Source organism: Lithobates pipiens, unplaced genomic scaffold (assembly GCF_037356315.1).
Source record: "Lithobates pipiens isolate NorthernLeopardFrog02 unplaced genomic scaffold, aLitPip1_a1.2 Scaffold_28, whole genome shotgun sequence".
Taxonomy (NCBI): domain Eukaryota; kingdom Metazoa; phylum Chordata; class Amphibia; order Anura; family Ranidae; genus Lithobates; species Lithobates pipiens.
The window spans coordinates 192,237,679-192,355,667 of NW_027507789.1; the positions used below are offsets into that span (position 1 = coordinate 192,237,679).

At 45.7% G+C, this 117,989-nt stretch overlaps 2 protein-coding genes across 4 annotated transcripts; one reads left to right on the forward strand and one right to left on the reverse strand.

Annotated features, from left to right (window-relative positions):
- Positions 1-577: 577 nt before the first annotated feature.
- On the reverse strand, positions 578-36,873 carry STRADA (STE20 related adaptor alpha). Of its 2 annotated transcripts, XM_077460196.1 has the most exons (13): positions 36,815-36,873; positions 34,420-34,479; positions 33,334-33,391; positions 24,745-24,773; positions 17,060-17,165; positions 14,983-15,104; positions 13,101-13,209; positions 12,345-12,468; positions 10,805-10,976; positions 6,542-6,646; positions 5,319-5,551; positions 4,696-4,738; positions 578-2,605 (listed from the first exon to the last, which is right to left on the reverse strand). In XM_077460196.1, the coding sequence occupies exons 2-13, from the start codon at positions 34,429-34,431 to the stop codon at positions 2,453-2,455; spliced, it is 1,266 nt and encodes a 421-aa protein (XP_077316322.1). In that variant the 5' UTR covers positions 34,432-34,479; positions 36,815-36,873; the 3' UTR covers positions 578-2,452. The 2 variants fall into 2 exon arrangements, with proteins under 2 accessions (XP_077316322.1, XP_077316323.1); XM_077460197.1 differs by lacking the exon at positions 24,745-24,773 and having other exon boundaries at positions 36,815-36,845.
- A 12-nt stretch (positions 36,874-36,885) lies between these two features.
- On the forward strand, positions 36,886-76,899 carry CCDC47 (coiled-coil domain containing 47). Of its 2 annotated transcripts, none has more exons than XM_077460199.1 (13): positions 36,886-36,968; positions 49,011-49,302; positions 53,658-53,768; positions 55,410-55,584; positions 55,796-55,917; positions 59,103-59,168; positions 60,293-60,394; positions 60,476-60,586; positions 60,671-60,756; positions 63,468-63,526; positions 63,614-63,723; positions 66,801-66,968; positions 67,307-76,899. In XM_077460199.1, the coding sequence occupies exons 2-13, from the start codon at positions 49,012-49,014 to the stop codon at positions 67,385-67,387; spliced, it is 1,482 nt and encodes a 493-aa protein (XP_077316325.1). In that variant the 5' UTR covers positions 36,886-36,968; position 49,011; the 3' UTR covers positions 67,388-76,899. The 2 variants fall into 2 exon arrangements, with proteins under 2 accessions (XP_077316325.1, XP_077316324.1); XM_077460198.1 differs by lacking the exon at positions 36,886-36,968 and adding an exon at positions 46,579-46,677.
- Positions 76,900-117,989: the final 41,090 nt, after the last annotated feature.

The window sequence follows — 117,989 nt, forward strand, 5'->3', positions numbered from 1 at the left end:
GGTCAGCGCATACTAAGACATTTTGGACAATTTCATGCTTTGTGGGAACAGTTTGGGGTTTAGCCCCTTTTCCAACATGACTGCTCACCAGTGCACAAAGCAAGGTCCATAAAGACACAGATGAGCGAGTTTGGGATGGAGGAACTTGACTAGCCTGCTCTCCTAATCTCCCCCCCCCGATAGAACACCTTTGGGATGAATTTGAGCGCAGACTGCGAGCCAGGCCTTCTAGTCCAACATCAGTGCCTGACCTCACATATGCTCTTCTGGAAGAATGATAAAACCTTCCCATACACACACTCCTAAACCTTGTGGACAGCCTTCCCAGAAGAATTGAAGTTGTTATAGCTGCAAACGGTGGGCCAACTCAATATTGAACCCTACGGACTAAGACACCATTAAAGTTCATGTGCGTGGAAATGCAGGCATCCCAATACTTTTGACAATCTAGTGTATGTCTTGAGAACACCCATAATGAAATAACCACAGAAGGATGTTTAGATGTACTAGCACACACATAAATAATTCTAGAATTCAAAGGCAGCTCCAGCCATAACAAATATGTTAATAGAATTGGTTAAATCTCTTAACTGGACTTTATTGATATAAAAGAGAATGCAATGGTGAGATTTTCTTGCAATAGGTCGTGTCAATTTCAGCTGGACTCCTACCTTCCCCTACTCAGTTCTCTGTTTATTCTATGTATGTAGAATCTATCACTTGGATTTCTAATGCCTGAATTGTGACAGAGGAAGATCACCAGTGGAATCTAAAAGAGAACAACCCAGCTAATCAATAGCCACACAAAACAAATATACATTCACTCCGTAAAAGGGGCCAGGAGCACTTCAAGCCAAATAAGGCTTCATTTGCTCAAAATGTTTTCTACGCTGCAAAATTCTGATTCCTGCAGCTGAGATTGACAGCTGTGTGTAGATAGCTGCGGCCGTCAAGTCTGTACACTACAAGGAAAGCCTGTTGGTGGCTGCAGCTTTTCCTGACAGCGATCACCCAGCCGTGCGAATAGAGCCCAACATGAGACTTCAGCAAAGCCGCTGACAATGTAGACTGAGGCTCACAACGTCTAATAAACCTAATAAACGTTTTTCTGCCGATTAGAAAACTAGAAGATCAAACATATTGTTTTACATTTCAGCAACACCTTAAGGAAAAAAAAACGAAAATATAACATTTAACATTTTGGAAGGGCTCTCGACATCTGCTGGGCGGTAATTTCCACCATAGACGAGGGGGTGCAGGATGTATATGTCCAAAATTCAACAAATCTCTTCCTGTTGTTAGGCAGGGCAATGAAACCACCAACTTTATATATTCAAAATGAAAGCAACTAGGACAAAAGGAAGGTTTCACTGTTGGATGAAATGTCATTGGGCGTTATGGCTACTATGTTGTCCACGACCCAAAGAATTGGGATGAGGTTTACGAAAAGCTTTGTTTTCAAACTCCAAAAAGGCCAATGATGCTTTCTGAGCTCCTTCCCCAGAGCTCCCTGCACTGCAGAGAAAAAGCCAATTCACATGTACTTGTCCAGCAAATATTGTGAGGTTTCTGCAGATTCAATTATAGGCCAATACACTTTACCAGACTGACCAGTAGAATACAAGATACCAATGACAATGTTCATTTTATTGCCCTGCCCTACAATTCCAATTGTGTTACAGTGTGGTGGGCCCTCCTGACAGAACACTCATTGTAAACAGCCAAGAGAAGCCTGTCTATAAATGGTAGCCTCCCACTCCAAACAAGAATAAGCCCTTTCATGGTAGACTAGCCATTGAATGAGCAAGTTGGGATAGGTTGTTAAGGACCGTGGTGCCTGATGACCATCTAAGACAGCTTACCCCGTTGATGGGTGTTCCAACACCGCATTCAGTGAGGGCTATAGGATTATATGGGAGGTGTGCCACAGGTCTACCAATGCCTGTGATGTCTTTAGGATGGTGGTCTTGGGTAATCAGTCCACCCTCCTATGAGGGAAGCAGGACCCCCATCTCTGCTTACAGTAATAATAAATCTTTATTGAGCAAAGCTCTCTTTGCCAGTTTGTAAAAATAGCTGCTGATTTATTTTTTCTACAACACTGACTAGGCAGGTGCAGGTGACACCCATAAACAAGCAGGGTTGAGTGAACAGTGCTGAACCCTGATAACCAAATGAACTGGATGTTCTGTGACAGTACAGTGCTAAGCAGGTTAACTATGACTAGATACAAGACCGATTCCAGCATAGCGTGCCTTCTTCCAAAGGACCAAATAACACAAACAGTGAGATGAGGATGAGGCCGGCACCAGAGGGAATGTCCCTGTGTGGACTCCTAATATTTGTGATGGTAGGTTTCCTCATGCATCTCCATTAAGCGAGACCCCCTGGGGCCTGCACAGTGTAAACATTAACGGGATTCCAATCCCTCCCCAATTCCTCCCTTTTCTCCTTAAAAGTCCCAGTCATCCACATCCAACTGCTCCATGTTAGATACCAGTCCCTCTAATCCAGGAGGCTCTGAACTTCTAGCTCCCTCGAAGTTGGTGATGGGGGACACTGGACGGAGGAGCTCGGGGAGGGCTTCAGATGCTCTGCGCCTAATCTGCAAGTAAAAATCATTGTTAAAATTAACACTTCTAAGTTTGCTTTTTGTTTTAAAGATTAGCTAGAAATTTGTGCAGGTATTAGGTGTATTTTTAAAGTGATTGAAAGCTTACAAAACCATTCACTGCCAGCCCCCTCTTTTATGCAGCCATTACACACTGTGTAACTGCTGAAAATTAAGCCTCTAAAATAACCTTTTCAGATATCTTCAGGCCAGTCACGTGATTGCCAGCTACTCTATTCCTTCAATATACAGGCAACCGTGGGCAATATACAGGCAACCGTGGGCAATATACAGGCAACCGTGGGCAATATACAGGCAACCGTGGGCAATATACAGGCAACCGTGGGCAATATACAGGCAACCGTGGGCAATATACAGGCAACCGTGGGCAATATACAGGCAACCGTGGGCAATATACAGGCAACCGTGGGCAGGGCTGAGATCTCCCTCTGACATCAGCCTAGGAAGTCACGTGACCGCCGTGCTGTCAGCTCAGCCCCTCCCACCGTAGCCCTTAGATCAGAGGAGAGCGGCCAGCAGTCCACAGGAATTGGCAAGATCAAACAAGTGTTTTTTTTTGTTTGTTTTTTTTACAGATTAGAGAGCATAAGTACTGTGCTGTTTAACCTGCTATAAGGGAACAGGATCTCTTTTTTGTTTTGCTTTTTAGGGTTATAATCACTTTTTTTTTCAATAACATGTACATCATACTTACCTCCTTTGTGCAATAGCTTTGCACAGAGCAGCCCCAAAACTCCTCTTCTGGGGTCCCTCTTCTCATCTGTCTCCATAGTAAATAACTTGCTATGAGGACAGATGTATGGTCTAAAGAAATGCATAGCATGACTCCCCCCCCCCCCCCCATATCTGTTTTATTTAGATTTTCTATTAAAATTGCATGTTACATGTGACACTATTGTTCTCTCCCCCTCCCAACTTTTTGTCTCCTACAGCCACACAGCACACCCATGCTGGAACAAAGCAGCAGCAGTTCCAGAGTTAGATTAGTAGTGTGTTGTATAGCACTCTGGGCAACCTGCAGCATCTAGCTTACATAAGCTTCACCTGTCATTTGGTCTTGTATTATATTATACAGTTTTATATTGTTTTACATTGCTTCACACTGTAAACTCAAAGCTAGCTCATCAGGGCACCAATTTCTGGCCGGGCGCCTCTGTGAATGTGGATGGTTCCAGTTCAAGGGGTTGGTACGCTGTGATTATTCTGGGAGTTCGCACTTCTGTTCATTTTACAATGTAGGGTCTTACTTTCTGCTACTCCCTCTACAGATCTCAATGAGATATCACGGGAAGAAACAAATTATACCTCGTTTCTTATTAATTTATTTTGTTTCAGCTGTCTCCCTTTGTGCCTAAGTGTTCTATTTGATTGTAGGAACACCAGAATAGTCCACTTATGATGGCTTTATGACCGCTCGGAAGTCAAACGGTTTTTCAGAACCAGAACTGTGTCCTATTACAGGTTTGGATCCACATGAGGAATACATAAAGGTACACATTTTATTAAATTGAACCTGCAAATAAAAACTTTGTGCTATTCAATACAACTATGTAACTAAAACATAACCGTGTCCTTTTAAAGCGTTGGTTACAACGCAAGAGAGGTGACCTAAAGGGTCATAAGCATAATAAGCAATTCCACGATTGCTCCTGATGCAGAAACACACATGGGTGCTTTATTTCCAAATATCTTCCTGTAAGCAATCTTTGGAAGCCTTGTATCTCTAGCTAGTGTTAGAAAACTAGAAGGTCCATTCACACCTGCAGTATTTAAGCTGTGTATCACAATTCATACCATGTTATGCGATGTTTAAAAAATAAAATAAAAAGGAAGGGTGGGTGAGGGATGTCATGTGCTTTTTAGTACATTAAGCTATGTCGCCAGCTTATTCCAAATGAATAGGGTGCCTTATACAGAAAAATGTAGGAGAGATTGTGGATTAACATGGGAGGGGTCAGAGAAGCAGCTGTAAAGTTATTTCCTGCTGACAACCACTAAAAGTTTGCAAAGGTGCTGCTTGGTTAGCTGCACATATGCCATTCAACCCATTACAGCACACTTACCTGTTTGAAGAAGGAATGATTGAGCAGAGTGCCAGCATTTGGCCTGCAAAACACAAAAATATGAATTAGAATGCAGATCAGGGTGGTAGGGGAAAATGCTAGCTCCTTTCAAGCTGCACCATAGCTAAACTTTAGGCTTAAGGCAAGTGTGTGCTTTGTAACAGCTTTACTTTAATTCCAATACTTGCTCAGCAGTTCCCCTTTCACTTTGGTTAGCCACTGGGAAGCATGCGACTCACTTTCCTTTCAATCATGTGACAACACTGTTAATTGGTCCAGGAATGTCATGTGTGGCAGTAGTGAGATAGTCCTCATCGTCATGTAATGTAATGTAGAGCGATTTGGATTTTCCACACAGCTTTTTTTTTTTTTTTTTTCTTTTAAACCTTACTGCCAGAGGATCAATGGAGCTGTGTGGCTGGAGGGGAGAGTATGTGCTGTTGGGAAGTGCAACATTAAAGCAAAACTGTTGCAGCCCTATTGGAAAAGCTGCTCATTATTAATACCCAGTGCTTAAAGCACTGACAAAAAAATAAATAAAAAAAAATAAATCAAAGTTGTTTTCCTTTTCCCACTTTTCTTAACCTTAGACACCAACTATTTTGAGCAGTGTGAAGGCTCACCGTAACTCGGGGTTCCTCTGAAGACACTGCTCCACCAAGTTGTGAAAGTGTGGGGAGAAGGTGCGGTTGTAGGGGTGCATGCTAGGTTCCCCATTGGATGGACGACAGGAGGTGCCTTCTCCAATGCCAGAGTCCGCTCCAGAGCGAGAGGTCTTCATGGTGAGTTCAGAGGCAGGAATGGTTGCGGTGTCCAGTAGACAGGGCACTGTGCCGTTCAGCTTCTCGAGGAGCATCTAGTGAGGAGAGAAGCCACCCCATTGGTTAAGTAGTATCTTACTGGCCCTCATTTATCTAAAGGTCCAGAGAAATTAAAATATGGGCTGTCTAAATTATTTCTCCATTAGATTAAAGAATAAGTTCACCTTTTATAACATATTACATCCGTATTTAGAGTGTAACATTACTGTGGAGCAGTCCCCCGACCCTTATCAGTGAAAGTGGACAGGGATCCTCTCCCAGCACCCGCTGTCACATTTTAAAAATAGCGTAGCTGTGATGGGCTCTGCTGACACAGTCACGCCATTCATTCAAAGAGTTTAGTTAATAAATGAACTACAAGTTCCCCCTGCCACTGCAGCAGGTGGCTTGTAGTTCTCAATGAAATGCGAGGGTGCCGATGAGCAGTCTCATAGTTCATTATTTCTGTTCTCCAGCAACTGTCTGCCCATATGGAGGTACGAGCAGACAGCTGTACTGAATGTCTGCAGGAGCCTGGCATTGCACCCGTGATCCACTCATCGTGGGTGCAATGCATTGCAGGCTGCAGTTTAAAAAATAAATAAATAGGAACTCCTGTGGACCGGAGACTGGAGCATCTGCCAAATTTCCACGTTCATGCCCCAACACCTTCTGTTAGCATGTAAGGATGTTTAGAAAAGGAATCTTTAGGACGTGCCCTCAAAATGTACATATCAAGTTGTGTGTATATATATATATATATATATATATATATATATATATATATATATATATATATATATATATATATATATATATATATATAGGCATATTGTGAGTAAACAGCAGCATTTCCGGCCATGAATAGATAGATCCTCTGTAAAATGAATATGTAGGGAAGATTATGTGCCTAATCTAAATGCACCATAAGCAGTTGCTGTTCCATGTTTTTTTGGGGCCGCAAAATGCTGTCAAAACAGATTCTTCTTTAGATACTTTCAAAAACAAAGAAAATTCAGTCCTAGAAGTGGTACTATTGTCCTTACCTGTGTAGCTGGCATGTCTTTGAATGGCACGTGTCCATTAGCAAGCTCACAAGCTGTAATCCCCACACTGTAGATGTCAGATTTGGCATCATATCCCTCAAGGTTCTGTGGGGGGAAAAAAAATAAAAAATGATAGCAATCCTAGCCTTCAAGAAGCACTTAACCCCTAAAAAAGGTACCATATAGACTGTATAATAAAAGATGATCGAGTCTCATTTAAAAATAAAGTGACTGGTTTACTTCAAAGCAGCCCTCCCAGCAGTATATATTCACTTGCTCCCCCACTGCTCCATTCAGCTGCCAGCAGCAGAGAGTGCTAAACATTTGGTAAGCTAGAAGTCACTGGCAAATATTACCAATTCAAAGTTAGTGTTTCTACGCACTGATCCAGTAATAGCAAGAAAGCAGAACAGAATGATGCCAGCCGTGGGACTTTAGTCAGGCTGTGAGAGGTACATAAATTGCCTACATCTATAGTAAAGGACATTATTCAACTTCAGTCAAAGCTGCACAGTTTGTTTTTAACTATAGAAAACCCCTTACTTGTATGAGCAGTTGTTTTTGGTAAAAAGGAAACAAATCCTTTTAATGGCAGGATCATCATGTATTATGTTAATGAAGATTTATTTTCAAATTACATTAATATGCTAAAGCTTATAAGGCATTTAGTGAGTGGGTTTATATATACTTTAAAGCAGTGGTCTGCAAACTACAGCCCTTTGCCTGCCTTTATCCAGCCCATGGGGATTCCTCCCACATATATAAAGTGCTAAACCTGCCACTGATCTAAATGTTGAAAATGATTTATTTTACTCACAATAATGATGGGGCACTATTCCTCCAACTGACGTCAACAACTGGGCTCTATTAGGCTTCTTTCACACTGGGGCGGTATTCAGGCGTTACAGCGCTAAAAATAGCGCATGTGTAACGCCTGAAAAAAACCGGCCCCTTTAACTCCAGTGTGAAAGCCGGAGGGCTTTCACACTGGAGTGATGCGCTGGCAGGACGGTGAAAAAAGTCCTGCTAGCCGCATCTTTGCAGCGGTGAAGGAGCGGTGTATTCACCGCTCCTACCCATTGAAATCAATGGACACCGCGGCAATACCGCCGGCAAAGCGCCGGCAAAGCGCCGCTGCAGCGGCGCTTTGCGGGCGGTTTTAACCCCTTTTCGGCCGCTAGCGGGGGTTAAAACCACCCCGCTAGCGCCCGCACACCGCTGCTAAAACGACGGTAAAGCGCCGCTAAAAATAACGGCGCTTTACCGCCGACGCTGCTCCCGCCCCAGTGTGAAAGCAGCCTTAAAGTGCATCTGGAAAGTATTCACAGTGCTTTACTTTTTCCACATTTAGTTATGTTACAGCCTTATTCCAAAATGGATTAAAGCGGTTCTTCACCCTAAAGGGGAAGTTCCGCTAGTATTATCCCTCCCCCCCTCCGGTGCCACAATCGGCACCTTTCGGGGGGGAGGGGGGTGCAGTTACCTGGATAATCCAGGTAACTGCACCCACTTCCGGCCAGACCGCCGCATGGCTCCGCCCACCCCCGCATGGCTCCGCCCCCCGTTGTGTTCTGGGAAACACACAGTTCCCAGAGACACAGCGGGGAACCAGCGCAGCGCGACTCGCGCATGCGCAGTAGGGAACCGGGCAGTGAAGCCCTCTTGCTTCACTTCCCGATTCCCTGACAGAGGATGGCGGCGGTGGCTGCAGCGAGACGAGCGATCGCTCGTCATCTGCCGCCAACATCGCTGGAACCTGGGATAGGCAAGTGTGATATTATTAAAAGTCAGCAGCTGCAATATTAGTAGCTGCTGGCTTTTAATATTTTTTTTTTTGTGCAGCTCCTCTTTAAATTATTTTTCTCAAAATTCCACAAACTATACCCCATAATGATAAGGTGAAAGAAGTTTGAAATTTTTTTTGCAAATTTATTAAAAATAAAAAATCTCATGTACATAAGTATCACGCCCTTTGCCATGACACTCAAAATTGAGCTCAGATACATCCCATTTCCACTGATCATCCTTGAGATGTTTCTACAACTTGATTGGGGTCCACCTGGGGTAAATTCAGTTGATTGGACATGATTTGGAAAGGTAAACACCTGTCTATATAAAGGTCCCACAGTTAACAGTGCATGTCAGAGCACAAACCAAGCCATGAAGTCCATGGAAATGTCTGTAGACCTCCATAACAGGATTGTATTGAGGCACAGATCTAGGGAAGGTGCAGAAAAATGTCTGCAGCATTGAAGGTCTCAATGAGCACAGTGGCCTCCATCATCTGTAAATGTAAGAAATTTGGAACTACCAGGACTCCTCCTTCAGCACGTCACCTGGCCAAACTGAGTGATCGGGGGGAGAAGGACCTTAGTTATGGAGGTGACCAAGAACCTGATGATCACCCGGACAGAGCTCCAGCATTTCATTGTGGAAAGAGGAGAACCTTCCAGAAGAAAAACCATCTCTGCAGCACTCCACCAATCAGGCCAGTATGGTAGAGTGACCAGACGGAAGCCACTCCTCCGTAAAAGGCACAAGAGCCCATCTGGAGTTTGCCAAAAGGCACCTGAATGACTCTCAGACCATGGGAAACAAAATTCTCTGGTCTGATGAAACAAAGATTAAACTCTTTGGCCTGAATGGCAAGTATCATGTCTTTAGAAAACCAGGCACCGTTCATCACCTGGCCAATACAATCCCTACAGTGAAGTATGGTAGTGGCAGCATCCTGCTGTGGGGATGTTTTTCAGTAGCAGGAACTGGTAAACTAGTCAGGATCGAAGGAAAGATGAATGCATCAATGTGCAGAGACATCGTTAATGAAAACCTGCTCCAGAGCAGAAATAGGTGTGCCAAGCTTGTAGGATCATACTCAAAAAGACTTCAGACTGTAATTGGTGCCAAAAGGTGCTTCAACAAAGTACTGAGCAAAGGCTGTGAATACTTATGTACATGGGATTTTTTTTAATTTTTTATTTTTAATAAATTTGCAAAGATCTCAAACAAACTTCTTTCACATTGTCATTATGGGGTATTGTTTGTAGAATTTTGAGGGAAAGAAAATGAATCCATTTTGGAATAAGGCTGCAACATAACAAAATGTGGAAAAAAAAAATGAATCATTGTAAATACTTTTTCCAGATGCACTGTACTTCCACTGACACCAAAAGTGGGTCACTATTCCTCCCACTGACACAGATGATGGGGCTCTATTCCTCACACATGACAGGGCTCTATTCCTCCCGCTGACACCGACGGTGGGGCTCTATTCCTCCCGCTGACACCGACGGTGGGGCTCTATTCCTCCCGCTGACACCGACGGTGGGGCTCTATTCCTCCCGCTGACACCGACGGTGGGGCTCTATTCCTCCCGCTGACACCGACGGTGGGGCTCTATTCCTCCCGCTGACACCGACGATGGGGCTCTATTCCTCCCGCTGACACCGACGATGGGGCTCTATTCCTCCCGCTGACACCGACGATGGGGCTCTATTCCTCCCGCTGACACCGACGATGGGGCTCTATTCCTCCCGCTGACACCGACGATGGGGCTCTATTCCTCCCGCTGACACCGACGATGGGGCTCTATTCCTCCCGCTGACACCGACGATGGGGCTCTATTCCTCCCGCTGACACCGACGATGGGGCTCTATTCCTCCCGCTGACACCGACGATGGGGCTCTATTCCTCCCGCTGACACCGACGATGGGGCTCTATTCCTCCCGCTGACACCGACGATGGGGCTCTATTCCTCCCGCTGACACCGACGATGGGGCTCTATTCCTCCCGCTGACACCGACGATGGGGCTCTATTCCTCCCGCTGACACCGACGATGGGGCTCTATTCCTCCCGCTGACACCGACGATGGGGCTCTATTCCTCCCGCTGACACCGACGATGGGGCTCTATTCCTCCCGCTGACACAGACGATGGGGCTCTATTCCTCCCGCTGACACCGACGATGGGGATCTATTCCTCCCGCTGACACAGACGATGGGGATCTATTCCTCCCACTGACACCAATAACGGGGCATGATTTCTATCACCAATACTCACTATGGGGCACAATTTCTCCTCCTACGGACCACAGGTGACATGTAATTTATTTGTACTCCGACTGACCACAGTCCAGCCCCCCTAAAGTCTGAAAACCATAAACTGGCCCTTTGTTTAAAAGTCATGAAAAGGCAATGGCATTAAAGTATTTTGCACAGCATTAAATGTACATTCTAAAAAGTTGCTCTTGTACACTCCTCTCACCTGCTGTAAGAGCTCTGGGCTCAGCCAGGGAAGAACCCGGGAGCTGTGCTTGGGGAAGTCATGGACCACTTTCACTCGCTGTCCGTGGTTTATCATGCTAAGAATACTGCGTAGGCCAGAGAGGTACACTTTCCCGTCCACAGAGATGAGGATGTGACTGGCCTTCACACTCCTGCAGAGAGATGATCATTCACTGGCCAGAACTTAGGAGAGAATACTAATTGGGTTACACTTCATTCTGAAGAACTAACTTCTGGGAAAATAATTATATTGGGACACCCTTACCAATTAAAAGGCTGTTTATAAAGAAAATTACATTAGAAATGACACCAAAGAGTACTGAATTCTACATGGGATTCCCATCACAATAGGTGCTGCTCCTCTGTTGGGCTGGGAACATTCAAAGATGGAGCAAGGAATAGATGCAGTGGGAATAAGCAACATTTCAAGGCAGAAACATGACAGCAGCCTCTGAAGGTGCAAGCCTATATTTATCCCTATAAAGACTGCATATAATCTTTCTATTCTCTAGGACAGAAATCGGCCTATTGTAAACAGTTTTATCAATGTATGTAAAAAACTTTTCCCACTCTGGGCATTAGAGGTGTGCTTTAAAGCAAGGATGATAAGAAGCACATATAGTTACATAGTAGGTGAGGTTAAAAAAAAAAAAAAAAAAGACACAAGTCCATCAAGTCCAACCTATGTGTGTGATTATATGTCAGTATTACATTATATATCACTTTATGTTGCAGTCGTTCAGGTGCTTATCTAATAGTAACAGTAAAGAGCCCTATACGCTCCCTCTATATTTATCTTCCATTAACTCCCCCAAAGCCCTAGTCTCCTGCTGGAACCCCCCCCCCCCCCCCCCCAAAACACTGGTTTGGGGTTTACACACACACAGCCAAAGCCTCCCCCTCCCAATGGCTGTCCTCCAGCCTTTACAAGCCAATTCATGGTCTGTAATAATACTGGAAGTTTCACTACTTCTGCCCATGCTGTAGCTTAAAGTGCAAGTTCACCTTTACATAAAATCTGTAAGTTGAACTTACACTGGACCCCCTTTCCCATCGCACCTGGTCCTGCTAACCTGGAGTTCGGCGACCACCCATTCTGACAGATCGTACAGCCGCTTTACTAGTCCAGGATTTGAAATCCCGCAACTTTTTCCCCTCCTCGCCTGCGGTGACAGGATAGGCAACATGATTCCGATTGGTTGGCGCCGACCAATTAGAATGCTCCTAAACATACCTCTTGATGACTGAGGTACGTTTAGGAGATTAAGCCAAGGGGATTTCTAAGCCCCGGATTGGTGAGGTGGCTATACGAGGTCTCCTAGTGGGTGATCGCCTGCCTCCAGATCAGCGGGACCAGGAGGGATGAGGAGGTCGTCCAGTGTAAGTTCACCTTACAGATCTTACTGTAAAAGGGGAACTTACCCTTTAAAAGAAAAATATAATCAGGTGGCCATTTACTTTGCTACCCCATGACCTATATTTTGCCCCTTAATAATAAAAAAAAAGTTGCCCTGTGTTACCTGTGAACGTAACCCATGTGATGGATGTAATCCAATGCTTTTAACACTCCGAGCAGGATGTAAGCGATTGCCAGCTCACTCATTCCATCTGTGAAGTGTGTGCAGATCAGGTCTTTGGCTGACCCTGTCAGGAGAGACATGGTAAATGTTAGGGGGATATTTACTAAAACTGGTGCACACAGAATTTGGTGTGGTTGTGCATAGTAACCTAGTAACCAATCAGCTTACAGGTTTTATTGTCTAAGCTTAAGTAAACAAGCTGACGTTAGAATCTGATTGGTTACTATACACAGTTGTTTTAGTAAATGTCCCCCCTTACTGTCAGGAGAGAAAACAAGTAACTATAGTCTATCAAAACTTGCTGCACTTTGTAAGCTATTTCAAAAGAAAAATGCAGACATGGTCCTGTCCCCCAATTAAATCTACGCAGGGATCAGGTGCTCTGCTCCATTAATGGGAAAGCAGAAATGGTCATTTTATAGGTGACTTAACAACGGAACTAGGTGAAACGTTATTCGTTTTGGATAGATCAGTGAATATTTAGGATCTCTGTCTGTTTTTGTTACTTTTTTCAAATGTCCGAGTCTAGTTAGGGAAATTCTCTTTCCTTTACCAGAGACACAAATGGAAATTAGAGAAAATTTCTTTAACATGAAGGAAAATTCCCTCAAACAATTTTCAGTAACTACCCATCAACAGTGCTCCAAATGTCACCTTACCAAAATTACATTTCCGTTCTTTTCAGTATCTACTTACCATAAGCCATAAAAGGGGTGACCACCCAAAGCTCATTGTTGGCTATGAATGTGGCTCTGTAAGGGAGGATGTTGGGATGGTTGAACAGCTTTGACACATGAAGTTCCGTCTGCAGGCAAGACGACATGATCAGTATCAACAGACACCTAAAAATCCTGGTAACTATGCAACATTGTCTACCAACTCACTATTGTCAAAGCTCACTTGAGTGCAGATGGGAAATGCAAAACTACAATTTTTCAGGACATAATATTTCAAAAACTGCCACTTATGCTGCAGAGGGTGTTTTTGAACAGCTAGCTGGATGCTCTGCTGAGTGCCCAAGAGCTACTCTGAGGATTTTTGTAATATGCAACCAGGTCTTTGGCTGCCAGCTCTACCCATTTCATACCTTAGTACTGGTTCCTTGTGGTAATGAGTAGCCTTGCTAACCACTTGTTAATTGTGGAACACAGGAGGCAGAATAGGTGAGCAAAGCAGGCGACAATATGAACTGGTTTGCATATTAAATAATCCAAGTTCTGTGCCTCCTTAGTGGTCTACACATGATACACCCAGGCCTACAGGCACTTGGGGGTACCTGCTCTGCAGCATAAGAAGCTGTTTCGGAAGTATAATGCTGTCACATGTTAAACTTTAAAGGGAAACAAATTCATAATGGAAGTACTATTGGTGCGTCTGACAGATTCAGAAGACAAAGTCAGCATCTCCTGACCAATATGGAAAATGAAACCAACCTGTACTCCAGGCTACCTCTTGTCACAAAGCCAAATACTAGATCACATCATCTACGCTGAACAGGATTAGTGGACCGATGTTCCAACACAACCAATGCTCTGGCCTTTGGTCATGTGACCAGCATCAGAGGGTGCTTGGAGAACAAAATTGGGCAGAAAAGGAAAGTATTCCATTAATGCATTTTGGGGATAAGGATGGTTAGAATAGAGTATGTGTTGTGTCTTAATAGGGGTCTATTTTAAAGTGCAAGTTCCCTCTAGAATTACTTAAACTTAAAAAGCCTAGCATCACATTTGGCTTATGTCCACACTCCAACTGCCCAGCAATCAGCACTGGGAACTGCTGGCCATTTACAAGCGACACTCTGCCACTCATGCCATCTACATATGACTGTGACTGCAAAGCCTGAACTACTGTCAAAAATATAGCTAGCACAATCTAGCTCCAAAAAGAGTAACTTGTAATTTGCAGACGAATCTAATCCATTACGCTAGGAAAATGATCGTGTTATCATGTAAAAAGCCCAGTCCTCCATCGGTATCAGCGTGGAAGGGTGTGGTCAACAGGGCTGCACCTCTATACAAGGCTACATACATTAGCAGGGGCATACCAAAGACATTTGATAAGGTGTGGGGCAGTTGGATGAATAGTGAAACTACAGTGGCGGATTGAGTGGCACCTAATAAAATACAATTGCAGTGGGATTTAACATGTAACTGTTTGGCATATCTAAACGTACCATTGACTGTTATTAAGATAAGGTGGCCTTATTGTTTTGATCTTTTCACTGAGTGAGGGGCCGGAAGGCTGAGGAGAGAGTCAACGCTGAAGAAATGTAAATAGTTTCTTTGCGTGGCCCATAGGGTCTTGTGTAAGCTTGTTATGTTAAAAAAAGCAATAAATAAAACTTAAAAAATAAAAATAAAAAAATAAAAAACACCACCATTAAGGAATATTGATAGTTTGCAAACTTAGGTAAAGCAGGCAATAGGTGGTAATCATGGTCTTTTACAAGGTACTTTTATATAAGACACTTAAAAGTGCATTCGTCAGGGGGTATGCAGCAAACATCTGAAGGTATAAAGTAGTAAATAATAAAGCTACATAATATGAATAAATGATACAAAAATTGAGGAAAGATTACCTGCAGGAAGGCCACCATATCATTGGTACAAAACTCCAAGTTAATTCTTCTGATACAAACATACTCTCCCGACGGTTTGTACCGTGCCAAGTTTACCATCATCAGGTCTTCAAATCCTCTCCCTGAGGAAGAAGAGAAAGCATCAGCAGACCATCAGATTCTGAATGCTACAAAATCACTTTGTAAACTAGGCCTGGACAAATCCCAGATGATTTAGACAGGTCACTCTAAATTTCTTCTCCCTTGTATTTTTATCAATGAACACAGAGCTTCCCGATTGACGGAGGTGACGATTGTGACATCATCTGCCCATTTCTCGGCCAGAGGAAGTCTTGTATATACTGAAAAATTACAAGGCTTCTCCTGAATGGCACTAGAAGCACTAAGCCAGACTCTCTGGTAGCAGGTGGGAAGTTGCCTGTACTGCTGTTTAAAACACAGTGGGACTTACTGTAAGAAGCTAATGCTACCCCTACAGTCCATCTCAGCACACCCAGCGGCCACATCGTTCTATAATGGAAATACAGTAAAAACTTGCTTTGAGAGCGTTTTGCAAGACGAGCAAATTTTTTCAAATACATTTTGACTTGATATACAAGCGATATCTTGATATACAAGTAGCATCACATCACAACCGATGTGCCTCCAAGTGTAGTAGCAATATAATTACATTCAATGAAGGTACATTTAGCAACTCATATGGTTGATGATTAAAATAGGCACATCTAAGTATGGAGGCATCCGGGGTAAAGCTGTCCACATAGATCATCCTCCTCACCCCCATCAATGTCGTCTCTTCCACTCTGCGCTCCACAAGCGGTTCAATCAATCTACTGCAGGGTAGTCTTCCCTTCCACGATTGTAGACCGACAGCTGTGAGGAGAATGGTCTACGTGGACAGCTTTACCCCAGGTGCCTGCATACTTACTTAGAAGTTCCTCTTTTAATCATCAACCATGTTACATAGTAGGTGAAGTTGAAAAAAGACACAAGTCCATCAAGTCCAACCTACGTGTGCGATTATATGCGAGTTACTAAATGTTGTACCTTCATTAAATGTACCCCATATTGCTACACTTAGAGGTGCCTCTCTTCTCTTTTATACTCTGTAGCTCCTGCTGGATTTTGCTTCTAATCCCCATGTGGATAGACATTTTAGGCCCCTTTCACACTGGGGCGCTTTGCAGGTGCTACAGCGCTAAAAACAGTGTCTGCAAAGCATCCTGAAACAGCCGCTGCTGTCTCTCCAGTGTGAAAGCCCGAGGGCTTTCACACTGGAGCAGTGCGCTTGCAGGACGATCAAAGTCCTGCAAGCCGCATCTTTGGAGCGATGTAGGAGCGGTGTATTTACCACTCCTAAAGCGCCCCTTCCCATAGAAAACAATGGGGAAGCGCTGTAAAACCGGTTTTAACCCTTTTTCGGCCCCTAGGGTGGGTTAAAACTGCCCCGCTAGAAGCTGCACAGCGCTGCTAAAACTATGGTAAAGCGCAGCTAAATATAGCGCTGCTTTACTGACAGTGCTTGCAACGCCCCAGTGTGAAAGTAGCCTTATGGTTACACAACCTATCACATTTCCATGATCTTTTTATATGGACTTTAAACTGAAGTACTTAAGAATAAATGGTTGTGGATCAAATCATTTGAGTTTCCATTATTTTTTTTATGGGGAAATTCACTTGGATATACAAGTGCTTTGGATTACATGCATGTTTCTCGAACGAATTATGCTCGCAATCCAAGGTTTTACTGTATGTATATTTATTTACGTATTGTTTGGGCCAGCTTGGCCAAAATCCACTTTTTAAAGTTACATTAAACAGCAAGTTTTTTGGTAAGATGGTGACATTAGTAACAGAGGCTCTCTTTAGGCTCGGGAACAAGGAGTTCAGAGATATTTGCAGAGCAGGACTATCTGCTGCACAAAATTGGATTGGAAACGATCATTAGAGGAGTAGGCAAGTTGTACCCACATAGAGATAAAATCCTTGCCTACTATGTACCTGTTCCAGGCTAGCGATACATAGCAATTAAGACCAACCTGCTGCCCAACTAGCACAGAAAGTATCAGCCGCTTACCTATGATGGTGAGGAGCTCGTAACAAGTATTATCCGGAGCGTATACACCCATGGTGTCCGGACTGCGACAAGACGCTATGGACTCCGCGCTGGCAGCTTCATCGGGCTGAAGGAGAACACAGGACAGAAAACCAAGGTAGACAAAGACAAGAAGAAACAAAGTCATTCTGTCAGATTACAATATCTCACTGACGAGAAAGCTGTCAATTTATAAAAACAAGTGCATAGTGTCAGCACAGAATAGCCACAATTTAAAACAGTAACATTCCTGCTAAAATGTCATTTCCTGGTTAAAGGACCTCCTCTATCTGTTGGAGGCATTTAGCAGTGACACTTTTCATGTGCTGAACACAAATAAGGCCTCCTGCCCACTGGGCATTTTGTTAACCCTCGTAGACAACTTGCCTCTTGGCAGCAGCGCTTTTGCAGAAAGAATGCTTGTAAACACACGTAACGTGTGTGAAGCACTTGGTTGTTACAGTAATTTCAATGGCCAGAATAATAAATGTATCCTGTTAATTGAAATTAACACGCCTAGCGTTAATACATTTTTAGAAGCGTTTACCAATGTCAAATGTTTTTTTTTCTGGCAAAACGCTGCTGCTCCGGGACGCATTGGCAGTGGGGTTTTAGTCTGCCGCTAAACGCCTGTGTCTGTATGAACACGAACATGAAGAGGCATTTAGAGTCAAAAAACACCAGATGCCCCTTACAGCCACATTAAAAACATCCAGCGTGCATGAGGCCTAAAGCAGAGCTGCTACTTGCACTGGGTAGGAGCCACACTGCACTTGCCTTGATAAATTCTCCTATTGACTTTACATTAGTAGAAGTGTGAAGATCACAATACAGAAACAATGATGGTAGGCATAACAATGTAGAAGTCCACACAAAATATGTGATGTAATGAGAGTTATTACAACTTGTTATACTGGAGTGATGTAGATGACAATTAGATTTATTATTATTTTTTTTTTTTTAATGGTCAGAATTAACAGCTACAAATCAAAGTACATCGATCAAGTCTACACCGATTTCTCCTCCGATGGGCATCCACTGAGTTTCACACTGTGTGTGTGTGTGTGTGTGTGTGTGTGTGTGTGTGTGTGTGTGTGTGTGTGTGTGTGTGTGTGTGTGTGTGTGTGTGTGTGTGTGTGTGTGTGTGTGTGTGTGTGTGTGTGTGCACATATTAGAATATACTAAAATTATATTATAGTTATAATTTTATTTGTAAAATAATTACCATTTTTGTAAAGACTTTGTGATTTACAATTCCTTCCACATTAAAGCGATTGTAAATTCTCGTTTTTTTTCTATGAAAATAACAAACATATACTTACAGTTATACTTACTTGCTCTGTTGCAGTGGATTTGCACAGAGCAACCTAGAGCCTCCTCTTCTCGGGTCCCTCTTCTGTGATCCTGGCCCCCTCCCTCATGTCGAGTGCCCCCACAGCAAGCAGCTTGCAATGGGGGCACCCAAACCCAATCACCGCTCCCCGTGTCCGTTCAGACACAAGGCCCAGCCCTGCCCCCTCTCTCTCATGATCGGCAGACTGTCTTTGATTGACAGTAGAGACAGCCAATGGCACCACTGCCAAGGGACATGACTGAAAAAGGTCTGCCGATTGGGAGCCAATGGGCGAGTGTGCTCAGAACACAAATGCTCAGCGTGGAAGATCGTTGTACCAACATCGAATTGTTAGTACAGCGGCTCCTCCCGATCACTTCAGTTTTTATTTTGTTCAGCCCACTGGGTTAAAGGAAAAAACAAAACCAAATAGTGCGTACTAGGCTTTGGAAGCAGTCAAAGGCTCTCATCCAGAGAGCCTGAATGCGCATGACCTTTCCAACCAGCTGCTCCATTCATAGAACCATTAATATAGCTTCTATGAATGAAACAGAATCTATTTCTGTAGGGGCAAAGCTATCAATTATCCACCTGTCCTCCATTCATAGAAGCTGTACTATGACTTCTATGAATGGAGCAGCTGGGCAGAAAGGTCGGGCACAGTCAGGCTCTCTTGATGAGGGCCTTGTGAAGGCCTCTTGGATGTATTAACCCCTTTGGCCTTAAAATATTATGGCAGTAGAAGTGGGGGGCAGGACGGAGAAAGATTTCTACTAACAGACGAGGAATCAGCACAAGGGACACATTCTAATTACTGTAAATTATTTCCATTCACTGCACTTCGGCTTTAAAGTGTATCTATACCAAAATCTTCCCCCCCCCCCAGTTTTTGATAGAATACGGATGCTACCCAGGGGCTCCATTGGAGAGATATCCCCTCACTTTCTGCACTGGGGACAACCTTTTACCAAACAAGAAGCTAAAGAAGAACTGCAACAGGGGAGTGTATAACAACAAATAGCTGACAGGGGGTTTTAGCCTTCCCCTAATAAAATAGTAACAATTTAATTTTGTCTGTATTGGTGTTAAGAGAGATTTCCCCTCATTTCCTGTTGTGGGGACAAACATTTTACTAGACAGGACATGAAGGAACCCTTGTGACTGCAGTAAAACCAGTCAGGAGCTCTAACCCTTCCTCATTCTATCCAAAATAAAGGGTATAGATCAGGGGTCTCAAACTGACGGCCCTTCTGTGATTGAGAAACTACAAGTCCCATCATGCCTCTGCCTGTGGGAGTCAGGCTTGTAACTGTCAGCCATGCAATGCCTCATGGAACTTGTAGTTTCTGAACAGTTGGAGAGTTTGAGACCCCTGGTATAAAAAATGCATTTTATTGCCAACTAGAAGAGGACTGAATGGCCAAAATGAAAAAGTCCTTTGACAAGTAACCACATTTATTGATTAAACTTGATGGACAGGTAGCTTTCTTATGTAACCATGTAAGGGAATACCACAAACATATTTACCATACTTTAATTCTGCATTTAGCTGCCTGAACGGAGCTCTACTTTACTTTTTCCTGGATCCTTGGTATTTATTTTACTAACTTACATGAGGCTGAAACATTTCATCATTGGTTTACAAAGAACACTGGACCAGCCACATCAGTGCTTTCCCCCAAAAGGAGCCCAATATTGTATGTCTCACCCACAGATAATACACAACACAAATCTGGGTGGAAGAACATGCACAAGCATGGAAAGAACAAACTCTACGTAGACAATATTTTTTTACCAACTGCACTGTGAACAGGTGTGACCACCAGCCCACCATGCTGGAGGAAAGGCAACATGCATCATTATTAAAACATTTTCTGACATGATGATTTTGTTACTTAATTTCCTGGTGACTTTTGAAATCACTCGACAATGTGAATTACCGCCCTGCAGAGAGTGCCGCTTGTAGAGGCACCAACTCCCTGCACAGAGTGCCGCTTGTAGAGGCACCAACTCCCTGCACAGAGTGCCGCTTGTAGAGGCACCAACTCCCTGCACAGAGTGCCGCTTGTAGAGGCACCAACTCCCTGCACAGAGTGCCGCTTGTAGAGGCACCATCTCCCTGCACAGAGTGCCGCTTGTAGAGGCACCATCTCCCTGCACAGAGTGCCGCTTGTAGAGGCACCATCTCCCTGCACAGAGTGCCACTTGTAGGGGCACCATCTCCCTGCACAGAGTGCCACTTGTAGGGGCACCATCTCCCTGCACAGAGTGCCACTTGTAGGGGCACCATCTCCCTGCACAGAGTGCCACTTGTAGGGGCACCATCTCCCTGCACAGAGTGCCACTTGTAGGGGCACCATCTCCCTGCACAGAGTGCCACTTGTAGAGGCCCACCTCACTGAACAGAGTGCCACTTGTAGAGGCCCACCTCACTGAACAGAGTGCCGCTTGTAGAGGCCCACCTCACTGAACAGAGTGCCGCTTGTAGAGGCCCACCTCACTGAACAGAGTGCCGCTTGTAGAGGCCCACCTCACTGAACAGAGTGCCGCTTGTAGAGGCCCACCTCACTGCACAGAGTGCCACTTGTAGAGGCCCACCTCCCTGCACAGAGTGCCACTTGTAGAGGCCCACCTCACTGAACAGAGTGCCACTTGTAGAGGCCCACCTCACTGAACAGAGTGCCGCTTGTAGAGGCCCACCTCACTGAACAGAGTGCCGCTTGTAGAGGCCCACCTCACTGAACAGAGTGCCGCTTGTAGAGGCCCACCTCACTGCACAGAGTGCCACTTGTAGAGGCCCACCTCCCTGCACAGAGTGCCACTTGTAGAGGCCCACCTCACTGAACAGAGTGCCACTTGTAGAGGCCCACCTCACTGAACAGAGTGCCGCTTGTAGAGGCCCACCTCACTGAACAGAGTGCCGCTTGTAGAGGCCCACCTCACTGAACAGAGTGCCGCTTGTAGAGGCCCACCTCACTGCACAGAGTGCCACTTGTAGAGGCCCACCTCCCTGCACAGAGTGCCACTTGTAGAGGCCCACCTCACTGCACAGAGTGCCACTTGTAGAGGCCCACCTCACTGCACAGAGTGCCACTTGTAGAGGCCCACCTCACTGCACAGAGTGCCACTTGTAGAGGCCCACCTCACTGCACAGAGTGCCACTTGTAGAGGCCCACCTCACTGCACAGAGTGCCACTTGTAGAGGCCCACCTCACTGCACAGAGTGCCACTTGTAGAGGCCCACCTAACTGCAAAGAGTGCTGCTTTTAGAGGCCCCACCTCCCTCCATACAATGCATCTTGTGGATGTACATCTCTCTGCATAGATACTCATGGACAGAAATGAGATTCCCCATTCCGCAGAATCACATGGCAAGTATAAGGGGTTTAGAGAAGTCACAAGCAACTAAGTGATTTTACACAGCAAGGCGATGTCAACCCTGCTATTCATGTGTCAATCATTGGACACTGTACCTCTGTACTCGGTAGCATGTTGCTTATAAAGTCATCAAACTGCATCTCCCTGCAGCTTATGCTCTTCTTCTGGTAATCTACAGCTGTGTCTGACTTTCGGGGTTTTTTTTTAAAGCTGCTTCACCATTTTGCTTATTATTCTACCCTTTATACTATAAGCATATCACCCTACAAAGTAAGTCACCTAAAACACAACAGAGTTCATAGGCTTAGATGCCACCATTAACCCCCCCATCATGTGTTGGCTCCATGCAAGAAGTAAATTCTGAGAGCTACTACTGCTGTAGTGAAACACTGTAAACCTTGCATGAGAGACATACAGGGCAGCCATTGCTGATAATTTTTTGGGAAATGTGAGTTTCCTGTCTAGTATGCTGACCCAATGTCATCAGTACTTTAAAGTGAGAGACATGGGATAAGTATAAAGAGAAGGAAAATCAGAAGTCTTTACCAGTATACTTGTTCTGGGTCAGTCATTTAAAGTACTGAAGACAGAGGTCAGACAAGTAGCATTTTCAGATGGAGAAATCAGCAACTTTTCTTTTATGACTGGTTTCCTCTGGGATCAGGTCATTACAACATTGGGGCATATAAACCTTGGAGCGCAAAAAGGTGCCAAAAGCTTTTATTATATAAAAGCTTCCTTGTACCCTTTACCGATGCCAGTCCTGGAGACATGTTGGCAGGTAGAATTTAGGCAATCATGCAAAGATTCAACTCAAACTTGACGCAAACCTGTGAGGAAAATAAAATACTAAACTAACAGCAGGACCAGGTAGCACTAGCTGTTAGTACATATCACTTACCTTTTTCATTCAGTCCCTGGAGCCCCCTTTGTGCTGTCTCTACCTCCTAACAGTGAAGGGGCAAGCCCTTCACCCCCATTTCACAATACAAAGCCCAGGGTCTAAGTAACCAATCAGCACGCCCTGGCGCCATCAAATGGAAGGCATGCCTGTGTAAATACAGAGCCTCAGAATGTCACTTCAGAGAGTGCTCCAGGTATACCAGAGTGACAAATGTTAGAGAAGACATACATTGCTGACAACTTCTGTTATTTGCTACTTGGCAAAACCATTAGTTTTGATTCTCCCCCTCCCCCAAGACACCCTTAATACGAGCAAAAACTGGTAAACTGCATGTTCAGCTGAGAGCAAGTAATCGCTGACAGTCATTTTGATCACACACAGATTGACTACTGATGCAGGCGTAATTAAAAGGAGAAGTACAGCCAAAGCTTGCTTCATTTTGCACTCCTGTGGCCCCGTTTTCAGTACACAGCATGCTAACACATGCCAATGGCTGATGTCACAGAGCCAGTCCAGGCTCAGGAAAGATCACAACTATATAGTGGGGATCCGCCCACATACCTGGACCAGCATCAAGCTCAGCCTCTCAGCGAGCCACTAAGAGCCTGAGCTGGCCACTCCAGCCTCCACAGCCCATCGCTCCAGTGAGCAAAGAGGGGCAGAGCAGACAGTCAGTAACTCACAGTCACCAGCTCCCTGCTCAGGGAGCTCGGAGAACCGAGTGATCAGCGGTGTTAGATTGCTCTGTTCTCAGCCTTAGAGCTGGCAGGGGACTGATGCTGCATACACCCAAGTAGGATCCCCCCCCCAAAAAAAAATCTCATACTTCTCTTTTAACTCAAAAAGCAAAGGATGATAGACAGAGCTGATCGCATGAAAAAAAAAAAAAACCCTCAACATTTATTAAATGCACATGAAAACCATTGTCAAACGACAGCTTCCATCTGTGCCATGAAACTAATAAAAAAAAATAAAAAAATACATTTAGCAGCAGGAAGAAACCTTAAGCATGTTTTGTTGTTCAAAAATCTGATGACCAACCATATGTAGGAACAAAAATTTGGAATAAAGTATTCTCCCTTTATAATATGTGGGTGAGCATCAAACACTCAGCACAAGTCAAGTACTTGAGAAGTCTGGAAAATGTCCATGAAAATGAAATGAAAGGTGTCAATACAGGCAGCACTGTTACGGATTACAGACTCATCCCCGCAGCCTGATCTATTGAGAGTCAGAGGGGGCAGTACACATCTGTAGCATCTTTCCATATGCAGCTCGTTAATTCTGAGTTTCTTTTTCTGTACAACACAGCAAATTTAGTATAAAATTGTGAAGAAAACCTAGTAAAATAGGTTGCTCTCATACTTCCTCTTCTCTCCTAGCACTGTGATAAATAATAGATCAAAAGTCAGGTTTTTAATTGTATTTATTCGCCCATAGTCCAAATTCTTACCTTGATGAATGCATGCAAGTCATGATATTGGGGAAGACGATCCAGCTGCCTTTCTACAGGGAAACTGGACCAGAGAAAACATCTTCTACTTGGCTGCAGGTCAACAAATATTTAGAAATTTGTGTAAATGGCCAGTCCTGACAGAAATGGGTTTTCTGAGCAGGTGCCACCCCTCTTGTAATGCTGGGGGACAAGATAAGCCACAATGCCTGTGACCTCAGCAGGCAGCAAATTCAAAATTTGGCTCAGCACACTGTCACAGTCTGAGCAAAATATTCCCCACAAGCTCCTGTGATACTGATCTACAATACTTCTTCTGCAATCTGTGCCACTACTCTGGTCACAACCTCAGTTTGCAAAAAATGGCCACCTAACCTAATATCGGCTTCTGGCACGACCCTGAACATAAGTGTCTGTATATGAAAGGAGACACACAGCTGTAGGAAGACTAATGAATAGTGAAAAGTACCCTGAAAAAAAAAAAAAAAAAAAAAAGTGCACTCTACAAGACCAGGCTGCTTGGGATGAGTCTGACCCACATTCAGATGCCTCCATGCTGTACATACAAACATGCCGCACTGACAGGCATTCCCACTTACTTTCTTTCGGGAGTCCCCTAAATGCGAGTCTAGAGGAAGGGAGAGGAGGAGGATTGGCTCAGCTTATAACAAGCATAGATATAGAACATAAAATGCAAGCACTAATCCTCTTTAAAGTGGACCAAAATTATAAAAACGCCCCTGTTCTGTCCTGAATATCCTGTCCTTCAAGGCTAATACAAAGTAAAAATTGTGACATCTACTCACCTTTCCTAAAGAAATGAATGCTGAGATTTTTGTCCTGCGATCTCAGCTACAGGGAATGACAATGGTACAGCAGCTGCTTAGACATCTCAGCCTAAACTTCAGTCTTCTAAGGTTAGGTCATATGTCCAATGACCAGCCTTTAATAGCCTGGCCAGCTGTGGTGGGCTAGAGAAGCAATTACTTTAGGCAAGGTAAGCATTTAAAGTGAACTAGATCTTTTTTTTTTATGTCAAGTGCGGACGACATTCCCTTGTGCAGCTTATAACAGCTGAGCTGCTGCTTAGCCCTATTAGTTGTTATTACAAGAAAGTTGACCGCCCGCTCTAAAGAACGGTACCGAGGTGATGCCTGCAGATGCCTACAACCTCCTGAAGCAGTATCGGTAAGTTTGTGACCAATATGATTGCTCAAAAAAAGTGAATATCGGCCCCACCGATAATCGGTCGACCCCTAGAGGACACCAAAGCAGATTTACTAAAGGAGTTGACAAGCTTCATTGAATAAATTGAGTAAAGATTCACTTCAATTATCCAAGTGAAATCAAATTCCTGCTCACTTTGAATGCTCAAGCACGTTCAGATAAAACAGGAATTTGCACACAATTTGAGTGAATATTCTGAAGTTCTCAGCCAAATTATCAGGGGAATACGGTGATCTCTCTGAGAAGGAAAACTACCTTAGATGTTATTACACATTATAAAGCAGGGGGGTTGAATTGAAATTCACAGAGGTCTGATCCATAAAATTCTCTTCCAGTTGAGTTGTGAATCGCCTGTTTGTGCGATGACTCAGGTCGGCTCCTAAATGGTGGAACTGCAGCGGTCCGGATGGGACAGTGACTTGGTCTGCATCTGGCCCATGGTCCTCCAGTAACTGTAGTGATGCCTGTTACAAGGAGTGCAATGCACAGAATCACTGTACTTCTTTGGCTCCGTTTCATGGTAGAATTCAGGCATAAATTTGGCCCAGAGTCATTCCTGAAATGGGGAACAGGGACACACAGAGCTCTTGGGCAACCCGCAGCCGGTTCCAATGTGAACCGAGCCTTAAAAACAGGGCTGCTGTGCGGGGCTCTGGCCAGACAGCTGCAACTTTCGCTCACACAGATCTTTGAATGAGAGAACTGCCACCGTGGTTCTCAAAGAACTACCAAGGTGCTGATCAGTGCCCTGGAAGTTCACTGACAGTTCCTGCATCTTAGTAACTGTCTGCCTGTACAGAGATATGGGCAGACAGCTCTCAAGGGTGTCTGCAGGAGCCGAATATTGCACCCAATGTTGACTGATCGCAGGGGCAATACTCTGCAGGCTCAATTGTAAAACAATATTACATGCACATTTTAACTGCAAAAAGATGTGCCTTTATTATTTTATTTAAAGGTGAACTTATCCATCAACATTAATACCTATAACTGTCTCTAGGTCTACTGGAAGGATTGCTCTTTTTTTTTCAAATAACGTTTTATTCACTATCAGTGATAGCATGGGTACATAAACAGTACAGAAGTGCAATGAAAGGCAAACATTTATAGGGCTATTCAAGAGTAAATATAGATATGTGACAGGCAGCACCAAAGCACAGGCATGTGCAATAGAATCCAGTAGTTCGGGCGACAGAGTGTCAGGGGGCGGAGGACACCAAAAGTCAGCCGTTCACCCCATAACCCCCACGACCCAGTGCGAGCTGCCATGTGGCCCATGCAAGACACAAAATGCATAGCAGATGAGAACCGCTATAAAAACAGGAGAGGTGAGAAAGAAAAAGAGAGAAAGGAGAAAGAAAAGAAAGAGAAGAAAGTGCCAGAGATCCAGGTCGTCATACCTTAACCATTTCGCCCCTAGTCTTCCCGCAGCCGCCATCTCTCCCATACTCGGTCAAATTCCTCCATCCTGTCCCTCATTCTGGCCGTCATCTTCTCCATTAATTCCACATCCTTAATCCTGGAGTAGAGGGCCTCCATAGATGGGGCCAGTCGACTCTTCCAGTTAAGGGCTATTAGACAACGGGCTGCGGTAAGAATATGCCGCAGGAGTTGCCGGGACGGCTTAGACATCCGCGGTTGGGACAGGCCAAATAGAAAGAACTTGGGCGCAAACGGAACAGGCACCTCAAATACCCGGCCAAGGAGCTGTTGGATTGATGTCCAGAACGGGGCTATCAAAGGGCAAGTCCAGTATATATGGAATAAGGTACCCCTGTCCTGTAGACAGCGCCAGCATCGATCAGAGGCGGAGGGATAAATTTTGTGGAGCACAGCTGGGGTCTGGTACCAGTGGTAGAGAATTTTATAAAAGTTTTCCTTATAAAGGGTACACAGGGAGGATTTGGCCGCCTGCCTCCATATCCCCTGCCAAGCGTCCAGAGGAAGTTCCTCACCGAATTCTCTTTCCCATCGCAGCATATACTTGTCCTTGCCCTTTGCGTGAAAGTGGTGCGAGTTAAGGATGCGGTAGATGTCTGATATCATTCCCCTGCGGTTCCGTCCCTCGAGTATAATCAGTTCAAAGGGAGTGGGCGGGGAGAATTGGAGTCTCGGAGCTATTGCTTGCGCAAAATGTCTGATCTGTAGGTAACTGTAGAACGTCCGCTGGGGGAGGTCGTGTTTAGTCTGTAGCTCCGAGAAAGACAGCAGTTTTCTCGATCTGGGGTCCACTAGGTGTCCCAGATGAAATAAACCCCGGGACGCCCAGGGCCAAGACATCTGGTGGGTAAGGCCGTCCGGGAGTTTAGGGTTACAGAGAAACGAGGTTAGCAAGGATGCATTCGAGTGGAGCCTGTGTTCCCGGGAGATTTTCCTCCAGAGCTGATTAAGCTGAGCCATCGACCCCAGTAATCGGTTCGTATCAATCTGTGTTTCCGTGCCCCAGAGCAGGCTATTCGGGTGCATCGGAGCCAACCATAGCCTCTCTATCTCTGACCACTTGTTGTACGACCGCTGCGTGTACCATGAGACTATAGCCCGTAATTGCGTCGCTTGGTAGTACCTAACCAGGTCGGGGAACGCCAGGCCCCCGTCCGAGCGCAAGGCAGTCATAACGGAGGCAGGAACCCGATGTTTTTTATAGTTCCATAGGAACTTCAGCAAGTCCCTCTGGAGCAAACGGAGGTGCGCGTAGGGGATCGGGAGCGTCTGGAACAAGTAAAGGAGTTTGGGGAGAATTACCATTTTAATAGACGCGAGCCGCCCTAAGAGCGATATTTGGTGAGCCTTCCATTTATGGATAAGTGCCCTGATCTCCCCATAGAGGGGGGGGGGGAAGTTGGCCTGGTAGAGGGTATGGAAGGACGGGGTAATGAGAACCCCCAAGTATTTAAGAGAGGATTTCTCCCATCTGTAGGGAAACACCGAACGTAAGTGAGTTTCCTCCGCCACTGGCATATTAATCGGGAGGGCCACTGATTTGGAGGCATTCATTTTGTAACCCGAGATCTCCCCGTATCGCTGCAGCTCCGCACTCAAGTTGGGCAATGATGTCCTAGGCTGAGTCAGGGTAAGGATGACATCGTCCGCGAATAAAGATATTTTAAATTCCCTATCCCGAACCAAAATTCCCTTGACATCTGGATTGCTTCTAATGGCCTCCGCCAGGGGCTCCACACAGAGAGCAAACAGCAAGGGAGAAAGGGGGCAGCCCTGGCGGGTGCCATTGGCAATAGAGAAGGTCAGAGATGTAGCATACGGGGTTTTAACTTGCGAGGTGGGGGTGGTATAGAGATGCTGTATTGCTTGCATAAAAGGACCCTGAAATCCCATGTGGCGTAGAGTCGCCGTCATGAATGGCCAGCTCAGGCGGTCAAATGCCTTTTCTGCGTCTAGACTCAGGACCAGGGAGGGGAGAGCAGTCTTGTTAGCTACGTCAATAAGGTCAATGACTTTCCTGGTGTTATCGCCCACCTGGTCCTTATGGATCAGAGCCGGAAGAATCGCGTTGAGGCGGTTTGTTAGGATTTTTGTAAAAAAAATTTAAATCTGAGTTCAATAGAGCAATAGGCCTATAGCTGGCACAGAGAGTCGGGTCTTTATCTGGTTTCGGGATGACAGAGATAAAGGAGGCCAGCATCTCAGTCGGGGTCGGGGTACGTGTGAGGAAGGAGTTGAACAGCTTGGTCATGTAGGGACTCAGAAGAGGTAGAAATGTCTTATAATACTCGTACGGGAATCCGTCAGGTCCCGGGGATTTGTGAGCCGGGAGTGCTTTCACAGTCTCTAGCAGTTCCTCATCTGTGATTTGGGCGTTAAGGTCGTGAAGGTCCGAGTCCTTCAGTCGGGGCAGTGTCATGTTTTCCAGGTACCTATTAATGTGGGCAGTCAATGCGGGGGATGGTGGATTGTGGGGTATATCCTGCTTGTTGTAGAGATCAGTGTAAAAGGCCGCAAACGTGTCCGCGATGGCCTGCGGGTGAGACAAAAGGTCTCCTTTATTAGTTTTGATTTGGGAAGGCGTAGAAGCTTGTGTTTGATCAGCCAGTTTCCGAGCCAACAGGGTCTGCGCTTTATTCCCCTTATCATAATAGAGCTGTCGCAGACGGATAAGCGCCTTCTCCACTGATCCCAGAGCAAGATCCCTTATGCCCCGTACACACGAGCGGACTTTTCAACATCCAAAGTCCGAAGGACCGAGTCCGTCAGACTATCCGATCGTGTGTGGGCTGCAACGGACTTTTGATTCGCCAAAGTCTGACGGACTTTAGAAATGAAGCATGCTTCAAATTTTCCCGACGGAACTCCGCCGGACCCGGTCCCCTTCGAAAACTCCGCTCGTGTGTATGCTACTCCGACGGACTAAAACCGACGCTAGGGCAGCTATTGGCTACTGGCTATGAACTTCCTTATTCGAGTCCAGTCGTACGTCATCACGTTCGAATCCGTCGGAGTTTAGTGTGATTGTGTGTGGCCAAGTCCGTTCGGCCGAAAAGTCTGTCAGAACTCCGTCGGAATTCCAGCAGAACTCCGACGGAACTCCTTTGGAAGTCTGTCGGACTTAAGTCCGCTCGTGTGTACGGGGCATTAGAGTCATTCTCGTCTGTACAATTTCCTTAATCAGTGTCAGGGAAGGGGCTCCTTGAAGCCTAGCCTCGAGGGTCTTCAATCGTCCCTCAGCCAGCAGCCTGGCGGCCTGTGCGTCTCTCTTCAGTGCCGAAGAGAGGGCAAGGCAGCGGCCCCGTATGACGGCTTTGTGGGCAGCCCACAAGGTGGGGAGAGTAACGTCTGGAGTATCGTTTTCAGCGAAATACAGTTGGAGCGAAGACTCCAGCTCCGCTTTGGACGGGAGATGCTGCAATAGGTAGCTATTCAGTCGCCAGTTACAGGGCTTGCGAAGTGGGACCCCAATGTCTAGCGTCATGGTTATCGGGGCGTGGTCAGACCAGGAGATAGGCAGAATGTGTGAGGAGCGGACAGCCCTCAACGTGTTATTGTTTACAAAAAAGTGATCAATGCGCGAGTGAGTGCGGTGGGGGGCCGAGTAGAACGTATATTGGCGATCCTGGGGGTGCAGGGTTCGCCAAACGTCAAATAAAGCCCGTCTTCTGGTGATCTGGCGGAACAACTTAGAGTCCCTCAGGACTCTGGGCTGGGGCGCCTGCGGATTCCCCACATGGCGATCCTGTGGGACTGACGGAGCAAGGTTGAAGTCCCCCCCTATCACCAGAAGCTCGGAGGGTGTTCTAAAAAGGCGGGACAAGACACTGGACAGGAAACGGTGCTGGCGTGCGTTAGGGGCATAAAGGGCACAAAGGGTGAGGGCCTGCGTGTGCCAGGTACCTCGGAGTATGACACAGTGGCCCTGCGGATCTAGGTATGTCGATGTGCACGTAAAGGGGGAACCCTTCCGGACAAGTATAGCCACCCCCGCCCGCTTGCGTGTGCTGAAGGCCTGAAAAGCCTGGGGGAAATGTTTAGAGGCAAACTTAAAGGAATCACCCCGGTTAAAGTGAGTTTCCTGGACCATCACTATGTCCGCCCCGGATTGCCGAAATTCCCGAAGCGCAAGATGGCGTTTTTTGTTGGAGTTTAGACCATGCACATTGAGCGACAGTATCTTAGCCATAGTCGGGGGGATGGTCGGGGGTAGTCATACTTAACTGAAACCGATGGAGAGAAGCGTGTCCCGGGGAGAGAGGCGACCAAGACGACCTCTTAGCGATATCCACCCAGAGGGCGGGGTAGAGAGAGGATCTAGAAAAGAGAGAAAAGAGAGAAACATAGACAAAAAACATAACTAGCATTAACTGTAGCATACGCTAGGTCCGGATGCCCTATAGGGACACCGTGCCCAAACGGTTCCGGTAGGTCTCCTGGCCCAGGAAAAAAAAAAAGCCGGGCAGGTAGACACCAACAGTTTATAGTCTCTGAAGGAACCAAGGGGTGGAATGAACCACGGGGGGGGGGGGGTCAGTAACCTGGGAGTCGATCTGTCCTCGGACTCTGCCTAGGTCAGCCCTAGGTAAAAGACAGTTCCAAGTAGAAACATTGTAAAGCTCAGGCCCTCGGGGGAGGGAAGGGGGAGCAAACCCCAGGTGGGGAAAAAAAAGTGAGAGAGCACTCCGGGGAGAGCAAAAAAGAAAAAAGGAGGAAACCGGGTCAAAAATAAACTGCAGGGAGTTCCCCCGGTGGGGGAATCCGTGTCATTTGTGCGTAGGCGGTCTGTGATCCGGATCCGGTCCTCTGTGTCTCTTGGCCGAGGGTACTTTCTGCCAGAGCACCGGCGGAGGTGGCGGGGAGGCTATCAAGTCCCAGGCGGGGAGTTTAGGGACAGGTATGCCCAGGGTGTCACAAAAGGAGTCGAGGTCCTCCAGGTAGCGAAGGGAGGCCGATTTCCCCTGATGTCTGGCCGTGAGGCAGAAGGGGAAACCCCATCGGTAGGGCATATTTCTGTCCTGTAGAGTGCGGAGGAGAGGCTGCAGCATCCGACGTTTTTGGAGGGTTATCCAGGAGAGGTCCGGATACACCTGGACCGGGGCGTTATCAAACATGAGGTTGCGAATAGAACGGGATTTAGTCATAATATCTTCTTTAAGGGGGAAGGAGTGTATCCTGCAAACAACGTCCCTTGGTTTGGAAGCAGGGCCTTTAGGACGGAGGGCCCGGTGTGCTCTGTCCATCTCAATATGTTTGGCCGGGTCCTCTCCCAGCATTTCGTTAAATAGCGCTTGCAGTGAAGCCTGTAGGTCCTCGGGTCCATCCGCCTCCGGGAGGCCCCGAACACGAATGTTGTTCCTCCGACCTCTATTATCAAGGTCCTCTACATGGCGCTGCATGTCCCGCAGAAGGAGGCGGTGATCCGAGTTCTCCAGTTGAGTGCGGTGTACAGCCAGTTTAGTCTCCTGAATCTCCTCCTCCGCCATCTCGACCCTTTCAGCTAGGTGTTTGAGGCCAGCATGCAGAGTCTGGATTTCAGCTCGGCAGGTGGCCTTCACATCCTCCACCAGTTGTTTAAAATCATCCTTAGTTGGGATAGCGGTCAGGTATGCGTGCCAAGGGGGGTGACCAACCCCATGTTGCTCCGTGGGGGAGTGGGGATGCGAAGGACGTTGGGGGGGAGCCTCCCTGCGGGGGTCCCGTGGCCTTGGAGGGGGGCCAAAAGGACTCGGGGTGCCCGTGGTCCGGCCAAGACGTGACATGGGGAGAGTGGGTCAAAGGGTCCGGAGAGGCCCCCTGGGATCGCGGGGAGCGAGGGTGGGCTACCTGGGCATAGGAGAGACGGCCGGCCTCCTGTCCTCTGGAAGTGCTGGGTTCCCGGGAGCGGGGCTGTCTCTGGGCCTTGGGGGGGTGCAAGTGGTCTCCAGGCATCTTGGGCCCTCATATCAGACAGGGGTGGATCTGGTCCCTCCGCTCGGCTGGGGAGGCCGCGGGGATCCCCTGGAGCGCCCAACAAGATGGGGATAGGGGACCCTCCTATCGCCGGGTCCGAGGCCGTCCGCAGCAAGCGGGGAAATGCGTCCGAGCATTGCGTGGAGGGCAGATGGGGCCGCAGAGTGGTGGTCTGAGTCGGAAGGATTGCTCTTTAATGCCAAGCAGACACCTTCCCAGAAAAACATTATACCGTTGCCATATATAGTAACATGTCAGGAAATAATTGACATCGACCTATAAATGTACGGTTTAGGTACCTTTTTACCATCTATTAGCTATGGGAACAGGATGCGGAAGAAGGGGTTATAGCAAAGGTCCACTTTATCCTTAATTCCTGTAATAAGAAAACACCCAACTACTGAATCAAAACGTGCAAAGCAGGCCACTGAAAGAGAAAGAAAGACTGAAGAAACACATGGAAGGAAAGTCTCTACTTTGTCACATAAAAAAAAAAAAAAAACTATTAAAAATACTGGGAGGAGGGGTATCAATTTCCAACAATGGGGATGAGGATTCAAACAACTGACCTCCAAAAAACTCCAGTTCCCTCAAGCCATCAACCAGGATCCGGTCAGAAACCCAACGCTGGAGGAAGAAAAGACAAAAAAAAAAAAAAAAAAAAAAAAGATTGATTCAAGGGTACAAAATGAAAGACTAGGAACTGGCAGTACACCAGATCTGGGGAGGTGCAGGGTTTTTGTCTATTATGATCAGGAATAAGAGATACATTTTTGTTGGGTGAACATGAAATATTCGTATTTTGTATCTTTAACCACTTTCAAAAGTTATAGCGTTTACAAACTAGGAGATAGTTTTATGGCATTTTTATTATTATTTTTTTTACTAGTAATGGTGGCGATCAGCGATTTTTATTGTGACTGCGACATTATGGCGGACACATCGGACATTTTTGCAATCAGTGCTATACAAATGCAGTTATTCCTGTGTAAATGACACTGGCAGTGAAGGGGTTAAGTGTTCCTAGGAGCGTGTTACTAACTGTGGGGGGCTGGGCTTTGTTTTAGTGAACACTGATCTCTGCTCCAATCACTTGTTGCTAGGCAGAACGGGGAGATGCTGTTTACAGCCGCATCTCCTCGTTCAGCCGCCCCGTGAGACGATCGCGGGTATGCCCGCGGCGATCGAGTCCACGGGACCTGTGACTGGACTCACGGGGGGTCACGACTGGCATGCGAGTGCGCCGCCGTGTTCGCGATGGCAGGGCGGCATTTAAAACTGAAGCGGTTGTGTGTAAAAATCCTAGTAGATCAGAAGTTTTTGAAATCCTCAGACCAGCCCGTCTGGTACCAACAACCATGCCATGTTCAAAGTCACTTAACTGCCATTTCTTCCCCATGCTGATGCTCGATTTGAACGTCAGCAAGTTGTCTTCACCACATCTAGAATAGATTCCTAAATGCATTGAGTTGCTGCTATGTGATTGGCTAATTAGCAATTTGTGTTACCAAGCAATTGATCAGGTGTACCTAAAAAAAGTGACCGGTGAGTGTATATTGATGCTGGACTTACCGCCAGTTGCTCCAAGAATTCAGGGACTAGATAGGAACTAAACGTTACAAAGGAAATACATTTCTACATGGAGGACAACTTACAAGAAAAGACATGAGGTCCTCTTTATGTCAAATAGATGTTAAGATGCCATAAACTAGAACCTGAAAAGTTGGAAAAGATCTGATTAATTCCAATAAAACTCTCATTTATTCAAAGTAAAACCTCAAACAGAGAGCTAAACATGCAGTGAGAATGTATTCAATTATTATCCAAAGTGCACATAGCAATTCAGATTGTAAACAGACAGCAGACAGCTTCATTCTGTTCTGACAAACCACAAAGGCAGCACTTTCAATAATACATAATAAGCCCCATCCTCCTGACATCTCCTACACTGCTCAGATGTCTCCCGGACTTCCCCTCTGACAACCGATTGGACTTTTACCACATAACAGAACCTGTGTACAAGGCTGACACCACACAGTCTCTTGATGTAGGGCAACCTGCTCTGTTCTCCCAGAACTGAGAGACCACCTGTGATAATAGTCACTTCCATGTATTCGTGTAATTGGAGGACAATGTAAACCCCTTCCACATACAACCCAATGCCTGCCTCACAGGAGCCATTTAAGAGGTTAATAAAGGAATGACTTGTGAGATAAAACAATGATTCTTATGTAACAGAGGCTTTCCGTGGTTCATACCAAACTCTGGGCAAACAGCTGAATACACAGACACTATAATAATGTGGAAAGGATTTAGAATTGTCATTCCTAAATGTATACAGCTCAGCTACACAGCACAGACAGGGTGGTGACCTGACTTTTCTCTGCTAAAGTTAAGCAAAACAGCTAGGTCACTGCCCCACCCCCAGCCACCTCCAGCTCCCGCCTCCGCTCACACTCAAAGTGGTGCTTCTTCATTTCCCAACAAACTCCTTCTGAACTGTTGTTACCATTACTACACATAGGGACCCCCCACTGAACTGATGTCACCATGACTACACACAGGGACCCCCCACTGAACTGATGTCACCATGACTACACACAGGGACCCCCCACTGAACTGATGTCACCATGACTACACACAGGGACCCCCCACTGAACTGATGTCACCATGACTACACACAGGGACCCCCCACTGAACTAATGTCACCATGACTACACACAGGGGCCACCCCCCCACTGAACTGATGTCACCATGACTACACAAAAGGGACCCCCCCCCCCCACTGAACTGCTGTCACCATGACTACACAAAGGGACCCCCCCCCCCACTGAACTGCTGTCACCATGACTACACAAAGGGACCCCCCCCCCACTGAACTGCTGTCACCATGACTACACACAGGGACCCCCCACTGAACTGTGCTCACCCTGACTACACTCAGGACCCCCACTGAACTGTTGTCACTATGACTACACACAAGAACCCCCCACTGAACTGTGATCACCCTGACTACACTCAGGACCCCCACTGAACTGTTGTCACCATGACTACACACAGGGACCCCCCACTGAACTGCTGTCACCATGACTACACATAGGGACCCCCCACTGAACTGCTGTCACCATGACTACACACAGGGACTTCCCACTGAACTGCTGTCACCATGACTACACACAGGGATCCCCCACTGAACTGCTGTCACCATGACTACACACAGGGACCCTCCACTGAACTGCTGTCACCATGACTACACACAGGGACCCTCCACTGAACTGCTGTCACCATGACTACACACAGGACCCCCCACTGAACTGCTGTCACCATGACTACACACAGGGACCCCCCACTGAACTGCTGTCACCATGACTACACACAGGGACCCCCCCACTGAACTGCTGTCACCATGACTACACACAGGGACCCCCCACTTAACTGCTGTCACCATGGCTACACACAGGGCCCCCCCACTGAACTGTTGTTACCATAACTACACACAGGGACCCCCCACTGAACTGCTGTCACCATGACTACACACAGGGACCCCCCACTGAACTGCTGTCACCATGACTACACACAGGGACCCCCCACTGAACTGCTGTCACCATGACTACACACAGGGACCCCCCACTGAACTGCTGTCACCATGACTACACACAGGGACCCCCCACTGAACTGCTGTCACCATGACTACACACAGGGACCCCCCACTGAACTGCTGTCACCATGACTACACACAGGGACCCCCCACTGAACTGCTGTCACCATGACTACACACAGGGACTTCCCACTGAACTGCTGTCACCATGACTACACACAGGACCCCAGCCTGTACTATCAATAATCCCCATCCTTGAGCTCTCCCCATATGAAGTACTGAGCACAGCACTCTCCAATGACAGACTGCAACACACACCACCCGACCTGCCTTGTAGTACACTACACCCCTCCTAGGAGATACAATACCAAACATGAGGGCTCCCCCGCACCCTCCTCCCTCTCCGCCATGCTGGGACTCATAGTCCTCCCCAGAAACACACACATACACACCCCTCTCTCTCAACGCCTTCCCGGCTCTCCGCTACATCCGCTCTGCACCGGAAATGACCCGGCCTGGGCGGAGACCGCCTGCACGTGTCACTTCCGGTGCGGCCTGTAAGTCAGAAGGGGAGAGTGGAGGAGAGCAGAGGAGCAGCTGTTCGGGGTAATATGGCGGACCGGGGGGGTGAATAGTACACCGGGGCTAATATACGGCTCATGTCATCCATCCATATGTATGTATAGAGAGCTGTGTATGGAGGACACTGTTACAGGACACCTCCAGCACTCTGTACAGTCATTATACATGAAGTGCACAGGAAGGGAAGTGTGGTCTTAGGTAGAAGGAGAGTTGTGTTGGTGATAATGTTAAGAGTGCTAGATATCTATCTATATCTCTTTATTTGTTTTGGTTAAAATATGACTATGAACTGGAAATGTGTCCCCCTTCTGGACTTCTACATGATGGCGGCTGGGTGGTATGGCTGTGCGTGTGGGTTCGAATGGTGGCTGGGTTGGATTGGCGGTGCGAGTGGGTTGGAATGGCGGCTGGGTGTTATGGCGGTGCAGGTGGGTTGGAATGGTGGCTGGGTGTTATGGCGTTGCGGGTGGGTTGGAATGGCGGCTGGGTGTTATGGCGGTGCGGGTGGGTTGGAATGGCGGCTGGGTGTTATGGCGGTGCGGGTGGGTTGGAATGGCGGCTGGGTGTTATGGCGGTGCGGGTGGGTTGGAATGGCGGCTGGGTGTTATGGCGGTGCGGGTGGGTTGGAATGGCGGCTGGGTGTTATGGCGGTGCGGGTGGGTTGGAATGGCGGCTGGGTGTTATGGCGGCGCGGGTGGGTTGGAATGGCGGCTGGGTGTTATGGCGGCGCGGGTGGGTTGGAATGGCGGCTGGGTGTTATGGCAGCACGGGTGGGTTGGAATGGCGGCTGGGTGTAATGGCGGCGCGGGTGGGTTGGAATGGCGGCTGGGTGTAATGGCGGCGCGGGTGGGTTGGAATGGCGGCGCAGGTGGGTTGGAATGGCGGCTGGGTGTAATGCCGGCGCGGGTGGGTTGGAATGGCGGCGCGGGTGGGTTGGAATGGCGGCTGGGTGTAATGACGGCGCGGGTGGGTTGGAATGGCGACTGGGTGTAATGGCGGCGCGGCTGGGTTGGAATGGCGGCTGGGTTGGAATGGCGGCTGGGTTGGAATGGCGGCGCAGGTGGGTTGGAATGGCGGGTGGGTTGGAATGGCGGCGCGGGTGGGTTGGAATGGCGGCGCGGGTGGAATGGTGGCACGGGTGGGTTGGAATGGCGGCTGGGTGTAATGACGGTGCGGGTGGGTTGGAATGGCGGCTGGGTGGAATGACGGCGCGGGTGGGTTGGAATGGCGGCTGGGTTGGAATGGCGGCGCAGGTGGGTTGGAATGGCGGGTGGGTTGGAATGGCGGCGCGGGTGGAATGGCGGCGCGGGTGGAATGGCGGCACGGGTGGGTTGGAATGACGGCGCGGGTGGGTTGGAATGGCGGCGCGGGTGGGTTGGAAGGGCGGGTGGGTTGGAATGGCGGCGCGGGTGGGTTGGAATGGCGGCTGGGTGGAATGGCGGCTGGGTGTTATGGCGGCGCGGGTGGGTTGGAATGGCGGCTGGGTGTTATGGCGGCGCGGCTGGGTTGGAATGGCGGCTGGGTGTTATGGCGTGGCGCGGGTGGGTTGGAATGGCGGCTGGGTGTTATGGCGGCGCGGGTGGGTTGGAATGGCGGCTGGTTGGAATGACGGCGCGGGTGGGTTGGAATGGTGGCTGGGTGTTATGGCGGCGCGGGTGGGTTGGAATGGCGGCTGGGTGGTATGGCGGTTGGATGGAATGGTGGGTGGGCTGTGGCACCTTCATCACAGCGCAGGGTTACTGGCAGAGATATTGTAATAGCAGCCTGAGGAACATACAGCAGTGATCAGCCATTCACATTTCAAACGTGTACAAGGATTACCATCACCATATCCCCTCACCTCCCCCTACATAGCTGCCCTTCACTGGGGGATACAGGGGAGTAATCCTATAACCGCTTTGGGTAGTGCCATGAAAATGGTGGCAGTGTTGTCATCTGTAGTCACAGAAAGGGGGGCATGTGCAGTAACAAATATTTTTGCGGCTGGCACACGCGTATCTTCCCCTAACCACTTTCTGCCTGCCACTACGTCCATTTAAACCAGGGGTAGGCAACTTTGAGCCCTCCAGCTGTTGTGGAACTATATTTCCCCATGGGGCATCGCAAGGCTGGCAGTTACAATTACAGAGGCATGATGAGACTTGCAGGTCTGCAACAGCTGGAGAGCCCCAGGTTGCCTACCTCTGATTTAAACCAGGGTGCTTACACTGTCCCCATCCAGCTGTTTTTATTTATTTCAGGTACTTGTATAGCATCGTCAATTTATGCTGCAATTTATATATGCATTGTCCCTAACTCACATTCAGACATACACATACTATGGCCAATTTAAACAGGAGCCAGTTAACCTACCTGCATGTCTTTAGAGTGTGGGAGGAAACCAGAGTACCCAGAGGAAACCCACACAGGCAGAACATGCAAACTCCAGACATGTAATGTCGGGGTTGGGATTTGAACCAGTGACCCTTTTGCTATTAGGTGGAAGTGCTAACCACTGCAGTGCCTCATGAGACTTGTAGTTCTGCAACAGCTGGAGGGTCACAGGTTGAGCACCCCATGCTTTAAACTGTTTCAAGCATTCGGGGGGAATCGAATGGTTAGAAGCCAGTCCTGCTGGCTACAACCCTGGAGCCCCAACTGGGAACTGCCTGCAACAGCTCAGCCTTCGTGCTGTAAGAGCGCTCTCTGCACCTAAACAATCACCGCCCAGTGATGTATATGTGCAGTGCGTGAATGTTAAAGCTGGTATGTGAGAGTGCCTAGGCACTCCTGTACCTTCAACTTCATAGCTGTATTTCTGTGTGTGATCTCAGTCACTGCTGCCTTTGACTGTCTCACTTGGTGATGGTAATGCTCATTGCTTTCTTTGCTGGAGGCTCTGATAGCAGAAAGCAAAGCCTTGCCTCTACCAAGATGGCGCCTCCATACAGTGACACAAGCTCATTTGCTCACTGTTCTTTGTTGGAGGCTGTCACGAGGAAGAAAGCCCGCCTCTACCATGATGGGACCTCCATACAGAGAGACAGCGCTTTTGCATCCTGCTCTCCTTGCTGGAGGCTCTGTCATGAGGAAGCAAAGTTCTGCCTTTACCAAGATGGTGGCCACCATAGAGCGACACAGAGCTCTTTTGCTTACTGTTCTTTTTGCTGGAAGCTCTGTCACGAGGAAGCAAAGCGCTTCCTCTACCTAGATGGTGGCCTTCATACAGACACACATAGCTCTTTTGCTCATGGTTTACTTTGCTGGAGGCTCTGTCATGAGCAAAGTCCTGCCTCTACCAAGATGGCGGCCTCCATACAGAGACACAGAGCTCTTTTGCTCACTGTTCTCATTGCTGGAGGCTCTGTCATGAGGAAGCAAAGCCCTGCCTCTGCCATACAGAGACACAGAGCTCTTTTGCCCACTGTTCTCCTTGCCGGAGGCTCTGTCATAAGAAAGCAAAGCCCTGCCTCTACCAAGATGGCGGCCTCCATACAAAAACAAAGAGCTCTTTTGCTCCCTGCTCTCCTTGCTGGAGGCTCTGACTTGAGGAAGCAACATGGGAATCAATCACCCCGTCCCTGAAGACCCTCCATTGGCTAGCTGTAAAGGATCAAGTTACATTCAAGACCCTCTGCATCACTCACAAATGTACACATGGAAAAGCCCCGCAATACCTCTGCGACAAAATAAATCACTACACCTCAGGTCGCACTCTCTGGTCAACTAACCAGAACCTCCTCCACATCCCCAAGACCCGTTATGAATTAAAAGGCAAACAGAGGTTCGCAGTCCAAGGACCACGGCTATGGAATGCTCTACCCGCGGACATAGTTTGCATATGTAGCGCTATACAAGTTATTCATTCATTCATGCCTCTATGAAGATTAGCTTTCAGAGTTCTGTTTCCCTTTAATGAAGACAAGCACCATGCGCAGCAGCAGTATTACAGCTCATACTCCTTCCTGTGACGTGTGAGGCTGCTATTACCAAGGATGTCATCAAATATGGTGACATTCAAAACCACCATCACGATTAGAGGTCGACCGATATGGGTTTTTCTCTGGCCGATGCCGATATTTAGAAATCATGGCGGCCGATAGCCGATATATGATGCCGATTTTTTTTATGTTAGGCCGATTTTATTTTATTTATTTATTTTTTTCCTTTTTTATTTTATTTTTTAATCCCCCTTGATCTAACACACCTTTCCCACTGGGGCGTTTTTCAGGCGCTTTTGGGCTAAAAATAGGGCCTGTAAAATGGCTCCCCTGCAGTCTGTGTGAAAGACAGAGTGCTTTCACACTGAGGCGATGCGCTGGCAGGATCTTAAAAAAAAAGTCCTGCAAGCAGCACGTTTGGAGTGGTGTATACCGCTCCTCCACCACTCCTGCCCATTGATATGAATGGGCACCACTGCCGAAGCGCATGCAATGCGATTTGGCAGCAGTGCTTCATGGGCGCATTTAACCTCTTCCTTGGCCGCTAGCTGGGTTATATGTGCCCCACTAGCCAAATAGCACCGCTAAAATGATGGTAAAGAGCCGCTAAAACTTGCGTTTTACCATCAACGCCTGCCCCGCTCCAGTGTGAAAGCAGCCTTCATAAGTGATACAGAAAATTTCTTACATTTAAACATTTATTAAACAAAACAAAACCCCCAATCAGTTTACTTGTATGTATGATTTAGATAAAAAAAAAAAAAAAAAACCTATATATTAAATAAAAACAGGTAGTCAAAACTTTTGGACGAAAAAAAAAATGGGCTAACTTTACTGTTTTTATTTTTTAAATAGTGTATTTTTTTCCTAAAAAAATGCATTTGAAAGACCTCTGTGCAAATGCCGTGTGACATAAAATATTGCAACAACCGCTATTTTATTCCCTAGGATCTCTGCTAAAAAAATATATATCATTTTTGGGGGGTCTAAGTGATTTTCTGGCAGAAAATACAAGATTTTTACTTGTAAGCAACAAGTGTCAGAAAAGATTTAGTCTTTAAATGGTTAAACTGAGAACTTCTACACACAGAGATGACTTCATTCATTGAAGTGTAAACATTGTATCATTTAGTTCTTTTCTTGGCAGTCTGCCCAGAGAGGAGGAAAGGGTTGCTATGACGACTCAGGCAATTTACACTGACTGAAATGACTTCTGTAATAGAAAAGTCCCGCTGTAGTTCTAAATCGGCTTTTTATCAGCTCAAATCGGCCGATGCCGATTATTTAAAAAACGGCAAATATCGGCCGATATATCGGTCGACCTCTAATCACGATCATTTTCAGATGTAAGAATATATCCCTCTGTGGCAGGGCTCGAGTCCTGCGGGAACGCGTGGGAACGGCGTCCCCGCACTTTTTTCACAGCAGGAACGCCGTTCCCTTTGCAGGACCAGAGCCACCCGAGGCTCTAGCACAGTCTGCTAGCTGCGTTGTCTTCACAGAGCTGACATCGGAAGAGCAGCACAGTGATGCACGGAGGGCAGGGGCTGGCTCAGTTAGCTGATTGGTTCATAGAACTGCTCTGCATTCTATGAACCAATCAGTTAACTGGGGCAGGTCCCGCCCTCTGTCCATCCCTTTGCTGCACTTCCGATGTCATCTGCTGTGTCCTGTATAAGGTAAGACAGGGAAGAGGGCACTGTTATGAAGGAGGGAGGGGGAAAGTATCAGAAACAGAAAGGAATGAGGAGAGGTGATATAAAAGGGAGGCAGGGCAGGAATGTGAAGGGGGGTTCTACAAAGGGGGTGAGGACAGGAATGTAAAGGAGGTGCCATAAAGGGGCTGAGGACAGGTTTAAATTTTAAAACTAGCTACTTGGTCATCTTCCGTACTATGTCGCATTCGCAGTCTGATCATCTCCTGTAGTATGTCGCATTCACAGTCTGGTCATCTCCTGTAGTCGCATTCGCAGTCTGGTCATCTCCTGTAGTCGCATTCACAGTCTGGTCATCTCCTGTAGTCGCATTCGCAGTCTGGTCATCTCCTGTAGTCGCATTCGCAGTCTGATCATCTCCTGTAGTCGCATTCACAGTCTGGTCATCTCCTGTAGTCGCATTCACAGTCTGGTCATCTCCTGTAGTCGCATTCACAGTCTGGTCATCTCCTGTAGTCGCATTCACAGTCTGGTCATCTCCTGTAGTCGCATTCACAGTCTGGTCATCTCCTGTAGTCGCATTCGCAGTCTGGTCATCTCCTGTAGTATGTCGCATTCACAGTCTGGTCATCTCCTGTACTATGTCGCATTCGCAGTCTGGTCATCTCCTGTAGTCGCATTCCCAGTCTGGTCATCTCCTGTTGTCGCATTCACAGTCTGGTCATCTCCTGTACTATGTCGCATTCGCAGTCTGATCATCTCCTGTAGTCGCATTCGCGGTCTGGTCATCTCCTGTAGTCTCATTCCCGGTCTGGTCATCTCCTGTACTATGTCGCATTCGCGGTCTGGTCATCTCCTGTAGTCGCATTCACAGTCTGGTCATCTCCTGTAGTCGCATTCGCGGTCTGGTCATCTCCTGTAGTCGCATTCGCGGTCTGGTCATCTCCTGTAGTCGCATTCGCACTCTGGTCATCTCCTGTAGTCGCATTCGCACTCTGGTCATCTCCTGTAGTCGCATTCGCAGTCTGATCATCTCCTGTAGTCGCATTCGCGGTCTGGTCATCTCCTGTACTAGGTCGCATTCGCAGTCTGGTCATCTCCTGTAGTCGCATTCGCGGTCTGGTCATCTCCTGTACTAGGTCGCATTCGCAGTCTGGTCATCTCCTGTAGTCACATTCGCAGTCTGGTCATCTCCTGTACTATGTCGCATTCGCAGTCTGGTCATCTCCTGTAGTCGCATTCGCAGTCTGGTCATCTCCTGTAGTCACATTCGCAGTCTGGTCATCTCCTGTAGTCGCATCCGCAGTCTCTGGTCATCTCCTGTACTATGTCGCATTCGCAGTCTGGTCATCTCCTGTAGTCACATTCGCAGTCTGGTCATCTCCTGTACTATGTCGCATTCGCAGTCTGGTCATCTCCTGTAGTCGCATTCGCAGTCTGGTTATCTCCTGTAGTCACATTCGCAGTCTGGTCATCTCTTGTAGCATGTCGCATTTGCAGTCACTGTATTTTATGTGAAATATATATATGCATATGAGCGTATCTTTTTTTTTTTTTTTTTGGTGGGGGAGTGGATCTTGGGTGGGAGTTCCCACACTTTTTTCCCCAGGACTTGACCCCTGCTCTGTGGAACTCCCATGAGTTCTGTACTGTTAGGCTTCTGTTGCGGCTCACTGCATATTTAGTGACAAAGCTTTAGCCCCTCGTTCACACCAGTGCGACTTGAGTTACAAGTCACATCCCAGTGTTGGCAAGAGAACCGTTCAAACTGCTGCAACTTTGAAAAAGGTTCCTACACTACATTTTCCTGATTTCATTGCAACTTGCATAGACTTCTGTTAAACAAAGTCACAAGCCGCAATGAAATCGCAGGTGCAAATCGTACTGATCTGTCACTTTGAAGTTGCGCTGAAGCAGTGAGATTTCAAAGCCGTACCAGTTGGAACCAGGGCTTAAAGGGTAAGTTCACCTTTTCTTGAAAGTGAACTAACTCCCAGTATCCTAGCTTCCCCTCTGGACTAGGCTGCACGTAGCAGCCCAATCCCTATGCTGCCGGTGTACATTGCAGTACACAGCCATAGAGTATCTCTCATAATGGTCACAATTAGGGATGAGCTTAGGCGTGTTCACATGGAACAGTTGCAGAGCCCGCCAGGAAGTTGGCGCAGCGCTAAGCACATTTATTCAGGGAAGCCTATCCCACACCCACCTAACTGTCCCCGAGCCACCCCCATAAAATCATTCTCTGCAGCTATTACCTTTTGTACCACCACCCCCTCCCTTTAGAATGTAAGCTCTACGAGCCGGGACCCTCCTGTACCTTTTGTATTGTACTGTAATTGTGTTGTCCTCCCCTATACATTGTAAAGCGCTGCGTAAACTGTTGGCGCTATATAAATCGTGAATAATAATAATATATATAATAATAATATTGAAGTTCAATTGTATATATCATTTAAGTGTTTTGTATCAGGACACAGCAGCTATATATTTGTCATTCTAGTGCAGATCTACACCAGTATTGCATTTGATTAGAATCAGTGGCATTTACAGCTATTGTAACAATATACTATATACGTTGTATGTGCTAGTTCACTGGTATAACTGTGTGAATGTAAACATTGTAAGTGTATGTTCCTAGCTGTCATATTTCCTAATACATGCTGGAAACGAGGGTATATATATATATATATATATATATATATATATATATATATAGTGTGTATAGAGCTAGATATAGAGAAAAAAAAAAAAAATATATATATATATATATATATATTATATTATTTTTTTTTATTTTTACTGCTGGTACACAGTATGTCTCTGGTGACATGTGGCCTCCTGTCCCTGTCAATCATTGAGACACAGTGAGACTCCTAATGCAGAGTCACCCTCTAGAGCAGCCTTTCTCAACCTTTTCAGCACAGAGGAACTCTTAAAATAACTTTCTGGTCTCAGGGAACCCCTGCTGAAAATTACTATAGCTACAGTTCATGATACATGAGTGTGATGGTCAGTGGGAAGAATGGTCCTTACAGATAGCTAAAAAGATCAATGGTGTCAGTGGGAACTTATCTGAAAGGCAGAAATTGCTCATTGTTCAGGGAACCCCTAGCAACCTCTGGAGGAACCCTGGTTGAGAAACCTTGTTCTAGAGTGTAGATTAGAATGAGCTCCTTGTGTATATGATAAACAAGAATCTTTAAGGCTTTACAAAGTTTTGTTTCCCAAATTTTAAGAGTCATTGGAAAGGATGTACTTTAAAGACCAAGTCCACCTAAAAAAAATACTTAAGTTCTAAAGGTTTGTGTTTTTTTCCCCTTATGCATCCTATGCATTAAGGTGAAAAAACACCTGTCAGTGACCGGCACCCCCAGCCCCCCGTTTTACTTACCTGAACCCTCAAACCACAGGGATGCTCTGTCTCTGTGCTAGGGGGTTCTCGGCTGTTGATTGGATAGATTGATAGTAGCGCAGCCATTGGCTCCCGCTGCTGTCAATCAAATCATTTATGTGGCCACCGGGGGGGGGGGGGCCGAGTCCGAGTCCTGCATTCGGCGTCTATGGACGAATGCTGGACACGGCAGTGTGCCCACAAGGTAGCCCCCCAGAAGAGCGCTTCTCCCAGGGGATTCTCTGATGTGGGGAGGAGCCGAGAGAGCTGCCGAGGGACCCCAGAAGAGCAGGTTCGGGGCCACTCTGTGCAAAACGAGCTGCACAGTGGAGGTAAGTATGATATGTTTGTTATTTAAAAAAAAAACATGAACTTTTAGTGTCACTTTCATGCATATGTTTTTGCAGGCAAAAAAAATAGCATTTGTTTTTTTATTGCCTGCAAAGCATTGTAACCAGGATCAGTGGATCACAAGTCCAGTCCACAGGCTCCTGCACACTCTTCTCCAGACATTCGCTCTGGTTGTAAATGCGTATTACTGCATGTCCAGAATGGTAACGGGACTCCAGGGGAGGGGTGTTATGCAGGGCACAGTGAGCCAGGAAGGGATTACCTCTTAAGGAGATTACTTGAAATATTTTACTGTCTGAGCTTGGTTAGATTACTGTTGTCATTAAAAGACCCTTAATCTATGTTTACCGTAGCCATGAGATGAGTTCCCCCATCCTGCCTTGGCTGTCAGGGAGATACAATCGAGCAGACAGGTTAGTGTACCCTGTATAATCGCTATTGTAACCCTGCAGATAAGCCAACCTGTCTCTATTGACATAAACTGGTGTGTGCTGCCAAACCAGAGGATGTCGGCATATTGAGGCGTATGGCGTTTTACCAGCCATCCTCAAGTCTGTGTCCATTCTAAATAGACAAGGATTTGGGGATGATCTCTTGTCTGTGAGCTGTGCCAGACACCCCAGCTGACAGATCTCAGGGGAAATGGGGATTGTGCGCTTGTTAAGTCAGCAGTGGGGCCCCCCCCTCCCATTCCTTCAGTGTAGAAACAAATGTGTTGAGACAATCCCAGGTTTGAAAATGTATGAACACTCAACGTTCGATTATAGCTACACATCTGACTTCTATCTATTGCCCCCACCCCACCAGGACAGTCAATTCTTATAGCTACACTAACTGCATTCAGAATGCAACGATCCGCAGCTGCAGTTTGCAAAAAATGTTCCAAAATGTCCCTTCGACAGAATTTGATTAAGAAATCGCCTTCTGTCAGGTGGGGGCTGCCATACACCATGATGAAAATTCAGCTAGTCCCTGGTTTTGTATGGCAATACACTATACTGTAGATTGGAGTAAGATGCATAATAGATTCCAGCAATGCATGCAACACCCATGCAGGATAAAACTGCGAGTGATAATGATCGCTGTGCACATTGGGAACGCTTATTAAAGATTTCCTGATGTGCTAGGAAGATCCATGTATCCCAGTACCACTTGTATCCTTTTCGGGGTCTGAAAAAAAATAGCGTTAATAAGCTATAATCTACTGTTGTTAATCAGCAGTCAGGTCTGTGTTACGCGGGTGGTTTGTAGAAGTTTCCACACTACATATATTGTATGATGTTCGGGTAATGAAAATCTCTAAGATTGATTCATTAAAGTGTTTCTAAACCCAGGACCCTTCATTCACTATATCTGGCCTCCCACAGAACATGGAAATGCAATTCATTTAGTAAATATAAACTGCTGAATACCTTTTCTCAACAGTATATAGCAGTCTTGTGACTTATATCAGTGTCTGGTTAAAGCTTGTAGGAGGAGTTTTCTTTCTACTCTGACTGTCCTATAAAGCTGTAGGACCCCTGACCCTCTTTCTGGACAGTGCTGATTGGCCTTGTGCTGATCACATGCACCCTCCCCCAAAAAAAAAACAAGTCTTGCAATACACACCAAACTGAGCATGTTCCGCTTGTCGCCTAGCCTCTGCTCTATCAAGAGATGGTTTGGGGAAAGTAGAAGGGAAGGATCAGAGAAGGCAGAATAAGGGTCCTTTCACACGGGGCGGATCAGTTCTGATCCGCCCCGTGGATATCCGTTTGCTCAGCGGGGATCACTCCGCCGATCCCCGCTGAGCAGGGAGATGACAGGTCTGTCTCTGCACACTGTGCAGGGACGGACCTGTCACAGCGCCGCTCTCCCCTATGGGAGATCGGATGACGACGGACCGCAGTGCCCGTCGTCATCCGATCCGATCCGCAGACGGATGGAAAAATAGCTTTTTCCTCCGTCACACTTTTTCGGATCGGAGCGGGTCGGATGTCAGCGGACATGTCACCGCTGACATCCGACGCTCCATAGAGCTCTATGGAGCACCCGTTCAGGTCCGCCTGAAAAACTGACAGGCGGGCCTGAACGGGACGTTAGTGTGAAAGGGGCCTAAAGCTTTTTTTTTTTTTACACAATGCAGAGGATTAACCCCTTAAGTTCACAGTGAGTATAACAAGCATGCTGTACTGCATATACAGACTGATTTTACTGTTGTGGGTTTAGTAACACTTTTTAAAGACGTGTAAACTGCACTGCAGCATTTAAAATCCATATATATCTTGTGTAGATCACAAAATAAGAAGGATGTTTTTTTAAAATCTATCACACATTTGCACCCAATGTTCTAGGCCAGGGGGTCTCCAAACTTTCTAAACAAAGGGCCAGTTTACTGTCCTTCAGGCATTAGGGGGGGGCTGAGCTGACTCCGGTGGTCAGTGGGAGTAAAAAAAAATTCCATAGCACCTGTGGCCAGTAGGAGGAATGGTGTCCAATCATTGGTATTGATAAGAGAAATTAACCCGCATTATTGTCAGTGGGAGAAATGGCCCCCTATTGTTAGTGTCTATGGAAGAAATAGTGTCCCATTGTTGGTTTCATTGGGTGTATTAGTGCCCCCACCTTGGTGTCGGTGTGAGGAATAGTGTCCCCTGGGCCATATCTGACCGACGGAATGCAGTTTGTAGACCACTGTTCTAGGCTAAGTTACTAATTTCACAAATCAATATAATAATGTCTGTCTTTTTTTTTCCCCCCTCTGTAGTATGTATTCGGCAAAGATGTTGTCCCGCCTATTGGTGGCTGTCGTCCTCCTGCTGCTGATGAACACCTCCAGTGCCAAGTTCCAAGAGTTTGACGATGGTGATGATGTGACAGAATATGATGACAACGACTTTGCAGAGTTTGAGGACACTCCAGAGGAGACGGCTACTGTCCACCCTCCCCAGCAGAGCCCGCCGGAGGAAGATGAGGAGGAGGAAGAGGAGGAGGATGATGAAGAGGCCACGGTAGAAGTGGAAGGGCAGGAGGAATTTGAACTGGATGCAGAGGGACAAGTAAGATGTTCTATGGCTTCATCACAACAATGTGACTGGATGTACTAACCTTATTGTGTGTGTTTTTTTTTTTTTTTTTTTTTTTTTACCTCCTAACACTGTCAATCATATTGTTTAAAAGTACTCCTTTTAGTATAGTCAATAAACATAAGTTATCATTCTCAGACGTTATTTGGGTACTAGGAGTAGCTTTTTTCATCTCCAATGTTGGCATAGAAATGCCTAGTACTTTTAATGAGGAGAAGCTTAGTGTGGATTAGAAAGGCTGGTTTACTCAAACCTGTGCTTTATCCATGCAGGACCCCTTTCCCCAGAAGCACATACTCTCTTCTGTTTTGCTGCCACATTGCTTTGCTTGGTCACCAGGAATATAGGAAATACCCTGTGACTTGCTCAGTGTGATGGCACTAGTGTTTGATGATTGGCTAAGTGCTCTCTCTTTGTGGGTTCATCTCCAACCACCACGATGAGAACTGAAGCTATGTATGAGCTCTGAGGGATGGGAACATTAAAGTGAATCTGATGCTTTTCCCTGTATGGGCAAAGCACAGTTCCCTTTAAAGCAGATAATCACCCATGCCCCAATTTTTTTTTTTTTTTTAAACGTATTTATTTTTTCCTGTTACCCCCGCTTACCAGGAGGGGGGTGCTGTACATTTCAGATACTGCCCCCATCCGCTGGATCCAGTGTTGTCTGTTGAGATCTTCTCATGCCCTGCCACCGCTCAGTCCTGCACTGCCATTATATCCCAGACATTGATCGGCCCGCTGGCTCTTCTAGGTTCAGCAGGTGGGCCCCCTGATGATGTGCTTCTAGGCCTGCCTCCAGGGCCGGATTAACATTGGGGCTATTGGAGCTGCAGCTCCAGGCCCATTTACCAAAAAAATTCACAAAAAAAAAACAAACAATCGACTTTGAGGGTCGTGGCTCAGCAACCAGGGGTCACAGAGACCCCAAAGTATATGAAGACCTACCCCAGCACTGGTCAAAATTTGGGGTGCCTATCATCTACGGTTCCGGAGATACGGGGCTCCTTGTGCAGCATGTCAGAAGCTACATACGGAGGGGCCAGTTTAAATACAAGCTGGAACACTCTGTTTGCAGCAGACTGAGAAGATGAGCTCACAGTGCCTCTCCTCACTTCTTGTCAGAGGCACTGAGCTCAATGGAAAGCTTGGATCCTGCAGAGTATGACAGGCAGCACTGCCTATCAAACTTGCCTATTGATTTCAATGGGGCCACTCTGCAACTGCAAGTCAAACTCACTCGCAGTAGCAGCATAGTCCAACAATGTAAAACTACCATTTAGCAATGTAAAAAAGCTGCTGCTATACCACTCGTTGAACAGCAATCCACCACAGATCACTTTTCAGAGGGCAGTAAGCATTACCACAAATGTGAAAGAAACTTGAAATACATCATCCATTTCACACTCGCCACCAACCAGGTCACTCCCCAGCCACTTTCCATGTTAGCCACCTTACTTCAACTTCTATCACAGGTGACCAGTTCCCAACCTGCAGATGACAGACCCTACTGCAAAAGATATCACCCCCAGTTACTCCCCCCACCCGCTGATTGATATCCCTCCATGACCATCTCGCACCCCATTGCTGATGGACCCCTCTCCCCAGCCTGTCCCCACACACCCTCTCATCTGCTGACCTATGGATGGGGGAATCGCTCCCACAGTTTTATTGTGTTCTGCCAGTGGGGAGCCTTCCCTACCCACAGAATACAATGATCAGTGTTACTAACTATAGCTGGCAGCTCTGATTGTTTTGGGAAAAACCTGACAGGCTGGTTGTACTCAAGTCGATTAATAGATTGACTTGTGTACAGCCAGCTAGCCCATACATAGATCAACTAAGGCTGGTCTCTGCTTAATTGGCTGAATTTCAATCCATGTTTGGTCAGCTTAACCACTTTGCAGTCCCTAAACATCCTTCCACAAACCTTTACATTTTTCCTTCCCAGGTTCCTTCATCCTCCTCACCTGTACATACTGCTCCCTGTCATATCCTCCACACTCCTCTCCTGTACATACTGCTTACTGTCATACCCTCCAAACTTCTCTCCTATACATACTGCCCCCATAATACCTTCCATACTCCTCTCCTGTACGTACTGCCCCCATCATACCCCCTGTGACAGGAGTCACTTTGGGTGGGGGGGGGTTGTGGAATTCGGCTTACCCTGGAGAGCTCTGGAGACTCTGTGTCCAGCTCCCCTTGCCCCTCTTATGTGTAAATCACCCTGCGTCAATTAGGGGCACAGGGTGACTAAAAACCTGATCGTTTGGGGTGGGGTTGTATTCCAATGTTCTATTTTGTCTGTCTGCATTGGATATTATGGGACGTGTATGTAATTTAGCTGTGAGATTGGTGGGGGCAAATTCCTCCAACAGCTCTCCCTGATAAGACTGTTTATTGATGAGAAATTTGAATACACCTGACCTGTGTGTCTATTGTGATTGGACAGTTTACCCTGCCCTGAATCCAAGGGTGGCGGGGGGGGGGGGCCCTCTGAGTTGTGTATCTGTTGTAACATGTGCTTTAATAAAGGAGTTCCATGTGGTTCACCCTAGACTGATTTACGGCTGGTGACTGGGTGGGCTAAAGGGTCTTGGATAGTGCTGGTTCCTGGACATTTATGGCGGACATAGACCTGTTGAGGAGAGGGGTTCGTCAACCCCCCCCCCCCCCCCCCCGCACACACACTCCTCTCCTGTACATAATGCACACTGTTATACCCTCCACATGCCTCTCCCTCACTTTTATACCATCCGTATCCTCTCCTATGCCTCTTACCCACAAAAACAGTTCTTTAAAATAATATTGAATACCCTCAATGTTACTAGCTCTAGAATGGACAGACTTCTGTTAGTTTGTTAGGAAATCTTCTCAGTCCTCATATTTGTTCTACTCATTTAATTTTGTGATTGCTACTGTGATATATATAGGGCAGCGATGGCGAACCTTGGCACCCCAGATGTTTTGGAACTACATCTCCCATGATGCTCAAGTACTCTGTAGTGTAGTGGAGCATCATGGGAAATGTAGTTCCAAAACATCTGGGGTGCCAAGGTTCGCCATCACTGATATAGGGGATGTCGGCTACTGTAAATATACCACTGGTAAAAAAGAGTCCCTGAAAATATTTTTGAAATGTTGCCAATTGTTTGCATTTTTATTTATTTTATAAAATGCCCCACCAAAATCCTCAGCAACAGGCCCATGATGTTCTTAATCCGGCCCTGCCTGCCCCCCATTTCCTCTGTGAATTACATAGTAAGGCCTCCTGGGATATGTGATGTACATATCCCAGGAGGCACAGCGGGCACCGTACACATCATTCACCTGTGATGTACATATCTCAGGGGGCATAGAACACATAGTTTCATAGTTAGTAAGGTTGAATAAAGACACCAGTCCATCCAGTTCAACCTGAGTGAGTGTCTACAATTGTCCCTATCCCTGTACATTGCACACTCGCATCTGTCCCTACCCTCAAGGAGCCCACAATCCAAGGTCCCCCCACCATTCATGTACTAGGGCCAATTTTGGACAGAAGCCAATTAACCTACCTCCATGTCTTTGGATTGTGGGAGGAAACCGGGGTACCCGGAGGAAACCCACGCAGGCACAAAACTCCAGGCAGATAGTGTCGTGGTTGGGATTCGAACCAGCGACCCTTCTTACTGCTATGTGAGAGTACTAACCACTACACCACTGTGTCGCCCCTCAATCATTTGCCTGTGATGAGCATATGCCAGGAGGCAAAGTGGGCACAGTATACATCATTCTCCTGTGATGTACAAATCCCAGGCGGCACTGTGGGCACAGTACACGTCATTCGCCTGTGATGTACATATGCCAGCAGGCACAGTACACGTGTGATGTACATATTCCAGCAGGCACAGTATAAGTAATTTGCCTGTGATGATTGCATTGTCACAATCTTGCCTGAGCCTGGACTGGCTCTGTGACGTCAGCTGACAGTGGGCTTCAGCCCGCTGTCTGCTGAAAATGGGTCACAGGAGTGCAGAACGGACTGCACTCTTGTGATCCACAGGAATAGTACAGCCAAACAAGCTTTGGCTGTACTTCTCTTTTAAGGTTAGGTTAAGGTTCCTTTTGGGGTTAGGTTTAGGGGTTAGTTGCTAGGTTGTGTGCTAGGGTAAAAGCACCTCATAGTCTCGCGTTTCTGATTAGCACCCTAAGCGCTTATCATTTAAAGCATAGAATGTTAAGTTGATGTGTTTTGATCTCCAAAGATGCATTTTCACTTTACTTGTATTCTTTCTTTTTTAATGGCAACTTTACATGACAACCTCATTCCTTTTCTGTCTCAGGAGTCGGATACAGACACTGAACCATACGATGATGAAGAGTTTGAAGGTTATGAAGATAAGATTGATTCAGGCAGCCCCAGCAAGAACAAGGATCCTATCACCATTGTGGATGTAAGGAAAACCATTCCTATTCTCTAAATATATTGTATAATATGGGGAAAAATTTATATTCTAAGTCAAAAAAGGATACTGGACTGCTGAGGCCACCAAAATAAATGTATTGATTAAATTGGACTAAAAATTACAATGTTATATTGCATGTCTCGTAGACCCCCTCACTGGGCGGCCCTGATGTCTCTCCCCCCCGCCCCAGACATTTCGCCACATTCCCCGAATGCCCCACTTTACAACCCCTAACTCCCCCTAGGATTTAATATAGGAGACCCGATTCCTCCCTATGGTATGAGACGTCCACTGGATATAAAAATAGGGAGCTAAAAGTCGACGTGGGATGTATATAATAGACAATTCCACAAGGCAAGATGACTACCGACTCTACTCCTCATCTGTATGTCCCGGGCCCAGTCTGCTTTGAAAGCAATAATCTGCAGTATGACAAGCAGTAAACGAATGCGCAAACCCTCAATAGGACAGGATAAGTCAATAAGTAGCTGCCAACATAAAAGGTATTCTCACACGGAAAGGCGTACAGTAAAAAGTAATGTGGTGCTAACTCAACAAATGCATATAAAAAAAATATTAATGTAGTGTTTAATCAATGATTATGATCAATAAATCTAATTTAACAAGCTTCAGGGAAACACCTCAGTGACAGTGCTAGACTATAATATATAAATAATAAAGTGCAAAAATAACTTTTGATGGCAAGAAATGGCAATCGCATCACAATAGTAAATGCTCCAAAGTGATAATAGTGCAATAATAGTGTCCAATTAAAGATGATCCAGGTGGACAGTTCGTAAAGGAAAGTGCATGTGCAAACAGCAGAGAAATCCACTTCATCCAAATGATTCCACCATTCGCTGTGTGCCAGTCATTTTGCCCCAGCCTCTCACCTCATAGGAGGACCCTGCAGTGTAGCAGCTGATTGACCATCGGCTGTGGCGGCGGAGTGCTGGTCAGGGTTAACTGAATCCAATCAAAGTATTGCCTGCTTGTGTGTCCTTATCTCTGTGATCTGTGCAGGAATGTGGCTGTATCAGATACAAATGTGCTTGTAACAAAAGTATCTATGGTAGCATAGCAGGGTGATACACAAGGCCGTCTCTCCAGGTTACGGACTCTATGCCTCGTAGGTGTGTGCTGAGTCCAGCCTGCTTGAGGAGCAATACTCTGCAGTGTTAGCAGCTGATTGACCCTCGGTTCTAGAGCAGAATGCTAGTCAAGGTAAAACTGTATTTAATACAAGTACTTGCAGCAATGTGTTAGCCTCACCATTCCTTCCAGCTTGTGTATCCTTTTCTCCTCTGCAATGTATACGGGAGTAAGCCCTGGTTAACGCTGAATGGGGTTTTGAAATCGTGCGACTTCACTTGACTTCAGTTGTTATTTACCAATAGATCCAGCTGCCATGATGGTATATCATCTCATGCATGGAGGTTCTGTTGGTGTGCACTCCAACCAGGTATCAGAACTTCAGGTGGGGGATACACTCCCCCCACCTAGAGTCCTGATACCTGTTTGAAGTGCAGTATCTTTTTTTTGCACCTCCCCAATACACGGTTACCACTCCCAGAACATAAAATTTACCATCTAATCCTGGTTTCTATTTGTTGTCTACCTTTCCACTAGGTCCCTGCTCACCTACAGAACAGCTGGGAGAGCTATTATATGGAAATCCTTATGGTCACTGGCCTCTTAGCCTATATCATGAACTACATCATTGGCAAAAACAAGAACAGCCGCCTTGCACATGCTTGGTTCAACTCCCACAGAGAGCTCCTGGAGAGCAACTTCTCTCTTGTAGGTGAGTGTATCAGTGGGGGGACATCTAGTGCGTCTGTTGATAGGAATAAGTGTATTTACTTGCAGAAAATATGCAGGCTGCAGATGGCACTGTGTTGTAAATAAAGCATTTCAAGGTAAAAAAAAGTTGGGTGTGTTTTGATACACAGGCGATATTGTCTGATTTACAGAACCAGCATTATCAACTAAAACCGTTCATATTCATTTTGCAGGAGATGATGGGACAAGCAAAGAAGCAGTGAGCACAGGGAAGCTGAATCAAGAGAACGAGCACATTTACAACCTGTGGTGTTCGGGACGCCTGTGCTGTGAGGGCATGCTCATTCAACTTAAGGTGCTGTCATTGTTTGCCTGTTTTGTCTTTGTGCCAAAGTAATGGGTTTCGCCTGTATTGTTCACAGCGAGCAGATTGGATCTATCCTGATTGCATACAAATTGACTGTATACATTAGGTAGCTCCTCATATTACTATTTTTTTTTTTTAGGCTGGCCATACACTTATATGATCTGACTGTGCAATATGTAATGTACAGTTTCCTTTCGATTTACCAAAACTATGTAATTAGGAGGACACACCTGAACAATCTATTCAAATAACATCAAATCATCAACTAGATGGTTAATGCTAGACCTATAAAAAGGGGCCCCATACAGCCAACCTGACAGCATCCATCTCAAATAGTTTGCTATGCTTTAGCTATGAATGGACAGAGTGCGTGATCAGTACAGATCGCTCATTGTGTTCATTCAGGAAAGGAAGGGGCTGGTAAATGACACACTCCATCATGAAGGACCCTAATGTGTGCTTGTAGCTGCCAGTGGGAAAGAGGAGGGAAGCCGACCGCACTGCGCGGGTGCCAGGGGGAAATGTATGGCACACAGGGAGGGTAAACGATGGGAGGGGGATACTGGAACCGATCACTTGTATGGCCCTCTCTGCATCAGCTGAAAGCTAGTGGGAGGGGGGAGGAGAAGATGCCAGCTTTCAGCTGCTGCAGAACGCCATACAGGGGAGTGGTTCCATTAATCCCCCCCCCCCCCCCAATGCGGCGATCACCCTCCCTGCCTACATCCAAATCACCCTCCTGCCTGGGTCCCATACAGGATGACTGGTGGTACCCCCTTATCTACGGCCCTAAATATGGTCATGCCTGTGGTATTAATCCTAATTTGTTTTATCTGATTCTGTGAAAAACCATCTAGTCTCTGAATTATCAAGAAGACATGGTCATTGCTTGATTTCAAGCAAAACCCATGGATTTAATTGAAATTATTCGGTCTGGACAGAAAGTTTGATCGTAGGACAGTAGATAATTCGATTTTATTGTTTAAAGTGTAACAAAGGGGCAGGTCTCCCAGGTATTCTCATTGAACAAGCATGGACATGTCAATAACATCATTCAAATGAGGTGAGGTCGGTATCTGGGTACCCCTTATTGTTGAAGGGGGCTTTCAGGTAACGATAAGCCCACTATCTGCAGACCCCCACAACCACAGGGCCAGGGTTATGGGGGAGAGGCCCCTATTCCTATTAACATGGGGACAAAGTACCACCCCCCATGTTGAGGGCATGTATGGTTCAGGAGGGGACGCACGCTTGTGTCCCTCTCCCTTTTCTAGCCTGGGAGACTGCATGCTCGAGTAAGGGTCTGGTATGGATTTTTGCACCAGGGGACCTCACGCAGCCAGATGGGGGAGGGGCCTCACTGAACTTTGACATTTCTTGTTATTGTTATGAAATTGGAAAAGATAACCACTTGCCGACCACCTAACTTGCAATATACTCCATTATTTTGACGTGAAATTCCGGGGTTATGGCTGCAGCTAGATGCCATAACTCCAGTATTTTCTATTCCCCTAGGCGGCGGTCTTTCAGATAAAAGGGGTTCCTACAGCAGATTCACTGCGTGATCACTTTAAGAAGCAGCGGGAGAGGTGCCCCCCTTCCCTCACGTCGCTTCCCGGTCTTATATTACCGATCACTGAGCCCGGGAACCATCCAGTGCCGGCAGTGTCTTGCCATATAGAGATAAGCGATGGTAAGATGACCACCACTCATCTCTGTGCCCTTGGAGGACCGGAGTGACGTCCCTTCCAGTTCTCGGGCCATGTAAACATTTAATTTAACAATTTGGCTGGTGATGGCACCTGAATTATGATAATAAATCGTGTAGCCGCTGCTTTAAAAGATTGTGGACTCAAATGAAATGGTGAACAAAGGTAAAGGTGTTGGCTCTACAAAATATCATATAGATAGTGATTAAACATAGTAAATGGTGCATAGTAAACCGTGTGCAAAAGATAGCAAACTATTGCAGTCCAGTGTGACTATTCCAACACCATTTGTTCTCCATGTAAACTTTTTTTTTTTTTTTTTTTGCTTAAAACAAAAGATACAAATTATTATTATTTATTTATTTTTTTGACCTTTTTGCTTTTAAGGGTAGAGGAGAGATTTGATATCTTTAAGACCCCCAAACTCTCCATAAAGGGGACCTGCCATTCTGTATCAGTATGGCAATAAAAGTGATCTAAAAAAAGTTTTTAAAGGGACATTGTAAAAATGTAATAATAAAAAAATATATATATATATTTTAAAGCTCGTATGTAGGTCACGCCCACATATGTAAACGGTGTTTGCACCACACATTTGGAGTATCACTGCGAACGTCTGAGTGAGAGCAATAATTATAGCACTAGACCTCCGTTACTCTAAACTGGTTACCTGTTGAAGTTTTTAAAGTGTCGCCCTTGGAGATTTAAAGCATGACGTTTTGGTATCTATTTACTCGATTTAACATCATCTTTCATATTATAAAAAAAATTTTGGATATATATTGTGTGTGTGTGTGTGTGTGTGTGTGTGTGTTTTTTTTTTTTCATTCAAATTAATCCCACCCCTCCCCCAAAAAATGTGTTTAAAAAATTGATGCGCCAAGACCGTGTAACATAAAATACTGCAATGACTGCCATTTTATTCTCTAGGTCTCTGTTAAAAAAATGTTTGGGGGTTCTGAGTAATTTTATAGCAAAAAATACAGATTTTTACTTGTAAACAAACGATGGGTCTTTAAGTAGGTGAGCTTCTCCAACACAGCCAGAGGCCCCCCCCGATCCTTGTTTATAGATTCTAATAGACAGATCTAAGTCGGCAGCCTTGCAAATCAAATTGAAATGCTGATCTATTGCTTGTTGCAAAAATCAAAATACTTGAGCCTTAACAGAGACCCTTCCAGCTGCAGATCGGGCAGACGTCATATGTTTGACAGCAATATTCTTTAAGCCAAAGCATTAGAAGACTAACCAATTGCTTGTAGAAAAGGTTTCACAGCATTATGTTTGCATTTTTATAGAGATTCTTTATTTCTAATGAATGTAATGTTTCTAAAAGATCACATAGCCCTGAAAAGGAAGTTTTTTTTGTTTTTGTTTTTTAAGTTTTAGTTGAAGGGTATGTCCAGTTGTTTGCTTCTCTGCGGGAATGGTATTCAAAGTTTTTTTTTTTTTTCTGTTTTTTAGTTTTTGAAACGCCAGGACCTGTTGAATGTGTTGGCTCGTATGATGCGTCCAACTTGTGATCAAGTGGTATGTATTTTTCTTTCTTTTTTAGATACTACTTCCCCCATACTGCCTCTCATTAAGGCTCCGTTGACACATGCAAATTGTATGCCTTTTGAACCGCATCCAGTTTGCATGGCATGTGAAAGAATATTGCTTTCTATTGTGCCTGTTCACATAATGTATGTCCGGTGCAGCCGGAGTGCGATTTCAGTGCAAATTGAAAAAAAGAGTCCTGTCAGTTTCCTGAGCAGCACGGTCTGGGTCAGGTGCAAATTCAGGCCCATCGACTTCTGTGGGAATGCTTCTGAATTGCACACTTGTCATTCAGTTGTTAACAGGATAAAATCCTGACCTGATCCTGTTTTAAACCTGACCTGATCCTGTTTTAAACCTGACCTGAAACACTGAACGACTACATCATTGTCACTTAACTGTGAAAACAGAGATTCAGGCTGGGTTCACACATATGCAGCAATCCAGCACAATTCCAGTGTGGGTTTCCGCATCACGTGACAATCGCAGGCAGTTCACACTGCCCTCTTCGAACTGCTACTGGTGAACCGGGTGTCAATAGAAAGTTAATGACACCCCCAGATCGGATCGCAGTGCGAACTGTCAAATGGTACAGGAATCAGATTGCATGGGTGTGAAAACCCAATGCGATCTGATTCCAGTGCGGACCAAAAAAGGGTCCTGCACCACTGTGGTGTGAATGTGATGCGATTTCAGCCATGCAGTTTGTATGGCTGAATTTGCATCGCACAGACATTGCATGTGATTTGCACAGCTTTGCGGTGCGAATCACATGCAATGTCTGTGTTTGCACCAGTGTGAATGTAAAGTTAATGATTCCCCCCCCCCCCCCCAAATCAGTTTTGCAATCTGTGAAATCAGACAGGAATCGTATCGCATGGGTGTGCATCGCATAGACATCACATGTGATGCCTAGCATCGCAAAAGTGTGAACCCAGCCTCAATTCGCACCGTACATGTGTGAACCCAGCCTAAATCTTTGGGGAAAATCAAAAAATGCTATAAAGAGCTCCAGAATTATTGCTTGCTATTTTGTACTTATGAAAATCATCTCAGATCCACAGTTCTGTGGTGTGTTTTTAAAACTATGTTTTCTTTTGTGTCTCTCTCCCAAGCAAGTAAAAGTGACCATGAATGATGAAGATATGGATACGTATGTGTTTGCCGTTGGTACTCGAAAGACCCTGGCACGGCTGCAGAAAGAGATGCAGGACTTGGTAAGGTATCCATATTTTGGTAGCTGATGAATTATGATTGTGGTATAAAACACCGTAACAGGTCTGTTTTCTTCTTTGTAGAGTGAGTTCTGCAGTGATAAACCCAAGTCTGCAGCCAAGCTGGGGCTCCCGGAATCTCTGGCTATTCTGTCTGAGATGGGGGAGGTGACAGACGGTGTCCTGGACACCAAGGTGGGGAATTAAAACCTCTTTTTATAGCTTTAGCCCAATTCCCTCTAGGCAAACTATTACATTTGCATTCTCTTTCTCCCACAGATGGTTCACTTTCTAACAAACTACGCTGATAAGATTGAATCCATCCATTTCTCGGACCAATTTTCTGGTCCAAAAATTATGCAAGAGTAAGTAATCAGAGCAGGGATCTATTATATGTGAGTGATGTCATGGCTTTTGGTACCCTGCCCTATTAGCTCATGATAATTATAGTCTCTGTATTAAGGAATAACTCCACATTAGGTGCTAATGAAATTGTATATTTCTGGTTCAGTTTGTAGCCAGCTGTGATTTTAAAGAACTGGCAGAAATCTCAAATATGGTTTCCTTGTGTGTGTGTGTGTGTGTGTGTGTGTGTGTGTGTGTGTGTGTGTTTTTGTATACTCTTGGTGTCACTTCTGGCTCATAAGCTGCTCTTACCAGCACTTTTTTTTTTCCCATCAGTTGTTATTTATAGGGAAAAAAAATGTCCTAACAAATACAGAAAGAGAAAAAAGAAAAAAAAGAACAAAGTTGCCTAACAAAGCAATAAGCACACCAGAAAATAAGTAAACAACATTGATGCTTTTGATTCAGTAATATCATATTTTTCAAAAATATTTCAGAATAATTAATATATCATATTAATAGTATATAGAAACTCTTTATAACAGGCCATCCCAATCTACTCAAAACATACCCAACCTCTATTATAGAGCAAGAGTAGAATGTGATGCATCCATAGTTAGTTTTTTTTTTTTTTTCCAAATGTTTAAAAAAAAGAAAAAAACAAATTAAGAATTGATCGTATGTGTATTTCTTAAACATTACATGTTTATCCAATTTCCAAGGGTAGGAGGGTTGGACAAAACCCAACTTGCGTGCGAATTGATGTTGCAATAACCACTACCTGGTCACGATCCATATCGTTAGAATTTACGTAACCTAATAGGCATAGAACAGAATCTGGAACCAATACAGAATGTAACCACTTCAGGACCGCCCACGGCACTTATACTGTGGCAAGACGAGTCACATACGTGTACATGATTTTGTGTTTACAGGTAGAGGGTGCTCTGTCATTCGCTACAGCACAAGCCAATCAGCGTGTCCATGACAATAATTTATGGCCAGAACCTGCCAATTGTCTGAGTGAATGACTGAAGAGAGCACTGTGTGGGTAAACCAGATAGGGCTCTCTACTGACAGTGGCAATGTGCCTTCTTTTTGTTTTTTTTCCTCTGACTAACTGCCACTGACATCATCAGTATTAGTGTTACTGGTGATCTCAGTGGCAGTTAGAGTTAGTCAGTCCCCCCAGCATCAGTGTCAGATTACCTGCCACACAATTGAAGTCACTGATCACCGCCATTAGTATTTAAAGAAAAAAAAATGTAAATAAAAAATTTATTTTTTTACTAGAAAATGAGTTATAATAATATAAATATAAATATATATATATATATATATATATATATATATATATATATATATATATATATATATATATATATATATATATATATATAATTTATTTTAGCAGAGACCCTAGGGAATAAAATGGTGACTGTTGCAATTTTTTTATGTCACATATGCAAAAAAAAATAATATATATTATTATATTCCCAATTTTGTTTGTATAATATTAAAGCTGATGAATCGGCATAACATTGCGCACACTCCTGGAATGGCGACAAACTATGGTACTTACAAAATCTCCATAGGCGATGCTTTAAACGCCTTTACAGGTTATCTGTTTAGAGTTAGAGGAGGTCTAGCACTAGAATTATTGCTCTCGATTGAACGTTTGCGGCGATACCTTACCATGCGAACACTACTTGTACTATATGCCTGCTACTATATACTACTATATGCGTGCACGACTTGCATATGTGTTCGCATGGAGAGATGGGGATGTAAACATCCCTTGTAATAGGATGACCGGTCCTCTTTATGGAGAGATTTGGGAGTAAAAAGACCCCAAATCTCTCGTCTCCCTTTTAAAAGAAAAAGATAAAAAAAAATAACATTTGGATCTTTTTCTTTTTCTTTTTCTTATTTTTTTTCTTTTTTTTTTAAATATTTTATCTAAATCACAAGAGGCATATCCAGGTTATTAAATTGACAATGTGTAACCAATAATACTTCCAATACATTCAAATGAAACTGCATAAATTGGAGTGCACGTAGCAGTTTCAAAGTACAAATGATGTGGAGATTAGCTATGTATTATATCAGCCAAGGGACAAACCACTTGCCTGGGACTGCCTCCATCATTTTCCATTTTCATAAGATCAAAAGAACATTTTGATCTTTTGTATTTAAAAAATAAAAAGATTTATTTCCACCCTGGACCGGAAGTGACGTCGCTCTGGCCCTCTGGGGTCATATAGGCAGTCAGAGAAAATCTAGTCTCTCACTGCCTCTGTAACCAGCCAATTGCACAGTTGGATCGTTTCTCAGGCGAGCCGGTGGAAATGGTAAGCCAGAGAGAAAGTGATCCAGTGGCTAATGAGCTCCTCGGCTCACTGTCACAAGAGAGCCAGTCACCGGCTGGAAAAAAAAAGATACTGGGGTCATGGCTGAAGGCTTTAGCCTTAACCCCAGATAAAACACTTGTAAACTGCTGCATATATCTGTACAAAAATCTTTTGCCTGTCATTTCTATTTTAAACTGAATGGATTGTTTTACAAGGTGATGTTTCACACCTTGCAGGTACTGTTTAAACATATTTGCTGTATCAGAGTGTAAACCTCATTGTCTGCCATATAAAAAAAAGGGGCTCGTGGCTGTAGATCCTCTAGAGATTCTCATGGTAAATTGTGGCTCTGTGGTCTCATAACATCCTATATGTTACAGGGAGGGGCAGCCACTCAAACTGCCAGAAACTAAGAAGACACTTTTGTTTACATTTAATGGTAAGTAGAGTGTTGAGCTATAAATTCACTGTACGGCAAGTAATGCTGTAAGACTGTACTGGAGTAAACCTTTGTCCTTCCTGACAGTGCCTGGAGGAGGAAACGCATCTGTTAAAGATATGGAGGCCCTTCTGCCGCTAATGAACATGATCATGTACAGCATTGACAAAGTAAGGAAGTTCCGTTTGAACAGAGAGGTAAGTGGATGCACGTTACATCAACTAATGTTACATGCATACATAACTCTTGTTAGTTACTCCTCTTCGCTGTATTCTAGGCTGTGTATTGTAGGAAGGTTAGTAAAATTTCAGTGCTACTTCCTGCCTGCTCTGTAGACTGCTGCTGAGCATCATCAGAATGTGGATGCTCATCCTCAGCTCTGTCTCCTTTAACCACTTCCTTGAAAAGGACGTACCTGTACGCCCTCTGATTGAAGTGGTTGTGCCATGGCTGCAGGCATGACCCCGGATTTATTTTATTTTTTATTTTTTCAGTCGATGCTTAATAAAGTAAAAGCAATCTAAGCGGCTAAATAGCCACTGGGTCAGTATTACATGCGTCCCGCCAAGGAACCTGACCATAGAGATGACCGTGCAATGGGACGTCCCCGATCATCTCATTATCATTTAAGAAACTGGAAGCCACAAGCATTTTGTTTTTTCGGTTTCAATCTAATGTAAACGGGCCTGTGAAAGCATCTGATCAAAACCAGTCTTGGTTTGATCAGATGCTTTTAAGGGCAGAGTAAAGATCTGGGGTGTAATAGACCCCAGATGTCTCAGTAAAGAGAACCTTTCACTGCCCATGCTTTCACGTTGCTATCATGCTTTCACGTTCATCCCTTGTGATGGTAATAAAAGTGACTAAAATCTTTTTTAAAGAGACTGTGTAAAAATAATAATATTTTTTTTTTTTAATTTAAAGCGCCCTGCTAGCACGCAAAGGCGAATGCAGGTAGGTAGCGCAAGCATATCTAAATCGTGTTCGCACCACACATGTGAGGTTTTGCTAGAGAGAGCAATAATTCTAGCACCAAGACCCCCTGTGTAACTCCAGACTGTTAACTTGTAAAGGCTTTTAAAGTGATTCTAAAGATTCGTTTGAAAAACAAAGAAACATGCCTATACTTACCTCCTCTGTGTAGTGATTTGCACAGTGGCCCCGATCCACCTCTTCTAGGTCCCCCCTCACCCCCATGGTGCTTCTAACTCCTCCTTCTCCTCAAATGCCCCCACGGAGAGTCACTTTCCATGGGGGCACCTGTACGGGCATGCTCCCGAGTCCTGCTGCAGCGTCCCGACTCCTGTGTCACTGGATTTGATTGACAGCAGCAGGAGCCAATGGCTCCTGCTGCTATAAATCTATCCAGTGAGGACCTGAGACAGTGGCTGAAGCTGCTGTGCTCATCCCCGCCGCTGGAACAATCGGGTTCAGGTAAGTAAAAGGGGCGGGCTGCAGCATCACAAAAGGTTTTTCACCATAGAATGCATCAAGGTGAAAAGCCATGAGGGCTTACAACCCCTTTTTAAAGTGTCGCCTATAGAGAATTTTAAGTACCGTAGTTTGTTGCCATTCCACGAGCGTGCACATTTTAAAGTGTAACATGTTGGGTATTTATTTTACTTAGCGTAACATCCTCTTTTATATTTTACCAACCATTGAGTATTATATTGTGTGTTTGTGCATTAAAATTCAATGTACTTTTTGCACAAAAATCGCGTTCAAAAAAACGCTGTGCAAATACCGTGTGACATTTAAAAAAAAAAATTGCAACTCCTAACATTTTACTCTCTAAAACCTCTGCTTAAAAAAAAAAATATGTTTGGGAGTTTGAAGTAATTTTCTAGCAAAAAAAAAAGCAGATTTTTACATTTACGTGAGAAGTGTCAGACTAGCCTTGGGCAGCAAGTGGTTAAAGTAGAAGTATAACTTCTGTTTGTTTCGGACAGAGTGGAGAGGGATTAGAACTACTATCAGGCTTTTTTGCTGTCTGTGCCCTTGTTAGGGAGAGTCGCCCTCTCCTATTTGTCCTGTTTACCATTATTGAAAGTGACAGCAAAAGAAATGAGAACACTAATGGAGGTGAAGTTTTCAATGGGCACACTTTTGGTGACACTCTGGGTGGGATTCCCTGACGTTGGAGGGATTTCTTCTCATTTCCTGTTTTGGCTATGGAAAGGGAAGTGAAGGAAAATCTCTGGGGTGAGAAGACACAGCGCCTCTAAGTGCAGTATATACGGAAACTGTTTACTCTTAAAAAGTCAACTACTCATAAGGGGGCAAAAAAAACAGCATTTGCATAGCATGGTGATCCCACGATGTGAAACCCATAGCTGATCCCGATGTGCCCGCGCCTTTGCGTGTCCCGGCTAGTCTTGGTGGTATCCAGTATAGGCAGCTCAGTCTGGGGAGTGGAGAACGCTGATCGTTTAGGGGTGATGTCACTTCCGGGTAGAAGGCGGCTTTGCATTCAGAGCATGCCTGCTCCTTCAGGCCATTCAGGGAGCCATCTTAAGAATAGTATTTATGTACTGGGACTCGGAAGTCCACGCCCAGACACAGAAGTAACTTAAGGGGGCACCCTAACCAACATGTACAACATAAAAAAGGGTGAGTAGACATTCATAGTACATTATATAATCACAGTAAATATTGTAAATTACTATAATGACTAAAAATTACTAAAACATATCTAACGACTAATAAAAAAAAAAAAAAAACATGGCAAGACGTATTCATATGGAGTACTCTCCCATTTGAGAAATCTCTCCGACACAGTTGACAAAAAAGAAACCTGACGGGTTATAACCCTCCTTAACTATCCAAGATGGGAGAAAAATAACATTTTGCCATTTAGTTACACTTTAGGTCCACCTTTTTGTACGCCTTTTCTTTCTCCAAACCTGATGTGTTTTTTAACCATTTCCATCTCTAATTAAAGGAAGAAAATATTGAGGGGAATTTACCAAGACTGATGCAGCCAGATACTGAAACAGCTGTGCATGGTAACCAATCAGATTTAAGCTTTCATTTTCAAAACTGAACTGGACAGAGCTGAAAATAGAAGCTGATTGGTTCCTTTGCGCACCTGCACCATATTCTGTCAGTTCCAGTTTGAATAAATTCCCCTCCATTGTTTTTATATGCATTTTAAGACATAAGTTATATTTTAATGCACTTGTCTGGATTTGTGTCTGTAATTGCCATCTATGCTGCCCATCCCTATATTTTGCACGGTTAAACTTCATAAATGTTTTGTACCCGTTGATGGCAGGGCAAACAGAAAGCTGATAAGAACCGTTCGCGCGTGGAAGAAAACTTCTTGAAGCAAACACATGTGCAGCGCCAGGAAGCAGCCCAAAGCCGACGGGAGGAGAAGAAACGTGCAGAAAAGGAGCGCATCATGAATGAGGAAGATCCTGACAAGCAGCGTCGGCTGGAAGTAAGCACATTGTAATGATGGGCTCGTTTGTGTTCAGATCGAACTTGCCAGTAAGCTGTCACTGCACACCGCCAATCATAGGCAGTGAGGCATTTCCCAACCTGCAGCTGCACATACACATGCTGCCTATGATTGCCGATGTGCATTGGTGGCTTTTTGTCGGTTTCGATCCAAACACGCCGAGCCCATCACTAGCACATTGTATAGGATACAAACTGCAGGAGCAAGAACAGTTTGTGCATAATCCTGCATTCCTCTTACAGTGCATAGTTTTATTTATTTTATTTTTTGGGCACAGAAAGTTTAACGCTCTGTTTTTTTATTTACCACTCTCCCAGGAAGCCGCCCAGCGCCGTGAGCAGAAGAAGATAGAAAAGAAACAAATGAAGATGAAGCAGATCAAAGTGAAGGCCATGTAAAAGAATTATGCTGCTTTCAAACCAATCCTTTATTATCCCTTCACCTGCAGGGGAACAGAGAAGCCTAATTTAGCAGCTGTACTTCCTTCCAGTGCAGAGATATCCCTTTTGTTAAAGAAAAGGTAGTGTCCCCCGAGTTTCCACATTCATGCTCCCAGATAACCCATGTGATTAGCGCTTTTCAGATAAAGCGTGTCTCTCTGCTTGTGTCAGAGAAAATCTACATTGGGGGTCTCAATCTGGCAGCCCTCCAGCTGTTGAGAAACGACAAGTCCCATGAGGCTTTGCAATGCTGACAGTTAAAAGCACAACTCTGTCAGGTACAGGCAGGATGGGAGTTGTAGTTCCGCAACAGCTGGAGGGCCGCCAGTTTGAGACCCCTGATCAACATTGTGAACTCAGTTAAAGCCCAACTCCAGCCAAATGGTTTTTTTTTTTTATCATTTTGGATGGCTTGTACCTGTCGTCAGCTGGGGAGATTTGTCCTCTCTATTTGTCCCAATGACACTTTTTTGTGGGACAGAAAGTGATGGAAAATCAAAGTGTACTTTTTAATCATTTAGGAAGAGTTGTCTACTTTGTAAGTCCTCATTTGGGAGATTTCTTCTTCACTGCCTGTTTATTTGACGGGGTGTCACGCAGACCAGAAAGTGAGGGTGAATCCTTCTACTGGGGACCTACCCAGTATTAAAACACATTCTCTAGTAGAGTAAGGTCTAGTCCGATGCCAGCAGCAGAATCCCCAAGGAGAGGATTGCACTTAGGCTCCATTCACACGTTGGAGTGCAAATTTGGTGCATCGTTCACGCAACTTTGGATGGGTGCAACTTGGATGCAACTTTGTCTTTGATCAGTTAAATGGACAACTGTTGGATTGCATAATATTCAGGTACGATTTTTATGCAGCTTTGGAGGGTTAACATTGAAGTCTGTGGCCCTCAAGTTGCATGAAAGTCGGACCAAAGTAGTGCATGAACTAGTTTGACATTGCTGCAAATTTAAGTCATGCATATATGAATGGTTATCATAAGAAAACTGCAGAATGTTGCTGGTTCAGCCTTGTTGGCAAAAGGTAAGTGGGCTGCTGGCTTGTGTGACACGAGCCATAGAGTTTGAAACTCTATCAGGATTTTATTGCTGTCTGTGCCCCCACTCTGTGGGATTTTACCCCATTTCCTGTCAGGTGATGGGTATTAGAACAGGAAGTAGCGAGCAAAACTCAACAGGGATGCTGACAGCATATATAAACCTTGACAGTGGTTCTAACTCTTCCCTGCTTTGGTTGAACTAGGGCTTTAACCATTTGTCTCCACATGAAGTTCTCTTACAGTGGAAGTAAACCCTCCTATCGGTTTCAGCCAAGGAAGCTGCCATCTTGGCCTCTGTTTAATCTTCAACTGCCATGATGCTGCACATGTGATCAGTTATGACACCAGCCATTGGATGGTTTAACAATTTGGGTGAGATCACAACCAATGTGACAGTTACGTTCCCGCACGTGCCGGAAATGTAACTGTTTTTTTAAACTGTTAAATGGATGGGTTTACTTCTGCTTTAAATAAACTGCTTGTTCGCATGGTACCTGTGACATCACTATGACACACAGTGGGGATGAAATAATAGTGCAAACAGGAGTTCAATGCTGCAACGTTTAGCAATCAATTTTATGATTGATTTGAAGCTGCTCCCAAAATACCAGTATCTGTTTAAGAACTCCATTATTGGCTTTTCTGCTACCCTGCACTATAGAAGAGATTCAGGAAATTCTGTTTTTAATACTTATCTATGCTCTCCCTTCTTCAGCTCCCATCCCGAATTTTATAGATATAATATAAAAGTATTTAAGTTATTGCAAAAATATTTCTGAAAGCTGTATAAAACAAAATAAAGGTAGTATTATTGGTAGGGTGTCCACCAAAAGGGGGGGGGGGGGCAGCAGAGATGCCGTGTGCTTGGATTACTAATGTATAATGGAGACAATGGTCCTTATAACTGATGTAAAGTTCAATTCACAAGAGCATGCAGTGTCATTACCATGCATCACTTTCTTTATTATTATTATTATTATTTTTTTTGTTATTTCAATTGAGAAATTGATTTTTCAAATCATTGATGGTGTTTCCATGCACATTGGATATGCTTATTATAAGTTTTTTGTATATGCATCTGTTTGATCCGCAGGGTACCCTCAGCTCTCTGTTTTGTTCTTGGGCATGTTAGCATTTGTTTGCTGTGTTACCCACCCTTCAGTTGGATTGCTTTTGGACATATAAAAGTTTAAGATTTCCTGTATCCCTCAATGAATGAGAAACAGAGAAGGATTTTTTTTGTACTCGCTTTAAAATCCTTTTTCTTGAAGCCCATTGAGGGACACGTGTCCTATCCCATTGTGTTTCTGATCATGCTCTTGGCACTGCCCGCTACAAAACGGAGGCATACTTGGTAATAGGAGGGGTTATGCTGGGCTGGACTACATTTTAAATATTATTTTTGGTTTGCCAGTGTCCAGTCTTATGGGACGCGACCAGTATAACCCGTAGATGAAAAGCGTTCCTCAATGCACTCCAAGAAAAGGATTTTACGGTGAGCCCATATAGCCTGTTTTATGACTCCGAATTGAACATTTTAGCAAGGAGACAGGCATTGGTGTTTTCAGGAGATAGGAAGGAGAAGATGGAGCTACAGAAACAAAATGTAATGAATACAATAACCTAAGACCTGTTTTTTTTTTTTTTTTCTGAATGGTTTCTGCATGGTTCGTCTGATGGTGACTCTTCTCTGTAGGACATCAGTGCTGTGAAGGCATCAAAACACCTACCTCCACCACTAAAACGGGCATACAAAGAGATTATCAATTTTCTTGCCTTTTTATAGTATAACTAAAGACAATTTTATTTATTTTAATTTTTTTGTTTTAGTTTTGGACAGAGTTGAGAGGGATTAGAAGGCCATAGGTTTCCTCACTTTGAAGAGATTTCCTCCCACTTCTTGTTTGTTATTGGATAGAAAGTGATGGGAAATCTCCCCAATGGGACACAAATGGCAAAAACAAGCCTGACAGGGGTTATAACCCTCCCTTAAAGAGGAAGTAAACCCTGATGAGTTTACTTCCTCTTTCATTCCCTGCAAAGGTAAAGCATAATGGACTACTGTGCATCGCATAGTAGTCCATTATGTGTCACTTACCTGACACAGGAGCCAGCGAAGTCACCGCTGTCCCCTGTAGTCCGCCGCATCCATCTTCTTGGTGGGGTCTCGCAGCTCCGCCGCTGTCATTCGGGGAGGCCGCGATAACGTCACTCCCGCGCATGCGCACGGGAGCCGACACGCGCGGCAGCTCCGTCGTTGAGAATGCCGCACTCAGTGCGCCTGCGCGCCGCTGTCTACGGCGCATGCGCCGTAGACAGCGGTGCCTATTTTCGGGCAAATATCTCCTAAACCATATAGGTTTAGAAGATATTTCTTGGACCTACAGGTAAGCCTTAATCTAGGCTTACCTGTAGGTCAAAGTGGTTTGTAAGGGTTTACAACCACTTTAATCTATGCAGATTGAAAAAAAAAAAAAAGTTTTGCCTTTTTAGTTCTACTTTAAAGTAAATTGAATGATAGATGGAGGCTGCCAATGGTGCTGCTTGTTGGTTGATTTTTGGACCTTAGGGCCAGTTCACACCAGACGCAGTTCCGTTCAGTTCCCTGCACATTTTTTATGCACAAAATGCATGCACTGTGTTTTCAATGTATTTCCATGGCTCTAGTTCACACCATGCAGTCAGTTTCTGCACCGGAAACTGACTGCATGATGTGAACTAGAGCCATTGAAATGCATGGAAAACACTGCGCATGCATTTTTAGTGCAGAAAAAAAGCGCATGGAACTGCGTCTGGTGTGAACTAGCACTTAATCCAGAATAAGCATGCAGCAAGCTTGTTCAGCCCTAAAGCAAAACTCCTGATTTACATTTTCCCTCTAGAAGATGTTGAAGCCAATGGGTCAACATGACAGACAGGCGGCTGGAGAAGCCACCATTAGCGGTTTCTATGTTTTTCAGTAGAGTTTTTCTTTAACGTTCCCCTGCCATTTGCATCTGGGGCCCCTGATTCTTGGACTTAAAACTTGTCTCGTTTTTTTAAAGTGTTCCCATCACACTGTGCTACGCATTAGTGTAGCAAGTATTTTGCACCCCCCCTCCTCCATTAGCTACAAGTCTCCCATGGATATAGTCACATTCAGTGGATAAAGACGAAAATATTACCAAGTAACACTAAAGAAGAAAAGCATAATATCAGAAGCTATGCAAAAAAGATTAATTTTAAAGTTGTGGGACATGATCTATATGAAGCCAAGTCTTTAAGCTAATATTTCTAATATACTGGCCAGTAGTTAGGTGATTTTCAGATTTTGTTTGTATAAATCAGGGCTACACTTCTCAATTATCACTGACTTCTTGTTGCACAGGACACTGATGATGCGTATGCCCTGCAACGCCCCCTGCTGGTGAATGCCAGTATAGCATCTCCGTTGCAATGCAGTGTAGCTTTTATGAACTGTGCCATTGTTGGGCAGACAAACTAAGACTTCCAATATAAAGAGTAACAGAAATCTGTGTTTTTTTTGTTTTGTTTTTTTGACAAGCTAGACAGATGGTGGTTGGGCCGTTGAAGGGTCTAATTTTGGGCTCAGTTTTTAAGTTAATGTAATTTAATACTTGTGATTTGTTGCTATAATTCTCAAGGATGAATGTAAAGATTATGTGATCACAGGAGCGTAAAATAAAGCAGTTGATCATCTGGTCTTAAAGTGAACTTGTACTTTGGCCCCCTGCTCCTTTATAGCTGGCTTCTGTTAGCTTGACAACTCGTGAGTTTCCCCAAGGCTTTGTGTAAGCTTCAGTTTGGTCCAGTAAAAGATTACACAGGACTAGGGATGCATCAATACCAAGTGTTGTCACGAGTACTCGTAAAATAAATAAATAAAATAAAAAATAAAATGCCCCCGATAACGATACTTAGCGGTGCAATTTGCGTCCATACAAAATGCATGGACGCAAAGCCCACTGCAAAGAATTCCATGCGATTTAAACGGAAATGCAGTGCGATTCCTGTCTCAAATGTGTGCGGTTTCCCGAATTACTGTGTGATCCCAGGCTCGTTATAGTAAAGTTCACACAGGAGCAAATTTGCAAGAGACCTCCCTGCATGACCGGTTCCACAAGCTCCCATCTGACTGTAGACATCTGCGGCCCCTCCTATTACTCCCCAGCCTCGCTCGCTCCCCCCAGCTTCCAGCCTTATGAGCCATCCCCTTCTAGTACTGACAGTATGGACTACAGGGATTCTAATCGGTCAGCACCGTCACATGGACGACGCTGACCAATAAAAAGCGGTCTAGCCTGTACTTTTCAGGAAAAGAGAGAAGGCCACAGGATTTCAAATCCCCGGAGTGGTGAAGCGGCTTTGTCGATCCACCACTGTCTGTCGGAAATCTGGTACAGCGGGACTAAGTGGGGATAAGGTGGGGGGGTCTAATGGATGGCTCAAACCGCTGGAGACTGCAGTAAAAAAAGCTATGGGTCAGGCAGGAGCAGTCGCATATGTCCACAATTCGATGGGGGCCTGAGCTAGTGGAACCCGTCATGCAGGGGGGCTTTCCCACTCCTGTGTAAACTCGGGCTCAAAATCACTATGACAAGCCACACAGCAGCAGTGGAGAAACTGAATAAAATTTGGAAAGGAATTGCACCGCATTCCTGTTCAAAATACATGCAATTCTTTGCAGTGCGATTTGCGCCCATTCATTTTGTATGGATGCAAATTGCATCGCAAAGTATCGGTACTAGGCGAGTACTTGACCGAAAGTATTGGTACTTGTACTTGCCAATTTAAAAAAAGGGTATCTGTGCAACCCTACACAGGACTAAAGATCCACTGTGTTACGGTACTCAGGTCAGCAATTGGCCGCTCAGGTACTCTGTACTGCACATGGGTCGAAGAAGAGGGTTCTAAGCTCCCTTCTTCTCTGACAAGTGAACAGGAAAGCAGCAGAGAAAACAAAGGAAGCATAAGTAGCAGGTTGGGTGGGTATTAAATAAACCCTACAAGGCAGAGAACCCTTTAGTCTCCCTTTATGCTGCCCAGTCACAACCATTTGAGTGATTTTACTTTTCATGTAACATACCTGTCCACCCTTGAGCTGAGATCCTCATGCGATTGTAATAATTGGCCCTAGTTTATCTCTTCTCAGTCAGAACAACAGGGGATCAGTCAGACTTTTTCATCCTAAGGCCATGTCTTTGATGATTCTGATGTTAAATTTGCCAATTTTTATCGCTTATTTGCATATGACGGTATGAGGTAGAAGTGTTGGCTGTATGTAGTACTACGTTTGCTGTAGATGTCAGCTCTCAGGTGGATTTACCTAATAGTCTTGTGGCTGGTGGAGTATGATGGAGAATCCTCAGATTGCCATCCCTGAAAACGATCGTGTCTGCTATGCTTTCAGCGTCATGAAAAATGAAACCGCAAAACTGTCAGATGATGAAAACACACGACTGAATTTATAAGCCAACATATAGGTGTTATCAACGCCTATTCATACCTGTCCTTGACTATTGAATTCCAGGGGCATTCAGGGAGCTGCAAAGCCATATAACCTAGGACAGGATTTCGCAACTCCAGTCCTAAAGGCGCCCCAACAGGTCAGGTTTTCAGGCTTTCCATTATTTTGCACAGGTGATTTGATTAGTTTCACTGCCTTAGTAATTACCACAGCCGTTTCATCTGAGAGAAATCCTGAAAACATGACCTGTTGGGGGCGCCTAGAGGACAGGAGTTGAGAAACCCTGACCTAGGACCTTCTTCACACAGCTTTTTTCTGACGAGGAAGCTTTCATCTAGTGTCCAGCCATTCTTGTTAACGCTAATAAAGAACCCTTCAGCTCCAGGGTAGGGATGACACATTATAAGAAGCCCATATGCAGTGCAAATTTCTTTAATGCAACCACAGATACCCCTATCAACACAGTGTTGACGGGATTCCATCCTGCCAAGTCATTGTATTCTCCTGGCAAGAACGGCTATCCCCTCTGGGAGAAGACAGTGATTACTGATAGCGGCTATACCAGCCACTATCGATAATCGCCCTGTAAGATCCGGCAGACTGGTTGTACCCAAGTTGATTGATCAACTTGATAGATTGTCTGCTTATACATGGTTGGAATCTCAACCAGTTCAGCATTCAAACCAACTATGGCCGGCCTTAACTTGAGTGCTGGCTGTCACTTTAATCTTTTCCTGCTGACCTTACCCATCTGTGGCTGCATGGTGGTGGGTTTAATTGCCGTGCCACCACTAGAGGTCGACCGATATATCGGCCGGCCGATATTTGCCGTTTTTTAAATAATCGGCATCGGCCGATTTGAGCTGATAAAAAGCCGATTTAGAACTACAGCGGGACTTTTCTATTACAGAAGTCATTTCAGTCAGTGTGAGTTGCCTGAGTCGTCATAGCAACCCTTTCCTCCTCTCTGGGCAGGCTGCCAAGAAAAGAACTAAATGATACAATGTTTACACTTGAATGAATGAAATCATCTCTGTGTAGAAGTTCTCAGTTTAACCATTTAAAGACTAAATCTTTTCTGACACTTGTTGCTTACAAGTAAAAATCTTGTATTTTCTGCCAGAAAATCACTTGGACCCCCCAAAAATGATATATATTTTTTTAGCAGAGATCCTAGGGAATAAAATAGCGGTTGTTGCAATATTTTATGTCACACGGCATTTGCACAGAGGTCTTTCAAATGCATTTTTTTAGGAAAAAAATACACTATTTAAAAAATAAAATAAAAACAGTAAAGTTAGCCCATTTTTTTTTTCGTCCAAAAGTTTTGACTACCTGTTTTTATTTAATATATAGGTTTTTTTTTTTTTTTTTCATCTAAATCATACATACAAGTAAACTGATTGGGGGTTTTGTTTTGTTTAATAAATGTTTAAATGTAAGAAATTTTCTGTATCACTTATGAAGACTGCTTTCACACTGGAGCGGGCAGGCGTTGATGGTAAAACGCAAGTTTTAGCGGCTCTTTACCATCATTTTAGCGGTGCTATTTGGCTAGTGGGGCACATATAACCCAGCTAGCGGCCAAGGAAGAGGTTAAATGCGCCCATGAAGCACTGCTGCCAAATCGCATTGCATGCGCTTCGGCAGTGGTGCCCATTCATATCAATGGGCAGGAGTGGTGGAGGAGCGGTATACACCACTCCAAACGTGCTGCTTGCAGGACTTTTTTTTTTTAAGATCCTGCCAGCGCATCGCCTCAGTGTGAAAGCACTCTGTCTTTCACACAGACTGCAGGGGAGCCATTTTACAGGCGCTATTTTTAGCCCAAAAGCGCCTGAAAAACGCCCCAGTGGGAAAGGTGTGTTAGATCAAGGGGGATTAAAAAATAAAAAATAAAAAAGGAAAAAAATAAATAAAATAAAATCGGCCTACCATATCGGCCCAAAAAAAATCGGCATCGGCTATCGGCCGCCATGATTTCTAAATATCGGCATCGGCCAGAGAAAAACCCATATCGGTCGACCTCTAGCCACCACATATATGGATATGACTAGTGTTGCTGTTCTGTGCTGGGAACACATTCAATTTTGAGCCCCTCAGGACTGATTGGGCTGTGTCACTGTTTGCGACCCAGAGCTGGTAAGACAGGCTTCCAATCACTTGACAACTGTGAGGACCAATCAGAGCGAGCACATGGAGGCCCTCCCAGGAAATACCTCCAGCTTCAAGATCCCCTTTAAACAGCAGAGAGGAGTTTCATGAAAGTCCAACCCACCCAGATGCCTACTTTCCCCATACTCCCCTTGGGAGAGTGAATGGCCTGTCCAGAACTAAACTGCTTGAAGGCTTTTTAGCACTACATGTTTTGTTTTTTAAAGCCTGTTATCACCTTCAATAAAAGTTATGTGCTGTTTATTTTACAAATCCAAAAAATGGACCTGAAGGGTACACAATGCTGACTTGAAAGCCGTGCAAGTACTTTACAAAAGCTTACAGTTGACACTGCTCTTGGTGCCTACAAGCTGAACAAAGCCTATAAGTCAGCCTGGTTCTAGGCCAGAGCGGTCTCCACCCGTGAGACACTTCCTATTATTATGTTTGGGGGATGCCAAATCCCTCCACCTCTTTCTATTCCTGAATGCTCCTATCAGTTGGCCGATCAATGCATGGGTTTTGGTTGTTACTAGAGTACAGATTGTTAGCAATAAAAGTGAAGTGATCAGACATCTGGATACTCAGGAACCCTACCTTCAATTGCTGCTTTCACATAGAAGTGGATGCAGACAGAATGTTCTGGTTATTGTACATTTTTAATATTAGCGTGATTGGAATGCTGTGTGCGATTTATTCTTCCCTGTACATGGTCATGTGATCGCCACGGAAGCATTGCAGCTGTTCTGCCATTCTGATTTTTACCTGTCAAATGAACAATAAAACTGATGTAATACATTTAACTGCCTGTGTGGTTCTTCCATGGACTATAGGTTGGTTAATCTTTTATCAACAATGCTGTCATAGTAGACCTTTCTGTATCTTTACAAGTCTGCAGAAATACCTGGAATATCACAATATACTAGGGCTGAAACGACGAATCGATTAATCGACAACTAATCGATTATGAAATGAATCGATTACTATTTTCATAATCGATTAATCGGCCAGTAATGGGGTTAAAAAAATAAATAAAATGAGCCCTTTATAGTACAAAAGTATCATCACTATTGTAAATATTACTTTCACTGTTCTACAGTAAATAAACGAACCCCTTCCAGTAGTGATTATCTGCTTTTTTGTACTATAAAGGGCTAATTTTAGTCTTTTTAACCCCATTATGTTACTAAACGTCTTAGGCCTGGTTCACATCTATGTTTGTTGGTGCTTTTTGCAGAAACACACTACAGTTCATTTACATGGTTTCCTATGGGACATGTTCATATCTGTGCTTTTTTCAGCCGCTGCATATTTGGAAAGGGTCAGGGACTTTTAATGCAATTCAATATACTTCAATGGAGAATCTGCAGAAAAGAATGTAATGCGTTTTTGCAGCAATTTGTTTTTTTTTAATCTGCCCAAAAAAAAATGCAAATTGAAGTAAAATCACGTGCGCAAAAATCAAAACGTACAGCAAAAAAGCACTGCAGAAACAGATCAAATGCAAAAACTGCATAGGTGTGTACTGAGCCTTATGCTGGCTTCACGGATCAATTTTCAGGTGAGAATATTCATATGAAATATCTTTGTACATTCGCTGAATGAAAGAATTTTTGTTTGAAATTTTTACTTCATTTCTGAACAAAATCACATACACTGTCTGAAAATTCCTTTGACGGAGAAGTTTTCTATTTTCACATTTTCCCGTCACTGTGGTTGAAAATGAACGTCAATTTGACCCACTTTTATTTTTTTATTTTTTTAAGGTTATTAACCGGTTCCCGATAGAAAACTGGTTACAGTGGCGTGTCCAAAAGGTGGTAATAAATAGCAAGTACTCAGAATGGTCTGGAGTGGCGAGTGGGATACCACAAGGTTCTGTCCTGGGATAAATTCTTTCATAAACAATATAGAGGATGGCATAAATAGCTCAGTTTCAGCATTTGCTGATGATACAAATCTAAGCAGGGCAATTACTTCACAGCAAGATATAGTAACCTTACAGGGAGGACCTCCAATAAAATAATGGGGTAGACTACATGGCAAATAATGTTTAACCGGTTCCCGACCGGCGCACGCCGATGTACGTCAGCAGAATGGCACAGGCAGGCATATTGGCGTACAGGTACGTCCAATCTTTAATGCTGCCCTGCCATCGCGAGCGCGCCGGTCGGGACCCCCGTGAGTTTTTTTTTTTTTTTTTACCAAAAATATGTAGAAGAATACGTATCGGCCTAAACTGAGGGAAAAAATGTTTTTTTTTTATATATTTTTGGGGGATATTTACTATAACAAAAAGTAAAAAATAATGCCTTTTTTTTTTTTTTTAATTGTCGCTCTATTTTTGTTTATAGTGCAAAAAATAAAAACCGCAGAGGTGATCAAATACCACCAAAAGAAAGCTCTATTTGTGGGAAACAAAGAACGTCAATTTTGTTTGGGAGCCACGTCGCAATTGTCAGTTAAAGAGATGCAGTGCCGAATCGCAAAAAGTGGTCTGGTCTTTGACCAGCAAAATGGTCCGGTGCTGAAGTGGTTAATCGAAACAATAATTGGCCAACTAATCGATTATTAAAATAATCGTTAGTTGCAGCCCTACACTATACAGCATCATTAGCTTGTTAAAAAAAATCCCTTGAGCTCCAGATAAATGCCTATATCTAGGCTGAGATTATGGCATCAGTCTGCTGCAGGCACAATGAAAAATGTCTTCAGCCTCCTCTCCCTAGTGAGCAGACTGTACAGTGTGACTTTGTAGCAGTTTATAGTGTATTGGATGTACTAAAAGGCAGCTCTCTTGCCAAATAATGTGCTTAGTCAGCAATTAACCCTTTGAGGACCATAAGATTACTGTCTTCAATATAAAAATAATTATATATATGTATTTTTCCCTTTTAAGAATGTATTTGAACAATAAATAAAACCATTTCCACACTTGTATCATTTTTGGGGGAGGAATTATGACAATCATTTGTTGATAAGAACTAATATTTTGACTCAAACCAAAAAAAATAGTATTTTAAGTTCTTAATCAGATGATGCAGGCAATTAAAACATGGGACAAATATGCCCCTTGGTCCTCAAAGGGTTAATCCTAAACACAATGGCGGGGATTTACTAAAACCGGAGCACTCAGAATCTGATGCAGCTGTCCATGGTAGCCAATCGGCTTCTAACTTCAGGCCCGTACACACGATCAGACTTTTTGACAACCAACATGCAAATGAGCTGTTTTGAGGCAACATCTGACCGTGTGTACGCTCCATCGGACAAACTTTTTCGGTTTTCATCTGACTTTTGTTGGCTGTGCGAACAGACAAACTTTTTGAGAACATAAGTCCAACGGAGCAAAGTCCGTTCGTGTGTACACAAAACCATCGGACTTTTATACAAAGTACAAACACGCATGCTCAGAACCAATGCAAAAGATCAGACAACAATACAGAAGGTGACCAAAGGTGGCGCTGGAGTAATTGAATGTCCTCTTTTGAAGTGTCGTCAGTACGTTGAAACGTCACTACATTCGTGTTTGTTGCCTAAAAAGTCAGATCGTGTGTATGCAATACAAACTTACTGCTAACGCCCTTTGTACAAAAATCCAAGGGAAAGTTTGTACAAGGTCTGATTGTGTGTATGGGGCTTTCAACTTGTTCAATTAAGCTTTGACAATAAAACCTGGAAGCTGATTGGTTACTATGCACAGCTGCACCAGTTTTAGTAAAGAGATCCATCAAATTGATAACCATCTATGTAGTGCAATCTGTTCAATAAAAAAAAAAAGAATTGAGAGATGATATATATATTCAATCGCATTTATCACCATATAACACGCCCCTCATTTTAGGGGGGAAGTTTCAGGGAAAAAAAACTTACATTTTAGATAAAGAACTTTGAAGCAAAATAAGGGTCTCCTTAAGGGATTGTGGGCTCCTTAAGGGTAGGGACCTATGTGAGTGTGCAATGTACAGGGATAGGGACAATTGTAGACACTCAGGTTGAACTTGATGGACTGGTGTCTTTATTCAACCTAACTAACTATGAAGGGTCAGTGTCCATCAATGTAACCTCACCATTGCCCATCTGCAGCCTCACCTCAGATTACTGTTGCCTCGGAGGGGGTGGGATGAGCGCCGTCAGCTTACATACAGCGAGAATCTCCTGTTTACTCGGCCTCTTTAAAGAGGACGTAAACCCTGATGGGTTTTACTTCCTCTTTGATTCCCTGCAAAGGTAAAGCATAATGGACTACTATGCATCGCATAGTAGCCCATTATGTGTCACTTACCCGACACAAGAGCCAGCGAAGTATCCGATGTCCCCTGTAGTCCGGAGCATCCATCTTCTCGGTGGGTCTCGCTGCTCCACCGCTGTCATTCGGTGAAGCCGCGATGACGTCACTCCCACGCATGCATACGGGAGCCGCCACTCGCGGCATGTGCCATAGACAGCGGTGCCTGTCTTTCGGCAAATATCTCCTAAACCGTGTAGGTTTAGGAGATATTTCTTGGACCTACAGGTAAGCTTTAATCTAGGCTTACCTGTAGGTCAAAGTGTGTTGTAAGGGTTTACAACCACTTTAATACAAAGGCCCGCCTCCTGGACCGGCTTCTATGATAGATAGAACACTGGTCCAATGTCCGCCCAGGAGATGGGACTTCCTATTATAGAGGCCGCTGAGAAAAATGGGAGATTCTCGCTGTATGTAATCTGACGGCGCTCGTCCCACCCCTTTCAGGGTGAAAAAGTGTGTTATACACCAATAAATACAGTGTGTGTGTGTATAATATATATATATATATAAAATATACATTTTATTTTTATAATTGTTTTTAAAAGATAAGTTCCTTTTTGTTTCTGCCATCCCTTGGAACAGTTGAATAGTACGCATAAACTCATGTCTTGTTTGACTAATTGTCGAGTACGTATAGGTCTTAACACATAGGTCTCTATTCGATATTGGCTGTAAAAATATTTTGGATATATAGATGACCCAATGCACTTTGTACTCAACACCTTAACCTAAAGTCGGTATTATCAATACCATATTATTACTGTTTTGTATGTTTCTCTTCTGTTTGACATCAATAAACATTTATTAAACAAAAAATAATTGTTTTTTAAAACGCGTTCAATTGCGTGTAATTAGTGCACCATATAACTTGATATGAATTAAAAAAAAAAGTGTAAAAATATTTAATATGTGTATCAAATAGTCCTAGTGTGAACCACTATGAAGCTCTTTTTTATGTCGTCTTACTTCCACCACCAACTATATTATATGAACTCACCAGAGGTAAGTGCTGGTAATGTTATAAATCGGCTATCAACGAATTCCCCTCTGGAAGTAACAATCTGAACTATCCATAGTTGTCTCCTTCAAAACCTCACAAAGCCACCCATATGTCAGGGGAGAAGAGTTTCCATAGCGTAATACTGTTTAAAACGCTTTATTTCTAAACTTGGTAAAAGCACTCACATTTTTGTGTCTCCAATGGTATAACACGTATTGTCTTTAACCACCTCAATACAGGGCATTTGCATCCCCTTCCTGCCCAGGCCATTTTTCTCTTATATTCATCGACCGACACAGCTCCTCTCTTAGCCTTTGGGTTGTTATGTCCACCACTAGGAGAATACTAGGCATTACTTGTTATGTAACACTCAGAACTCTTCAGTTCCACCCAGAGGGCGGTCCCTTGGTCAACAACCCTCCAGCCTGCCATGCAGTCATCAGTTTTATTTTGCCTAGTGAAGGAGAAGGACCTAGGAACCCTGTGGTCCCATCGGTCTGTGCTTTTTTCTGCAGAAGCGTGACTTTTTGCGCAAGATGATTGATCCTGTGATCTGCTATCAACAGCCGGCTGAGTGACAGGCTGGATACCCTTATCCTCGTAGTCTCACCAGTCCGGCCATCGAGCATGTGCAGGCCGCAGCTACGCGATAGGCAGGCATCGACGAAACCTCCGCTTCAGAGGTGGTCGTGAGCTTTTATGCTCCGGGGCACACATATGGCCAGGCTACTGATGTCTGCGTCACAGTGTGCCGGGCCAACAGCCACCCTGTACTGATCAGTGAGTGGGTCTGTGATGGAATGTCTCCCAGCTCTACAGGACTGGTAAATACAGCTCTCCCTGCCTCTGTGGGGCTGAGCAGCTGGGCATTCCCTGAGAGGTCGATTCGGGGGTCCTTCACCTCCCTCTCTTCTCTCTCTGTCCCTTTCCCCCCCTGCCTGGGGGGATGCTGCCTAGCGGTGTTTGTGTCTGTGCAGGGGCTCTCACCTGGGGGGGGGGGGGTGGTGCTGGCTGGCTGAGTCCTGGGTCCTGTTTTTTCATGTCCCTGGAGGTGTCTGTGAGGCTATGCTGGTGTCATGTGCTGCACTGTACTCACCGCCATTGTTTCTCCCTGTCCCTCATGGATCTTGCATTTGGCGGCCATTTTAGGTGTGGGCAAGGGAAAGCATGCTCTCCTGGGCTTCAGCTGCTATTTTCCCTGTGATTGTCCCTATACAGGACACCGGCGGCCATTTTCTTGAAGCTTGAACACGTTTTTCAGTGTTCTCTAGTGGCGGCATGTGCTCCTGTGCTCTGACGGCCATTTTCCCTGTGTTTTATGTCCTTACGCTGGGCGGCCATTTTCTTGAAGCCTGAGCACACTTCAGAGCGGTTTGAGTGCCATTTGCAGCTGCTTCCACCTACACAGCACTGTTTCCTCTTCACCTGGGAGCCAACAAGAGACTACAGGCACTACCTGCTGAGTAGCGCAGAACCCCTCAGGGGGGTGAGTCCTGCAGAAAAGAGCCCCTCAGCCAGCGGCAGTAAGGAGGGTGGGACTGTCACTGTCCTAAGTGCCCTTCGGGTGGCAGACAGGGTAGGGTCAGCATGGCTTCAGAAACTGGTGTTTCTTCCCCCGAAATCCAGGCAATTGCAACCGGGTCACCTGCGGACTGCGCAGTGCCCCTGGACACCCTGACGGCAGTCCTCAATTCGTTCGTTGCCAAGACTCGAGCCCTGCTGAGGCTGGTGACCCCTGCTCTGTCTTGTCGGATGATGCAGACCAGGACCATTCGGACAGTGAGGATGAGTCCCCGTCTGGGTACGTGCGCGACAAGGCGCTCATTGGAGCACTTATCACAGCTGTGCATGATACCCTGAAGATTCAGGAGCCAGCAGATCCCTCTGCTGATGTAGCGGCCCCTTTTGGGTCCCGCAAGCCAGCACGTTCACCTAAGGTGTTCCTGTATCTAAATTATTTTGACAAGTTCATTTACAAGGAATGGGGTCGCCCGAAACTGACTTTTTCGGTCCCCGAAGCCATGGCGGTGCGTTACCCCTTTGAGGAGAGCCTTCTCAAGAAGTGGTCGCTCCTCTGGTCGTGGACCCCCCAGTATCCAGGTTGAATTAAGTAGCTACGATCCCGGTAGAGGGGACTGCATTTAAGGATCCCACGGACAGGAAGGCCGAGGCAGGTGCTCGTTCCTTGTTTACGGTTGTGGGGTCAGTCGTGCGAACAGTACTGGCATCTGCACTTGTGTCGCAGACAATGAGTGGGCAAAACTGTTGCACTGTGAATTGGGAGAGCAACAGGCTTCTCCTGTCTGCGTGGAACTAGCAAACCAACTAGTGCAAGGCCTTAAGTACATTTGTGATGCGGCTCTGGATACTCTCCCTCTGTTATCCAGGGCTTCAGTGTCAGCAGTGGTGCTGAGGTGCCTGATTTGGTTAAAAATGCTGGTCTGCTGACCAGGCATCTACGAAAGCCCTGACGGATCTTCCCTTCCTCAGCGCCTGGATTTTCGGAGCCTTGTTGGATGACATTATTAAAAATGCCACCGGTGGTAAGAGTACCCTACTCCCACAGGCCAGGAAGGCTAAGGAGCCACGCCATAGGCAAGGGCCCTCTTTTTCCGCTCACAAACGGCTTTTTCGTCCGCCCGAAGCTTTGGCTAAACGTCCCCAGCCCGACAGGACGACTACGGAAGGACAGAAACGTCCCTGGAACCGCAAGCCTAACAAGCCTGTGAACAAAAGTGCTACCACATGAAGGTTTGTCCCACCCATGTCTTAGGTGGGGGGTCGCCTACGGGAGTTTGCAGCTCGGTGGTCGTCTCGACTATCCGACCAATGGGTCTGCGATCTGATTTCCACAGGCTACAAGATAGAGTTTCTCTCTTTGCCGCCAAACAGATTCTTCCCCTCCAGCATACCCGTATCCCCGGCTCGCCAGGAGGCCCTCTTAGGGGCAGCAAGGGACCTGCTGAGTCGCAGGGCGGTTGTACCGGTTCCGGAATCGGAATGCTTCCAGGGACTCTACTCCAATCTGTTTGTAGTTCCCAAGAAGGAAGGGGTACGTCCAATCTTGGACCTAAAAGCCCTCAATCTATTCATTTTCGACGCCTAAATTCTCACATTACTAGTTTTTTGTGGGGCAATACACCTTCCCGGTTCCGCTTGTCCATACTACAAAGACCCTGGACACAGGGGGGCCTGGCATGACCTGATTTTTTCCTCTATGTTATCGCGGCGATGCTGGCACATGCCCGTGGCTGGTTGGCCTCGGACGCCACCAACGCAGCAGTTGCCTTGGAGGCCTCCATTGTGGGATCATTTGAAGCACTGCGGAATGTTTTGTTCAGGGGTCCCAGAGCTCCGCACCCTCTCATTATCTCGATGAGGACGGTGCTGAGGGTGTGGTCTGTGGTGGTCGGCCGCCGGTCGGCTGAGTCCCGGACCTACTCTCCTAATACTCCATTGTGGCTTAATCCCTTCCTACCTGAATTCTATTCTATACCAGACCCGATTGTGTGGGCGTCGAGGGGCATTCGGTATATCCATCATATTTGTGAGAATGGTGCGTTACTGTCATTCGACCAGCTAAAATCTAGATTTGAACTACCCAATACACACTTCTTCCGGTTCCTGCAGCTTCATCATGCATACAAGACTCAGTTCGGTGACTCTCCTGTGACCCTATATCAGTCCACGATTTACAAAGCTCTGCAGCCTTCTGTTCATAGTGGATTAGAAAAACTCAGAGACTTTTGGGTGGCGGAGCTGCCAGGGCTAGATGGGGAGGACTGAGAGGACATTTGGGACGCCTCTAGATACTTGGTCTCCTCTAGAGACCGGTTGATCCAATTTAAAATATTGCATACATTTTACTATACTCCATATAGGCTTCATAAAATATACCCTGACTCCACGCCACAGTGTTGGCGCTGTCAGGAGGACTCAGCGGGGTACATTCGCCTGATTTAGTCCTGCCCTGCGGTGCAACATTACTGGTCACAAGTCATCTCCTTTATTACTAAACTAACCACGATTCCTATACCCCAAACGATTGAGATCTGCCTGCTTGGTTTAGTGGACGAGGTGGTCCCCTCGTGGGCAGTTCGCACATTACTGAGTTTGTTATTCTTTTATGCCAGAAAACTGATTGTGCTCCGGTGGAGGGCCCCCTCGGCGGCCCTCACCCTGAGTGCATGGAAGTCATTGGTTAACCTTGCAATTAGTGATGGCCGAACGGTTCGCCCGGCGGTCGTTTCGCGGCGAATTTCGGCCGTTCGCGGTCCGCTCGTTCGCTCGCATATTGGCGTCGTTCGCCCCGGCGGACTTACGTGTTTAATGTGTAAAAAAACTCTGACCTATGATGACACATCCATCATGGGGTACAGGACAGCCAATTGAGACATGACAGCACATGGACACTTGGACATTCCCCCTAACCTATAAATACACCCGATCCGGTGGCCATTTTACATTCTTTCTTCTGTCACTATAGGGAAAGGTTGCTGTGTGGAGTAGGGAGAGATAAATCGCTAGCTATTTGGTACACAAAAGTTCTTTTCAGGACTGGTATAGGTGTTTATAGGTTTGCTGTGCTACTGATTGTTGCAGCAGCCTGAGTGTCTTTTGTCAGTTTAGAGAGAGGGACAGGACGGTGTGTGCGCTACAGGGAGAGTCAGTTTAGTCGTCATCATCATCATCATCATCATTAGCTGTTACTATCAGGTCCACAAAAGAGCTATTCCAGTAACCACTAATCGTTCCAGTCTCCTCTTTTTTGCAACTTTGTATAGGGACAGGAAGGAAGCAGTGTGTCAGGCAGTGAGGGTCAGTTTAAAGAGTTGCTGTTACTGTTACTATTAGTTCCACAAAGGTTCTTTTCAGGACTGGTATCAGTGGTATGGTAATAGGCTTGTACACGTATAATATTCTTTCTTCCAAATATAGAAAGAATATTATACTTGACTGCTGCCCTTCTGCTGCAGTCTGCTAATCATTCACAACTCACTTGTTCCACAAAGCTCTTTATCAGGACTGGTAACTTGGTCTGTGTAGGGTGCTACAGTACATAGGGTTGAGTGAGGTACAGTCTGCTGTTCTGTAAGGACCGCTATCGGTCCACAATAGATAGGGTTGAGGTGCACCACTGCTGACCGCTGCCCTATACTGCAGCAGTCCTTCATTGGTATAGGGACTGAAGTACAGTCTGCTAATCACTAACACACAACCTGCTTGGTCCACAAAAGTTCCTATAAGGACTGGTAACTTGGTCTAGGGTGCTACAGTACATAGGGTTGAGTGCGGTACAGTCTGCTGTTCTGTAAGGACCGCTATCGGTCCACAATACATAGGGTTGAGGTGCACCACTGCTGACCGCTGCCCTATACTGCAGCAGTCCTTCATTGGTATAGGGACTGACGTACAGTCTGCTAATCACTAACACACAACCTGCTTGGTCCACAAAAGTTCTTATAAGGACTGGTAACTTGGTCTAGGGTGCTACAGTATATAGGGTTGAGTGCGGTACAGTCTGCTGTTCTGTAAGGACCGCTATCGGTCCACAATAGATAGGGTTGAGGTGCACCACTGCTGACCGCTGCCCTATACTGCAGCAGTCCTTCATTGGTATAGGGACTGAAGTACAGTCTGCTAATCACTAACACACAACCTGCTTGGTCCACAAAAGTTCTTATAAGGACTGGTAACTTGGTCTAGGGTGCTACAGTACATAGGGTTGAGTGAGGTACAGTCTGCTATTCTATAAGGACTGTTATCGGTCCACAATACATAGGGTTGAGGTGCACTACTGCTGACTGCTGCCCTATACTGCTACAGTACATAGGAATGAGTGAGGTACAGTCTGCTATTCTATAAGGACTGTTATCGGTCCACAATACATAGGGTTGAGGTGCACCACTGCTGACCGCTGCCCTATACTGCAGCAGTCCTTCATTGGTATAGGGACTGACGTACAGTCTGCTAATCACTAACACACAACCTGCTTGGTCCACAAAAGTTCTTATAAGGACTGGTAACTTGGTCTAGGGTGCTACAGTACATAGGGTTGAGTGAGGTACAGTCTGCTATTCTATAAAGACTGTTATCGGTCCACAATACATAGGGTTGAGGTGCACTACCTTCTTTCTTCATTTGGCTCACTTCCTTGTCCCAAAAAAGCACACCGTACTATATGCCCCTACCCTCCTCTTTGAAGAGGTTGAGCGGTGTCATATTTCTACTGGGGCTGCTTATGATATCCCTGTGCTGTGCTGACTTCCTCCTGGGGGTTCTTATTATGAGGGGATCACACCATCCCTGTGCTGTGCTGACTTCCTCCTGGGGGTTCTTATTATGAGGGGATCACACCATCCCTGTGCTGTGCTGACTTACTCCTGGGGGTTCTTATTATGAGGGGATCACACCATCCCTGTGCTGTGCTGAGTTTCTCCTGGGCCTGCTTATTATGAGGGGATCACACCATCCCTGTGCTGTGCTGACTAGTGATGGACGAACTTCCGACGGGACGTTTCGCGAACGCGAAACGCGAACGGACCCAAACGTTCGCGAAACCGAACGTTCGCCGCGGGCCCCATTGACTTCAATGGGAGGCGAACTTTGCAAACCTTCATGTCGAATTTGCGGCCACGTGGTAATTATTAGGGGGTAAAACGTAGTCCCACCATCTGGACAATGACATAATACATGTATGAGGTGAATTTGGGATCGATAACTACAAGCATTTTTATTTTATTTGGGAAATTGTTCTAACAATTCAGGACTATGGAGCTAATGAAGGCAATGGAGGAGAGGGAAGGTCAGGGACCAGGGTAGGCAAAGAAGAGGGTGCAGGAGATGATCACCAGCAGCGTGACATACCGGAATGACACATGCACCGTGATAGAGGCATCTGACAGCAGCACCGTAATACAGAGCACTGACAGCAGCACCGTGACATACAGCGCTGACAGCAGCACCGTGACATACAGCGCTGACAGCAGCACCGTGACATACAGCGCTGACAGCAGCACCGTGACATACAGCGCTGACAGCAGCACCGTGACATACAGCGCTGACAGCAGCACCGTGACATACAGCGCTGACAGCAGCACCGTGACATACAGCGCTGACAGCAGCACCGTGACATACAGCGCTGACAGCAGCACCGTGACATACAGCGCTGACAGCAGCACCGTGACATACAGCACTGACAGCAGCACCGTAAGCAGCCCCAGGAGGAAGTCAGCACAGCACAGGGATGGTGTGATCCCCTCATAATAAGAACCCCCAGGAGGAAGTCAGCACAGCACAGGGATAGTGTGATCCCTTCATAATAAGAACCCCCAGGAGGAAGTCAGCACAGCACAGGGATATCATAAGCAGCCCCAGTAGAAATATGACACCGCTCAACCTCTTCAAAGAGGAGGGTAGGGGCATATAGTACGGTGTGCTTTTTTGGGTCAAGGAAGTGAGCCAAATGAATTAAGAAGGTCTGTGTGCTTGATTAAAAAAATAGTTTATAGACATATACATGGTCTACTGGTCACATGTGTTGAATTCCTCCGAGATCCATGCCTCATTCATTTTTAGAAATGTGAGGTAGTTAACACTGTGGTGAGCTAGGCGAGTACGCTTATCGGTCACAATCCCCCCTGCTGCGCTGAACGTCCTTTCGGACAGGACACTGGATGAGGGGCAAGCCAACAGTTCGATTGCAAATTGGGCAAGCTCTGGCCAGAGGTCAAGCCTGCCCACCCAGTAGTCTAGGGGTTCATCACTCCTCAGAGCGTCCACATCGGCCGTTAACCCAATGTAGTCGGACACCTGACGGTCTAGGCGTTCCCTGATGCTGGATCCGGATGACACCTGTCGATGGGTCGGCTGAAAGAATGACCTCATATCCGAAGTCACCAACACATCTTCAAACCGGCCTCTTCTTGCAGGCGCTGTTGGATTGGTACCCGCAAATCCTTCTCTGGGAGTGGGAATTGCTCCTCTGCCAGCGCACGCAAAAGCAGAATGCAGCATTTCTCGAAGCAAGGCCTGGAAGTGCTGCATTCTGACAGCCCTCTGCGACGGCGGTAACATTTCCGCCATTTTGTGTTTGTACCGGGGGGTCTAAGTACGTTGCCACCCAGTACTGGTCCTTGACCCTCATGCTTTTTATACGGGGGTCCCTATTAAAACACTGGAGCATGAAGGCCCCCATTTGCACTAAAGTGGAAGCGGTGTGGTGGCCTGGCTCCTGCTCATCATCCAGGATAATGTCGTCCTCTTCATTCTCCTCTCCCCATCCTCGCACAACAGGGATCCCAGAAAGGTTTAAAGCATGCTCTTCTTGCTCCTGCTCATCCGCCCCGGCACCATCCTCCTCTGACTCCTCATCAGACTCCTGTTGTTGACTTGTCTCAGATAGAGTAGCCCCCCCTGGGAATTCATCCAGCATTGCGACTTCCTCATCTTCCCGCTCCTGCTCCTCCACAGCCTGATCAATGACACGACGCAATGCACGCTCCAGAAAGAAGGCATAAGGTACCATGTCACTGATGGCGCCATGGCTGCGACTGACCAGTTTGGTGATCTCCTCAAATGGCCGCAGAAGTCTGCATGTGTCGCGCATGAGCAGCCACTGGCGCGGTGAAAAAAAACCCAGCTCCCCAGAACCGTTTCTTTCGCAGAGTTCATACAGGTAGACGTTAACTGCACGTTTCTGCTGGAGCAGCCTATCAAGCATATAGAAGGTTGAGTTCCATCGCGTCGGGCAATCGCAAATAAGACGTCTGACCGGCAGATGGTGTCGCCGCTGAATGTCAGCAAGGCGAGCCATGGCCGTGTAAGATCTTCTGAAATGGGCCGAGATTTTCCTTGCCTGCCGCAAGATGTCCTGGACCCCAGGGTATTTGACAAGGAATCGCTGCACGACCAAGTTTAAGACGTGTGCCATGCACGGCACGTGCGTGATTTTGCCCTGTTTCAATGCGCTAAGCAGATTGGCACCGTTGTCACACACCACTTTACCAACTGTCAAATTGAGCGGTGTTAGCCACTCATCTGCCTGTGAACGCAAAGCTGAAAGGAGTGCCGGGCCAGTGTGGCTCTTTGCTTCCAGGCACAACAGACGCAGCACGGCATGGCAACGTCTCACCTGGCATGTGGAATAGGTTCTGGGGAGCTTGGGCGGTGCAGTGGAAGAGACGCTAGCAGCGGAAAAGGAGGAGGCAGCTGAGGAGGAGAGGGAGGAGGATGGAGTAGGAGGAGGAGAAGAAGAGTCAGGCCTGCATGCAATCCGTGGCGGTAAAACCAAATCTACACGGGTGCCACGGGTTACATGCTTGACGGCCGTCAGAAGGTTCACCCAGTGGGCAGTAAAACTGATATACCTTCCCTGCCCGTGTTTGCTAGACCACGTGTCTGTGGTCAGATGTATCTTGGCACCGACACTGTGTGCCAGAGATACATTCACTTGCCGCTGAACATGGCCATATAGCTCTGGGATGCCCTTCTCTGAGAAATACTTCCTTCCTGGGACCTTCCATTGTGGTGTTCCAATGGCCACAAATTTGCGAAAGGCCTCAGAGTCCACCAGTTTATATGGCAGTAGTTGGCGGGCTATGAGTTCTGACAAGCCAGCCGCCAACCGTTGGGCAAGAGGGTTATCCGGCGTCATCATTTTTTTACGCTCAAACATTAGGCCCACGGAAGCCTGCCTTTTTGCAGAAAAATGTGAGCTTGGCGTGATGGAAGGTGGAGTGGAGGACAATTGTGAGGAGAGAGGAGAAGGAGAAGTAGAAGACGAGGCTGGACGGTGAGAGCCTGCAGTGTGGCTTTGTGTGTTCCGTTGCTCCCACTGGGCTCGGTGATGGCTGCTCATGTGCCTTCTTAAGGCGGTCGTCCCTAGGTGAGTATTGGGCTTACCGCGACTAACGCGTTGACTGCAAAGATTGCAGATGGCAACGCTATTGTCAGCAGCGGACACGTTAAAAAAAGCCCACACTGCGGAGCCATGTGCCGGTGTCCTGGGAGCGCCAGATGTGACCGTACATGGTCGATGACTCGCTCCTGATACATTTGCAGTCTGCTTTGTCCCTGCTGTGCAATGTAAGTCATTGCTGCTTCTCCTCCCTATCTGCTGGTCCATATCTCCCTCTGAACTCCCCTCCTCTTCCTCTCTTGTGGGCACCCACGTGACATCACTAGACACGTCATCATCAACGTCACCTTCCCCACCGCTATAAGTAGAGATCTCGGAGTAGGCAGCAACACCGGGGACCAACCTCCTCCTTGGGCTGATCTGGGTACTGGCGTCAGACTGCTGAGTAGCGCTTGTTGCTACCTCCTCTTCCTGATCCAATACCAAGAGTGGCTGCGCATCAGAAATGTCCTCTTGATATGGATCGGAAAATAATTCCAGTGACTCAAGCGGAAGGTATGTGGTGGTGGTGGTGGTGGTCGTGTTGTTGGTGGTAGTGTCTTTGGGGGTGCACATAGCAGAGAGTGAAGAAGAGGGTGCAGATCGAGAGGATGAGGAGGGTGCAGAAGAGTAAGGCTGAGCGAGCCACTCAACCAAGTCTGGTGCATCCTTTAAAGTAATTGAACGCACCTTCTGCAACTTCCCACTTTGGCTCAAGCCTGTTGCTCCTGCCCTACACCTACCACCCCTGCGGAAGGGCCTGCCTCTTCCTCTGCCTGTCATTTTTTAAATGACCCTGTGACAAAACTCTTAGTCCCTATACCGATGAAGGACTGCTGCAGTATAGGGCAGCGGTCAGCAGTGGTGCACGTCAACCCTATCTATTGTGGACCGATAGCGGTCCTTACAGAACAGCAGACTGTACCGCACTCAAGCCTATGTACCGTAGCACCCTATACCAAGTTACCAGTCCTTATAAGAACTTTTGTGGACCAAGCAGGTTGTGTATTAGTGTTTAGCAGACTGTACGTCAGTCCCTATACCGCTGAAGGACTGCTGCAGTATAGGGCAGCGGTCAGCAGTGGTGCACGTCAACCCTATCTATTGTGGACCGATAGCGGTCCTTACAGAACAGCAGACTGTACCGCACTCAAGCCTATGTACCGTAGCACCCTATACCAAGTTACCAGTCCTTATAAGAACTTTTGTGGAACAAGCAGGTTGTGTGTTAGTGATTAGCAGACTGTACGTCAGTCCCTATACCGCTGAAGGACTGCTGCAGTATAGGTGAGCGGTCAGCAGTGGTGCACGTCAACCCTATCTATTGTGGACCTATAGCGGTCCTTACAGAACAGCAGACTGTACCGCACTCAAGCCTATGTACCGTAGCACCCTATACCAAGTTACCAGTCCTTATAAGAACTTTTGTGGACCAAGCAGGTTGTGTATTAGTGTTTAGCAGACTGTACGTCAGTCCCTATACCGCTGAAGGACTGCTGCAGTATAGGGCAGCGGTCAGCAGTGGTGCACGTCAACCCTATCTATTGTGGACCGATAGCGGTCCTTACAGAACAGCAGACTGTACCGCACTCAAGCCTATGTACCGTAGCACCCTATACCAAGTTACCAGTCCTTATAAGAACTTTTGTGGAACAAGCAGGTTGTGTGTTAGTGATTAGCAGACTGTACGTCAGTCCCTATACCGCTGAAGGACTGCTGCAGTATAGGTGAGCGGTCAGCAGTGGTGCACGTCAACCCTATCTATTGTGGACCGATAGCGGTCCTTACAGAACAGCAGACTGTACCGCACTCAAGCCTATGTACCGTAGCACCCTATACCAAGTTACCAGTCCTTATAAGAACTTTTGTGGACCAAGCAGGTTGTGTATTAGTGTTTAGCAGACTGTACGTCAGTCCCTATACCGCTGAAGGACTGCTGCAGTATAGGGCAGCGGTCAGCAGTGGTGCACGTCAACCCTATCTATTGTGGACCTATAGCGGTCCTTACAGAACAGCAGACTGTACCGCACTCAAGCCTATGTACCGTAGCACCCTATACCAAGTTACCAGTCCTTATAAGAACTTTTGTGGACCAAGCAGGTTGTGTATTAGTGTTTAGCAGACTGTACGTCAGTCCCTATACCGCTGAAGGACTGCTGCAGTATAGGGCAGCGGTCAGCAGTGGTGCACGTCAACCCTATCTATTGTGGACCGATAGCGGTCCTTACAGAACAGCAGACTGTACCGCACTCAAGCCTATGTACCGTAGCACCCTATACCAAGTTACCAGTCCTTATAAGAACTTTTGTGGAACAAGCAGGTTGTGTGTTAGTGATTAGCAGACTGTACGTCAGTCCCTATACCGCTGAAGGACTGCTGCAGTATAGGTGAGCGGTCAGCAGTGGTGCACGTCAACCCTATCTATTGTGGACCGATAGCGGTCCTTACAGAACAGCAGACTGTACCGCACTCAAGCCTATGTACCGTAGCACCCTATACCAAGTTACCAGTCCTTATAAGAACTTTTGTGGACCAAGCAGGTTGTGTATTAGTGTTTAGCAGACTGTACGTCAGTCCCTATACCGCTGAAGGACTGCTGCAGTATAGGGCAGCGGTCAGCAGTGGTGCACGTCAACCCTATCTATTGTGGACCGATAGCGGTCCTTACAGAACAGCAGACTGTACCGCACTCAAGCCTATGTACCGTAGCACCCTATACCAAGTTACCAGTCCTTATAAGAACTTTTGTGGAACAAGCAGGTTGTGTGTTAGTGATTAGCAGACTGTACGTCAGTCCCTATACCGCTGAAGGACTGCTGCAGTATAGGGCAGCGGTCAGCAGTGGTGCACGTCAACCCTATCTATTGTGGACCGATAGCGGTCCTTACAGAACAGCAGACTGTACCGCACTCAAGCCTATGTACCGTAGCACCCTATACCAAGTTACCAGTCCTTATAAGAACTTTTGTGGACCAAGCAGGTTGTGTATTAGTGTTTAGCAGACTGTACGTCAGTCCCTATACCGCTGAAGGACTGCTGCAGTATAGGGCAGCGGTCAGCAGTGGTGCACGTCAACCCTATCTATTGTGGACCGATAGCGGTCCTTACAGAACAGCAGACTGTACCGCACTCAAGCCTATGTACCGTAGCACCCTATACCAAGTTACCAGTCCTTATAAGAACTTTTGTGGAACAAGCAGGTTGTGTGTTAGTGATTAGCAGACTGTACGTCAGTCCCTATACCGCTGAAGGACTGCTGCAGTATAGGTGAGCGGTCAGCAGTGGTGCACGTCAACCCTATCTATTGTGGACCGATAGCGGTCCTTACAGAACAGCAGACTGTACCGCACTCAAGCCTATGTACCGTAGCACCCTATACCAAGTTACCAGTCCTTATAAGAACTTTTGTGGACCAAGCAGGTTGTGTATTAGTGTTTAGCAGACTGTACGTCAGTCCCTATACCGCTGAAGGACTGCTGCAGTATAGGGCAGCGGTCAGCAGTGGTGCACGTCAACCCTATCTATTGTGGACCGATAGCGGTCCTTACAGAACAGCAGACTGTACCGCACTCAAGCCTATGTACCGTAGCACCCTATACCAAGTTACCAGTCCTTATAAGAACTTTTGTGGAACAAGCAGGTTGTGTGTTAGTGATTAGCAGACTGTACGTCAGTCCCTATACCGCTGAAGGACTGCTGCAGTATAGGGCAGCGGTCAGCAGTGGTGCACGTCAACCCTATCTATTGTGGACCGATAGCGGTCCTTACAGAACAGCAGACTGTACCGCACTCAAGCCTATGTACCGTAGCACCCTATACCAAGTTACCAGTCCTTATAAGAACTTTTGTGGACCAAGCAGGTTGTGTATTAGTGTTTAGCAGACTGTACGTCAGTCCCTATACCGCTGAAGGACTGCTGCAGTATAGGGCAGCGGTCAGCAGTGGTGCACGTCAACCCTATCTATTGTGGACCGATAGCGGTCCTTACAGAACAGCAGACTGTACCGCACTCAAGCCTATGTACCGTAGCACCCTATACCAAGTTACCAGTCCTTATAAGAACTTTTGTGGAACAAGCAGGTTGTGTGTTAGTGATTAGCAGACTGTACGTCAGTCCCTATACCGCTGAAGGACTGCTGCAGTATAGGTGAGCGGTCAGCAGTGGTGCACGTCAACCCTATCTATTGTGGACCGATAGCGGTCCTTACAGAACAGCAGACTGTACCGCACTCAAGCCTATGTACCGTAGCACCCTATACCAAGTTACCAGTCCTTATAAGAACTTTTGTGGACCAAGCAGGTTGTGTATTAGTGTTTAGCAGACTGTACGTCAGTCCCTATACCGCTGAAGGACTGCTGCAGTATAGGGCAGCGGTCAGCAGTGGTGCACGTCAACCCTATCTATTGTGGACCGATAGCGGTCCTTACAGAACAGCAGACTGTACCGCACTCAAGCCTATGTACCGTAGCACCCTATACCAAGTTACCAGTCCTTATAAGAACTTTTGTGGAACAAGCAGGTTGTGTGTTAGTGATTAGCAGACTGTACGTCAGTCCCTATACCGCTGAAGGACTGCTGCAGTATAGGGCAGCGGTCAGCAGTGGTGCACGTCAACCCTATCTATTGTGGACCGATAGCGGTCCTTACAGAACAGCAGACTGTACCGCACTCAAGCCTATGTACCGTAGCACCCTATACCAAGTTACCAGTCCTTATAAGAACTTTTGTGGACCAAGCAGGTTGTGTATTAGTGTTTAGCAGACTGTACGTCAGTCCCTATACCGCTGAAGGACTGCTGCAGTATAGGGCAGCGGTCAGCAGTGGTGCACGTCAACCCTATCTATTGTGGACCGATAGCGGTCCTTACAGAACAGCAGACTGTACCGCACTCAAGCCTATGTACCGTAGCACCCTATACCAAGTTACCAGTCCTTATAAGAACTTTTGTGGAACAAGCAGGTTGTGTGTTAGTGATTAGCAGACTGTACGTCAGTCCCTATACCGCTGAAGGACTGCTGCAGTATAGGTGAGCGGTCAGCAGTGGTGCACGTCAACCCTATCTATTGTGGACCGATAGCGGTCCTTACAGAACAGCAGACTGTACCGCACTCAAGCCTATGTACCGTAGCACCCTATACCAAGTTACCAGTCCTTATAAGAACTTTTGTGGACCAAGCAGGTTGTGTATTAGTGTTTAGCAGACTGTACGTCAGTCCCTATACCGCTGAAGGACTGCTGCAGTATAGGGCAGCGGTCAGCAGTGGTGCACGTCAACCCTATCTATTGTGGACCGATAGCGGTCCTTACAGAACAGCAGACTGTACCGCACTCAAGCCTATGTACCGTAGCACCCTATACCAAGTTACCAGTCCTTATAAGAACTTTTGTGGAACAAGCAGGTTGTGTGTTAGTGATTAGCAGACTGTACGTCAGTCCCTATACCGCTGAAGGACTGCTGCAGTATAGGGCAGCGGTCAGCAGTGGTGCACGTCAACCCTATCTATTGTGGACCGATAGCGGTCCTTACAGAACAGCAGACTGTACCGCACTCAAGCCTATGTACCGTAGCACCCTATACCAAGTTACCAGTCCTTATAAGAACTTTTGTGGAACAAGTGAGTTGTGAATGTTTAGCAGACTGCAGCAGAAGGGCAGCAGTCAAGTATAATATCCTTTCTATATTTGGAAGAAAGAATATTATACATGTACAAGCCTATTACTGTACCACTGATACCAGTCCTGAAAAGAACCTTTGTGGAACTAATAATAACAGCAAGTCTTTAAAATTACCCTCACTGCCTGACAACACTGCTTCCTTCCTGTCCCTATACAAATTGGCAAAAAAAGAGAACGATTAGTGGTTACTGGAACAGCTCTTTTGTGGACCTTGATAGTAACAGCTAATGATGATGATGATGATGATGATGATGAAAGACTAATCTGGCTGTCCCTGTAGCATACACCGTCCTTTCCCTTTCTCTAAACTAACAAAAGACACTCAGGCTGCTGCAAGAATCAGCAGCACAGCAAACCTATCAACACCTAACACCTATACCAGTCCTGAAAAGAACTTTTGTGTACCAAATAGCTAGTGGTTTATCTCTCCCTACTCCACACAGGAACCTGTCCCTATCGTAACAGAAGAAAGAATGTAAAATGGCCACCGGATCGGGTGTATTTATAGGTTAGGGGGAATGTACAAGTGTCCATGTGCTGTCATGTCTCAATTGGCTGTCCTGTATCACATGATAAACGTGTCACCAAAGGTTAAAGTTCTTGTATACATTAAACACGTAAGTCCGCCGCGGCGAACGACGGAAAAAGGCGTTCGAACGTGCGGACCGCGAATGTCGGAAATTCGCCGCGAAACGACCGCCGGGCGAACCGTTCGGCCATCACTAGTGCTGACTTCCTCCTGGGGGTTCTTATTATGAGGGGATCACACCATCCCTGTGCTGTGCTGAGTTTCTCCTGGGCCTGCTTATTATGAGGGGATCACACCATCCCTGTGCTGTGCTGACTTCCTCCTGGGGGTTCTTATTATGAGGGGATCACACCATCCCTGTGCTGTGCTGAGTTTCTCCTGGGCCTGCTTATTATGAGGGGATCACACCATCCCTGTGCTGTGCTGACTTCCTTCTGGGGGTTCTTATTATGAGGGGATCACACCATCCCTGTGCTGTGCTGACTTACTCCTGGGGGTTCTTATTATGAGGGGATCACACCATCCCTGTGCTGTGCTGAGTTTCTCCTGGGCCTGCTTATTATGAGGGGATCACACTATCCCTGTGCTGTGCTGACTTCCTCCTGGGGGTTCTTATTATGAGGGGATCACACCATCCCCGTGCTGTGCTGAGTTTCTCCTGGGCCTGCTTATTATGAGGGGATCACACCATCCCTGTGCTGTGCTGACTTCCTCCTGGGGGTTCTTATTATGAGGGGATCACACCATCCCTGTGCTGTGCTGACTTCCTCCTGGGGGTTCTTATTATGAGGGGATCACACCATCCCTGTGCTGTGCTGAGTTTCTCCTGGGCCTGCTTATTATGAGGGGATCACACCATCCCTGTGCTGTGCTGACTTCCTCCTGGGGGTTCATATTATGAGGGGATCACACCATCCCTGTGCTGTGCTGAGTTTCTCCTGGGCCTGCTTATTATGAGGGGATCACACCATCCCTGTGCTGTGCTGACTTCCTCCTGGGGCTGCTTATGGTGCTGCTGTCAGTGCTGTATATCACGGTGCTGGTGTGAGTGCTTAATGTCACGGTGCTGCTGTCAGTGCTGTATATCACGGTGCTGATGTCAGTGCTTAATGTCACGCTTCTGATGTCAGTACTCTCTATCACGGTGCTGCTGTCAGTGCTGTATATCACTGTGCTGATGTCAGTGCTGTATGTCACGCTTCTGATGTCAGTGCTCTCTATCACGGTGCTGCTGTCAGTGCTGTATATCACGGTGCTGATGTCAGTGCTGTATGTCACGCTTCTGATGTCAGTGCCCTCTATCACGGTGCTGCTGTCAGTGCTGTATATCACGGTGCTGATGTCAGTGCTTAATGTCACGCTTCTGATGTCAGTACTCTCTATCACGGTGCTGCTGTCAGTGCTGTATATCACGGTGCTGATGTCAGTGCTTTATGTCACGCTGCTGATGTCAGTGCCCTCTATCACGGCGCTGTTGTCAGATGCCTCTATCACGGTGCATGTGTCATTGCTGTATGTCACGCTGCTGGTGATCATGTCCTGCACCCTCTTCTTTGCCTACCCTGGTCCCTGACCTTCCCTCTCCTCCATTGCCTTCATGCGCTCCACAGTCCTGAATTGTCAGAACAATTTCCCATATAAAAAAAGAATGCTTGTAGTTGTCGATCCCAGATTCACCTCATACATGTATTATGTCATTGGCCATGTGGTGGGACTATGTTTGCCCAGCTAATAATTATCTTGTGGCTGCAAATTTGACCTAAAGGTTTGCGAAGTTCGCCTCCCATTGAAGTCAATAGGGCCCGCGGCGAACGTTCGGTTTCGCGAACGGTCGGCCTCGTTCGCGGTCCGCCTATTCGCGAAACGTCCCGTCGGAAGTTCGTCCATCACTGCTTGCAATACCCTTGTATAGGGAAGTATATTCTAACCGGGGATGCCCTCATAAGTTTCAAAGGGTTTGGAATGTCTGGTTGGAGTCTGAGCTCATAGAAGCCTCCCTTAATGGTTCCATCAGGGATGGCACCTGAGCCGCCTGACTGCCGGTAGACACCCGCTGATGGACCTTTGTTTTTATAGACTACCTACAGTGAATTAATACACTTATGTCAAATACTGTACAAGGTATTTCTCCTGTCAATTTTAGCAGCAAGCTACGGGGTTTGTTTGTGTTTTTTTTTTGTGTGTTTTCCTCTGTTCTTAGAGTTGGGCAGATAGTTAGGTTGTTATGCCTGACCTACTGTTTTATGTTATGCGAGCCTGGGAATGCCCAAAGGGCTTTGTTTTGTAAACTTGCACTTTTTGAAAATAATAAAAAGAATTTATAAAAAAAAAATAAAAGCCCTCAATCACTTTGTGAAAGTGCAGAGGTTCAGAATGGAATCAGTTTGCTCAGTAGTCGCTGCACTCCATCAAAGGGACTCCCTGGCATCATTAGACATCCAGGATGCGTACCTGCACATACCCATATGACTTTGGCATCAAAAGTTTCTGGGATTTACAGTCGGGGAAGCCCACTACCATTTTGTGGCTCTTCCTTTTGGTCTGGCATCAGCCCCCCGAGTCTTTATCGAGGTATTGGCTCCGGTTTTGGCGTTGCTGTGGCAACGTGGGATCGCAATCGTTGGATACCTAGACGATCTCCTCCTGAGAGCATCTTCTGCCTCAGAATTGGAGGAGGATGTAGTGGTCACCATACAGACCCTGCAAGAATTTGTGTGGCTGTTGAACCCAAAGAAGTCAGTGATTGTACCGACCCAGCATCTGGAGTACCTGGGCTTGCTGCTGGACTCCAGGGAAGTGAGAGTTTTTCTCCCTTCAGACAAACTACAGACTCTCAGATCCACGGTAAAACTACTGATGAACCGCAAGTGGTTGTCGCTCCGCATCTGCATGCGTGTCCTGGGGACACATGGTAGCCTCCTTCGAGGCAGTACCATATGCCCAGTTCCACACCAGAGTCCTGCAGAAGGAGATTTTGACAAAATGGGACAAATCTCAGTTGTCCCTGGATCGACAGATCCAGGTGAGCCAGTCAGTCAGAGATTCCCTGAACTGGTGGCTGAGGTCCCCGGTGATTCAGTCCGGGAAGTTGTTCCTACCTCTGAAATGGACAGTGATCACAACGGACGCCAGCCTATCCGGCTGGGGTGGAGTGATGGGTGTTCAGTCGGTGGAAGAATCCAAGTTGCCGATCAACCTGCTCGAGTTACAAGCGATCAGGCTGTGGTTGATGAGACTACAGGAGCAGCGTCTGATCAGGATCCAGTCAGACAACGCCACAGCTGTGGCATACGTCAATCACCAACGAGGAACAAGAAGCTCAGCCGCCACACGGGAGGTCGCTCACATACTTCGGTGGGCAGAGCGACACGTACCGGCCCTGGCGGCCATTTATATCCCGGGAATGGAGAAACTGGCAGTCGGACTGAGTCGCCAGATGCTGGACCCAGGAGAATGGGAGTTGCATCTGGAGGTATTCAGGCTACTGTGCTTGAGGTGGGGCACACCAGACGTGGATCTTCTGGCCTCCCGTCTCAATCGGAAGGTGCTAAGGCTCGTGTCCAGGACAAGAGATCTGTGGGCAGATGCGTCAGACACGCTGGTGGCTCCGTTGGATCAGTACCAGCTGATCTATGCTTTTCCTCCACTGAAACTGTTACCACGTCTGCTCTGCAGAGTGGAAGTCGAGGGGATCCCAGTGATTTTGGTCACCCCAGATTGGCCTCAGTGACCTTGGTACGCAGATCTAGTATGCCTGGTGGCAGACGCCCCCTGGCGACTGCCGTTACGAGAGGACCTTCTGTCTCAGGGTCCAATTCTCCATCCTGCTTTACCATCGCTGGCTTTAACGGCATGGCTATTGAGAGCCAGTTGTTGAGGAACCGGGGTCTGTCGGACTCAGGGATCCCAACTATGCTGAGGGCACGGAAGTCTTCTCGGAAGATATATTATCGTACCTGGAAGGCTTACATCTCCATGTGTGAGGAGAAAGGATGGCATCCGCGCTCCTTTTCTATATCCAGAATCCTGCTGTTTCTTCAGCAAGGAGTAGACCAGAAACTGGCGTTAAGCACCATTAAGGGACAAATATCAGCCTTGGCTGTCTTTTTTCAGTGACCCCTGGCATCTCACACATTAGTGAGTACCTTTGTTCACGGGGTGCGACATGTAGTCCCTGCGCTGAGTCCAATTACCCCCGTGGGATCTGAACCTGGTGTTATCGGCGCTTCAAAAACCGCCGTTTGAAAATATCAGAGATTCCCCTGTTGGCCACTAGAAAGACCACTTTCTGGGAAAGAGTCATCACATTTCAGAACTGGAGGCCTTGTCCTGCAAGTCGCTTTATCTGGTTATCCACAAGGATAAGGTGGTGTTGCGTCCGCAACCGTCTTTTCTGCCGAAAGTGGTCTCGGCTTTTCATATCAATGAGGACATTGTGTTACCATCTCTATGTCCTAAGCTGAAAAAAACCCTAAGGAAGTCGGTTCACGGTTTGGACGTGGTTCAGGCTCTGAAGATGTATTTGTCTGCCACTGCTCCCTTTCGGAAGTCAGACTCACTGTTTGTTTCGGTGGCTGGTCCAAAGAAAGGCATGGCGGTCTCGTCGGCCACCATTTCCAGGTGGATCAGACAAATTGTAATGCAAGCCTACACCTTGAAGGGGCAGGTGCCCCCCTTTCCAGTCACGGCCCACTCCACAAGGGCAATCGGAACGTCTTGGGCCTTCCGACACCAAACGTCTGTCGCTCAGGTGTGTAAAGCAGCGACCTGGTCATCTGTCCATACGTTTACTAAGTTCTACAAGGTAGACGTCAGTGCATCGGCTGATGCCTGTTTTGGCCGCAAAGTTTTGCAGGCAGCCGTATAGTTGCAATTGAATATGCAATATATTTTCTTTTTTCCTGTTTTTTTTTATAAAAACACAGTACCATTAAGTTAATGTGCTGTTAATGCGCACCAGTGAGACACTTCCTATTACATTTGAGGGATGCCAAATCCCTCCACCTACTTCCATTCCGGAATGCTCCTATTTGTTGGCCGATCAATGCACAGGTTTTCTGGCATCACTAATAGCCACTGATTGCTGGTAGTGGTGGGTACTTAATTGTAATCAGGGCACTGATGATCAGTGCCCCGATTACATACCTAGATGTCCAACTGTGAGTAGATGCAGCTGATCGGCTCTCCTCTCCTCACACTTTGTTAGTTGTTATACTGACATCTCCGTGTTTACATGTGACTGGACACACCCGATCACAAGGTTAAAGAGCCGTGGCTCTTTACAGAGATCGGGGTCGCGCTGTGTCCTAGCAACAAGGGGCTGCCGCGCTGCGTGCCCCCTGTGGGCACAGTTGTTCTGGGAAGCCGGCATATGACATCCACCCAGAACGAGAGCCACTCCGCCCAGCCGTCATTTGACGGTTGGCGGGTGGCAAATGGTTAAAGCCAAGCTGGCTCCAGCCGCAAGCTTAAGCCCGCCGTGCATGGTGACGTCATGCCTGAAGCCTTTCCCTACGCATTTCATCTTCCAGGATCGGCCGGAGTCAGCTTGGCTTTAAAAACTATATGTATTATACTTTGTGTCAGTGGAGACACACAACAATGTGGGTGCTTTTACCAAGTTTAGAAATTAAAATGTCAATTTAAAAATGGTTAATGTAACTCTTGTTTTCGTTTTTTTGGATAGATTGCAGAGGGATTAGAAGGCTTGTCCGTTTTTTTATTGCTGTCTGTGCCCCTGTTAAGGAGATTCATCCTCCCTAATTGTCCTGTTTACCATTATTTTTGAAAATGAAAGTAAAAGAAAATTGCAAATTTTGAAATGTCCCCCGAAAACTAATAGAGGAAAAGTTTTGCAATGGGTACACTAGTTCTGGTGAACTGGGGGTCCCCAAGGAACTCACTTAATTTGCAGGAATTTCCTCTCACTTCCTGTTTGGGTATGGGACAGGATATGAAGGCAAATTTCCACAATGAGACACAGATGACAGGTGTTATAAACCTCCCTTCCTCTATCCAAAATTAAAAAAAAATGTAGTTCTACTTTAACTAATAGAACTCTGATGTATTTTTTTTATGAAAGTACATCTTTGGAGGGGGGAAATAACACCATATGGGGGTCCCTATATGTAGATCAACAATACAATGAAAGTATTTAAATAAAAATCTTTCCATTTTCATTACATACCTTTATTTTAGACCCTGTGACAGAGTCACTTTAAACAAAGCATGTGTTTTGGCCATGCAGGAAAAGCACGGGATCTCTTTAACCACTTGCCGACCGCCGCACGACGATGTACGTCGACAGAATGGCACGGGCAGGCATAAGGGCTTACATGTACGTCCTTGCCTGCCCGCGGGTCGGGGGCCCGATCGGGCCCCCGCCCGGTGCCTGCGGCGGTCGGTATTCGTTCGGGAGCGATCCCGGACGAGGGGACGGCCATTCATTCATGGCCACCCCCTCGCGATCGCTCCCGACGAATGAAAATGTCCGGTGACATCACTTCCTCTCCTGTAATGTAAACACAGGAGAGGAAGTGATGTATTCTCTCCTCCGTGTCGGTATTTTTCGTTCCGGCACCGAGGAGAGAGCATCGGTGAGTTGCACAAGCACTACACTACACAGTAGAACATGCCAGGCACACTCACACCCCCCCTTTACCCCCCGATCACCCCCCAATTACCCCTGCCCCCCCAGTCACAGTGACACCAATTGCTTTTTTTTTTTTTTTTTTTGCATTGGTGTCATTTGTGACTGTAATAACTGTTAGGGCAGTTAGGGTTAGCCCCCTTTAGTTCTAATGTGCCCCCCTAACCCCCCCAATAAAGGTTTAACCCCGTAATCACCCCCCGTCGCCAGTGTCACTAAGGCTGGGTTCACATTGCAGCGGTTTATGAGAACGAATGTGATTCGCACCGCACTGCAGTGCAAATCACATCCGATCTCTGTGCGATTCGAGTTCAGCCATACAGATAGTATGGCTGAATTCGTGTCGCACCCGCCGCAAATTCGCACGGGACCCTTTTTTTGGCCCGCAGCAGAATCGGATCGCATGGGTGTTCACACCATGCGATCCGAGTTTGCAGATCGCACTGCGATATGCGAACTGATCTGGGGGTGTCATTAACATTTCACTGACACTCCCAGCAGTTCGCATAGGGCAGTGTGAACTGCCGCCGGGAGGCATGCGATGCGGGAACCCGCCACGGATTCGTGGCGTTCCCGCATCGCTCCAGTGTGAACCCAGCCTAATAAGCGATCATTTTTCTGATCGCTGTATTAGTGTCACAGGTGACGCTAGTTAGGCAGGTAGGTATTTAGGTTCGCCGCAGCTTTTTATAGCGCCAGGGACCCCCATATACTACCGCATAAAGCCCCCTGATTTCCCCCTAGTTAACCCTTTCACCAGTGATCACCATATAACTGTTACAGGTGACGCTGGTTGGTTAGTTATTTTTTTATAGTTTCAGGGCACCCGCCATTTATTACCTAATAAAGGTTTAACCCCCTGATCACCCGGCGGGTGTCATTTGTGACTGTAATAACTGTTAGGGCAGTTAGGGTTAGCCCCCTTTAGTTCTAAGGTACCCCACTAACCCCCCAATAAAGGTTTAACCCCGTGATCACCCCCCGTCGCCAGTGTCACTAAGACTGGGTTCACATTGCAGCGGTTTATGAGAACGGATGTGATTCGCACCGCACTGCAGTGCAAATCACATCCGATCTCTGTGCGATTCGAGTTCAGCCATACAGATAGTATGGCTGAATTCGTGTCGCACCCGCCGCACCCGCCGCAAACTCGCACGGGACCCTTTTTTTGGTCCGCAGCAGAATCGGATCGCATGGGTGTTCACACCATGCGATCCGAGTTTGCAGATCGCACTGCGATATGCGAACTGATCTGGGGGTGTCATTAACATTTCACTGACACTCCCAGCAGTTCGCATAGGGCAGTGTGAACTGCCGCCGGGAGGCATGTGATGCGGGAACCCGCCACGCATTCGTGGCGTTCCCACATCGCTCCAGTGTGAACCCAGCCTAATAAGCGATCGTTTTTCTGATCGCTGTATTAGTGTCACAGGTGACGCTAGTTAGGCAGGTAGGTATTTAGGTTTGCCGCAGCTTTTTATAGCGCCAGGGACCCCCATATACTACCGCATAAAGCCCCCTGATTGCCCCCTAGTTAACCCTTTCACCAGTGATCACCATATAACTGTTACAGGTGACGCTGGTTGGTTAGTTATTTTTTTTATAGTTTCAGGGCACCCGCCATTTATTACCTAGTCTCACTAGTGTACCCCTAAATTTAGGGGTGTCTACTTTCCAAAATGGGGTCATTTGGGGGGGGGTTTGTGCCATCTTGGCATTTTATGGCCTTCAAAACTGTAACGCCCTTAGAAATCCTGAAGGCAGTGCTTGGTTTTCGGGGCCCCGTACGCGGCTAGGCTCCCAAAAAGTCCCACATATGTGGTATCCCCGTACTCAGGAGAAGCAGCAGAATTTATTTTGGGGTGTCATTTCACATATGCCCATGGCATGCGTGAGCAATATATCATTTAGTGACAACTTTGTGAAAAAAAAAAAAAAAAAAAAAAAGTTTGTAATTTTCCCGCAACTTGTGGCAAAATATAAAATATTCCATGGACTCAACATGCCTCTCAGCAAATAGCTTGGGGTGTCTACTTTCTAAAATGGGGTCATTTGTGGGGGTTTTGTGCCATCTTGGCATTTTATGGCCTTCAAAACTGTAATAGGTAGTGAGGAGTGAAGTCAAATATTTACGCCCTTAGAAAACCTGAAGGCGGTTCTTGGTTTTCGGGGCCCCGTACGCGGCTAGGCTCCCAAAAAGTCCCACATATGTGGTATCCCCGTACTCAGGAGAAGCAGCAGAATTTATTTTGGGGTGTCATTTCACATATGCCCATAGCATGTGTGAGCAATATATCATTTAGTGACAACTTTGTGAAAAAAAAATAAAAAAAAATTAAAGTTTGTAATTTTCCCACAACTTGTGGCAAAATATAAAATATTCCATGGACTCAAAATGCCTCTCAGCAAATAGCTTGGGGTGTCTACTTTCTAAAATGGGGTCATTTGTGGGGGTTTTGTGCCATCTTGGCATTTTATGGCCTTCAAAACTGTAATAGGTAGTGAGAAGTGAAATCAAAAATTTACGCCCTTAGAAAGCCTGAAGGCGGTGCTTGGTTTTCGGGGCCCCGTACGCGGCTAGGCTCCCAAAAAGTCCCACATATGTGGTATCCCCGTACTCAGGAGAAGCAGCAGAATTTATTTTGGGGTGTCATTTCACATATGCCCATAGCATGTGTGAGCAATATATCATTTAGTGACAACTTTGTGTAAAAAAAAAAAAAAAAAATATTTTTTGTCATTATTCAATCGCTTGAGGCAAAAAAATAAAATATTCAATGGGCTCAACATGCCACTTATCAATTTCCTTAGGGTGTCTACTTTCCAAAATGGGGTCATTTGGGGGGGGTTTGTACTGCCCTGCCATTTTAGCACCTCAAGAAATGAGATAGGCAGTCGTAAACTAAAAGCTGCGTAAATTCCAGAAAACGTACCTTAGTTTGTAGATGTGACAACTTTTGCGCAAACCAATAAATATATAATTATTGACTTTTTTTTTACCAAAGACATGTGGCTGAATACATTTTGGCCTAAATGTATGACTAAAATTGAGTTTATTGGATTTTTCTAATAACAAAAAGTAGAAAATATCATTTTTTTTCAAAATTTGCGGTCTTTTTACGTTTATATCGCAAAAAATAAAAATCGCAGAGGCAATCAAATACCATCAAAAGAAAGCTCTATTTGTGGGAAGAAAAGGACGCAAATTTTGTTTGGGTACAACATTGCATGACCGCGCAATTACCAGTTAAAGCAGCGCAGTGCCAAATTGTAAAAAGACCTCTGGTCATTTACCAGCAAAATGGTCCGGTCTGAAGGTGGTTAATGCTGTCCTTCCAGCAGTACATACCTTTTGTTTACCGCTCTGTACCACTCAGTTCAGCTGCCCCAAGCAAAGAAAATACTCTGTATTTCTGGGGGGCATGCAACTCTCTCCATGCGATATTGCTGTCACATGGTGATGGGGAGACAGTCCTGATCCCTGAGCTACCTTAAAAAAAAAAGGGGTTACATAGTTGATGAGGTAGAATAAAGACACCAGTCCATCCAGTTCAACCTGTGTAGGGGTGTGTGTGTTTTGTTTATGTCAATATCATTTCCCATATCCCTGTATATTGTGTTCACTAAGATGCCTATCTAAGAAATGTTTTAAACTATCAACACTTACTGCTGACACCACTAATTGTGGGAGGGAGTTTCATATCCTTTCCTCTCTAATGGTAAAGAAGCCCCCTATACAGTTTAAAGTTGAAACGCTTCTTCTCCAGTTTCAATGAGTGGCAGTGTGTCTTCTTAAGGTCCCTGAAACAGAATAGTTTCCTCCCTATGCTGGGCTCCCCATTGAGGTATTTGTATTTTACTATCATATCTACTCTCAAGCGTGTCTTCTCTGGGGAGAATAAGTTTAATGTTTGTAGAAGTTCCTCGTAACTGAGATGCTCCACCCTTCTTATTAGCGTTGTCGCCCTTCGTGGGACTCTCTCCAGTTCCAGCACATCCTTCCTGAGGACAGGTGATGAAAACTGGATGGCATACTCAAGATGTGGCAGAACCAGAGTCCAGTAAACTGGTAGAATTCTAGATTTATCTCTTGAGTAGATAACCCTTTTAATGCATGCTAGTATTCTCCTTGCTTTGGTTTGCCATTGCATGTGATCTGCTATAACCCCCAGATCTTTTTCCATCCTGGAATCCCCCAATGGTATCCTCTTAACGAGTAACTTGCATTCATATTTTTGGCCCCCAGGTGCATTACATTTGTTAACATTAAACATTATTTGCCATGTAGTTGCCTACCCCATTATTTTATTGAGGTCCTCCCTGTAAGGTTACTATATCTTGCTGTGAAGTAATTGCCCTGCTTAGCTTTGAATCATCAGCAAATGCTGAAACTGAGCTATTTATGCCATCCTCTATATTGTTTATGAAAGAATTCATCCCAGGACAGAACCTTGTGGTAACCCACTCGCCACTCCAGACCATTCTGAGTACTCGCTATTTATTACCACCTTTTGGACACGCCCCTGTAACCAGTTTTCTATCCAGGTACATAGACTATGGTCTATGCCAAGGGTCTCCAAACTTTCTAAACAAAGGGACAGTTTATTGTCCTTCAGACTTTAGGGTGGCCAGTGGGAATAGAAAATGTCCTGGCGTCAGTAGGAGTAAACCATGCCACATTTATGGTTTTATTGAGAGGGATAGTGACACTTTATCAGTGGAAGTAATGGTGCCCCATTGTTGGTATTTAAGAGAGGAATAGTTCCCCATCATTGGTGTTAGCGGATGGAATGGTGCCCAAAGTCCCAAATAAAGATAAGCAAAGGGCCCCATCTGGCCCATGGGCTACAGACTGGAGACTACTGGTCTATGCCAACAGACCTCAATTTGTGAATAAAGTGTTTATGGGGAACTGTATCGCATTCATTTGCAAAATCCAGATACACAGGCCTTCCCTTTGATGGCAGCTCACTCCCTTATAGAATTCTAATGGATTGGTCTGGCAAGAATGATCCTTCATAAACCTATGCTGATTACTACTAATAATACTGTTTTCATGTGCAAATTCTTGGATATAGTCCCTGATCATCCCCTCCAATAATGTACAAATTATTGATACCTTTTTTAACTGCCTGCTGACCCACCCATGTAGCTTGACTGCTATAGGGCAGCTGCTCTGTGCAGAATCCCGTACATATATGTGATTCTGCATTTCCAGGTAGGAGGTGAGTGCGCCGGCTGTTATTTGTCACAGCACAAGCTGATCAGCGGGTACTGGCCATTGGATCACCTCTGGCACTCGCTGATCGGCGAGGAGGAAGACCGGACAGAGCTCTGTCGTGTCAGCAGGGATGTGTCCCAGTTTTTGTTTCCCTGCAAAGCAGGAAACAAAAACTGTCACATCCCTTACTTAACCACTTTAGCCCCGGAAGGATTTACCCCCTTCCTGACCAGCACTGCGCCGCTTTAAGTGACAATTGCGCGGTCATACGACGAGGCTCCCAAACAAAATTGACGTCCTTTTTTCCCCAGAAATAGAGCTTTCTTTTGGTGGTATTTGATCACCCCTGCGGTTTTTATTTTTTGCACCATAAACAAAAAAATAGCGACAATTTTGAAAAAAACTATTTTTTTTTTTACTTTTTGCTATAATAAATATCCCCCAAAAACATTTTTTTGATTGGTTTGCGCAAAAGTAATAGCGTTTACAAAATATGGGATAGTTTTATGGCATTTTTATTCATTTTTTTTTAAAATGGCGGCGATCAGCGATTTTTATCGTGACTGTGACATTATGGCGGACACATCGGACATTTTTGACACATTTTTGGGACCACTGTCATTTATACAGCAATCAGTGCTATACAAATGCTCTGATTCCTGTGTAAATGACACTGGCAGTGAAGGGGTTAACCACTAGGTGGCAGTGTGGGGGTTAAGTGTGTCCTGGGGGCGTGTTTCTAACTGTGGGCGGGAGGGGCTGTGTGTGACATGTCACTGATCTCTGCTCCTATCACAGGGAGCAGAGATGAGTGGCACTGTCACTAGGCAGAATTGGGAGGTGCTTGTTTACATTAGCATCTCCCCCTTCTTCCTCTCCGTGAGGTGATCGCGGGTATCCCCGTGGCGATAGAGTCCGCGGGACCCGCGACCCGACTCATGGAGCTTACCACAGGCGCCTCTTAAAGGGCAATGTACAGGTATGTGATTCTGCCTGTACAAGCCCTTCTGTTGACGTATATCTGAGTGAGGTGGTCAGCAAGCGGTTAAAGCACATCCCAGTACACACATAAACATTGGTTAGACACACGTTTAACCCTTGTATCACCCTAGATGTTAACCCCTTCCCAGGCCGTGTCATTAGAACAGTGACTGCCTATTTTTTTTTTAGCAATGATCACTGAATTAGTGTCAGACTGCCCGCCATACAATCACAGTCCTACTATACAGTAAGTTGCTGATCCATTACTAGAATAAAATAAATACAAATTCCAGTATATATCACATTTGTAAACACTATAATGTTCACGTAAACCAATCAATATACACTTATTGGGATTTTTTTTTACCAGACAAGTAGCAGTATACATATTGACCTAAACTTGAAGAAATTAAATTTTTTTAATTTTTTTTATTGGATATTTTATAGGAGAAAGTAACAAATATTGCCTTTTTTCAAAATTTTCAGTCTTTTTTTCCTTTATAACGCAAAAAAAACCCAAAACCCAGTGGTGATCAAATACCACCAAAAGAAAGCGCTACTTGTGGGTAAAAAAAATAAATATATAGATTTAGTTTGAGTACATCATTGCATGATTGTGCAATTGTCAGTTAAAGTAGCGCAGTGCCAAAAAGCAAAAATTACCTGGTAATGGAGGGAAGGGTAAATCTTCCGGAACTCAAGTGGTTAAATATTGGTACTATGTTTGCCTTTCGCCAGTCAGCTGGTACCATTCCAGTGCTTAAAGCGGAACTTCATTTTGTTCATCTTTCCATCTATTAAATCTTCTGCCCTTGTTGTTTTAACTTTGAATAGTAAAATGTTTTTTTTTTTTTATGCCAGTAAATAATTTATACAGCCCACTTCTTGTTTCTTGTCTGGTAAAAAGCCTAGGCTTGTGACATCCTGTACAGCTCTCTCTCTCACACTCTTGTGAGAGTTTGCCAGGAACAGAGGGGGGATGATGCATAAGAGGGCCAATGAGAGCTGCAGAGCTGGAGGTGCGTCGCTGTGTGTCTGTGTAAATCCAGAAACTGAACAGGCAGCAGCTTCAGCTGCCTGCAGTTAAAATGGTTGCAGCCAGACTCTGTGTAGAGAGATTTCTGCAGCATATTTGGCAAGTACAGAATCACAGTATGTATAAAATAATATGCAAAGTGGTTGGAGGGAAGCTTCAGAATGGCAAAGATGTTTTAATTACAAATTATGTGAGCAGACTGCAGTCTCTTTAACCTGTCCATAAAAAATAGGAATAAGGGTCTGGCTGTTTACTTGGCTTTCTTTGAGGTTCTTTAATGACTCTTGGGTGTAAGCCATCTGGTCCTGGAGCTTTATTTGCGTTAAGTTTTTCAAGTCCATTTCAGACATTGGCTTCCATTAGCCACAAGGGTACATTCTTTGATGTGTTACTAACCATACAGTTTTATTTATTATATCCCTCCTTTTCCTTTGTGAAAACGGAGGAGAAGAATGAATTTAGTACAGTTGTCTTATCATTTGTAACCAACCTCACCTGATCATCTTTTATGGGGCAATATGCTCTGACCTCACTTTCTTACTATTAATATATATATAAAAAAAAAGATTTTTGGGGATTTTTTTTACTCTCCTCTGCTGTGTTTTTTTGTAGTTGACTTGATTGCACTTTTGCACTTCTTATTGCAAACCTTGTAGCTTTGGAATGCTGACAATCACTCCTCAACCACATATTTTTTTAAAGGCCATTTTTTTTTCTCTTTTATGAACCTTTTTAGGTTAAAGTTTAGGCACCCAGGTTTAACCTTTGTTCTTTTAGATTTTTTGCTCTTTGAAATGCACTGGCTAATTCCTTTTTATTTAATATGCTTCTAAAGCACTCCCATTTTTCCTTAGTGCTCAATCTTTCTAGAATTTGATCCCATTTAATATCTTGTAGTATGGAGCGCAGTTTAGAAAAGTTGTCTCTTTTGAAATGTAGTGTTCTTTCAATTCCCTCATGCCTTCCTTTACTATAAAATATACAAAATAAATGCTAGTAAAATGAGTGATCAACTAAACAAGTGATGTAAAAACTAAAACAGAGTTCCTTTGAAGAAAATCTAAATGATAAGAAAACTAAGGCAGAGTCCCATTGAGATTCAAGTCCATATATCAAACAATGACCACCCATCCATATAAAAGTGATAGTTTGCAGTGAGAAAATCAGTGAAGAGATTTTCATATAAGTACATCCAACCACACCCAGGTGAATAAGTAATCTGCTTACCAGATCGTTGTGACCACTAATCGGTGATCTCACCAAGCTCAGAGAATGGCTATCTGGACCTGCAGCTGGGACCAATGATACTCAAAAAACATAAAAAGAAAGGCTCCCATAATGTAATACTGAATAAAAACGAATTTAATAAAGCGAAAGACTTGCACTTACAAAGTAGGAAAGTAGGAGACAGTGTTTGTTAAAAAACGGAACTGCATCGCCTCTAGAGACTTCTGTTCACTTCCTGTGTCATTTGCCCATCTACCTCCTGAGAGGAAAAAAACGCGATGACGTCACCATCGTAGGCTCCTTCCTATGCATTTCGTCACTAGCGGAAATCAACTGGCCATACCCCAGTTGATGTCTGCTAGTGACAAAACGTGTAGGAAGGAGCCTACGACGATGAACCATGCAAGTGAATGGGGCTGAGCTGCAACAGCATGCAATTTTAGTGTGGTGCAGGATTTTAGGGGATTAAAAGAGGCGGTGAGGAGCAGACATAATAGGTCTTCACCGTCTGTCAACTGCCCTCTAAAAAGCAGACATAATAGGTCTTCACCGTGACCGTATATATATATATATATATATATATATATATATATATATATATATATAGTGGGGGCAAATCTCCCTCCCTCCTCTCTTCTATACCTCCCGATATTAATATATCCTCCCCCCATTCCAGGTTGAATACTTGGCTCCACCGGACTTCTGTGAAGATTCCTGCATTGTGGCGCTCCCTTGCGCCCTTCTGTGTGCATCTTGATGGTGTAGGGCAGCCCGGTGTGCTACCCCCCTTAAACATCAGCAGGTATGACATTCATACTTTTACTCTTATGTTCTCACTGTAAACATTCTGCCCCAGTTATGTTGGTGTGGACACATGGGGCAACTTACCCCCTGTACTGTAGGTTTACACAGCCCAGTACAGATTGGTATTTTTCACTTTCCACAGCGATTGTTGTCCTGCTTCCTGGACATACACCACACGCAAGGGATTCTTACACCCTCTGCTGGGGAATATCCCTTAAGGGTGTTTTGCAGGACGAGCTCGGCCCACCCTCTCCGGATCAGGCATTGTTACGGAACAGTGGCACTCTGTTCCCTGTCCCTTCCGTTATACGTTTTTAAAGTGGATGCAACAATACATGATGTATTTAAGCAATACTAAATGGACAGTACCTTTCTAGATACACTATTAAAGTTGTTTTGTTTGGTGTCAGTGTCTGCTACCTTTACATTTGTTTTTCTCATGACTGTCTTTTCAATTATAGACATGTTCTATCATGCTGGTCTCAATCATACCCCCCTGAAGAAGAGTAACACTCGAAAACGTGTTTGTTATTCCCTGTATATGTTCTATATGCCACAGAACAAATGATTGTAACCCTTGTATTGTATTGCATGTTTATTGTTAATGCATCCTTTTATATCTTATATGTAATTCTCTTTGCATTGTAGATTTTTATACATCTACACTTTACTAATAAATATTGTATACTCACGATCACTACAAGAATAGCCTTTTCCCTTTAAATTCCCGTAAGAGGAAAAAATTCCCTATACACAGACTATTTGGGATATGGGTTAATCCTACTCTCTAGTCTAGACCAACACAGCACCCCCCCCCCCTTTCATTAGCAAAATATATAAACATATGGTGCAGCACTGCTGAATATTCAATACTATGAACAACTCCTAATGAATCACAGAAGACAATAATAAGTAAATAAACATATAAATGTGTAAAGGAAAAGTCCTTAATAAATATATATTCCCCCGCCGTGCTCAAATATTCTTGGGGCTCTTTCACACGGGCGGTCCGCTCGGGGGACTCCGCTTTGCTCAGTGGGGGAATCGTTCCGTTGATCGCCGCTGACCAGGCAGATGACAGGTCCGTCTCCGCTCACTGTTCAGAAATATACCTGTCAGAGTCCTGCTTTCCTCTATGGGGAGATCGGGTGAAAATGGACCACCTGTCTGTTTTCATTGGATCAGCGAATGGAAAATAGGGTCACTGTCTGGTTTTATCGGATTGCATAGCAGCGGGGGTCAGCACACATGTCCCCCCTGACATCTGCTGCCCCACAGGGGTGAATGGAGCATCCGATCAAAATCGCCTGAAAAACTGACAGGTGGAACTGATCGGAAAGCCCTTGTGAAAGGGGCCTAAAGCAAATGAATTAGTACCACCACCAACTGGGTGATTTGAATGCTCGCCTCACTCCTGTTACTAACATATTTATTTTAAAACTCCCGCCAGTCTCTCTGAAGTGGATGTAAGACTTCCTTCCTTAGATCTAGTACTCCCATCTGGGCCAATACTCCTCACATGTAACACATAGGCAACTCTATAGTGCTCTCCATTTGAATAATTTATTAAGATGACCCAATTAAAGTTCCTACTGAAGAAGCCAATCCAATGGCGATACGCGTATAGGAGGGAGGAGTTCAGTCTGGGACGTCGCTGTCACGTACCAGGCTGGAGGCTGAGGTGATGAGAGGGCTCCCCTTGCGGCTGAGTGCAGAGCACCCCTGGAGTTGGAGACAGCGTGCTATGCCCAGAGATACACGGGTTGCCTGCTGGTGAAGCTGTCTGATTTTTCCAGGAGTGGACGCCCAGGAGCAGAGAAGGTGGTCACAGCCAATGATTCCATGGAGGTACTGGCGGATCTTAACAGGTGGAAAAGCAGAGATGTCGTCAGAAGCCAGGCTGGGGGTCAAACAGGGGAAGACAGTCAGAAGCAGAGCCAGGATGTGTAGTTGTGATCAAGCTGGGGTCAAACACAGAAAGTCGATCTGAAATGGACAATATATCAGGTCTGTGAAACAAGCTGTCGGTAACAGGTAATCCAACAGGAGCAAGAAACACAGGATACAGAGCTGATGATAATCCATCGATTTATGAGAACACATGGAGTCCTTATATAGGCCAGCAGAACACTGGTAATTAGCATGTTTTGCGTACGCACGTTTGCCGCCTCTAATGTGCGTTCGCCGCTACGCGGGTCGATTGCTAATGCGCATGCGCAGATTCGCCATAATGGATATTGGCATATCTGCCAGTTCTTCTCTGGTTTCTTCCCTGACAGTCACACAGCTGCTGAAAACTGAACGGTGTGGTGAGCAGTCTGACGATCGTTTGGTGATTTATCAATGCTGTTTTTAATCTGATTTCTTGTGTATTTTAATTGGGTCATCTCAATAAATGTTTCAAACAGAGAGCACTATAGAGTTGCCTTTGTGTTACATGTGGTCTGTGTGAGGAGCAATGGCCCAGACAGGAGTACCAGATCTAAGGAAGAAAGTCTTATGCCGCGTACACACGACCAGACTTTCTGGCAGACTAGGTCCGACAGACTTTCGGCGGAGTTCCAACAGACTTTCCGAACAAACGGACTTGGCCACACACAACTGGACTAAGTCTGTTCGAAAGTCTGTTCATTTTGAATGTGATGACATAAGACGGGACTAAACCAGGAAGTTCAATAGCCAGTAGCCAATAGCTTCCCTTGCGTCGTATTTGGTCCGTCGGACCAGCACACAGACGAACGGTTTTGCCGATTTTAGTCCGTCAGAATTGAGTCCGTCGGATAGATTTGAAACATGTTCTATTTCTAGGTCCGTCTGATTTATTTTTTGAAAAACGATCAGACTAGCCCACACACGATCGGATTGTCCGACGGACTGATCCCATCGGACCTAGTCTGCCGGAAAGTCCAGTCGTGTGTACGCGGCAATACATCCACTTTAGAGAGACTGGCGGGAGTTTGTTATTAATAGGAGTGAGGGGAGAGTTCAATTCACTTGGTGGAGGTGGCACCAATTCATTTGTTTAAAAAGATTTGAGCACGGCGGTGGAATATATATTCATAAAGGACTTTTAGAGACGGTTCACACTGAGGCAGCACGACTTGCAGCATGACTGCCTCAGGCGACCTGCATCCGACTTCAGCGGCGGCATGCAAAATGACTTCTGTATAGAAGTCAATGCAAGTCGCCTGAAGTCGCCCCAAAAGTAGTACAGGAATCTTTTTCTTAGTCGGAGTGACTTGTGTCACTCCTATTAGAATGGTTCCATTGTACGGAATGGGACACGACTTGTCAGGCGCTTGACGAGTCGCCCCTGTGTGAAACGGCTCTTACTTTACACATTTATGTTTATTATGTTTATTTACTCATTATTATTGTCTTTTGTGATTTGATAGGTAGGAGTTGTTCACAGTACTGAATATTCAGCAGCGCTGCACCATATGTTTGTATATTGATTATTCCTTGGTGTGGTGAAATCACTAATAAGGTGTTCAGCAGCTACTGAACACAGAGTTTGATATACGTATAGTTATTTGATCACTTAGTGTAGGGGTTACAATAAAAAGTATATACTTATAGGTGGCGCTGATTGCACACATAGTAATAGTAGTAAACCTATTAGTAAAAGTATGTAGGCATATGACACACCCCCTGCCATGTCCCCCTTAAAGTGTTACTAAGCCCCACAACATTAAAATCAGTCTATATATGCAGTAAAGCATGCTTGTTATACTCACTATGGAACCTAAGGGGTTAATCCTCTGCATTGTGTAAAAGGGCTGTTTGATCCTGTATGCACTGATCCTCCCCTTCTTCCACTGACTGAGGCTTTGGAATCAGGCTGCACATGTTCAGTTTGGTGTGTATTTTAGAGACATTTTTTTTCCTTGGGAGGGTGCATGTGATCAAAATTAAAAAAGTTGGGAGGCATGCATACCTCACAACTTTTAGAGATGGGAATGAGGGACACCTATCGGCAAAAGTATGCAGGCACAGGACACGCCTGTTGCCACGCCCCCTTAAAGGAGAATTGTACAAAAACAAAAATATTGGTTCAACTCAAAAGGGCCTTTTTTTTACCACTACTATTCCTTTATATTGGCTTTTGGAATTTACAAATGCAGCAATTTAGAATCAGATGAAAGGCTTAGCACCGGAAAACACTTTTTGATAGAAAGAAAGTTCATTTTATATACATCTATATAGATCAGACCAAACTGAGGGACAAATGAGGAGGAATGAGGGACAATCCCTCCAAATCAGGGACAGTTGGGAGGTATGGACACCTACTGGCAAAAGTATGCAGGCATAGGACACACCCCCTGTCACGCCTCCCTTAAAGGAGAATTGTACAAAAAAAAACAAGATTGGTTAAACACACAAGTGCTTTTTTTTTTTATCACTACTATTCCTTTATATTGGCTTTTGGAATTTACAAATGCAGAAATTTAGAATTTTAGATAAAAAAGTGCATTTTATATACATCTATATGAATCAGACCAAATTGGGGGACAGAAGGACATTGCTGCAAATCAGGGACAGTTGGGAGCTATGGGTGTGCCTAATGCGAACAGCAATCA

Bases quoted from the DNA above. Each gene is read 5' to 3' on its own strand.
- STRADA (XM_077460196.1), bottom strand. The intron at 10,977-12,344 runs GTAACACAGGGC...ATCTCTCTGCAG, and splicing joins CACATGGGTTACGTTCACAG to GAGTGTGAAGGCCAGTCACA. The intron at 6,647-10,804 runs GTGAGAGGAGTG...TTCCCCCCACAG, and splicing joins GCCCAGAGCTCTTACAGCAG to AACCTTGAGGGATATGATGC.
- CCDC47 (XM_077460198.1), top strand. From the start codon at position 46,625: ATGAGTTCCCCCATCCTGCCTTGGCTGTCAGGGAGATACAATCGAGCA. The intron at 53,769-55,409 runs GTAAGGAAAACC...CCTTTCCACTAG, and splicing joins ATCCTATCACCATTGTGGAT to GTCCCTGCTCACCTACAGAA. The intron at 55,918-59,102 runs GTGCTGTCATTG...TCTGTTTTTTAG, and splicing joins GCATGCTCATTCAACTTAAG to TTTTTGAAACGCCAGGACCT.